At 43.4% G+C, this 105773-nt stretch overlaps 1 long non-coding RNA gene across 2 annotated transcripts; it reads left to right on the top strand.

The window, feature by feature from the left end:
• The first annotated feature begins 443 nt into the window (after positions 1-443).
• On the top strand, positions 444-83355 carry LOC135321844 (uncharacterized). Of its 2 annotated transcripts, XR_010381999.1 has the most exons (5): positions 444-813; positions 911-1086; positions 2394-2663; positions 82726-82895; positions 83278-83355. It is a non-coding gene; the product is annotated as an uncharacterized LOC135321844 (long non-coding RNA). The 2 variants fall into 2 exon arrangements; XR_010381998.1 differs by having other exon boundaries at positions 444-1086.
• The last annotated feature ends 22418 nt before the right edge of the window (positions 83356-105773 follow it).

Consider the following 105773-nt stretch of genomic DNA (forward strand, 5'->3'; position numbering starts at 1 on the left):
TTCCTCTTCCAAGGGACAGCTTGTCAGTAATGGGAGATGATTATGGTGCCCTAAAACCAAACTAGACGCTTGAACTTAGAAACGACTTCCCATACCATGGGTTCTTGATCTCTCCACTGAGTATGTTCCAGTTTGTCACTAATATCTCTTAAAATTTGCTACTTGCTTTGGTCACATAATGATTTCTTTCTCTATTTCATTTTAATAAGCCATTTCAGTTGCTAAGGAAAAATGCTAAGAACAAAGCTTTGATTTAAAAAAAATTACCCATTTGTTTTCTATAACAAATGATATTTAAATGATATATGTAGAAAGATACTTCAAATGTACTCTTGGCTTTGGAAAGAGTTGAAGTCAGCATTTGAAATCTCACTGTTACATTTGTTCTGTATGCTTAATTAACATAATTCCTTTTTAGCAAGATTGTGGAAGCTATAGGGAATTTTACCCTTCATTTTTCTCAAAAATTAAAAAAAAAGTTTTATTGGATAATTAGACTCAGTTCAAAAGCAATCTTTCTTCTGTCTCTTTTTAAATGTGGAAAAGTAATATTAATCAGTATCACTACCATTTATTGAGTGGTTAGTGTAACTGGCATTGAGTTTGCATGTGTTAGTTGTTACATTTAATCCCTAGCACAGTTCAAGAGAGAGGCACGATGGTTATCTCCATCCCACAGATGAAGAAGGAGGAATAGGAGCGTTTGCCCAAAATCACACCCACCACCAAGACCCGGGCGTCTGTCTCTCGACCAGAGAACAGCACCTCGTTCCTAATCTCCAGGTGTCTTTGACTCCCACCTTCAAAAGCAAGGTTACACCTCATTTTTCTCAAAAATTTAAAAAAATGTTTTATTGGAGAATTTGACTCAGTACAAAAGCAATCTTTCTTCTGTCTCTTTAAATGTGAGTGCACAGCACTGAACACTCGAACACGGCCCCTTCTCCACACCAAGGGGGAGCTCCGCAGGACAGCTATAGTTGTCCTCATTCTGCTGAGAACATAGGGACTGGGGACACCACGGAGGCTGGCCATTTGGTGACCCAGGGTTCCAGCTGTGATCTGTCCCTGCCTCGTGGTAGCCAGGTAGGCTGTGAGAGCTTTATTCTGTGGGTCATGCTGTTTCCAAACCAGGGAAGTGGTGTTCATTTTAAGTATATTCATGTGTGTGGATGTTAATTTAACCACAGCCATTAGCTTTGATTTGTTTGATGTTAAATAAACCTGAACTAACATGTCGCTGTATAGAATTAAGTCCTGTTTGATTCCTCAGTGTATTTACTATTAAAAAGCTGCAAATACTAACTCAAGAGGACTGCAAATGTATTATTTGTATGTCTATATGTGTGTCAGGATTTGTAGGATGTGTGAAGTAAGTCACACCGCTTAAGGCATTCTATCACAGGGCTGCTGGTGAGGTAACTTATGTATATAAATATCTTTAAGAAAAAAATCTCACCGGCATCTCTCCACGATCATCTGCTCCTGAGACATGCTGGTATCTGTTTTATTTTCCTCTTTTAAAATTCTTAACAAATCATATCTTGAGTTCTTATTTGGTTTGGGTTTGATTCTTTGTGGCCTCTCATGTTTATGATCTATGGATTAGCCATTCTGTAGATTAAATCAACCCATAATTACGTTTGATTTTAGCATATGACCCTTGGGGAAAACTCAGAATTTGGATTTGGAATTTTTTTGCAAAGCTCCAATTTAGAATTTCTTTTCTTTCCATGCAAGCTCTGCTAAGCCATGTTTATCATTTCTCTATAGTCAACTCAGATGCCAGTGTCTAGAAAATATGGAGCAATCTCCTTAAGTGAACATTTGTTCTAGCAGCTTGTGGCCTCTAACAAATACGTTTAATCCAGAGATAGCTAAACACTGATAAGATTACAATTTCATAGTGAAAGAGGGGTTCTGAAGCCTGGGGCCCCGGCTCTGTTGTTGGCCAGTCCCGTAACTGCAAACAAGTTTAAAACTCTTTGAGTCTTAGTTCCCTCGTCTTCCAAATGGAAAGAACGATAGCTTTGAGGGCCTTTGTGAGGGTTGGATGAGACCACGTTCATAGACATACTTGGTGGTGTCCTACAGATGTGACAGACGGGTCAGTATTTGCACATCACCAATCCCTTGCTTTGTCCACCTCCGCAGAGCTGGGAAGGTTCCCAGATAGCTGGCCCTCCTTGGTCCAGAACAAGTACCCCATAGACTACATCATGGAGGTATTTACAGCCTCTGCAGAGGTGATGGGAACTGGAAAGCCAAACGCCTATTTAAAAAACAAAACTCCAAAGCTCTACGGTTGCCCATGAAGTAAAACAACAGGGTAAACAGGAACTAGAAAGGAGTGACTTCGAGATTATTTATCTGCTTGTTTTCTCAAATTGCAGAAAACAATTGAAAAAGACCATGAGACCTGAGATACCCTCCCTCTTCCCGTCACTCTCCCATATCTGGCGGGATTTATGGATTAAAAGTCTGGGTAATAAGCACACATGATGGAATCGTTGTCGGCAGGCGGTGGCTTCATGTCATGACAGTGGCAGAGACAGCAGTGAGCTGAGAGCTTCAGCAGGACTTGGCCCTCAACTTTGCCTGTTTCCGGGAGCACTGCCTGGCCAGTTCCAACCAGCGCGTCGTGTCCCACGTTGGGCCAGGAGGTGAGTGTGGCAGGGCGCCTGTCTGAGGAGGAAGCATGAGGAGAGAGCTGGCAGGCAAGGGTGTGGGTAGGCCAGGGCCTGAGGACTTCCGTCTGGGGTGGACCCAGCGCGAGGCCGGCTTGGGCCGCACTGAGTGCCTTGCGGGCAGTGGGCCTCGCTGGTCATACATCTCAGATAAGCTCTTTAACCTCTTCTTCGTGTGTGGTGTTTTAACAAAGGGGTTTTAAAATTATTAATATGAAAATATGGAAACTACAGAGTACTATGGTAAAAAGAAAACTCCATGGTACAAGGTAAACCTTTGACCGTCATATTCATTCCATTTACCCTTTAAAACAGGAAGATAGAGATTTGGACTCAAAACTGGACTCAAAATGCACCTACAGTTTTCTATCTCAATTATTTTACTTAATCATGTCATGACGTTCTTCGAAGCCATTAAGAATTCTTCAGAAATAGGATTTTTTAAAAGTCCCAGGGCCCTGTCCACGGCAGCAGCTGGTGTGGGCTGTGAGAGCATTGTTCTCTGTGAATGTCTAAACTAGGGAAGCGATGTTCCCTTTAAGTACATTCACAGGCGTGGTGCTAATTCAGCTAGAGCCGTTAGCTTTGATTTGTTTGATGCATAGCGGTCCACTGTGTGAATGTAACTTTCTCCGCCATTCCTCTTATCGCTGATTATTCAAATTCTTTCAGATTTTTCACTAGAAGTAAACACTGCTATGTTTTATTTAATATTATAAATAAAAATGAAAGAGATTAGGTCTTGTGCTTCCTAACAGTAACATATATTTTAAGTATATAAAAATTTTAAGAGTGTCTGTGATGTAAAAATTAACCAACAGAGCAACGAAATAAGAAAAGACAGCTGAGAAGAGGAGCCTGATATATACAATGTGTCACGTGACAAAAAATACATCACACAGCAGTGGGGAAGGAGTGATTACTTAGCCAGCAGTGCTGGAAAATCTTAACCTCATGCTGTATCAGCAAAATAAATTCTTTGTGGATTAATGAATTAAATTTTTAAAAATTAACATCATAAAGCTACTGGAGTAAAATCTTAGTGATTCTTTGTTCTCAGGGTTTAGAAAGTCTAAGAATTAAAGCAATGGAAGAAAGCTAGGAGGAAAATAATACATTTGCCTACTTAAAAAAATGGAACTTAAGACCAGCAAATAGGTATTTGTTTGGTTCTATGGGGACCCTGGGTGAGCAGTGAATAAAAAGTCAGTCTTCTCAAGTGGCCCACATTCTAATGGAGGAAAGTAGACAAAAATAAACGTGTTCAGAAGAATAAAGCAGGGTAGGGAAGAAAGAGTGGGCTTGCTTATTTTCATTTATCAGCTACAGTCATCCGGAAGGTACACATTCTGATTTTAATTATATTCATAGCTACCATTAAGTTTTTAAAATACATTTTCAAGTTATGGTTCTCTAATTACCCCAGATCAGAATGAAATACTGCCCTTCTGTTCCTCCTGGGTAAGCTGGAGAAGTTAGCACGTTTTTACAGCACCTTCCTTCCTTCCTACTTCCTGTTCTCTGTTAATGTAGGTTGTGATTATGTATCGACATTACATTATACAATTCTTGTTTTATATTTCTTTTCCATCATGGAATTTGAAAATTTCACTTCTGCAGTCATATTTGCAATTGGACTTAACTTTTTAATTAATTTTAGGACTCACTACAAGCACTTTTTTAAAACCAGGATTTCCCCATATTAAGTACTTAATTTGCATTCTTATCTTGCTTAAAATTGATCTACCTCTTCAAGTGTTTTTTTTCCCCCCCAAAAGTGAAGCTGTATTTGTTCTTAGCTCTTGCCTTTGTGATAATGTCTTTCTCTTAGTCTTGCACGTAAGCAGCAACTTGCACAGGAAATCCCTGGAAACAATCTTTCGTCCTCAGATGTCTTTAGCTGTTACTTCATTCTCTTCTGGTCTTTAGCATCATAGATGAAAAAATTCCCACCAGCACAGTTTTTAATCCTTCATAGATAATCTATAGAAATCTAGTTTGGTTTGCTTTTCCTGTTTTAGATGCTTTTTAGATGGTTGTGGAATTTTTTGGAAAGTTACACTTTTTTTAAAAAAGCAGTTTTCATAGCAAAATTGAGAAGAATTTATAGAGATTTCCCACATACCCCCTGCCCTCACACATGCACAGCCTCCCCCATTATTAACATTCTCCCACAAGGTGGTACATTTATTACATTTGATTAACTGTAAATTAACCTAATCTACATTGATACATCATTATCACCCACCAGGGAGTGCTGGCCATGTAATGTATTTACAGAAACCCTGGCCATGTAGTACTTCTCTTTAAACTGAATGCTGGTGGTAGAAAATTTGAGAACTGAAAAAATGTATCTGGCAGAGTGTCAACTGCCTCTCTAGCTCATTGGGAAATTCTCTATTAATCCTGGGCCATTTTGTCCTGATCAAGGCAGGTCTTTCCGTTGTGGATCCATCTCCAAAAAAGGACTGTTAATTGATGAATTGGTCACAGGTGATGGATGAGCAGGGGACTTGCCTACATTCCACAACGGCTTGACACCCCCCTTTTCTACTCAGCTCCCTGGTCTCCAGGACAAAAGGCTGTTCCCCTGTTTTACCTTCTCTGACTCTGCTCTCCCTCTGCCTCCTTCTCCATCCTGGTCTCTCCTCCCCTGCCTTAGCCTTGCCTGGTCCTTTGGAGGGAGACACTAGCTCTGTAAGCCAGCACTGCATCTCCTTGTCTCATACTTATTTTACTTATTTTTAAACAGTTGTATTGAGTTATAATTGATATACGATGTGCACAGTTTAATGAATTTGGACATATGCACATACCCATGAAACCATCACCATAAAGTAACAGATGTATCCACAACCTCTAAAAGTTTCCTTGTGTCCCTTTTTTTTTTTTTTTGCTTTTTTTATACTAAGAACACTTAATATGAGATGAATCCTCTTAACAAATTTTTAAGTGTACAGTACTGTATAGTGCACAGAACTAATTTATCTTTCATAACTGCACATTTATACCAGTTGAACAGTAACTCCCCATCTCACCTTTTCCCAGCGCCTGGGAACCGCCATTCTATTCTTTGTTTCTATGAGTTTGACTATTTTAGATACCACGTATAAGAGCAATCATGCAGGTTTTTCTTTTGTTCCCTTTCTCTATCTGGCTTATTTCACTTAGCATGATGTCCTCAGGCATGGTTCATCCATGTGGTCACAAATGACAGGATTTCCTTCTTTTTTGAGGCTAAATATTATTCCCTTGTATGTATATATCACATGTTCTTTATCCACTCGTTTGTTGATGGGCATTGGATTATTTCTATATCTTATTAAGAGACCCCTTTGAGGCTTTGCTCCTCTTCAGTATGGCCTGGGGTAAGGAAAAATGGCCCTGTGGTCCAGGAACATAAGAGAGATGGGGAAAACACATAAAAACAGGAAAATTTATACAGTGAGTTATAACTCTGCCCCACTAGCCATCACCAATAATTCCACTTCCCAGAGATTACTATTTTGTTAACATTTTGATACATTTCCTTCCAGTATTATGTGGTATATATTTTCTATACTGGAGAATCATTCTTCCTAAATAACTGAAAATCACTACTCTTACTGTTGAAAATTAGAAAGACATGCTATCAAGGGTTGGTAAAGATGTAGGAACTTGGCAACACAACCTATGGGCACATAACTTAATACAACCACATTGGAAAACAATTTGGAAATCATAAGTGAAGTTGAATTTGCACAAACTCTTTGACCCAGCAATTCCATTTGTAGGTTTATACCCCAGAAAAAACCCTGATGTTCCTAAAAAGGGGGTTAAGTACAATAATGTTTTTTAGAACATTGTCCAACAAATTTAATGGGCACCTACTATGTTCTAGCTATTAGACACATAGCAGTGTATAAAAAAACAGGCAAAGCCTTGTACTTACAAGGTCATGCAGGCAGGTAGAGAAAAGACAAATGAACAACAACAACAAAAAGGTATGTGATGGGAGGAGCTAATAAGTGACATTTAGAAAAATAAAGCCAGGTAAGAGAAATAGGGAGAGATTGCTATTTTATCTAAAGTAGTCAGATAAGGCCTCACTGGGAAGATGACAAGTTGACATTTAAGCAGAGACTCAAAGGAAGTGAAGGAGCCAACCATGTGGGTACCTGGGGAAAAGACTTCCCTGGCAGAGGAACCAGCCCCAGCCACATCCATTTTCTTACTGTAGCCTGAGTGGTCTTCCTAACAAGCAAACCTCCTCATATGTCTACTTTTATGCATCTAGGTGTCTTTGATTATGTGGCATTAAGGAATAAGAGAGGTCCCAAATGGCTTTTGTGTCCTACATGCAACTAATTACAAGGATGGTGGTGGTGTTGAATGGGAAGTGGAATCTGGGATTGGAATGGGAAGTGGAACTGCTTTGGAGGAGAAATGGCAAGATATATGTTATACAGTGCATTATATTGAGTCTGACGATGTTAGGAATCGGGGCTGTGTAACCAGAACTGCTAGTCTCCCAGACAAGGTGGACAAGAGGTGGGTAACAGTGGAAGAAGGAATAGAACAGTCAAAGTAACACTTAAAAAAAGAGTTGGGGAATCCAAATTCGATTTCTACCTTAGCTATCAACTTGCTTCCCCTTTCTAGGTGTTTTCTCATTTATATAATTACTGGGTTGTATTGGATGGACTCTGTGGATCATTTCAGGGCTAGAATTGTACCTTGTATGGGGATTCGGTGCCTGGCAGGCTACTGTCAGTGATGCTCAGGGTGATACTTGGGGAGTGGGCAATGGGTTGGTCAGAGAGGTGGATCCAACAGTGACCAACAGTGAGCTCAAGTGCAGTTGTGGTGGGACCATGGACAGCTCCCTCTCCTGGCTGTTGCCACGAGGCAGAACAACACAGTGCTCCAGAAGACGGGTCTTAATGGGTGTTTTACACACACACACAGGTCTATGTTCAAACAAATTTGAAAAACACTATATTATATAAAGTTATAAGACTTTATAACTTTTTTAGCCTTTAATATGCTCATTTTCTCTCTGGGATGTTAGTTTATTAGATATAGTTCCTTAAAAAAGGAAAGAAGGAAATTGTAGTCAGGCAAACTCAGCTTGCAGAATAGGGGGGCAGCTGACTTCCTGCAGGCTTGTTGAGAGCCCTCAATGGTCCCCTTCAGTGAGATGGCTCTTGGTGGGGCCATTGAGGATGAAGATCAGTAGGTAAAGCCACTCTTGTCTTCTGGACCCAAGTACCACTCAAAGGCTAAAGCACACTTCTGTGGACTTAGAAGCCCATCTCCCCCCTGCATCCTGAGAAGAGATCTGGACACATAAAGACTCCAGCTTCCAAACATGTTTGGCTCCCATGAGTCAAGTGATATTAACCACTTAGCCATATTTACCTCCAAGCACACATCTTCCTCACTCCCGACCTGCCTCCTTTGCTCATTTCTTATTCTGTGGGCACTTGTACTTTTGCAGCATAACATAATGAGGACCCTGAGGACTTTTAGCTTTAAAAGCTGGGCTCGATTCAGAAGATCTGTCACTAGGCAGTGACATTCCCAAGTGGTATGGTTGCTCTCCACTTGCATTCAGCCAAAGGCATGCTGGGGTCATGGTCTTTTATGCCTTTAGCACGTGGGGGCAGATGAGGGCTGGGTACCTACTTGCTGTTTGATTGCTGACTGTGGCCCTGGCTCCTGATTATTTTTGGCGTGGGATGAATGCCGTTAGTCAGAAACAAAACTTCCTCTCTGAGAGCTGTGTGTTAAATCCCGTGAACAAGCGTTGGCACAGCCCTTAGTGAAGGAGATCCCTGCTATTTTGTCTCTCTCATCCCTCCCCTTTATGAAACTGTCCTTCTCCCACTTTGTGAGTTCCAAAACCTACTTATCATAATTCCCATAGGACTCTGAGAGGGGGAGAAAGCCTTTGGGTAAAAGATTTTCTGAAGCTGGGAGAGCAAATAGCAATTATAGAGAGGGATGTGCTGCTGTGACATCCTGGGTGGGACACACAGGGTGGGTGGAAGCCTGAGCGGGGAGTTCATATTCATGCCCTGGAGTGATGTCTGATGTCTCAGTCCCAAAGAGTCAGACATGGAGCCAGGTGGTAACTGTGGTCTCTCTGAGGGGACGACAGTGTCTGATCCATCTCTGTGTCCCATAACATCACAACTTAGCAGGAGGCCAACAAATATTAAAAGCATCAATAGATAAACATTTAACAACTGCCACTCCTTGCACATTGTATGCCAGCCTCAGTGCTAAGCAGATCATCACCTGGATTCTCATATTAACCCCAGACAGCAGGTACTGGATTCATCTTCCCTGTTATACAGATGAGGAAAGAGGAGACAAGAGAGCTGAAGTCACCTGCTCTAGATGGCAGAGGCTGAGTGCAGCCCAGGTGCCTGGGTACCAAACCAGTGCTCCACAGGTGGTGGAGAGAGCAGGTGGGGAGAAAATGCCATAGGTTTGGGTGGAGAGGGGAAGTCTCTTCCTTAAGTCAAGTTGTAGGCCACCACTGGGAACGCAATGGACAGGAGGAGAGTTCCCATCATCAGGCTTATGCTGGAATCCTGGTCCCTAGCCTGCCTCTGGGAGCCCTTTGGAAATTGTCTCCTTACCCTAGCCTGGGTGTTCTGGGCAGGCTCTATGCCTTCCCCCATCTTAACCGGTGCAGACAACTGCATGATATTTTGTGTTTGGACACTTGGGTCTGTGGGACACTGAAAGGCAGTGTGGTGCCAAATCCTCCCTTGTTTTATCATGGGAGGCAGTGTTTCTCCAGGGGCTCACAGGCAAGATCTTTCCAGAAGGAAAGCTATCAATGACATGCCTGTTTTTCTTCAGTTTTGATGTAGTATATTTTAAGTTGATATTTGCAGCAATGAGTATCAAACAAAATCCCAGACTGAGATTTCTACCTACAGACTTAATACCTGTCAGCTGGCAAACATCTCTTGAATTACATGAACACAAATTCAGCAGTTCACTTTTTCTCAACCCAAAATACAATAATGGCAGTAAAATAATGACCATTTTCATTTTCTCTGAGTTCATATGAGGGCCTCCAACTTTGCCGAAAGTATTGTCTTTGTCCATGGGTCTCGCCTGACTTTGAGAAATATCACCCTCAACCCCAAATGTTTTTCAGTTGTTATCTTCATTAAAACATTTAGTTTAGCTTTAGTTTTATTTTAGTTTCATTAAATAAAATAGTCAAATAAAAATAGTTTTATTTTAGTTCCATTTCAAGTTTTAGTTTAGTTCATTAGAACATTTAGTTAATGAAGTTCTTTCCCCAGTGGAAGAAAAAAGTTAAAAATGATCACTAAAGCCCAAAAGATGCTGTAATGAAATGATAACCTGGAGCAATCGTCTTCAGGTAGGTCTAGGACCTAATTTGGATTTTTCTCATGTCGGAGTTGGCAGCAGCGCACCAATGCGAACTGTTGAATTTTTCTATGTGCGTCACCTCTGTGGGTGAGGGCTCTCGGGTTTGTTCTGGGCAGTAGCCTCCTATTTTACAGGGATGGAGGGAAAATGATTTTGATACAAACGTATCTCTGCATTTTAATTTCAGAGCTTGTATGCTATCCTATCCCTATTTTGAAATGTATTTGACTCAAGAAGATGCCACCAGAATGAGTTACATTAATTTTTCTATCTGGATGAAGGTGTTTTCTAACAGAGCAATTATATTTTTGCCTAGACTAAACATTCATCTCATTTCCACCCAGAGCCTCTTCCACTTTGCTTGCAAAATGGAAAATATGAAATTGGCTATCTCAGTTCTGAGAACAGAGGATGTGTTTAAATTACCTAAAAGCTCCTTCAGGCCAAAGCATCTAGAATGATGACTGCAAAAGTAAAGGAGCCAGAGGAAGGAGTTAGCATCCGATCATTTGCCATCTCAGGGTGAATTTTATTCTATTTCCTCTTTTTATTATAACTTTTCTCATGAAAAGAAATCTACTGAATCTTAATGTTTCAATCTATCCTCATTCTGATTGTGTGACTTTCTTATGACAAAAAAAAAATTAACAAAAGGAAAATGGGAGTCAAGTATATACTCTTGTTACTTAACATAGGCACTGATAATAGTACAGGGTGATTCAATTTTTAAGACCTTTTAAATTATACCCAGAAGCATGAATAGGACAAAATGAAATTGGTTTGGGGAACAATATAAAATCTCCATTTCATAGTGATCACGCACTTGGTAAATCGTTCCATGATACTAACAAAATTAGATTCCACCACTTCAACTCGGGAAAGCAGTGGTAGTCAGCATTCTCTAGCTCTTATAAATTGGGATCGAAGTAAAGTACAATGTGACATTTTGCAACTGCGGCTTAAAGATACTGAATACAAATTTAACATCGGCTGCCTTCATCAGGTAATGACACTTATTAAATAAATAAGCCTACAATGCATTTAGATGATATGACATTAAGGAATTTTATTTTTCTAACTAATATGTTTACAGTACTACTTCAGTTATCAGTGTTAGGCAATACTTACTGTAGTGACGGAATGTTAGCTTTTTTACCGTCTCTACCAGTTCACCACCTCTATCTGTCCCGATAGAGTTATCTCACAATTCCTGGTAAAAATCACATATTTAAAATGCTTACATTGTGACCATCTACATGGCTCACTACTGCAATTACTACCAAGTAATTACACTATGACTGCTCTCTCTCGTATAGAGTTCTGTCTTCCTTGGAGTTGATAATTTGCATAATTTTGTATTGTTTTGTTGCCAGTTCCCTCCTAAACTCCCCTAAAGGGCTGTCATATTTCAAAAGAAAAAACCCATACATATTGGATAATTATCTTAGTCAGTTTGAGCTGCTATAACGAAGTACCAGACCCTGGGTGGCTTATAAACTATAGAAATTTATTTCTCATAATTTTGGAGGCTGGATGTCTGAGACAGGTGCCAGCTGCCCAGTTCTGGTGAGGGTCCTCTTTCAAGTTACAGACGGCTGGCTGGCTTCTCGTGGTGTCCTCACCTGGCAGAAAGAGTGTGAGGGAGCTCTCTGGGGTCCCTTTTACAGGGACATTAATCCCATTCAGGAGGTCTCCACCCTCATGACTCAGTTGCCTCCCAAAGGCCCCCACCTCCTAATGCCATCACACTGGGGACTAGGACTTCAACATACGAAATTTTGGGGAGGAGATACAAACATTCAGTCCCTAACAAAAACATGTCAGTCTCAGTTTTTGCTGGGGACCTTCTTCCCACTACCCTCTATGGTCCTGTTCCAGTGCCCATAGAGTGTTCTCTAGGACCATGTTCAGTAGCTCTTAGACCGCCCTTCATCTTCTCCTGGACTGGAATTTCTGCTGCTTCTTGGGTTTGCTCTCTCATTTTGTGAAAGCACATTCTCCAGTAGCTTTCTAAAGAAACATGTATTTTCGGTAAATCTTTGCGTCCTTACACATCAAAAAAAAGTCTTTATTCTACATTCACCCTTGAGTCCGTGTAGAATTCTAGGTTGAAAATAATCTTCCCTTATTTTTTAAAGGAATTTCTCATCATTGTCTAGCATCCTATGCTACTACTCGAAACTCTGATAACATTCTGATTCCTGCTTCTTTGCATGCAACCTGTTACCTTTCCTCCCTGGTTTTCTTTTTATCGTAATGCTCAGAAATGTCATCATGATGACCCTTGGCGTGGATGTTGTGCTGCTCACAGGGCAGGACACTCAACAGACTTTTGCAATCTGGAAACCCAGATTTAGTTCTGGGAAATTTTCTTATGTTACTTCCTTAATAATTTTTCCCCGCCTGTTTTCTCTGACCTCACACTTTAGAACTCCTACTGCTTGGACCCTCGCAGATATAGTCTCTCATCGCATTTCCTCTCTCTTCTGTTATTCATATTTTGGTTTTATTTTCCCAGGTGACTTCTGAGTCATTCTTTAAAATTATCTTCAAACCTATCTCAGTTTTTAAAAAATTTAGGTTAGTGTATTTGTTCTTTTTAAGAGTTTCATCTGATTTTCCATTTGTTTTTTATAAAAGCATTTTGTTCTTATTTTATACGTAGAATAGCTTCTTCATCCCCCTGAGGACAGTAAAGTAATGGTTGTATTTTAAAAAGTTTTTTCTTTTGTTTCTGCTTCATCTCTGTTTCCTTTACCTTAATTTTTCTCAAATTGTTTTCGTTCATCTTTTATTCTCCCCACATTTCTATTTTCCACTTTTTCTTAAGGGATAAGCTCTGAAAACACTCACATGGATCTCTGTTTGCCTTAGACTGGGGGTGGAGGGCTGGGTACTTCGTGGGTTCCAGTGTGGGTAGTCACATCACCTATCCCTGGGGGAACTCAGAATGTTGCTATGTTAAAGTGTTTTCTCTGGACCATTTAGTGTTTTCTTAAATGAATATGCCAATCGCCAGCTTAGGGAAAGTGTATCTCTTGCTTTAGGGTCCTGAGGGCAGCAGAATTTGGGAAGCAGGCTGGGAATTCCATTGTTCAGAATGCAGACTTTGACTTAACATACTCCATCCTGTTTTTATCTTTGTGCCTTCTTCTTTTCCTCCTGATGTCCCTGAGTTTGGAGATTTCTGGATACATTTATCCAAATACTAAAGAGTCCATTTTTCTACAGAAGGAAGACAGGTAAAGCTAGTTTGTGGCTATGTGTGACGATGGAGAGGAGTTGGTGGTGGTGGTGGGTGGGGGGACCACGGCACTGTGTCAAGACATCCACCCCCTCTCTTTTGGTTTCTTGTCCTGTCCCTGCTTCCCACAGTCTCTGGTGCCAAGCTGGAGCTTCTTGAGGGTCCTGTAGGGTGAGCTGACTCTCTTACCATCAGAACCTCCCCTCTGTACATCTTCCCTGCATCACACACATAGGTTGTCACTTCCTCACCTCTGCTGTCATTATTTCATCTGCTGTCTGTCTGTCTTCCAAAAACATTGAAATCTTTCAACAGCTATTTTCCTCTTTCCCAATCTCCCAGATTATGGGTTAAAACCTGCAATATTAGTGAGTTTAGTAGGATTTAGGGAGTGAGAGCAAACACGTAAAGGTTATCATGTTAAAGAAAGGTCCCTTTAATTTTCTAAATCAAATTAACACTGACTCTGAGACATCCAAGGTATTAAAATAAGTGATCTCCATTACTGTTAAGGTCACTCCTTTCCCCAGGGCTTAACGAGGACTCAAGGACTTAGTTGGCATCTGGAAAACAGAAGACTGCCTCTAGACTTCTGTCCTTTGTGGTCACCACCAGGATTTGCTTCTTCCACAGCAATAGCACAATGTGCAATTGCTTTGTTCACTTTTTTATTATTACAGTTTTTACTTTTCACTGTTTTCCTCACTAAACTATATGTTCCGAGGGGTCAGGGATGATGTCTGCTTTGTTCTCAGTTCCTTGCACTGTGTTTGTCACATACATGAAATCAATACCTATTCGGTGAATGAATAAATGAATGTTTTTAAACAAGACTTCCAGGTGATTCTGGTGAAATTCATCCACTGACCATACTTTGTTATACACTACAGTGTATTTGCTCTTCCTCTTTTTGAAATCAGTAGTCCTCAATTAAATTCAGTTAGAGTCCATTTGATTCAGCCGTATGAGAGCAGCATCATGGGGCAGGGGCTCCAACCCTGTTAAATCCCTAAGAAGAAGGGTCCTGGTCCCTTCTGCCCCACCCCAATAGACTCACTCTTGCGGCAGTCAGTGTACAAGCACACACACTCCACTTCTGATGCACCAGCAAGACAGGTGTGCAAAGTCGTGAATATTTGTGATTTCTGGCCATGTGGCATCATTCTCCTTTCCTAACAATGCCATGGGTATGTTTTGGAGGAGGGAAGCTTCCCTCTCCTCACTTGTTTGACCTACTTTGGTGGGCCCATCAAGTGCTGTCTGTTTAAGCCAGGACCAGCGTCTTCATTTACACATGACCACTTGGACTCCATTCCCAGCCTCCACTTTTCGAGCTGAGTGATGCCCGGACAGGCAGAGCTGGCCAAGGGCCTCCATTCTAGTGCTGGTGCCCAGGGCAGATGGTCAAGGGGTTTGTTCTTCCCTAACACCCCAGGCCTCCCTGCCTCCTATCCTGTCACTGTGCCTTCTCCTGAGTTTGGTCTCTGGTTTCCCATAATCTGAACTTCTCTTTCTTTCTGGTGGGGACTTCCAGCTAGGTTCTCAGTATCCTTCTGCCTAGCAACAACTGATTTAATTGGGAGTGACAATATATGCTCCCTCAAAAAAGACATTTCCCCACTTCCCTTGCCGTGTGCCACAGTTCTCACAAGCAAGATGGGAGCAGAAGCTCTCCACAGATTTTATAGCAAAGTTTCTTGAAAGAGATGGCCTGACCCTCGAGTATTCATGTCTCTGCCTCATCAATGAAAGACTCCTGGGTGGGGTCAGACACTGTTCCTCCCCTTAGCCCTGGCCACGTGGCCATGCTCCATCATGAGAAAACAGACAGATGCAAAGACATTAACTAATGCAACAGATGATCTGATTCATCACATTACAAAGTGTTTCATTCTATTCAAAATACTATTCCCTTGGTTTCTTTGAATATCATGTATCCCTCCGTAACTCAGTTACATTTGAAATAAAATTTCAGAGGCTTTTTATTCCGGTGCCACATGGTGGCTCAAAACTTGAGTTCTGGACAGAGGCAGAGATGGACTCATATCTTAGATCTGTTATTTTCCTCAGGCAAATAATATAGCCATTGTGAGCCTCAGGCTCCTCATTGGGAAAATACCATCACAAAAATGCCATTACTTCAGAGGCTCATAATGAGGATGAATAGAGATAATATTCCTAAAATGCCTGGCTTATAGAAATGGTGAATAATGTTAGCTATCATTATAATGTTAGCTGTCAGCGTTATTGATCACAAAATGTAAGCTACACATTGATTCAGCCCAGTGCATGCACTGAGAGATTCCCCTCTAATTTGCACCAATAAGGGCAAAATTAATGGTGATTTTCCAGTTTCTATATGCATTTTTAGAATCATATTTGGGAGATAAAAACATCGTAACACTCTTGCTTCCAAACCTTCTAGTTCTGACTGCCCCTAAAATACTGTAATCATATTTGTTGACAGAACTCCTAATTAACATTTTTAGAGTTCCTAGGAGAGGTGGGTTTATTTTTATTCTTTTACACTGAGATAGATACAATAAAATGCACCAACTGTGAGTATTCGGTCCAATGAGCTTTGACAATCATATAAATCTGTGTAACCACAATCCAAACCTAGAGAAGAGGGAAGTTCTAATTCTGTATTGACTTTTAAATTTTATTTTGCCCTCTTCATCATGAGGTTCTTAATAAGTGACAGATATTAGATAGCAATCCAAGTAGCTACCCAGGTAAGAAAGACTCAAGGGTGAAGCTGAAAAATGTGTTTCTTGACCCCATTTTCACCCACTCTCCCCAGCACCTCGCTGTTCAGACCTCCCTGATCTTGTAGCTTCAACCTTTCTCTGTTGCTTCTTCTCAGCCTAGAAACATGTAACTCTCTTGTTCCAAATAAATCTCCTCTTGAACTGTCTGCTGTAATTACTGCCCAATCTCTCTTTCAGGTTCCCCAAAGAGAAGTCCTCTGGCTCTTCCACTCTCTGCAGGCTGACTTTCTCTCCCATAAGATGTCTCTCAGTAAAAGTCGGCTCTTGTGACCTCCTCACCCAGGGGAGGGCATGTCCCTGACTGGGACTTGCAAACATCAACTGCTGGTGGTCAGCCCAAGTCCAAGTTCAGTGGATGGACAGGGAAAAGCCCAAGGGGTCATGGTTCATATCCTTCCTCACCAACGGTCTAAGTAGCTTGAAATGGGAGAAAACACCATCGGGCTGGACCTGGTATTAACTGTGAGGGAGAACTCGGAGCTGGGCTTTGCTGGGACTGGCCAGATTCAGCAGTCATTTGGACAGGCTTTCCTCTCTGTTCCTCTCTGCAGAGAACATGGCCTGCTCCGGGAGGTGGGGACGGTCCCTGTGGGGTCCGCTCCTGGAGGGAGAACCAGGGCCCGGCCAGCTTGCTGAGGGCACACGCCAACCCCACTGCTGCGGCCTGATGAGTGCACTTCCCACTTGCCATCTATAAAGCCTGGATACAAATGTGAACTGTTAGGAGTAAATACATAAAATTACGCCAAAAAATTAGAAAGGAAAGAAATAAGTGACATTTTATAGAGAAATTAATTAGATAACAAAATAAAAGTTAAGACTAAGGAAATCACATGATGGGAAAGCTAGAAATAATTTTTATGCTGCGCACAATGGGATGGGAGCGTTAAGTACACAGGGCGAGCCTGACTCTACTTTCTTAGCCCAGCTCTGCAAGAATTCTCATTTCCTTTATTGACTCTAATGCAACCTAAATTTTGGATTCAGGGCCCTCAGTTGTTTCCAAGTCTCCATCCACCCTGCCTCCTGGTCATGACGAAGCTCTGGATGGTCTTCAGTGCCATGGCTGGGGGAGGTGACGGGAGGGTGGCGGCTGTAATTACAGTCGTCTTTTCACAGCAGTGACCACTGAGCACCCTCAGCCCTGAACACAGGCCCCCTGGAGTGGGGAGGCTCCTGACTGACCCTAGTCCACCCTGGGATGAGGTCTCTGCTGATGCTGGGAGCCTGTCCCTGGATCCTGTCTTTCTGGACACATCATCAAACCATTTCCTTTCAGCTCTGCTACTTCCTCCGGCTCTGCTCCCACAGGTCTCAGAGGCCTCTTAATACCCACCCCCTCCTCTCTCCATGGTTCTCCCCCAGACTCTCCTTTCGCCTGATGTGTCCCTCAGACTCACCTCACCTAGTCCCTTCAGCGGGCTCGGACTTTTAGAAACAAGTTCCAGGACAGGAGACATTTTGATGGCAACGTCTTTCCATCTGACTGTAGACTCTTCCTGGGATGAGGAAACATAGAGCTTACTCTTTGCTTTAAGGAGCGGGACCAGGGCAGGGAGGAAAGGAAGGAAAAATACAGGGAAGAGAAACAGAAATTAATCTCTCAAAATTCCATCCAGCTTTGTGCATTATGTGACATCCACTCTAACACTAGTCATTCAAGTTGATGACTTGGGGAGACGCTCAAGACTTATAAGCTGTAAAGAGCAGGGTTAAGTGAGCACGTGTCCTAGGAGAGCATTTCTGAAATATATAAATATACATATAGAGAAAAGCCAGGAAGGAAATCCACCTGTGTTTTCTATAGGGAGCAGCAGAACAATTCTTCCATTTTGACTTTTCTGGATTTTTTTAAACTTTTCCATGGTGAGCTTCCTTTAGTTGTATGATAAAACAGAATAAGAGCAGATAAATATATATTTATCTATAAAATTAGAGAAGAAGAGAAGACAGCCTTATGGTACCTGCTCTCTTTTTCTGTGCCCTCCCCCTGTCCCACATCTTTTTAAAAGAAGATTCAGGAGGCTAGGCTAAATGCCCTGCAGGGTGGCTGCTGCTGGTGGGTGAATGTCCTATGCTTTGGGGACACTGCATTTCTGCTGGTGAAGAAAGGCACCCACTGAGTCCCTGGCAGCCACATCAGGCCTGTCTCACCACCCAGGTCTAACACGCCGGCCGGTGCTTCCCACTTGCTTTAGAAGAACACGTCCCCCACCACAGACTGCAGACCACATGGCGTGTGGGTGGGAAGCGGGCTGTGCTCTCTTAGTGATGAAGACTCACACTGAATCAGCTCCTGAATCTGTGTAAAAACACACACATGGCAGCCAGCATTTGGCTCCAACTGTGTTTAGGTTCCATCTGTGGGCACCCTTTACTTTCAGGGCCACGGGATTTCTTGGGACTTCCAGCAGCTGCTCCAGGTTGCAGCTGCTCCCCACTCACCTAGTGGTCTCACAAAGCCACGCAGTGAAGTACCAGCTCCTGCCCTGCGAAAAGCCTTTTTTAGCTAAAAACTAGGTGACAGAAATAACAGGCAGATCACTCTTACACTGCACCTTGGAGGAGAAGCCACTAATGAGTCTAGTCCATCCGCCTTCCAGACGCCTTGGCTGTCTGCAACCCCGCTCAGAGAATCAGAGCCCACACAATCCCCCTTTGTGGATGTCCATTCATTTGCTGCGGCTCCATCAAACCCAGCTCCCCAGATTCCATTTCAAATGATGGAGTGTTCCAGAGTGCTGTCTGCAAACTGAACAAGGCTTTGTAAATGTGAGAGATGATTGTGTTTGGCATCATAGCTCCAAGGGCACGTTCCCAAGTTGTAAGTTTCTCTGCATTTCAGGTGGACGTTTTACTTCTCCGCTGCAGCCCAGCTTTGGACTGCAGGCAGCATGATTGATGGAAAGCTCTGACGAGAAGTAATTTCTTCAAGAAGCACCAGGACCCCTCTTCCCTTCATATTGGACTAAAGTACAAAGAAAGCAGCAGCTCACTTACCATTTGTTTGGAGTTCAGCATCTTTGTGATCTCTCAGGATCGATTCCCTCTGTCCCTAAACCCTGTTGCCTCCCTGACGAGTCAATTTTAAGTAGATATCTGTCTGTGATGTGATTGTCCCTGATACATCAGCAGTGGCTTGGGGCCTGGGGTCATTGTAGCTTGAAGACCATCTGGAGGAACTTCCTGGATTGTTGGTTATTCTGTCTTCTCACAACCACTTGGTTGAAGACGCAATAAAGGAAATGAAAATTAATTGTATGTTAGGACAGCTGGTTTCAGGGAATTCAGTTTGTTAAAAAGAAAGAAGTGGATTCACGACCAATTCCTCAGGCATCCAAGGAGTTTAAGAATTATTTCTGGAATTTAAGGCTGAAAATGTTTGCAGATTCCAAAAGTTGGTTCTGACAGTTACGTCACATGCCACCCAGAGTTCACTCTAGGTGATCATGGTGTCCATAGTTCCATCAGACGGTTGGGATGGGTCCTTCTGCCCTGCTAGTTGTTGACTGGACCCTCTGGGGCAGCCAGAATCTGCGGGAATAAATTGAGGATCTACAGACGGAATTTTCATTGCAGTCCCAGTGCCCCTGGTTACAGGTAAAAACATCCAGTGCTCACCATGTCAGGAAGATGAGCCCCATCGTGGGCAGATCTGTTCAGCTTCCAGGTTCTCACATCCTTCATATAACCCCCGACACACTTTTAACAACTTCTCTTGAGTGTCCCTGTCTCTGTACCAATCAACCCAACTTTATTTGCCAAGTTCCAAATTACAGGTGCTAAGTCTAGGCCCATCAAAATTACATGGCCAATAAAAATAAAATAAAATTTAAATTTACATGGCTGATTAAAACAAATTTTTCCAAGCATAGTTTTGAACCTAGCAGAGACTCATTTTATGATTCAGCTTGTGACCTCCACCAACTCATAGTGAAAATCAAGCCATTTCCCCCAAAGGCACACCTCGTATGATCAGAGGGAACCTGATAGCACACAGCTCTCTGGGAAGGGCTGGTCCATCTTCTCACCGATGCTCTAGGGTATGTAGCAGATGGGACCCGTGGGCAAAGGCAAGGCCATTTCATAGCACAGATGGTAGTGATACACATCCCCTCCTGGGTGAGAAGTGTTAAATAAAGCCCATCCCTTAGTCTGATTAAGGTAGTCGAAAGCAGTGGGGAAGAGAACACATGAGAATGCTACTGGACATCAGTGATGAGCTTGTAAGGTCAAGAAACCTAGGCTGTACTAAGAGAGCGCTGGAAGTGGCAGGCTGCTTGCTGGGACACTTGCTGTTTTGTACACTGATTACCAAGAGGCCTTAAGGATGCAAGATGCTTACCAAGCAACTTCTTGAATTGCAAAAACCACTTCCTGCTCGTGCTCTGCTAAGGGGATTTTTTTTTCCACCAACGAAAGGTAACTAAGTTATTTTTCCCATTTGGGGTAGGAAAAAGGAGAGAGGGTGCGAAACAATCAGGATCTGACCAGAGTTTGCAAACGTTTCAGGAACTTACTTCTATCCTGATTCATTTACGATGAAAGAAAACAGGTCTCTGCCCTTCACTTGTCTAGCAAGAAAGTCAATCCAGTGCAGAAGTTTTTAAAACCTGCTGAATTCAGTTTCCAGAGGATGGTTTTAACAAAGCGGTAGAACCATCATCTTCATTTTCCCTTCAGTACTCGAAGAAGAGCCCTGCCAAGTGAGCTGATGCACCTGGAAAGCTGTATTAAACTCTAAAACTCCACTTAGACGCAAGAGCTTATTATTATTCCACAGAGTCAGGCCCTCTTCTTCACCAAGCTTCTGTGTGTGCTGAGAAACTAACAGAAGATTTTTTTTCAGTTTTCAAGAAGATACACTGGCATTTCCACATGGACAGCTTCCATCTTACTCTTCTGACACGACTCTGATGGTTAGTTCCCAGCCATCGCCACACAGGTAGAAGGTCACAGAGCCCTGTCTTCTGTGTTTGGGCTTAATGAACAGCTTACTTGTTCCATTCCAGCAGCTGTCTTCATCCAGGAGCAAATCTGTCCCCCAGAGACAGCTGCAATGTCTGGTGGGCGGATGCTCCTGGTATCCAGAGTGTTTGGACCACGGATGTAGCTAACTATCCTATGATGTGCAGGACAACTCTGCATGACGGATGACCCTGCTCAACATGCCAACCGAGCTGTGCTGGAAAATTTCTGCTTTAAGACATGAAGCTTTCTGCCCAGACAGTCCCTGGCCTCACAGAGAAGCAGAGCAGGGGAGAATCAAGCTCACCCAAGAGCAGCCGGTTTGCTGTGCTGGGACAGAGTGAGAGCAAAGAACTATGTTGTGGGAAAGCAAACACGAAGGTCGATAAGAGGCTTGAGCTGATGGGTGTGACAAGCCAGCCAGCAGGGAATGAGAGACACAGAGATTGCTTAAGAGAGATGCCAGCTCTAGAGATGCCAAATCTGAACAAAAGGCTTGTTGTGGACAAGAAGGCAGCCCACCCTTTGTTCCAGAAGGGACAGGAACCCCTGGCCTGGGAGCATAATTGTCAGCACGTGGCACAAAAAGGAAGGTGGTGAGAGGTCAAAAAAATGAAATGGGGGCAGAGAGTCAGTGTTCCCTTTTTTTGTTTGTTCTTTTTGGTGGGGGGGAGGTCCTTGATTTTTTTTAAATTTATCTTCTAAAATATTTATTATTATTATTTTTTAATGGAGGTACTGGGGATTGAAGCCAGGACCTTGTGCATGCTAAGCATGTGCTCTGCCACTGAGCTACACCTCCCCCTCTAGTGTTCCCTTGTAATGAGAATTGGCTGAATTAGCAGGAAGGAGAAAAGACTGTCGCAAAAGACAAAAAGGAATGGTAAACATCAGCTTAGCAAATGTTGCATTTTAGGGCCAAAAACCTTCCTTCCAGGAGAAGCTGCAAAGCTCCTCTTGTGGGAGAAGCTGTAGACCTGGGGGCACTAGAGAGACTTCTCAGAGGCTATGGAACTTCAGCTGAGTCTTGGAACAAAATCAGACCTACCAGGGAAGACCCTGAATGTGATTTGCCATCACTGATCTTTTGAGCCCCAGTATCCTTCTTTATCAAGTGGGATTGTGGGACTAAATTCTGAAAACTTGTTGTGAGCATCAACCTTATGCAAGGTGGATCGTGAAGGATGCATGTCCCAGCAAGACCTTATCCCTGCACTTAAAGGGCTCAAGTCTGCATGATCTAGAAGGTTCCAGCTCTTGAAAGTCCTCAGAGAAGTAAAACTCTGTTTATGATTCCATGGTAGAAACACTCTAGGCAATCTGGCATTTGTTAGGTCAGCTTTTTAATCCTTAAGAAATCGGAGATCTGGGACTTGCAGAAGGGGGAAAGAAACAGCACCCAAGTAGCAGAGGAAATGACAAATGTCCACCAGCAGGAAGCAAAGGACAGGCCGATCTTTTTGCACGCGTGGTGCGCTAGGGCTCTGCAGACGGGTCCTGTCGCCAGCAGCTCGGACGTCCCGGGCCCTGGGCCCCACTGGCCCATCAGTGAAATGTTTTCGGAAGGTACCAGGGGGTCCGTGCAGTTATCACAGGGGATCAAGGGGTGGCCCACCGCTGCCCTCGCCTGTCAACACGGAAGGACTTGCGTGCATGCTTACTCTTGTAGCTGCGACTTGAACCTCGGAACCGTAAAGCCCACGTTCTCTTCCAGCGTCACCAAAAGCCTGAGGGCCAAAGCCAGTGGAAAGGGGAGTGACTTGTCCCAGCAATGACAAGGCTGGGAGTCCCCATTTCTGTTAAAATGAATGTGAATCCAGGAGACCATGGGCCATCCACTTTATAGGTCTCTTGATACGCATCGTAAAATTGATGAGTTTTCCTTTCTAATGAGAGAGAAATTGAAGCAGTAACTTGTGACTTTTGTATAGTTCTCAAGTAAGTGCCGTCGGCCCCCCCCCCCCGTGTCCACCTTGCTCTGAAGTACACATTTCTCATTCGTGAACCAAATAAAACACGTGACGCTTGCAAAGTCCCTAGGAGAAAGCTTTGCCCCAAAGCTAGATGTTTGCTGGGAAAGATGGAGCAGCATCTGCCTTTCATTTGTCTCAGATGAGGTAATAGTGTGTCCTGTGTGTCATACTGTCCAGTAGCACCCTGACGCTCTGTCCATCCACTAAAAAAGGAAGTCCAGTTCTGCTGGGACATGTGAGTAAATTTACCTCCCTCTCAGAGGGCTGAAGCCTGTGCAGATGTCTCTAGAAATTCATGTCTATTGTTTTTATCGAGAAGAAAAGGGCAATAGAATAATCCTTCTGGTAGTTCTCTGGGGTCTTCTGGTGTCATGGAATTCCCTCCTCTTTTCTTGTTCAAAAGAAAAAAAAAAATAAGCTCAACCCAGAGAAAGAAGTTGGACCCAATATGTCAAGTGTCTGATACAACAAAAGTTAAGAGTTCCTTTAGGCTGAAACTTCTCACCCATCTCAACATCCTTGAGTCTCCTCCCCTTTGCCCCTCATCATGTCTGCACACAGAAGCTGCAGAATGCATTGAGGTTTATTTAGTTATTTTTAAATCATAAGTAAGGATGAGGAAAGGATGGGAGGCTGTGGAGAAAGTAATTGTCTTTTACTCAAATTAGAGACTGTGGGAGACGGTGTGTTGTGATATTTGCAGTCTCCAGGAAGAACCTCGAAGAAAAGAACCGAGTGAATTCTCATGATTTCTGAGAACTGTTGGTCAGATGATCAGTTACTTCCATGGTAAATTTTGACATATCCCTATACGACTCTCCTGCCCACTGGAGTAACACTAGATGATCTTAAAGGTCATTTTTAACTCTCAGATTTTGTGGTTTTTCAAGGCCTGATAATGTGAAGTTTTACTGTAAACTTCACATGAAGTTTTACTATAAACTTAATGTGAAGTTTACAGTAAAGCTTAATTTTAAACTTCCATGTACAAATAAATTATATACATATTAAAACACATACTAAGACAAGAGACTTAACCCTAATCATATCAATAATTACATTAAACGCAAATGGACTAAACACTCCAGGTTAAAAAAAAATAGAGATTTCAAATGGATTAAAAAATAAAAGACTCCTCTGTATGTTGTTTACAATAAGCACATTTCAATTACTTTTAGAAAGTTGGGGAAACGTGTTATGCCAACACTAAGTCAAAGAAAGCTTGTGTGGTTATGTTAATATCAGATTAAGCAGAGCAAAAAAAAAATATTAGCAAATATGAAAAGAGGGACTTTTTTGTTGATAAGAGGATCAATTCATCAAGATTAAATATGGAACTTCCCTGTGAAGCGAGATGACTGAGTGTGAACTCTTCAATAAACTCCCCAAGCGAAAAAGCATCTTAAAGTACAAGACACCAGAATAAACCCATATTCAGTTGTTTAATCTTGAAAATGAATTTGCACTGTCTGCAATTCTTATATAACCTGACAAAATATTGTCTTGGCAACAAGAAGATATCTTCCAACAAAAGAACACAAATGAGCTAAAAACTACTCTTTGCCCATTCCACTCTGAATGTGACCCATATGGCAGAGAAATAAAGAATTAAAGTGAATGGACCACTGCTCTTCTCAGAGGGAAGATTTTGGAATTACTCTGTGTGTGTGTGTGTGTGTGTGTGTCCTGCGGTCTAGAGGTACTCCAAGAAGCAGAAGTACCCCTCTCCCTGGGAGGTGAAAATAAGAGAATTGCCCCCAGTCCAATTATCTTCCAGCCTCATTGACAAGACTTTCTGGAGGACTGATAAACACTGGTCCATAAAGGTAATGAATGAAGTTCTGTAGAACAACAACGACCCAGAACAGCTAACGCAGGAAGAATGCAGGCTGGGGCAGATTCTACTCGACCACACAGAAATGCTGGGAAATCCAGAGCTCAGGGACAGATAACACAGGAGCAGAAGCAAGAGATGTAACCTGAGCTAAGGATGGAGAGGAGAAACAAAGTCAAAGTGTCAGAAAGTGGAAGAGGCTCCAGGAGAGAAAAGGCTGGTAATCAAGGGGGGGAGGGGAGCGTGTGACAGCAGTGTGACCGCACTCACAGGAGACCTTGAAGCTTGCACCAGCTCAGGACTGGTGACGAGAATAAAGGATTGGACAACGCGTTAGATTTTCTGTCTTCCTGTCAATGGCTTCAGCTAAGCTGCTCTGCTCCTTTGGCACCCCTCCCTCACGGGGGTGAATGGTGTTTGCCTGCGTGGGTGTGTGAGCGCACACTGCTGGTGTGGACCTGCAGTGCACTTGGCTGTGATTTTCCTGGTGTGTGGAGAGAAAGCCTGTTCGGTGTCCCAGGCACTTCTGCTTTTCTTACTTAGGTCCCAGCAGGGTTCACTGAGAGTTCACACGTATTCCAGGCAAAATGTCAGAGGAAGAGCCCCAGGGGTAAAATGATCATGCCAGCTGGTTTTTAAAATGTAGATATTCAAATTTTATTTCATTTGTTTTTAGCCAAAGGAAGCTTATGTCAAACAAAATCACATGTGGAGACCCATCCGAATCACAGGACAGAAGACAAAGGAGCGTCTTTGTAGGGGCAAAGTTGTAGGGGGCTGGAAATCTGCCCTGGTTTTCCCTCTGACACTCTCTGTGGCTCTCGAGGTGCCATTGACAGAATGCGAATAGTGCCATCTAGGCCAGTCTCTTATTTTATTGTCAGGGAAGCTGAGGCTCAGACAGAGCATCTTGCCCATGACCACGGAGCTGTTCAGGACAGAGCTGGGGTTCCTGGCCTTCGGTCTTCCCCACGATGGCCCCTCCCACCTCCAGGCAGCCACCAGCCTTGCTCAGTTCACCTTCCTCACATGGTCCCAGGCTCTCTCTCACTCTCTCCCTTCCTCATGTGATCCCCTGACCCCATGGACTTTTAGACTTAATTACTCCAGAAGAAAAGGATGAAGGAAGAGGAGGGAAGAAGGTCAATCATTTTTTTTTGAAGGTGTTGCATGCACTCAATTTTAGCTACCTAATGACTCTCAAACATTAAAGTGCAACTTACAGAAATATGAGAGTGTTTGCTTTTTGCTGATTGACAATACACATTTTTTTTTTTTTAGGATCAGACTCCAGTTTTAAAACTGGATTTTTGTCTCAAAGAAAATAAATCCTATTTCAGACTTATCAGGGTCTCTCTGGAAAATACTGGAGCATAGATATGTAAGAATTTGAATAAAAATTTAAGCTCCAAATTACATCATTAGTAATACACCCCTGCAGGCGACTGTTACTTGGTGGCAAGACATACATCATTGCCAGGAGATTATGAAGTGAAGAGGCAAAAATTTTGCAGCCTGGTGGATTAAAGAAATCTATCAGTCTGATTTAGTGTTGTTCCCCAGAGAGACCTGAAGCCATAAATATTTAAACTTATTGTACTTGGCTTGAATGTGCTAGTTTTATAAGATGGTCACACACAAGATCCACTCCTCCTGTTTCCTAAACCCAAAGATTCAGAAGCAGTACCATTTGCCAGATTCCTCATGAGCTCCCTGGCAGCACCCCCTTCCTGTGTCGTTAGGTTGGGACCTCGTGGCTATTTTGGGCTAATGGACCCTGAGGGTATAGCAGGTGTCACTTCCAATCTGAGACATTGAAGGGGAAGGATGTCTCGATGCCCTCCCTTTCGTGGGCACTCTGGAAGTTCTGCGTGGAGGTGGAAGCCTCAGTGGATGAAGACCACGGAGGTGAAGTGCCATTTTCATTACGTCATTGTCAAAGGTACAAACCATCAACATGATTTATCACTGTTGATGTTGACCTTGTTACCTGGCTAGGGAAATTTTACCCGGTTCCTCCACTGTTAAGTTACTCCTTTCTACTTTCCAGTTTCTGCTTTGGAAAGAAGGAATAAATTCTCTCTTATGTATCCATTTATTCAATCATTTACCTCTATCAACACGGACTGTTGGATAGTTACTTAAAGCTTTGGGCTATGACCTAATACTAGTTTACTTTATTGCTCAGATTGTTCTAACTCTGGCCGTTGAGAGCTCTTTCAAAGACCCCCGTGTCCCTTTGACATACTGCATCATTATGAGTTTGGTTGGGGTGTATTTTAAGCTCTTCCTTACATTTTGGCATTGCAAGGTGTTCCAAGCTCACCTTGCGTATTCACTGCCTTGGTTCTAGAATCAGCATTTCTCAAAGAAGCCTTGCTTCCTTTTTTGGGGGGAATGGTATTAAAAACCAACGTTTGGTTGCCTTCTGCTACTGGGGTGCCATTACTTCTAGGCTCTTCCAGCTCAAAGAGCAAGAAAACATAGATGTGTCTGTAAACCATGTATATACACATATCTATAAATGCTTCTATATATAATACTTCCTCAGGTTTCATTTTTTGATTCTTAAAAATAACTTACTGAGATGGATATTTAATTGATCAGTTTTCAAGTTTTCTCCTTTTTTTTTTTAATGATATCTGTGTTTAGGGCTTTGAAATTCCCTCAGCATGGTATTAGCTGTATCCTACAAATTTTACGTGCATTTTAAAAAATTTTTATTGAAGTATAGTCAGCTTATAATGTTGTGTCAGTTTCTGGTGTACAGCACAACGCTTCAGTCACATAGGAACATACATATATTTGTTTTCATATTCTTTTTAATCATAAGTTACTATAAGAGATTGAATATAGTTCCCTGTGCTATACAGTATAAACTTGTTTATTTTTTATATATATACATATATATATATTAGTATCTGCAAAATCTGCATTTTTAATTTTTATACAATTCAAAATAGGTTGTAATTTTTATTGGGCTTTCTTCTTAACGCATGGGTTATTTAGAAGTATATTTTTAAATTTTCAAACCTGCAGAGTTTATAATTATCTAATTTATAGTTGATTTATAGAGTTACGGATTAATTGCATTATGATCAGAGGGCACGGGCAACGATTGCAGTTATTTGAAATTGGTAGAGATTTGCTTAATGGTGCAGCTTATTTTTTGTTTGTTTTCATTTTTAGTGATGTTCATGTGTACTTGAAAGGAGTATGTATTCTGCACTTCTTCCGTGCAATGTTCTAAATGTGTACCTCAATCTTGTTTTCTGATGAAGTTTTTGAAGCCTTCTAAATCTTTTCTGAGTTTTGGTTTGCTTGCTCCGTTGGTAACCAAGAGAGTTATGTTCAGTTCTCCCCTGTGATTGTGGGTCCGTCTTTTGCTCTGTGGCTCTGTCAGGTTTTGCTCTATGGTTCGTAAGTCCATCCTATTTGGGTATGTGCAAAATACGAATAGTTATATCTCCCCGATGCCTTGAAACAGAATGTGATGGAATGTCTCCCTTTATTCCCTGTGAAACTTTTTGCCTTAAAGTATGCCTTAGCTGATATGAATATAGCTTTCATTTTATAGTGTGTAACAGGGCGTAAAAAAGAACGGTGTATCTTTTGTTTTCGTCCTTTTCATAAACTAATATTTTATGTGTGTCCCTAGTCTCTGGGCTTTTCTCCTTTTCTAGTCTGCTAATCTTTTTCTTTTAAGCAGGTCATTTCGTCCACTTAGATTTAATGTACTTGCTAACATATTTGCGCTTAAATCTACCATCTTACTCGGTGCTCTTTGTCCCATTTGTCCTATGTTCTCCTTTCTCTCCCTCCTAAGCTTCTTTGAGATGGATTGAGAATTTATGTTGTTCCATCTTCCACTTTTTTAGTTTGCAAATTATATATTTTTAATAATTTGTAGTGGATACCGCTAGGGCAGCAGCCTGCAAACCACAGCCCCTCACTTGTTTTTGCACAGCCTGTGAGCTAGAGGAATAACATGACATAGGAAATTTATTGAAATTCAGATTTCGTTGTTTATAGACAAAATTTTATTGGAACAAAGCGACACTCACTCATTTCCTGGAGGGAAAAGTCCTGTGCTTCTCTTTGATTTCTGACTGTGAGATACTGGGTGAGCAGTAAAAATCTCCTGCTATTCTTCTTCATGCTTTTTAATAAGTTAAACTGAAGACAATCCAAAGATTTCAAACGAGGTATTTATGCTTTTGTTATCTTTTGCAACCACTTCATCTGCATGAACCATGGATTTTTTCAAAACTATAAGCCAAAACCAAGTACAGAAAATAATTGGATGATGACATTTGATAGGATTATACAAATCCTAGTATCAGATTATTTTGTTAGTCAAAAAGTCTTTTTATCTTGTAACTCACTTATATAATAAATAATGTTATAAGTTTAAACACGTGAAATAATATATACCACTAAGATTCCACTTTTGTTTTTGAGGTTCATGGATTAATTTTGAAGAAGGGATTTCCATGCTCAGATGTTCGAGAATCAGTAAATGAATCTAACCAACTAATTTGAGCTCAAGAAAGAAATGATTTTGGTTCTATGTGTTAGCTTATCATATAACCCATGAGCATTGAATTGGGGACCTCCTCGGGCCTTAATTCAAAGTAGGCATAGATGAGAATGCCAAGATACTTAAAATTATCTTGGAAAGTATAATTTGGGGTAGATTTAGCAATCCTTAAAGCAGAAGTTTCCAACTGGTAACTTACAAACCAGTAGTATTTCGCCTTCACAGTGTGTTTGAGTCTTCTGTGTTGGTTGCCAGCATTTTTAAATTGGGAGATTTTATATAGGACAAAATCCACAATTCTGGCTTCTCTTAGAAAATGGGAAGAAGTGCACTGGCATGTCTCCCATGACAACATTGGGCTGGGGCTTAGTGGATTTCGTCACCTGTGTTAGTTCCCGGGGGCGGCCATAACCAAATTCCACAAACTGGGTGGCTTAAACAGTGGAGATTTATTATTGCAGCTCTGAAGGCTGGAAGCCCGAGATCAGGACATTGGTAGGGTTGGTTCCTTCTGTTGGCTGTGAGGAAGAATCTGTTCTATGTCTCTCTCCCAAATTCTGGTGGTTCGCTAGAAATCTTGGGCATTCCATCACTCTCATCTCTGCCTTTTTGTTCAAATGGTGTTCTCCCTGTGTACTTGTCTGTGTCCAAATTTCCACATTTTATAAGGAACCAGTCATATGGCACTAGGAGCCCACCCTACCCTAGTACGACCTCATCTTAACTAATTACATCTGCAACAAGCCTATTTCCAAATAAGGTCACATTTTTAGGCACTCAGAGGTCAGGACTTCAACATGTAAATGGAGGTGGGGGCACAGTTCAACCCATACACCCCCTTTAGAAGGGACAAGTATTCCTTTGTTCCCCACAATTGCCATCTGATCAGCTATTCATTCCTCTTGCTCCTGGACCCATTAAGGCATTTAAGTTTGTGAAACTTGTCCTAAATCCCATAGGTTTAGGAGGCTGTACACCTGACAGGTAGACCTACGTCTTATGGGATCATAAGATCATGAAGCGTCAGAGCTGGAAGAATCTGAGAGTAACTGTTGTCACTACTTGCTATATTGCATAGGGACCAATCTAAGGGATGCTCTCAGCTGTCTATTCCAATGGTCTGCAAAATTCTTACTAATTGTCCAAGATCTTTTTAAAATTCCATTGCAGTGAATTTATTTGAGGGGGAGGGAGACAAGTTTGACAAGGTTGGTTGTTGGTTTTGTTTAACAGTTCCATTACTGAGGAAGTAAATTCTTTCCTCCAAACCAAACTTTTCCCAGGGGCTGGCACTGTGGGATTTGGTTTATCCTGCAGGACCTAAATAGTATTTTTATTTGTTTGTCTATTAGAGTATTGCAACGGATTTATTCCTCAGATAATAAAGAGGGCTTCCAATAGGGTCACTGTGTACAAATTAGAGTCAGGAAAGGATGTTTCTCAATGCTTCAGCTGTTTCATAGGCCACTTAACACACAGCCTGGATAAACAGGAGTTCCCAGCTACAAAAGGTTTTTGTAAATTTACAGCTTCTAAACAGCCATGAATGTTTCTACCAGCTGGGTCACGAGAGGCAAGCTGACAAATCTTTCATCTGCGATGGACCACGTTCGCCCACGTGCATGTTTATTTCCACAGCCCGTGTGTATTTCAGCGAGGGCACAGCTGATCTCCCACCAGAATCGTGCTGGTGCGTGAGCAGGAATGAATACCATACAGTGCCCACCTGCTCTTGGTAAATTCTGACTCCTTGCCTCTTCAAAGGAGAATCCAAGGAGATCCTGATTCTGCGTCTCGTCCCTTAATGACAAGTTATTATCAAAGTTGATGCACAGCACAGCTTTACCTATAAGCAGCCAATGATTTGCATCAAAAACAGTCAACAGTGATCAGGCCTTAATCAAAAGCCATTAGGAAACAAATGTTCGAAATTCAACGTATTCTTCTAGAACAACAATGGTTTTGAATCACTTTACACTGCTGTCTCATAAGAGTCTAAATCAACCCCTCTAGGCATTTGCTGCCAGTTTAGATCTGTTACCCAGTAAATATTAAACCACACCATGTTCTGCTCAACACATTCGCCTCTGACTGTAATTCGCCTGGCATAACTTGACTGCAATGCCAAGTATACAGTCCGACCAGTATAATGAGAGTTAGGTGATGCCTACGGACAGCAGGACTCGTATAATCATCAACGTGCTGCTCCCTCCAGGTGTTCTGACATTTCACATAGGTGACTCCTTTTCTGTGAAGGGTGAATGAAAGATGGCTTGTGATTCAAACAGTATTTTATAGTTTACCGAGTATTTTCATGACCTCTGTTTCATTTTTTTCAAAATAAGTAGTAACTCTAAGAAATAGTCCAGTGATTTCTGTTTTCCGAGAGAAACAGACTCAAGGAAGCTAATGAGTCATGCTGGGGGCACAGTCTCTAAGTCTGGGGCTGGGCTCAGGTCAGGTTTTCACTCCCCAAGTACAGTGTTCTTTCTTCTCTGCTGTATTGCTTCTCCAAACGTTGTGCTTGAGTATTTCTTTGCCTGTTAGTTTTAACAAGCCCCACTCCAGGGCACTCGAAAAACGCTGGCAAGCACTGTCGTTTGCAGTCACCGTTCTAATATCTCAGAGCAACCAGTCGTATGCTGGGATTTACTTTACGGAAACTCTGCATCACGTAGATGGATGCTGGGGATGTCATCTCCGGGTGTCACTGGCCTCCACAGAGTTGTGTGCTCCATCCTTGGTCAGGGTGAGAGGAGGATTTGGTGCTGAATCCAAAGGGAGAGAGAAGCAGCCCTTTATCAGGAGCTCAGAGCACTTCCAAGTTGCCTGGCTCCTCCTTTGTACCTTTCCTTTTTGTAGCTTCTTCAAAAAGATAAATTAAATCCCTACAAGAACATCTCTAAATAAACTATACTTGTGTTGGCTTCCTTGCATTTGCATAGAAATTAAAGGAAGACAGTATTTTTGTTACAAAAATAACTTCTTAATAACGGCTTGATATGAACCAATTGCTTGCATGGCTTTGCAGCAGTGGCAGGAACTATCACACTGACTGTGCCCTTAAGCTTCAGGCTTGGGCATACTTGGATGAGGGCTCAGCTTCCACAAAGCCCCCACAGTTTTCATCTTTCCAGATAAACGAACTCTCTGCCCCCTTTGCATTGACTGTGAGAATGGTACAGGCCCTCTCCCGATAAACTGGTAAGACTTGCCCAAGTGCTTACCATGCAGCAGGACACAGACTCCGAATCCAACCTTCCTGAGGCTTAACCCTTCCTCCTCCACTGACTGGCTGTGTAACTAACTGAGCCTTAGTTTCTACCTCTGTAAAATGGGAACCACAGTAGTACCTACTTTACTTCCAGGTGTTTTGAGAGTGAAATGAGTTATTCCACAGCAAGGGCTAAAACGGTGATGGGGACACAGTCCGAATGGAGCAAACGGTAGCTGTTGCTGTTATGTAATGATGATGGGACAACAATGAACCCTCCAGCCACCTGAGAGCTAAGAAATGTATTTACTTTGTCTTTATTTTTTTATCCCAACTTCAGCAAACTGGAGGCTTAGACAATATTTTGATGACTTGCTCAAGGTCTAACAGCCAGTAAGTGGCTGAGCCAAGGGGAGAACTGATTTACTTGCCCGGGGCAGGCACATTGACTGATCAAATCAGCCGATCCACTGGCCAAACTAATCAAACAGCCAGTGGTCAGTGACCTGAATGGACATTGGATTTGGGATCAGAAGATCTTGTCTTGGTTCCACCTTCCACTCACTCAAGTCAGTTAGCATCTCTGAGTTTCAATTCCTTCGTCTGTAAAATGACCCCGACCTAACCCATTCAATAGAGTTGTTGTGAGATGGAAAGAAATACTCTGTCTGAGAGCATTTTGTGATTTAAAATGTCACGTAAGGTTATTGTTTATTAATTTTTGAGCTCTCACAACAGAATGGTTTTTACTTTTTTTGCTCAGTTGTTGACTAAATGGACTAAATCATCCGGTTATTTCTTGTCATATTGATGAAATCCAATAGTTTCTTTAAACTCTGGCACACAAATCAACCATGAAACAAAGGATGAGAAATACCCCAGCCCACAAAAAGGGGGACTCTCATCATCTCCCCCAGGAAATGTACAGTTTGTTTTTTTAACCTGTGACTTGAATAATTCATCCATTTGCAAATACTAATAGCTGAATACTAACTTACAGTGCTACCCTGTAATACTATGGCTGAGCTTTGTGACCCTCCAGGGGCAGAAAGCAAAACTTGGTTGATGAACTGACCTCACTGTGAGCTCCAGCCCTGAAATGGCTAAAGGAAATTGATGACTTGGCTGAGAATGTCCTTCAATCATCTGTTTACTGCAGGAGGCTCCTCTCTTGCCAGTGTCTCAGGGCAGATGTTTACAAACCTGGCTTATTTAATGTGTGAAGTGTCTACAGTGGATATGTTTGCCTTTAGAGACGGAATGGGGCACCTTTCTGTCCTCAAGTGATTGTAAAGAGACATTCACATTTGTGTAGTGCAGCTCTGTGCTGAGGCTGAAGATAAGAGTGAGTTCAGATGAAACCCCTGCGGGCACTAAAACAACACGGAGGGAATAAGATAAAATCAGACCAGAATTCGTGGGTGTGAGTCAAATATGCATCTCCACCTTCCAAAAAATAGTCTCTTTAAAGGATTTTTGTCTTGGAATACCATATGAGTGTTATTCCATAAATATCATTTAATATGCAGTAAAAATAGCTGTGCTTGCCCCAGCTTGAGAGTTTACTGGCCTCCATAAAGACAAAGGCTTTTGTTCTTAGAATGAAGGGAGGGATCAGAGAAGAGACTCTAGGAATGTCAAGGTCACACTCATCTGCTTCATCATTGGGTCAAGCAGAGCCATTTCTAATTCCTATTTGCTTGCTTATAACTAGTTAGAAATTTGGCTGAACTTTGGGCATCTGCAGGCTGAGAGCTGTTTGTTTATGCGACTAAGAAATGTATCTCCCAGGTGCTGATGGGTGGAGTAGAGGGAACCTCCTTCTAGCTCAGGTCTTTAATACTGGTCTTGTGGATCCTTGACACCCGACTGTATATGTGAATTTATATTCTGAATATTTATTCCCATGATTAGTGTTTACATGTCAGTGAATGGTGGGTGACAAATTCTGTAATCACTCTAAAAAAATGCAGGCGTAATACACGCTTTTGAGTTACGGAAAGCTTGTTCTGATGTTTGCCTTATAAATTTAGATGCGCCATCTAGTGGAAGGATGGGAGATTTCTTCCAATTATCAAAGTGTTCCTCCTAGGAACTGGGATTGTGTCTCCATAGCTACCCTAGATGCTTCCTCTCCCAGAGAATCAACTCACCATTTCAGGTGGTGTGGGTTGAAAGCTGTTTTGAAATCCATCAGTCCATGTGAAGCTTGTTGCCTCCTTTTCCCTTCCTGGAAATCAGTTTAGTCCTAACAGTCACTTCTCATCTGCTGAAGCCAATGTAAACTGGGTATTGAGGGAGGAATTAGAAGTTACCAAATACAGAATGGAGTAGAACAAGGCAAAAGGACAGGTGGGCGAGGGCTGGGGGTGTGAAGTAGCCCACGTGCCCCGGACACGAAGTGCTCCCCTGGGGCTGCAGAGGGAGGTGCATGGAGTGCACCAGGGCCAGGTTGTGAACGGCATTGCTGTCACTGCTAACGGTCTGAAGTTAGACATCCAGGAGCCAGTGGCGTGTCAGCAGTGAAGTGGTGGGACCACAGCTGAGTTGCAGAAAGATAACCCGGTCGTACAAGGAGAGGAGGACTCCAGAGTGCTGGGTGTGATGTGGTCCAGGCTAGAGTGGACAAGTGCCTGAACTACAGACCTGGGATGGAGAGGGGCGGGGGGCAAAGTGGGGATTTTTAAGGTGGGATCCGCAGAATGAGATGACGGTTGGGATGTGGCATGTGGCTCCCAGAAGCAAAGCAAAGGACAGTCTAGTCACCACTGTGTCCTGGTACCTTGCATGTGACAACAGCCTGGATTCGTTGGCAAGTGCAGAGCCACAGATAGAGGGGGGTCCCTTCCTGATTACCTCCATTTTCTAATGAGGAAGTGGGATGGTATGCAGTCGGGAGCTTGGGGGAGGGTAGGAAGGGGGATCTGAGAAGTGAAAGCCAGGACAGGATGTTCTGAAGGTCCTGCCTGGTCTGGAGAGCGCTGCAGTGCCTTCTCCCTGGTTATGCCACCGCCACCGCCGGGCTGCCAAAGCAGAGCGAACGGGTGAGGTCTGCAGGAGGCGGGAGAGAGAGGAGACAGCTCCCTCATCCCCATCAGCCTGGCCCTTTGATAATGAACCACTAGCAGCAGTCCAGCTCTTTGAGGTATGATTGTTAGGTAGTTTAGATAGAAATGAGCACGGGGCAGGGGGAGAGGACGGGGAAAGGAGCAACCCAGAAAACGGCAGTGTGTCTGCATTCAGGGGAAGGGACTCCAGAAATGTTTGCTTTCTCTAAATGAGGGCCAGTCAGGGAGGCCAGTTAAAATCACAGCCCTGCAGCTGTGCATGGGAGGGGGCCCTGGTATAACTTGACCCAATGAACCTGCCCAAAAGGGGGTGGGCGTGCCAGAGCGCCGGGAACCTGAGCTGTCAATCAATCAATCAATCAATCAATCACGAAAATGCCCCTAAGACAGGACAGAATAGCAGGAAAAGCAAAGGAATGGCGCCATTTTTCCTCTCTTGGTGTGGCCCGCTCCCAGTTCTTGGGGGTGTATTATCTTTCACTATTTTTTTTTTACTTCATTAATAAAAATCTTGCTTATATCACGCTTTTAGTCTCTCATCAAAAATTCTTTTTTTTCGGGTGACTAAGAACCGAGGTAATTCTTATTTCCTTTTTCCCTTTCCTTTTTCCCGGTAACGTGATGACTTTGTAAGCAAGAACTGACCCCTCAGCTACCTGCAAGTCAGTCCTTAACCTCTCTAAACTTCAGTTTCCTCATCTTTAAAGTGGAGGTAAGAACAGAATTTATACATACAATGAGGCTACAGTGCAATGTGGCCATGCATACAAAGTGCTTAACAGAGAGCCTAGCACTGGCGGTGCACACTGCGGTGCTAAGTCGATAGTAGCTTTTTTCTTTTTTTTAAGGACTGAGCATCCTCAGAGCACTGCATAGATGGCTTGTTAAAAAATATAGGACGTACTGCATCATTCCAGAATTTAACATTTAATCTGCTGCTTCAATCTCTGGGACTAGGACAGAGCAGATGGGTGATGGTTCTACCATTTTTCTCTCTTCCTTTTCCTTTTTTTTGTTTTTGTTTTTGGTTGGAATAATGACAAAGAGAACTCTGTCATTCTGAATGTTTAAACATGCTGCATTTACTCTTATTTACCCCCTTAATTTACAGACAGATATTCTTGCACGGGGGCCACCTCCCAAACCAAAAATTTAAATCCAGTCTTGGCTAATTTGGTAGCGAATTAACCAACCTCTTTAGGCTCTTCTTAGAGGAAGAAAAAGCAAACTTTTTACTTCTTTCTGCATGTGTCCATATAGATGGGAAGAAAGAACTGCTGTGATTAATGCTGAATTTTAAAATATCAGCAAGGAAAGAGAGCTAGCATCTTCCCAGCCAGGGGTGAGTGAGAGCCTGGTTGATGATAAGGTGTTTGGATAAATGTGATTTATTAAGTACAAAGAAAAAGCATTAGAAAAGCCACAAACAGGGACGTGAAGCCACACATCAGTGTGAAAACCGAAAGCCACACTCCTGATTGCTCTGTTGGATAAAGCAGGTTTGCAACTCTGTGTTAAATCTACGCACTCCCACCAAAGAAAAGGCTGGCATTTTGCCTGGTGTGATTATGACCCTTCTTGACTTTCTGGTACCGCTTTCCTTCTGTTTTTCTGACTCAAGGTAATTTCCTGGGGGCCATGCTTTGGAGAGAGCTTGCACTTCTAAAATCACTAGACCTTCACCTGCTCTTCCTGGAGAAATAAGAGTTGAAGAATCTCCTTAATTTAACAGAGCTCTGGGGATTCCTCCCCAAAGAGAGGAATAAATCCTTGTGGGTTTTCTTAAAGGCCATTTTAAGGACAATCGAAAGAAGTTTCAGGAGGGGAAAATCCATTGAAAGGGTACAAGCTAAAGAACTTAATAGGAGACAAAGTGAAGGATGTGGGTGAAGGACTGAAAATAAATCCTAGAAAAGCTACAATCCATCAGGTTTGAAGTAAGTGCTTTTTCTGCTGGTTCGTGGGTCACTGGTTTGTGAAACAAGAAACAAAGGGAGATGTGAGAGCTGGTGCCGACACAGCCCGCTCATCATCCTGTTGTGCTTCCTGGGACCTGCCGGCATCGGGAGGGAGCAGGACACAGGGCCCTGTGTCAGAGACATGGAAATGAAGCTGCACATCAGCCAACAGGCTCTGATCCAGTGGTGCTGGGCCCTTACCCCATTACTGTCCCGCACACTTTAAGGAGTCTTTTAAGACAGCATTTTCCTAACTGCCCCTCTCCATGAAATTTTAATCCCATGGATGCACTAAATAGCCTGTTTATGTCCTGTGACCCCTTGGAGGACCACAACTCATTGTAATCATCAATATCCAATTTTCAGCCCTTGGGAGGAATGTTGCCCGAGGTACTCACCATATACCTGGCCCTGACATGCATTATTTCTGCAATCCATTCCTTTTTGGCATGTGGGGGTTAGAAGGGTTAAGTAACTTGTTCTAGGACAAAAAGGAAGGATTTGAAACCAGAGCCGCTCAATCTCACGGCCTCTTCTCTTAACCACTGTCTCCTGTTCGCATCAGGACGCCGACATGCCTGCCTGTAACCATCACGCTCTCCTGCCCCTCTTTCTGAGATGTCAGGCCATCACAACTGGGATGCAGAAATAAGGTCCCTGTAGTCAGGGTTCATGGGACCATCACTGGTGCCAAGAGGCTCCCTTTTGAGCATCTTTCTTTGGGGCTAAAAGCAGTGGTTGTGAAGAAAGATCTAAACTTTGGTACCTGGTTTCTGAACACGTACTCTCAGTGAGATGCTGTGTTCTGCATGGCAGGAAATGATAGTGAATGGAGTCAGAGACACACTCCCTCAGGGGTGGACACACAGGAAGATGTTATCCTGCCACTAAGGAGAATGCAACCAGTGCAGTAAGTGGGGGAAGACAGGGAGATGTGGCAGCTGAGAAGGAGCGCATGGACCAGCAGGGCATCATATTGCCTAGTGGGGCGGGGAACATGGGACGTGAGCTTGTCACAGAGACCGGATCCTCACCCTGCTCGTACCCTCCATACACCTGGAGAGAAGGATGATGCTGAACACAATGGAAACGGCATCTCACCTACATGATACAGAGTTAATTAGTCTGGGGTGGGACCCAGGCATTGGTATTATTATTATTATTTTTTTAATTTCCAAGGATATTCTGAGTGCAGCTAAGGCTAGGAGTCTTCAAAGTACAGCAAGGTTTTCTCCATTCCTGAGACGTATAGCACATTCTTATCCGTAGCTGTGGCGCAAGTCAGTGATCCTCATGGTGAAAGTGGCCAAGTGCACAGGAGACACGTGGAGGAAAGTGTAAATGCTTTTGACTACAAAGAACAAAAATCCTACCCAGAGTGATGTAGACCAAAAGGGGCTTACTTACTTATTTCTTTTACATGTTGAAAAGTCTCCCCAAGTATCAGATGGGTGGTTGCTGGCACTAGATCCAGTCACTTCACAACATCAGCACCAAGGAATCTGGAGTTCTCTTGACTTTGATTTCATGGTTGCAGGATGGCTGCTAAAGCTCCAGCCATCATGTTTATATTTCAGTGGGAAAAAAAAAGAAAAGCACCTATAGAAAGGCTGCCGTTTATATCTAATTGGCTAAAGCTGGGGTATAGAGAAAGGGATTGAGAATTAAGCTGGCTGACCTTGGTGTCTGGCGTGGAAGGGGAGCATCTTCAGTTTTTAAAGGCCCTTTTGGTGATTCCAGTGTGCTCCTCCTCAACTGCCTCCTGTTAATTAGGAGTTCCTGATCTTCTAGACCAGTGGTCTCAGCCAAGGGCCATTTGCTCCCAATCCCTTGTGAGGTGGCACTTGGAAATGCCTGGGGACATTTTTGGCTGTTATGACTACAGGGGTGATACTGGCATCTAATGGGTGGAGGCCAGGGATGCTGTTAAACATCCTGTAATGCACATCAGCCCTGCACGACAAAGAATTCTCCGGCCTGAGATGGTAATAAAACGGAGGCTAAAAAACTTTGTTTTAGACTGTTACAAAAATCTCTAGACCATTATAGAAACCTTCTGCTCAGTCTCTCTCTCTCTCTCTCTCATTCTGTATTACAAAACATCCAGCATTTACACCTTTCTTCCTGAAGCTCTATCCAAATGTCCTCTAAATATTTACCAAGGTGAGGAACCCAACATGGACCTTTTAACCCTAACGCAAAGAAACCTTTACAATATTCCTAGTATTTTTCCATATTCTGCCTGAACACTTTCAGCCCTGAGAAGCTCGTTCTGTTTCTTTCCTCCACCTCCTCCTCCCTCCTTTTTTTCTTCTAATTGAGATACAACTTCCATCATGTAAGTTATAGGATTCTTAAGCTCACAACTCAATGTCTTTAAACATAGGCAGGAAACCACGCAACTATGACCCAGATAGAACATTCCTATCACTGCCAGAAAGGTGCCTGTGGTCCTTCCAGTCCTTCAGCTCTTAGACGTCACCACTATCCTGACTTCTTTAACTGATAAAGATGGAGCTGGGATTTGAACTCATGTCTGACCTCAAAGCCCATGCCTGCAGAAGAAAAGCTTATACTTGTACATAGGATGATGTTTATACATTATTAAAGAGTAAGCTTAAAAAAAAAATCCCCTTCCTGCCTGTGCCTTGTCCTATAAACTTCTCTTTCCAACGGCGTAAACTTAAAGTTCGTGTGCGATCACTGGTTTTAAGATTGTCATAAACTTCCAAGTCAATACAGAGGATGACAGCTCCTTGTGGCCAGTGTGCAAATACTTATTTAAAGACTTGCTGCATGGTGGCTGGATGAGGGCTGCCCAGCAGCAAAGTAAAACTTACTACAGCTGGGAGGCAGCCACTCTCCCCAGGTGTCCGCTCTGAGTGAATTTGCATCTGTCTCTCCCTTTAGGGCTCGCACATAAAGACATTTCTCTCCAACAAACACAAGCACATCATGCTATCCCAGCTGTCATTAGGAGCTAGAATCTTCCTGCCAATTTGTTATCACCGTGATAAAGCAAGTTTTGTGCCTCCAAATTCTTTCCCTGGGGAAATGAAATCCAAACGAAGGTCAGGGACATCCCAAATTCCCACTCCGGTTAAACCGTCCTTCCCTCTCTTCTGCAACGTAGGAAGGAATTGGTTCAGACTAGTAAGGCACAGGGAAGAAAAGTGAAGCTCCCCCACAGCTATTCTAATGACTGGTGGAGAAACTTCAAAATATTTCCTACTTTTCCCTTAAGATTTAAACTGAGTTTTCACTATAGGGAAAACCCAGGCCGACTCTAGGTCATGCTCATTAAAAGTTACCCAGAAGTGACTAGTGCATAGACTGCGTTAACCTAATGGGATATGGAAATAATCAGAATCCAGATGACATTCAGACTTTCTCATGTGAATGAATAGATGACCGAGGATAAAGCTTGGCTCCCATCTTCACGCTTAGCTGTAATAGCTGTTTGTTGATGCAGAGTGCTCCTTCTGATTTCTTCTGGGTTAAGTGGTAAAAATAATCCGGACTTGGATTCAGAGGCCTGAGGCACAAGTCCTTGTGTGATCATCACCCCCATCTTACTTCTCCGACTTCATCTCTTGTAACTTTCTTCCTTGCTCACTCTGCTCCAGCCCGCTGGTCTCCCCACTCCATTGGACATGGCAGCCATGGTACCACCTTAGGTGACTGGCACCTGTTGTCCCTTCTGCCTAGAACGCTCTTCCTTTCGATATTCAAGATTTTGCTCCAAAATCACCTTCTCGATGAGACCCACTCTCATCCTAATTGAAATTACAGTCTGCCTCCATCACCTCATACTGCCAACTCCCTCGTACTTGCCCTAAGCTACCTATTACCTTCTAAATATCTCTGCAATTTCTTTGTGTTTGTTGTCTGTCTCTCTAGAATGGGTTATAGAAAATCTTTTATCAAATGCATTACATAAATTTAATTCTTAACCTATAAATGTCAATATTTTAATACAATAAATTCTCTTTTCACTGATATTATACATTATCTATTTTGTTTACTGATGTATCTCAAGTGCCTAAAATAATGTCTGGTCCATAGATGGCGTTCAGCAAATATTTTTTGTTTTGGTTGTTGCTGCTTTAGTTTTACTCTGACCCCTTATCTGTTCAGAGACTTTAAGCAAAGCCATTATACCCTCGGAGGCGGAGTTTCTCAAATTGTAAATGGAACTAACAGTAAGACCAACAAGGCTGGGTTGTCAAGGAGATTAAAGGAGATCATGTGTATTCAAAAGTTATGAGTAATTTTGATGAGAAGAGAATTTGTTTTATTACAACGGTGGAATTTGTAGGTTAAGAATTAAGCATATATAATATATTTGGTAAGAGATCTTCTAGAAGTAAACACACTGAAGATATTTTGGACTTTATGTTTTGTTGGTAAAAACAAAATGTGTAAAGGAGTGTGGAACAGTTAGCCTGAGACTGGGAGACACAGACAAGATAAGGAGACTAGGGAACCATCAAAGGGTGGAAGAAGCCAGCAGGCAGAGCAGGGGATCCCACTCCTGGTTCCCCCGGGGACAGGGGTGTCCTTCTAGTGAGACCTATATTATTACAAGAAAAACAAAACACAAGAAAATGAGGTCCATAGTAGTCAGAGTCCAATGCATCATGTGGTTGTGAGGGTTCCATGTTGGGGAAAAGCTGGATGAAAATTGGGAGGGATTTGTATAGAGGACGGGGACTGGGCTCACATGGGAAAGGGGCTATCTGGGGGCTGAAGGGGGACAGTGTCCTAGAGGGTCCCATCTCCTGCTGTTGTGTGATGCCCAGTGTGGAGAACCCAAGTGCTCAGGAAGCCATCTTGCCCCAGCTTCCTGAGAGTTGTCATCACAGTGTGGAAGGAACTCAGAACAGAACCAGCTGTTGGAGAGATTTAAAAACACAAACCACGCCCTTGGAAAGTCAGAACCAAAATACAGACAGGAAAGCGGGTGTATCTTCTGATGCGGGTGCTGAGAAACACAAGCAGAGGGTCCGGTGGAGGTGCACAGAGACGGGGTATATCAAACGTAAGGAAAGGAACACGGAAGGGGTGGAGCTATCTGGGTGGTCCACAGACACTTTGAACTCACTGTGGCCAAACTTTAAATCGTCATGTTCTGCCCCCAAACTCCTTCCTCTTCCCGAAGTTTTAGGTAAACAAACTAAGATATTTTGCCTCTATCCCCGATACCTAATGTGACCCTTGTGTATATCAGGTGCCCCATGCAAGCTGAATACGCAGGTAAAGAAGCTCCTATCACCTTGAGTCGAGGAGAAATTCGCCCAAATGAAGAAACACAGTTTGTGAAAAATCCTGTCCTTTAAGATTCAATCCTACCCAGTTACCGCCCCCACAACAAATATGGTAGGTCTCAAGAAATTTGACCAAGTCTCTTTGTAAAGAAACACTAATTCAAGGCCTAGTTAATATCCATCTGAACCTCATCATTACACTCAGGTACCCCGAAGCACAGAGGAGATTCCAAGCTTCCCCCATCCTTCCCCAGTCTGTTATGGTGAGCGCTCTCCTTTGTGACTCCTGAAGTTGTGGCTTGGAGGCTGGTGATATCCCCGAGTCCCGCTGGGGTACAAAATACCTTTCCAAGTGGGAGCCCAGACTATAGGGTGCATCGCAATGGAGGTTTAACCAACTCTAATGAGAAGCTGATAACAATGAAGGAAATATCGCTGAGAGGGCAATAAATCCTCTCTCCGTAATACATCTCTGACAGCAAAGGACCCCATGCTGTTTCAGTGCTGTGAGCCTATAAATTAAATCAGAGGAGATGTCTTGTTGATTGATACTGCAGGTAATCGGATAATTGACCAGGCATGAGCTGATAATGAGACACTTTTGGCTAATTAGAGGAGGACCAATGGGCTGAACTCAGATAAAAAGCTGTGATAAAAGCCATTGTGGGAGAAAAGGGCGGCAACAGGAGAGGTGGAAGGGGGTGGTCATGAAAGTGGAAGTTACATCATTCTGGTTCTGAATCATCTGCTTGTTCAATGAACCCGGCTCAGAAACAACAGAAGCATGGAAACTTCTCCAGGATGGTCTGTAATTCAAAATCTAACGGTCCAGGAGAGGGTTGGGAAAGAAAATTAATGGGAAGAATGTCCCAAGAATGTCTTTATAATTTACATTCAATTACGCCTGAAGTATGACCTGAGTGTGGATGGTCAGATTTTTCAGGGGGAGCCACTGGAGATGAGATTGTTACTAAATTGAACACGGATTTCAGAAATTAGGTCCCAGAGGAGGCTCATTTGATCCAAAGGGACACCGTCTGAATGATGTACAAGTTTTATATGTACTTGAGAATATATTTTCGATTTCAAAGAGAAATAAAGGCACAGCCCCTTCCCACTTCAGTCTCCATCCCATCTCTTCTCCCTCTACCAAACGCATCATTTTTATCATGTAATTTATGGATTAGATTTTCTCTGTTATTTGCTGTATCCTTATTGGTGTTTCATCCCTTAGAAGACCACGCACACCCTTTCATCCATCTCATAGTGCCCTACCCTGTTCCGTTGATCTTGCCTGGAGTATTTATTGGTTGTCTTGGCTGTGCTTTGTTTTGTGAGGGAGAGGTAACAGGGGGTCTTTGCATATCTAAACAGAAATAAAATGTGTTCATGCCTTTACTCCCCCACCCTTCCGACACCTCATTCCTCTCTCCTGAATGAGTCTCTCTTCTTTGGAAGAGTCCACTCAGCATTTCAACTCCTCTGTTGAGTTTTTCACTTCTACCCTTAAGTTTTTCATGTGCAGGATCTCCCATCTCTTCTTACTCACAACTGCTTGTTCTTACTTCGTGTTTTAAAAATCCCTCCTTCCCATTCTAATGATATTACTTAAATATCATTAGATATTTAAAATTACTTAAAATTCTCCAGTGGAGGATTCTCAGTGTACTGCCTTTCAGGGTGTCTGCGCTCTGCAGAGGTCTCATTGTTTCCCCCGGGCTGTGCACGTTCCCTTGGGAATTTCAGTTGCTACAGGGTTACGTGTACCTGAAGGAGAGACAGAGACATAGGCTGTGAGCTAGGGGGTCTGAGCAGCACGACCCTGGTACCGCAGTGAGGAATCAACCATTACCAGTTTGCTTCTGCTCCTACCCTCTCTGCCCACCTTCACACCCCCCAGGGACTCAACCCTCAGAGAACCGTGGAAAGTACTCTTTTCCAATGACTATCCCTCTTGGCTTTGAGTTGGGAGATGTGAAAAGGATAGATTCAGGGGATGACCAGTCTCTCGACAATTGTTATCACCACAGAGGGGCTCCAGCGCATCCCCAGTGTCACCTAAATACCACTGATGAGTGTTGGGCTGGGGAGGTGATTTGACACTGAAGCCAAAAAGTCAAGAGTCCACTAAGGTCGAGGTGAGAGAAAGAAAAGGTACAATCACCAGCCCTCCCAAGCATCTCTCCCACCTACAGCCCTGGGCTTCTCCTGACATGGGCTGCCATTTTCCTTCCACACAGGGACTCAACTACCTTCTGTCTTCCCATGGGTTTTCGTGGTTTTGATGCTAAATGCTAGGATCGATCCACATATCTTTTGCTTTTTTCCCTAAAACTCTCCAAGGTAGGGTCTGGCTATGTTAATTCATCACGTTGTCCAGAATTGAAATTTCTTCTAAAGATTATGCCTACCCATGATTGTAGGAACCGTGAGGCTTATGTTCTCATTAAATACACAATGACTAGCATGTAGCAGGTTTTCACCAAAACATTTCCTCAGTAGATGGGTAAATTCATTCGATGATATTTTAGATGACATGTAAAGTCATGTTTTTAATTCTAACTCTCATCTTATGCTTTGCTTGATAAAAATGATATTACTTCAGTAGCCTGAAAAAGGGAGAGTGATGGCATTTTAATAACCTGATCCCAAGGGAGGCCCTCAAACAGAGTAAATAGTGCATGAAGATATGAGACTTGGAGAGATTTCCAATTAAGTTTACATTTTTCTTTGTGATACCTAAGCTTCTCTGGCTCTGGGATCTATTTTCAGGTTGCATATTATAAGGTTAATACTGCAAGACTTTAAACATTTATTAGTGCTATTATTTCCCTTTATATGACTCCTTCTTCCAAAAAGCTCAGAATGTTCACAAGAACTACAGATTGGACATCAATCTTTTAAATTTCACAGAAGGCAGACAACAGTGAAGAACAAACAATCCAGAACTTTACCCCCTCAAGGAGAAGGAAAGAAGGAATGAAAGGATGGAGATGGAGGGAAGGGAAAGGAGGGAAGAAGAAAAAGAAAAGACAAAAAAGGGAAGTTAAAGACAGACCGTCCTCACCTCCACTCCGTTCTCCTCTCTTCCTTGAACTTCTGCTGTGCTCTAACCTGCATTTCCAGCCTGGATTTCCCTTCTTCCTTCAAATGGACTCTTGTGGCCACTCTCTAATCAACTTGTTCACCTCTTGTGGAGTCTTCATGTGTATTTCACATTGGCCATCCTGAACCCTTTTCTTTCTCTCCTAATTGTCCCCTCCTTGCTACTGTTTCAAAGCAAACCTTTGTTGAGGGAGTTGGAAATGTCCCTCAGGAGCCTCCACTCCTACCCACTCTCTGCCGGAGAATGTCTCTCTTTCTGCACAGTCATCCATCCTTTTTCCGTTTGGTTGCAGAGGGTCCTTTCCAGCTCCTCCAATGCCATCTCCTTCTCCTCTTTCCTCTTCTTTTGCTACTTTGACTGTCTCTTTTGCTTCCACCTCCACCTCCTCCTCCTCTTTGTTAGTCATCATCTTATTTATTGATCATTTAATGAACCATGTATTAGGTGGAGCTAAGCATTTGTGAATTACCTCATTACCAATGGAAAATAAGAGTATCTATATGCAGTATCATTACCCTTACTTTACAGAAACTTTTTAGGTTCAGAAGAGTCAGGTACCTTGTCCAAGGTTGCACAGCTTACAGCTGGTGGATCTCATTCGCTCCTTCTCTTTGACCTTGAGACACAGGCACATTTTGACTATAAGAAGTAACTAAGAAAATAGATGCCTCACCTCCTTTGAGGCACTGTTCTATTCCTTTCCTTCCTTTCGCTGCTAATGTATCTAGCAAGCAAATGGGTACCTCTGCTTCCATTTCCCCATCATCCGAACCTGCCCAAAGTCCTTGCATTCTGGCTTCTGCACTTTGTCATTCTGCCAGCATTAGAGTGATGTCTCCAGAGTCACCAGTGGCCACCTCCTCTCTCAGCAAATGGCCTTCCTGGTCCTTCTCCTTAACCCTTTTGTAGCTGTTGATGCTGCAATGATCTTGTCTTTGGAATTCCAGCTTTGAAGCAGATTTGCGTGATCATTCATGTGCGCTATGAGATGGGCCAGTCCTGGATGGATGGGTTCATCACTGACTGACGACCCCCAAGCCCATGGCCAGAAACTGTAATTTCCTTTGAGGGTCCAGAGGTATGAATTACCTTCAGAGTGGAAAGGATGTTTTACAAGTTTGAAGCTACTTTTTTGCAGGAATACAAATGATTTATCTTTTCTGAATGATAAATTACTTGTGCTGACCCCATATGTCTAAATACCAAATCTTAAGGGCCTAGATAACTAAGTAATATTTATATTTGTAACAAAACATAAGTAACCTGGATAACACTGCAAGGATTTTGTGTCTTTGAGGAATGGGGGAGGGGTGGGAGTGTGAGGAGTGATTATCGTCTTTACGGGATGGTTCAGCGGAAAAGTGAATCTTCTGGGGATGTTTCATGTGTAACTTTGCCTCTGGGGTTCTCCTAATTACTTGCGTAGGGGTACAGCTGTATTGCAGAATATTTATTTTCTCTGAAGATGTCACAGTTTCTAAAATGAAAGAGTAGTTCAAACAAAATACTCACAGATTTTGCACCTCTGCCACAGGACCCAGAGAAAGTAAAGTCTCTGGCTGATTGGAAGCCCAGATGCAAGTGGTTTAAACCACCCAAGAGATACAGGTTGGCAGATTTTAAAATGGAGAATATATTTAACATTTACATAGAGCTGTATGATGTCTGAAGTATGTTCACGCTTGTTATTCCATCTGCCTTCTCCCAGCTCCTTGGGTAAGACAGGGGATTCTGATCCCAGTTTACAGATGAGAAAATAAAAGTCCTGACAGCTGATACTACGTTTCCAAGTCTCCATCAGCAATAAAGGCAGACCCAGAGCCAACACTGGGGCCCCTGACCCCCAGCCAACGGCTAAGTCCCCTCCACCTCCTCCAGCCTATTGCACGCAGGTGACTAGTTAATTGCAGGGAGTGGACGGCAGCAAAGATGACCCAGCACAGAAGGCAGGCAATCGTAGGCATTTGGCTCACAAATATTCATGAAACTGCACAGAAGAAGAAAATTTACTTCCCAAGGAGGTAAGAACCTATTAAGTTGGTGTCAGAGGGCAGCATTATTCTTTTAAAAGGACATATTTGTAACATGATTCATTCTTGGCAGTCCCATTACAAAAGGAAGTAGGTGTTTCCGAGTGGAATCTGTCACCCACCCTGGCCAGCTGGATTTTCCATTGAGACAGGCTCCCAGGTGCTGGAGGAAGCGCTGTTGGTGTGCTTTGCTAAAAGGGGGCTTAGGTATCGCCTACACAACTTCTGGTCAAGTTACCAGAATCCAGAGAGTGGAGGTGATCTAGGAACAATATTATTATAAGACGAATGGAGTTTTCTATCCCTCTAGAGCATAAACTGTGTGGAGAAGACATCTGGGGATGTCAGGACAGTAACAGATCTCTGAGAACCACTCCCTCCTCCACAGCACCCCAGTCACACATACCTAAGCACGCCTACACAAAAACACATACACATACATGGGCGTGGGCCCCAGCAGCCGTGGTCCTATCATGAAACCCTGCTTTTCCAGCCATAGGTGATGGGAGCAGCTGTGGACACCTGATCCAAGCTGGACCACTCAGCCCCTCTCTCCCGAGGATTGAAATCGAGAAACAGTGCGAATGGGAAAAGAGAGCTGAGTGATGAGGGTGACGAGACTGCACAGGGAGAGCCCACAAACTGGGGTTTTAGAGGCTCCTTCCTCACTCTTGCCCCTCCCGACTTCTGGGTCACTTGTCCTTCTCTTTGACTTCAGGAGCTATTACCTCAGTGTCTTCCGACAAATTCCACTTGGCACTTAAGCTAATTTGCAGTGAGTTTCCGCTATTTGCCACCGAAACAAACTCAACAAAACTGTGAGGGAGCCCCAGGAAAATGACAAACGTGAAAGGGTAGGAAACTCACACACAAAACGGCTTCCCTGATGCTAAGGCTGTTTGCTGATTCGTTCTGACTCGATTCTTGCCACTTGTTTTCTCTTTTCTCTGACGAGCCCGCATCTCTGCTTCACTCGCTCAACTGCTTCTGTGCTAAGAGCCCCCAGCCTTCCCATCACACTCTCCACTCCCGGTACATTCTTGACCCAGAGCAGATTACCCTTTAACTCAGCCATGTTCCAGGAAGGTGGTCACGGGCTGATAGCCTCAGAAGAATGAACAGACCCTCTGGAGTTTCCCCGTGACGCCAGCTGGATTCCACAAGATGAAGAAAAATACAGCACCCGGAAAACGCCCTGATTGTTGTTGCCTTTCTGCTCTGTCCAGTTTTTCTGTAAAACCTCAGGACCCCGCCCACAAGACAGGGTCACAGTCTCTCAGGCACTGGCCTCCTGTGACTCCTCTTTGCCTGGCAAAGCAATAAAGCAGTTCTTTTCTTTTTTTTATTTGTCTTCTTTTTTATTGAAGTATAGTCAGTTTACAGCGATGTGTCAATTTCTGGTGTGCAAAAGCTGTTCTTTCCTGATTCTCCCCCAAATCTGCTTCTGAGTTTCAATTTGGCTATTGCGGTAGAGAGGCTAGTTTTTTGGCAACAAACGCTCTCTCCTTAATGCCTCTTCTATGATGGATTAAGTTAATTAAGTGCTGGTTGATCCCAGGAAATCAATTAAAAAACAATCAACTTATGCAAATAACCATCATAAGTTGAAATACTTATAAAAAGGTGATCTCTTTTCTTAGTAGGTTTGATAGCTCTTAAGTAGCAGCTATTAGAAAATATACCTTTTACACTTTCAAGTCATAAATATGTGAGTGTGTATGTGTATGATTTGGGACACACACACACATATTCTACTAATATCTGGAAAATTAGTTGAACTGTCAATTGTGGAATCATTGAAGAAATTTAAAATTAAAAGTTCGCATTTATTTTCTATTGATTATAAAATACTGTTTGGCTGTTGTAGAAAATTTGAAATTGTGTAACACTCATGTGCCAGACACTATGCTACAGAATTTTATCTATATTTTTTCCCATCCTAACCACAATTTGTAAGATTGTTATCCCTGTTTCAGTATGAGAAACTCTGCTTGCGTGTGTGCGTGTGTGTGTGAGTGTGTGTGTGTGTATCCAAACCATTAAACCAAACAGAAGTTTGTCGTGTGGACTAAGCATAAAAAACATGGAAAACCATCATGGTTACTATAAAGCAATTCATAACACTTACAGTCATGCGGAAAAAGAAAAATGTACTTTAGAGAAATCTATTTAGATTCATGCTCTGCAGCCAGTATAAATATGAAAATGATTCTGAATACTTCTGTCGTATTTGGCAAAAATGAGTAAAGAGAGAGAGGCCTTTAATACACTTGTGTTACACTTGCTACTCGGGCAGGCAGGAAGTAATATGGCATCACGGAAAATAAAAACTCGCAGGCAGCTTTGATGTGGTCGTGATTTGCCTTGTTTAAGGAGGTATTGTTTAAGGCTCTTGTCAACAACACCTCACCTGTGGTGTCAACAGGCAGGTCTTTTGTAAAAATATTAAGGGTGTATTTATCTCTTCTAAAACGTGATCAGACACTGTGTTTTACATGCCCACGTGGAAGTCAGCACGGAAATTCTAGGGGCTCCCTCAATCATTAAATTGACATCTGGGAGCCACTTTTTTGAAGGTAAAGTTTTTAAGTTCACAAGTCATCTATGCTCATTGGAAAAGTTTAAATTTATAACAAAAAATAAAAAAAAAACCTCTTCTATTGATAGCTGGATGAATGTTCTTCCATACTTTTCTGTATGTCTGTATACACACATTTAAATATTTTACAAAAATGAGGTTATGCTGCTCTATCATTTGCTTTATTTCACTAAACCATGTATCATCAGTGTTTTATCATTGTTGGGAAATAATTCTCCATGAGCCTCTCGTGTTTCTGCTCATCTTGGGCACAGAGGCACTTTGTATTCTTGTCCTAGATAATCTGGTCAAGGATAGTCATAAATCAAACAACCTTGGAGGACAGAGCAAAGGTCAAGTCTGCTTACCTCCTTGGAGGATAGTGATAGTGTCTCCCTCTGGAGCAAAAAGCAGGAGTGCTCGTTGTTGACTGTAAAAGATGTGGGTTCCCTAAGCTCAGAATTCCCCTCCTAAAATGCAACCCGCTGTTGATGGCAACTCAGGCATCACCCACACCTCTTTATGTCACCCTTTGGGAATTGGGTCTCAGGAAATTGGCAAGGAAAAAAATCCTGATATTTTGGCTACTGCTATTGTGAACAATGAAGTCCTCTGTCTCTGACCCAGGAGTATGTATCTTCTGCCAACAACACTCAATTATGACCAACTTGTTAACCTATAAAGGGACAAAATCTCAGACTCTTCGTGGTTCTTGACCATCATGTTGCTAAACCATTGCTGAAGATCGTATTTGATAGATGCAGTTTGATGGAGGTGCACAGTGTCTTTATCCTTTTCCTTATTGTTGGATTCTTAAATTGTGCACTGTCTTGCCCTTGAATATACTTGCATACAACATGTTTATACATCCATCCTTAAAAATAACTGTATCTTGACAAAAATTGAGTCAAACTTTACTTTTGATGAAATACAGAGACAACCACAGATTTTCTGAGCATGTAACAGTTAACTTCTATTTACTGTTTATCTCTCACAAGGGGAGGACAGGAACCAACAGACGGAGGGTGAGGTGGGCCCAGGGGTCACAGTCCAGTCATTCTGGGCTTGCTGTGAAAATCAGAGCAGGTTAAGGGTCACAAATCCAGAAGAATGATGTGGCCCAAAAACCTAAACTATAACCCCCAGCCTAGAATTTGATTCCAGTGCTGGAGTCCTCACCCCTACCATTGGATTCTCACTTATTGTCAAGCTCATACACACAAGGCCAAGGCCGGGCTGATTCGGCTGGTTGATACACAAGGAGCCACTCTTCGATTGGGACGGTTCATTGTTTTCATAGCTAGTCAAAAGAGGAAAAAGCCAAAGGTGCCAGCTCCCCATTCGTCCCAAAGACCTCAATGGACGGCACTGAAGGAAAAGTGCCCAGGTGACTGCAATGTGAGCTGTGGGGCCCTCTGTTACAGATTGCAGCTAGTTTTGTATTCTGCAGCTCTAACTTAGTCTGAAGAGTGAGGGTTTAAGTGTAGAAGGAGAATCAGCAGGTCTGGGGCTTCATCCTGGTGCCCACAGCCTGCTTCCTTTCTCTAGAGGACCACACCTCCCCGCCACCCACAGGCATCACTTTAGTTTAACACTTTTAATCCTACTTGTCAATCAGCCTTTCAGCCTGGCTAGGACCTCCCACTGGTTTCATTCTTCTCCAGCCAGACCCTAGGTCTGCCTACTGCTTTCTGAGTGCACTGAGACCAGGAGGCAGACGTGGGCTGACAGAGCAAGGGCTATTATCTGTTCAAAATATCAAGGGTATCTCCGGAAACAAAAGCAGTCTTTAAAAGAACGAACTAGCACCTGGGATAGAATTTGACTTCAGATAGCTGACGTTTTGCTTGAATTCCCCTCCTACAGATGGCAAGAGAATATTTCTCCGACAGTCAAAGGCGACTGTCAGCCCCCAGCTTCTCCCCAGAACTAGACGTGGCTGGTAGAAGTGGGGGGCAGAGGACAATACACCGGAAATAAACTTCCCAGGTTTGCTGCTACAATGATCTCTCCTTCCCCCACCCCCGCCTCGCCACTGGCCATGCTGCGGTTGACCCCATCTTGGTGTCTTCCACGTGCAAAACTGAGCTCTGTGGAGGTTTAACACAGGGGCTTTGGAGCTGGGCAGACGTGGTTATGAGCCTTGGCTCTGCTCCCCTGCAGCAGCTTTTGTAACCGTAGGCAAGGGACTTCGCCTCTCAGAGCCCCCCATGTCCTCAGGAACAAATGGGGGTAATAAGGAGGATCTGCCTCATAGGGCAATGGGACGGGGTTAATGGAACCACGTATGTGAAGAGCTTACTAGCATGTGGCATGGAGCAGGAAATCATTGCGGTTGCTCTTATTACTATTATTAAAGCTGTGGTCCACGCATATACATGGCTAATACCAGGCAGGAGGTGATGAGTGCTGCGATGGAGGTGTGACTGCAACTAGTGTTATCGGGCAGGCTTCTCGCTTGGGGGCCCCCGCTTGTACCCACATCTCCTCCAGCATTAAGAAGGAAGTTGCTGTGACAAAAAGCAGCAATACTGAGAGCCTCATAGTTTCATGTCCCAACATCATCTCTAAAAATATGCAAGAGCCCTTCATCTCTGTCAATAAATCTGAAAGATAAATGAGCTAAAGCTGTGGACCAAGGAATGAGAACTGTCTCCAAGTGTAGCCTGCCCAAGGATGATGTGCAGACCCCCAGGTCTAATCTCTGAGCTGGAACAGAGATGACTAGCTACTAGGTAATGGCCCTGGACAGGCCCACCCCTCCTCCCCCACCAATGGTAACTATTCCATGAAGCCCCAGCGCCGGTACCTTCACTAGTCAGTTTCCTCTGATCTTAAGAAGGCTGTGCTGCTGCAGATTCAGAGATTGTACTCTGGGCATCATATTGATTTTGCTCCTCTCCTCCCCCACTCAAATACTCTAAAACTCTAAGATTAATTGAACTGCTGAGATGAATGGAGTTATATACACCAGCTAATTTTCCAATGGTCAGCATGACCTTTTGTAAAAGTGTGTGTTCAGCATTTGACAGTGTGTGTTTTCCAACAACTCACAATGAAACATACATCAGGAAGCAAAGCTTTACAATAATTTTCTTTTGTGCTGACAAACTGAGAAGTATGAGATGTTCATTTGCCCCAGAGTCAGAAAAAGCCCAACCAATTACCAAGTCTGAGAATATAAAAATTGACTTATAACAGCCAATAGTCATGCCTGTATAATTCCATTTAGCTGGTTACTCAGCTCTTTTTGAAAGGCATTATTAAGCTTGTTAGAGAATCTCACACGGAATCTGTTTCATTAAGCAACTAAACAATTAGACATTGGAGTGTTTAAAAAGATTACAGGCAGATGAATTGTGCTGCAAAGTGGCCCTGAAATGCATCTAGAACTCAATAGACATGACTAAAGACTTATAAAAGTCCTTTCTCAGGTTGTATTCTTTTTTCTAATTATCATTAATTGGTTATTATTCCAATGTCAGGCATTGATTTTTATAAATATGTTATATACATATAGAATTCTGTCTCTTTATCTATCTATCTATCTATCTATCTATCTATCTATCTATCTATCTATCTATCTATCTTTCTATCCCATTTCAGGACTAACCACTGTTAATTTTGCTTTACCTGTTTCAGGAGGTTTACATAGTGTAGATTGGTGACCAAAAGCTTGGGTAACTGGATTCTAGCCTAGTTCCGTCATCTGTTGACTCTGTGATCTGGAGAATTCACTTAAACTTTGATTCAACTTTCTCATCTGTAAGAACTGGGATAAAAATAGAATCTTCCTTACAGTGTGTTAGGAGGACCAAATGAGATAACATGTGCAAAATCTTAAGTATTCAATAAATATTAGCTATTTATATCCTATATGGCAGTATACAATTAAAATGGGATTTTATTGTTTATATAGTTTTACAGCCATCTTTTTGTTTAATAGCATACTGTACAGATTTTTTTCTGTATAAATATGTGCACATCGCTTCATCATTTTTAATGGCTGTGTAATATTCCACTGCATAAAGTCTGAACACAGGGGCACTGCCTGCCAACCTCCAGCTGGGTTTGGGTGCTGTCTTTCTACATCATTGTGTACTTATGCAATTTATTGCATTTTAAAATTGTTATACAAAAATTAGTGGAAATGAAAAACTGAAGGTCTGATATTAATGGTAAGATTTCTTGGACTTATAAGTGTATTACATTTAAGACAAAATAACAATACCTGTTTGATTTTGAAGAGCATGTACAACGTGGAGGAAAAACATTGCCTATGTTTTTCCATGCTTAAAATGCAGGTCTAGGTAGAAATTTCAAACTTTATCTCTCAGAGAACAAAAGCCCTCTTCCAAAACATATTATTTATTTTTAGCTTTCACACATTTGACTAACGACCAAAAGGAAGGTCCTGACTGCAAGCATCTCTTGACAGCTTTAGGAAGAAACATGAGGAAGTGCAGATGGCCAAGCTTGTGAGAGACAGATGGAAACTGACGGCAGTGTTGAATTCTGCAGGCTGTCCCAGTGCTCAGTTTCTATAGCACTGAATACTTCAGTGTCTCCAAATCTCTCTATCACCAAACACCAAAGGGCTGTCCCCTAAAGACTGACAGACCAGGCACACAGCGGGGCACTTGATGTGAGGGCAGGGGAGAGGCACAGACTAAGAGTTTGAGAAGAGACCCCTGAAGCCAGTGACATGGTCCTGGATGGAAACAGCTTTTTGCTTTCATTCTGGGGTGAGGATACATGGGTAAAGGATGTAAAGAACCTCACAGCAATGAGACTGAAACTCGGCTTTTGTGGGTCTAGTACATAGTAAATGTCCATTGACTATTGAGCTAATGAATGAATGGACTCCCTTTTGTCAAGCAAAGAAAGCAGAAGAGTATCACTTATTGTTTTAATACATCTGTTGTGGTTGTACAGTTATAAAGTTGTCCTGGCTGTTGTCTATAATCTTTTCACCTCATCTTTTCTCTAGTCCCATTTAGGAGAAAGTAGATGAAGGGAACTGACACTGGGTGGGGGGGTGAGCTGCTGCAAATGGTGCTGCAGAGGCTGTATGAGTGGTACCCCGGCATTGCACAGTGCACCACCTGTAGAGCTGTCCACAACGGTCCTGTCTGTTGGGTGCCCCCTAGACCCCTAGATCTGCAGTACTTGCTATGATATCACCACATAATATTATTATATTGAATCTCCTTAAGATCTCTGTGAGGTAGGGACAATCTTCACTTTGCAACTAAGGAAGTACTGATTCAGAAACGTTTGAAGAATGTCCAAGATGGCACCGCCAGATGGAAGGGGTTTGAGTGGGAACTGGAGTCTGAGTCTGACTCAACTGAGCTCCCTGCTGAGCTCTTTCAATCATCCCAAAGAGTTTGGAGATGAATACATGTCAACACAAACTGACCATCCCCCCATCACAAAATACATGAATACACAAAAGTCCCGCCGTGTCCTCACTGAATAATGCTTTTGTGCCTAAGTTGGTCGTCAGAGCCTGGCTCTCCTGAAGTCTGGGGGAGAATCAAGGCTTCAGCAGGAGCCTGCCTTCTTCCGTCTAGAATGTGTGCACTGAATCACGCGCTCTTGTTTGAGTTTCGTTTCCTGGGTTAGCTCCAGACTCTTCCTTCCCTCTTCTTCCTGGCTGGGGCTTTTCATCTCTGGATGAGAGGCCTGGGAGTCCCTGTATTACTTAGTGTGCTCTGTCCTTCACAGCTGGGGCTGAAATTCTAAAACTGAGTTAGCACAACTTCAAAAGAGGAAATGAAAGCCTGCCCCTGATCAAAGAGCAAGACCCTGCTGAGGGTGTCTCAGGTCACAGGTGCAGAACTGGAAGGAACTGGCAGAGAGGAGCCAGCTGCCAGGCCCTCCTTTCCCTCTGGTAGAAAGACGTGCTTTCAGGACAGAGAAGGATGCTCACAGGTACCATTTGTGAGGCCCAGGCTGGGGATGGGGCAGAGGAGCACAATTCTGTGGCCATCGGGCGTTAGAAATCTGGGGCAGGGGATTCATACCTAGAGAGAACTTTCCCAGACAGAGGCTTGATGTGGCTCGTTGTCACTTCTGAATCGCCTTTCCCATCTCCTTCAAGGACTCCTCTTGTTCCTATGGAGAGGCGCCACCGGGAGGTGTGGTCCTCTGTCTCCCACCGACCTGTGTGATGGTTTTATCCCCAGCATCCTCTCTAGCAGGGCACTCACATGCAGTCTTTAGCCTCTGGGGCTCCAGAACTTCTCTGATGGTGTTTCTGGTGTCTCACCTTGGAGGTTTTATTCTTTTCTGCCTTCCTCACTTTCTGCTCTGAAGCTGCTTGTCTCTTTGCTGAGGAATATTCTTTGCCTCAATACAGGGAGAAGACTTCTAGCTTGGGGCTGGAGGCCTGGCCTGGAATGGGAGACAGAGCAGTAATGGTAGGAAGCACTGGGCGTGGGTTGGGAGACCCCTGGGAGCCCAAGATGCTTCAACTGTAGAGGAGGATGGAGAGGAGGAGGAAGAAGAGGGGGAGAAGGAGGAAGAGGTGTTTCCCCTTTGGGAACAGCAAGAAAATCATAATGATAATATGGACACTTGTATTATTAATAGACATAAAGTCGTTCCATCTGGTGCCCAGGAAGTCGTCTGTGGCGTCCAGGGAGTAACTCCATAGAGGAACAGACATCAGAGACAGAGTAGAAGAAACTGAGAAGCGAGTGGGTGGTGAAAAAGCAGGTGCAGCAGATGTAAACTTCTATTTTCAAAAGTTTGGCCAAACTTCTGCAAATTCTGAGATTCCTATTCCAACCCCATTAGTGTCATTAGCTGCACGGATACTTTCAATTAGTCCCACACTCAAGACGTCCGCAGACTCTTTCTTCCCACTGTTCAAGGCTGTTAACAGGAAGAAAAAAGGAAATGGCTCCACTGGGACCTTCTTGTTAAATATTCATCACTGAGAGAAAATCAGCAAAACTGCTGAGTTGATTCCAAGTGCTGCGACGTAGCATCCAACGGCAAAAATGAGCTCCACCTGAATCTCTGGTGGGTGAGGGAGAGATGAGGCTTTCGTCCTTCAGTGTGAAGTTCTCCACAGATTTGCATGGGATGGAGAACTCAGGACCTCCCTGACGACTGTGCTCTTCCGCTCTTCGCTGGAAACTGCAGGAAAGATCCTTTCTCCTTCACGTTGTTACTTTTCTCGAGGGCCTCTCCTGGATGATGATCACAGTACTTTTGATTCACTCTCGTAGAGCAGAAGATAGTAGCCCAGAGACAGGCTCTCGGATCTGCTTCTATGGGAGCAAAATCGACTGACAGCCCCAGCTGCTGGCCCTGAACCTGGCCCCGAGTTTGTGGAAGCCACACTTCTCCCAAGCTGCTCCCGGCCGATGAGCATGTCAGGGACACCAAGGCAGACCTGGTCCTGCAAGATGCAAGACTCGTGTCACACAACTTGATCTTGACAACTCCTCGTTGTCTTGCGGAAACTTTCTCGGGGCTGCAGTGTCATCTACGACTCTGCCACCCCACCCTTCTTCCTTCCCACTTTATTCACGGGCGTCAGACCTAAGTAGTGACCTTGTGACTCTCTCAGCTATGTCCCCTTCACAGGTGTGTCATGTATCACTAATCCCAACTTGACCTTGGCTTTTGGAGGAACTGAACTGAAGTACCTATAGTTTAGTAGAAATACTGGATTAGCCATTAGATGTTGGGGTAACATTTTGAGAGGCATTAGGAGAATAATAGATTTAGGGTCACAAACTTGGGGCGACATTAGCTTTATAGCCTTGAACCTGTAAAATGGAGATAAAACAATCATTCTCACAGGTACTGATAATACAGCCTCACAGTGTTCCAAGTATCAAATGAGATTGTTTGTTTAGATATACTTTGTAAACCATAAAAAACAAACCTTTGCAAGGGCTCTTCATCAGTAACGATTCATAATATTGAGGTAAGAACACTTTGTTGTTGGAAATTCTGAACTGTTTTTACTCACAAACATTTTGACAATGAATAGGTGGGGTTTATTCCCACAAAAACCCATTTGCAAACTTTCCAGACACCGGCGGGGAGTCCTTCAGCTGAATTTAATCCTGACACTGACTGCTCAGAGTTAGCAGAAACCCCACAGGTTAAGGGTTCAGTCACACAAGACTGCCTTCCTTTCAGACAACAATCTCCATACTTCTGACCAAGTGGCTATAATTCAGGGGCTCCAACAACCCCTCCTCGGGTTCAGTAAAATAATAAGATCCCCGAGTGGGTTGGTGAGCTAAAGGCCTGGGGAGGTGGACAGTTTGTCGAGACTCCCACTAACGTGTGACTTCAAGGAGGTAAGACTGGACAAACCGCTAACGCTCGGCAGCTCCTTTGGATCCCAGTGGACGTTCTGCATCAGCCTCTAGCGTCTTTGGCTGAACAAGCCCTGTGCACCCCCCTTCCAGCCACTGCTCACTGCCCTGCTTTTCCTCTCTTTGTTTCAGTCTCCACCCAGGCTTGGTTCACAGCCCAATGCCCTCGGTTAGCCTTACTTGTAGAACGATCACTAGCCAGGTGTGTTCTGCTACTGTTGTTACAACACAGTATTCTTATTCATTGCTGTTAATATTTATGTACCCCACAAATAGATACCAACCATCTACTGTGTTCCTAGTATTGGGACAGCCGTGGGGACAGAGGAGTGAAGGACATCAGTCCATTAGCCCAGCTTTCACAGAGCTATTGACGGATTCTAGGGAAAAAAATCACACACCAGAACAGAAAGGCTGCTGCACGTGACTTCAGACGAGGTTCACACACGGAGCTATGAGGTTGCAGAGCAGAGGGAACCGTCCTAATATAGGCCTGAGGAAGGAGACCAGAAAAGTTAAGCTATTTCCTTAAGGTCATGTGTCAGGGTCCTGGGGCTGCCGTAACAAAGCACCACCCACTGTGTGGCTGAAAACAACAAGAATTTACTCCCTGACAGCTGAGGAGGTCAGAAGTCTGAAATCAAGGTGTCAGCAGGGCCATGCTTCCTCCGAAGCCTCTAGGGAAGAATTCTTCTTGGGGTCTTCACGGCCCATGGCGGTGGCCAGCATGGCTGCCTGGCTTGCCTCCCTCCAATCTCGGCCTCCATCATCACATGGCCTTCATCCCCGTGTGTGTGTGTGTCCCTGAATCCACATCTCCCTCTCCCTATGAGGACACTAGCCGTTGGATTCAGGGCCCACCTTACTCTAGTATGACCTCATCTTAATTGCATCTGTAAAGACACTGTTTTCAAATAAAATCTTATTCAAAGGTACCAGGGGTTAAGGCATAAACCTATCTCTTGAGGGGACACAATTAAACCCACAAGAGGGCATAAAGTCAATAATGCAGAGCCAGACCTGTCATCAAAGATTTGTGGCTGAATCACAAACACAAAAGTAGGCCACCACCACCAATGTGACTTTTAAAATATTAATCCAATTTCTCCTGCTCTTTTCAAGGAAAATTATCGCTCTTATATTTTAACATTTTGGTAGAGTAAAACTTTATGCATAAAGGTCTTGTAACACAGTAACACTTAGTTATAATGCCACTTAGGGCACTAGGATTCTGCATCACCTGAACTGCCACCTCACGTTTGGCTGACCACCCACTCAGAGTCCAAAGAATGGTGCAGACACTCCAACCTGGCTCACACCCGGGTGTCCCTCTTCTTTCCAGGCTCCTTCTCTGTCTCACCACCTTGATCACCTGTGGTCCTTTCTCACCCTTGGGCTCCCGGCTGCATCCCAGATTTGTTAGCTGAGTCCTCAGGCTCTGAGCATCTCTCTAGACGTCATTCTGCAGAGGAAGTGGCAGGTCCTTAGCTGAAGGAAGCCTTGGCGCCTTTAGATTTTTCAGCCTGGAGCTTTTAGAGGAAAATAAATTTACCTGCTTAATTCTAATATGGTTTTATGCCACTTACCCTACCTTCACCAAAAAAAGTTTTCCATCTTTTTTTTAAATTTTGCCAAAGACCCCTAGGAGTTCTGTCGGGAGTGATGGAGGTTGGCAGAAAAGGGGCAGAGAAGGAAGCAAACCCATCTCACCACATGTATGAAGTTCTAAGTGTTGGTGGATAAGGAACTAAAGTTATGGAATTTATTTAAACGTTCCTCCATCTGAGAGAGAGAGAGAGAGCGAGCGAGCTTAAATCTCCCAAGAGACTTCTCTGAACTATGCAGAGGGGGTTGGGAAAAAAGATGTTCTGATTTAATTTCTACATTATAATGAAAGCAATTGTCCTGTGTGCATCATTATTTTTCCATTACTTTAATGCCTCGATTAATGAAGACTTTCAGAGCCCACTCACGCCGCGATGGGAGCGGAGCAGTTAGATTCCATCCCGGTCCCTGTGGATACAGACGCAGCCTCTCTGTGGACGTGTTCGTCTTCCTCACATCAAAGTCTCGACAGTGCTAGCCATCGACTGGGCTGCAGATGCCAGCCTCTGGGTGCAAAGCAACTTCCACTTCACCCATGTGGGCTCCTCACCCCCATTCCCTTCCATTTGTAATGTCATGGCAGAGGCAGCCCATTTGGAAGGTACCCACTGCACTGGTGATGGCAGATGGATGGCTCTTGGCCACACAGGCTCTCAGATGCTAGAAGGTTTGTGCACAACCCAGACCACAGGGGCAATACACCCCTATTCCCCATGTGAGAGGACACAATTTTTAATGCATGGGGATTTTCAGACCTTATCTTTCCCCTACATATTAGTAATTTCAGAATTGCCAACGTGGCTTTTTCTGTCCTCACGCCCTCTCCCTGATTTCAGAGAGCAGATGGGGTAGAATCTATGCAAAACCTCCTGAGGAAAGAGATCAGACAGAACGCACCACTAGGTAGCTTCGTGGGGAAGGAAAAGATGTAATTGGTCAAAAGGGTCACGACTAGGGGACCATGCGTAGAGCTGCAGGGACAGGGCTGCGTGGACGAGGAGAGGGCACTTGCGGCTTAGGAGAGGGAGAAAGCCCTGGGTATCGGGGCTGGCAGAGGAGAGAAGGCAACAAGACAAGTTATAAAAAGTTGTGGACTTTGCCTCGGAGCCACATGAGAAGTTGAGAGAGACCTAAATAAACTCGAATCCTCTACAAGGGCTGCAGGTCTTCCAGGGTGATCCTCCTCTGAACCTGGCCGTGTGGGTCCAGGTTTTACAAGCAGAATTATCTTGTTGGTTGAGCATTCTGCTCCAATCTATCATCCTGGCCCTGGGACTAATTAAACTGGGTAAGAACGTACAATTAATTACAGACTTTCAGAAGATGAAGTCACATTAGAGCTAATCTAGTCTAACCTCCCATTTAATTCAGGAAACCTCGTACTGTCCCCGAGACTCACCTTGGCTGGGAGAGTTCCAAGAGCCAGAGCCTCGGGTCCAATTCAGAGCCAGTGTAACGCTTGTAAAGGTTGTGCCTCGGAGTCCGAAGGCATGGCCTCCAGACATTCATCAGTGTTCATCTCTCACTCCCTGAGTCTCAGGTCCCTCTTCTGGAAAAAGGTCACAACAATACCTCGCTCAGGGTGTCTAAAAGGACCGAATGACATGATGGATGTGGACGTGCTCCAGAAAGAACAATGCAGATTCGAATTATGAGTACAGCCTGGTGACCCTGTGCCCTTGGATTGAGTCAACATGTTGACCAAGGACCCAGTCAACTCAGTGTGGGGTAAAGACGCCCAGTGTGGAAACACCAATAAAATAAGGGATCCGACAGAGTTTGGGTTTTAAAGTAAGTCCTACTGGCATGCTAATATCCATCTGTGTTTAATTGATTTGGGGAAAGCATTTTCAAAACTCTATCTACCCCAGGTGGAGAGAGAACCTTAGGAATTCAATACTATTCCAATCAAAATCATCCCATCTATAATACTTCTTAGCAGCTACTTTAGACATCTTTTCATTTAATGATCCTGGTATCTAAGTAAGATTGTATCATAGGAATTAGGAGTCTTGGAAAATCTGACAATAAAAATAGAAAATTAAAAAAAAAAAGATTGCAAGAAAAACATTCCAAAATAATTCCTTAAGAGTGGAGCAGTTAGAGGTGGGTTTTTCTTCTTTCTGCATATTAAAGTTTTCTACAATGAACTTACAGGATCTTGGTAATAGCAATTGTGTTACGAGAATTCTCATGACAAGTTAAGTACTAGTTTTGTGCGCGCTTTTGTTAATTTTTCACCTTCACTGCCTCAGTATCTTCATCGTCAAAGCAAAGGAATTCAAATAGGTGCTATCTAAGGGCCTGTCTTAGAACAACCCTATTGTTCCAGAAGTTGAAAATTTCACTTACAAGCAATAGATTGACACCCATTCAAAACAGCTCTTGCCTTCCCAGCCAGTTGCTTTGCTGTAGCAAAATCACACATTTTGTTAACAGCTATATGCATCTTGCCTCAGAAATAATAAACAAAAGGGTGCCAGATAGATGTTTTGAGTCTTGGAAATGTGTGATGAATAGAAGAGCTCTCAAATTGTGACTCTGGCCACGAATAGGAGGGGCGTTATGATCCAGGACATTTATGCCTGGTTTACCGAGTGAAAATGGGCACCTTTCAGGTGGGTTAGCATCCTTTAAATCTGTCCCCTTTCTGCTGGGTAAGGCTCACGGCCATTTATCAGACACATATTCTGAGCGCTTTTTTTTTTTTTGGTCTCAGGGTAGCTGTGGTTGCTTGAGCCTGACTGAACAGTCCATTAAGCCATTATAGAGACTGAGGTGTGGGGTCCATGCACTAAAGAGCTTTGTCATTAGCATCCTTCAGAAATATCAGACCACCTCTCATGTGCAAAAATAAAATAAAAAATAAAAAGAAATTCATGAGCAGCAGGTGTTACTGGGTCTAATTTTAAAATGTAATTTGCAGAAGACAGAACATTCACTACACACTTGAAGAATTTAGAGAAAATCTCTCTTAATCCTTAGGGTGTTGGGTTTTAGTTGGGAGATGTGATTAAATAAAAAATACAATACTGGGAACCAGACAAACCAGCATGCTGGCTCTTAGGCTAAATACTTACTGCCACTGAGTTTCGGTTAGTTCATCTGTAAAATGGGCATGAAGTAGATTCCTTTCTCCCTCCTTAGATAACCTTAGTTATCTTTAATTTGGTGGTATCGTTTTTTAAAATCTTAGAAATATTTCCTATATTTTACATATTTCTATATTTCCTTTCAACCATTTTCTGACCCGCATGGTAGCAACAAATCTCTATCTTAAGCCAGGCTCTTTGCCTGAGGGTGAAAAGAACCAGGATGAGATGCTAGAGTTTCTTACCACTGTGGTGACTAATTGGCTAAAGCATTTAAAGGAACAGCAGATTCCAGGTCCAAATCCTCTGATTCAGTAACGGGACAAAGGCATTTATATTCTCCTCTCATGTTATTCATGCTGTTATCTTGTTGCTGCTTTGACAAAATGATGCTAATATTGCATGTAGATCTAACCCACATCTGACACAGAATTTTCATGCACATGTCGGGCTGTGCTAGGTGATTCGATACGTATTGCCCCTAGTGAGAAGACAGGGAGAAAATACACAGGCATTTGCAGAAAGTTTCTTAGAGTATATTGAGGGAGGAGGGGCAGAGATACGGTGTCAGAACTCAAGCCTTCATAACTGACAGTGTCCAGCACCGATGCTGTTTGCTGCCTCTCCAGCCGCCATCCCCCACCGCCATTTCCCTGCTGGACGAGCCTGGGTCAATGATAAATGGAGGCTGAATAGGTCAGAAACTCACTTTCCAGCTGCTCTTGACCCACTGGCAGCCGTGGGACCTCATTTGGTCCCAAGACTTCAGAGGAAATATACTGAGAGTCTTGGAAGGATTTCCTTCCCTGAGAGATACAGGATGAAGCTGACCCTACTCTTCCCTTTGGACTTTTGGGCTCGAAAAGAGCAGAAGTGCCAACTCAGTGTCCAGACACCACAGAGCTGCTGAACCAAGCCCAACAAATCGACTTCTTTTGGATTTCTTATGAAAAGGGCCGGGGGGAGAAGCCCTTGCTGCTTGAACTGCCTTTAGTCCGCTTCAGGCGCTCTGTTCCCTGTAGTCAAGAGCATCTTCCCAGGGTGCCCTCCCACCTTCCACCCTTGCTCTGGCCTTCCTTCTTCTTACTCTTTGTCCTTGTATAATCTCCCGCCCACATACGTAGACAGCCAAGAAAAATGATGAAAAGCTGACCTTTTCTCAGTCTCCCCAAATGCACTGCTCACAGTGACCTGCCAAAGTACATGAGGGACTGAAATCAAATTCCCTTAGGATCCCCCAGGGATGGGGCAGGGAGAAGGATGGAGGAGGGTTGTCTCAACCAATTCAGTGAGACTTCAGGGCAGAGCAAGAAGGAATGGCAGGAGGAAGTAAGTTGACGACGCTATAAAGCTGCCGAGGGAGCTCTGCCCCGTTCCTTGAAGGAGCCACGAGACACCCGGACTTTCCTGGTCCTTCAGCAGGAACTGTGCCGTCAACTATGAGCTGCTGCCCCTCCAACCACAGACGTGGCCTCTACACAGCGTGGCTGAGTTGTCGGCACCCTGAGACACAGTAGCAGAGGGAAATGCCGACTGCTGTTCCTCGTGGCCGTCCTGAGATGGGGGATGTGACAGCAGGGAGCCAGTACTGCAGCAGGGAGAAGCAGGCCTGCAGCCTTTGCCTTGATAAATGATGCTCTGCAGAGTCCCACTGAAACACCGGCGCAGGCTCCATGCAGGACCTGGCTAGAAGAAACTGCTGACTCGCCAGCTGGGGGACCCCGTGGCTTTAATGTCCCTAGCTCTCCACATTCCCCTCTCATGATTTGCCCTGGCAGCTGTGCAGTAGAGAAGGAATTTGTTTCTCTGATTCATTCACCCCTCGCTGTGGAAGGAAAATAGCTTTCTCTCACTGGGAGATCACAGAGAGTGAAGCCCTAAAATCTAGAGCTGGTCCAACTGCACAGGACCAGGATTCCAGTCCAGCCTTCCGACTGTCGGGTGGCACACGCTTCCTGGGCCAGGGTGTCTCCCCTGCATTGATCAGCAGGTGGACATTGATCAGGCTGATCACCGGTGGCCTACTTCTGCCAAGAAGTGAAACTTCAAGTTACGGGCATCAGAGCAGGATGCTTAATTTGTGAGTATTGGCAATCACAAGTTTTCTGAAAGGCTTGCAGACATTAGTAAATTACAGCGTCTCCAATTCTTTGTGCTTAAGTGTATCTACCTAGGACGAAATGAAGTGAAGATTTGGCAAGAGAGTCAAGTCGATCACAAACTATTTAATTTTGCTAACTTGTCCATCGATGTTGCCTATATCAAACGATGGCTAAGTTTCCACAGAGCTGTGCCCTTGTAAACAGCACAGTATTAAGGATGATTGCAGCCAACATCACTGAGCATGCTGGACACTGACAACTGGTGTCATGTGATCCTCATTACCCCGTGCAGTAGTTATTTACAATCTGTGAGGCTTCAGATGAGTTTCTTAATCCCTCCAAGGTGGTAAGCGATCTGTTGGATTCCAGGGCTTGAGGTTTGAGACCACCAAGCGTCCTGTTACCTCTGAACTGCCCTTGGGAAACTTCACTTTTCCCCTACCCACCCCTACACAGTCTCAAACCCCTGACCTTTATGAAAGTGGCTGATTGATAGACCACATTATTTTCCCGGCGACTTGAGAGGACAACTCCAGACTCGCTGACAGTCAGCAAGCTCCCAGTAGCTGGAGGTCCTGAGAGGTCACCAGCAACAGTGCCGCATCAAAGCATCCTCTTCATGTGGCTCAGCCCCAGGGCCCAGCAACCACGCTGAGGCTCCCACCACTCTCCCTGCCTCTCCAGTGCAAATTGGATTAGAATTATATTTGCCAGACAAAATAGGGAGTTCCTGATTAAATCTCCCAACAACATTTTAGTGTGTGTATTCTATACCATAAAATGATTTACATAACATACATGAGACATAGGAAATATTACTACTTTTATGAACACAGCAATTCATTATGGCTTTCCCATCCCTGGGGATTTTTACGCTTTAAGGTCTAATCTATAATTTATAACTCAGTAAAGCCATGTCAATTAAGCCTATATCACAGTTTTTTTTTTTTTTTCTGATACCAATCATCATGACTGGCCATAAATTCGACTCTGGTTAATGGGACAATTAAAATCCAAGTCAGAGGCCTCCCCAGAAAGGGAAATTGGATAGAAGAATAAAATCATCAATGGTAAATACTTTTCATAAGTAAGTCAAGATGCCCAAAGGCCTAATGTGCACCATCTTGGTCTTTGTCGGGGCTACCTTTTCAAGCCAGTGAAGGAACATGAGAGAACCCCTAGAATGACTCTGGAATCAAACTGCACTTTCTAGGCTTTCTAAGCTCTTAACCACTTTTTAAGAGGAGCTATCTCTGTGTGTGTGTGTGGGTGTGTGGGTGTGTGGGTGTGTGTGGGTGGGTGTTGATGAAGATAAAGTGAAAACTCTAGGCTATTAGGGTAGAAAAAATATGTTAAATGAATATAATTTTCTTTCTTGTGCTGCCTTAAAGAAAAGAGCTATGTAAATTAAACATTTTGCAGATTCAAGGACTAACTTAAAAAAACAAAAAAGAAACCTCTAAAAGAGCCTGTAAGATCAAACTTGAGTAACTCAATAATCTGGGATAGCTCTTCTGCAGTTCAACACCACAAGCCAATAATTTATTATAAAGTTGGTCCCAGTTGTCAGCAATATGAAAGGTAAAATGTTTAAAAATAAAAACCTTCTTTATTTTTGCCTTTCATTTTGGTTGAATATTGTCAACATGACTTCATTTTATTTAACTGATGATAAAAGATATAAAAACTCCATTTACTAAGCAAGGGAATGATCTGCTCTAAATCATTAGCAATTATGAGAGTACACATATTTCATTATGCAAGAGTGGCTATAAGTTCATTTTTTAGCCCATCCATTAATGAGAAATATTGGCTGCAGATATTAGCAGCTGTGTTGAGCAAATGGTTCATATTTAAAAACTCATTTTCGCTTCTCAGAAGCACTTTGGAAGTGATTGCTTTGTTGATGCTGGAAACTGTTGCTGGTCTGTGGCGTCTGTGAATGCTTCAGACAGACTCACCAGGCAGAGCTGGCATATGGCACCTGGTGTTACATGCACTTGAAGGATTCCATATTTTCTTCCAATCAGGCAGTAAAACTCAGTGGAACCTTGCTCGACTCTGTATCAACAGAAGTGGTGTGGAAAACAGACCTCAGCTATAATGGGCTGATCATGTCCCCCCCAGATTCATTTGTTAAAGCCCTAACTCCCAGTACCCAGCACATCACTGTATTGGGATAGACGGTCCTTAAAGAGGAAACTAAGTTAAAAAGAGGCCTTTAAGGTGGGCCCTGGTCCAATCCTACTGGTGTTTTTATAAGAAGAGATTATGGCGTGGACACACACACAGGAAAGACCACAAGAGGACACGGAGAGAAGGCAGTGGTCTACGAGCCAAAGAGAGAGGCCTCAGGAGAAACCAAACCTGCCAACACCTTAATCTGAAACTTCCAGCCTCCAGAGCTATGAGAAAATAAATGTCTGTGGTTTAAGTCACCTAGTCTTTTATTTTATTTTATTCTGGCAGCCCTGGTAAACTAGGTCTATCTTGTTTAGCATCAGCTAGATCTAGATAGAGTTAAGCTGATCTTACTTTAGCTAGACCTAGAATCTACATCTAGACATCTAAGCTGATCTTACATGAGCTAAATCTAGACATGAGCTAGATCTAGACATGAGCTAGGTCTAGACATGAGCTAGGTCTACACATAAGCTAGATCTAGACATGAGCCAGATCTAGACATCAGCTAGGTCTAGACATGAGCAAGGTCAACACATAAGCTAGATCTAGACATGAGTTAGGTCTAGACATGAGCTATATCTAGACATCAGCTAGGTCTAGACATCAGCTAGGCTAGACAGAGTTAAACTGATGATTCTCAAAACATGATGAGGCTTGAAGGTCAGTGTCAGATGTGCTCTGTCCCACTAATGGAGAGCTATCTTCTGTGAGTAATGATTTCACCAAGAACATTCCTTAATATTTTGAGAGATGACATGGATCCAGGTAATTATAACAATTTGTTAAACATTTGATTAATAACCATAGCAATAATCATCACCAGCATTTATTGGGAGTTTATCATGTCCCCGGCTGTGTACTGCACTCCCCACGTGCATTATCTGATCACCAACACCACAATTGTATTAAGCAGATGTAATTGTTATTCTAGTTTTATAGACAAGGACTCTATCTTGCCCATGGTTACATAACCAGAACCCAGACTTAGACCTAGGTAGCTCATCTCAGGAGTTTATGTTCTTAACTTCTAAGCTATAGTCATTGGTAATGTCAGTGACCTTAAAATGCAAGACACCAAAAATTAAGGCACACCCCTATTTTCTCCTCCAAATGGGGAAGTCCATTCTCTTATCAGCAGGACCTACCTTCTCCCGTTCACTCCTCCTCCTCCAGGAAGCCTTCCTGGCCCACCCCATCCCTAACGCAGGGTTGTGCTTTTTTACTTCTACATTGCTTTTGTCTATCTGATCTTGATGATGTTCTCATGAGCATTTGTTATATTTTACCAACTTTTATTCAAGATGTGGGTGTTGGTATTATCACCAGGCACCCACTGTGATTTTCACTTCTTCGTATAAGGTGGTGTAGGGTGACAAGCTGGTTTGTCTGAAAATGACCACAGGCACTCACCTGGGGTTGCCTAGATAAAGAGCCAGCAAGACCAGAAGCCCCTCCTTTCTCCAGTGGGGGAAGGAGTTTGGGCAGCCTGCAAAGAGCTGGCATCTAAACCCAGAGTGCCTGGGCCCCACCAGAGAACTTGCCCCTCACTGGCAAGGCTGTTCTCATACTGGTCCTATTCGAAGGCAGCCACCTTGCATGTTAGCTGGGCTAATCAGTTTTCTTGTACATGCCAACTAGATTGACTGTCTAGGATGCTGCACTGAGGAATTTATATGTCAAATCTGGGATCCACAAAAAAGAGTAAGTTATCCAGGATCACCTGGAAGCACCCCTGTAGGCCTTTACTCCAGACCAATTGAATAAATAACTCTTGGGGGATGAGATGTTGGAAATGTTATGTTTCAAAATCTTCCCACGTGATTCTAACATACAGACAGGAGGCTGGTGAATTGTTTGGCTCAGGGAAGCACTGGCCACACGGTAGGTTGTCAATGATGTCAGTTCCCAATCCTCTTCTTTGTATACCTCCCCTAGCATTCTGCTAGAATCCTAAGAGGGCACAGTAAATACTGCTGGTTGATGGATGTGTCCATCCAAGTAAAAGGCAAGCACTTCACTGCAAGGGACCAACAGAATAGAACGGCCAACTTGTGGCCAGATGAAAGTCCCATGTTCACTCGACCCCAGGGAAACCAGATGGTTGGTCCCTCTGCTGGGGGAGGAGGTAAGTTTCCGCAGCATCAGCACCTCCTACCTAGAGCGCTGAGATTCAAAATCGGCAGCCCTTGAACTTCTCCCGCAGGTGGTCAGAGCTGGGAAGGGCTGTCCACTTTCCTGGTTGTCATCCCACTGTGACCTTGAGCATCCACCAGAGGGGAAGAGGAGTCTGCCTCCAGCCATGGAAGACGTCACACATGTCAGCAGCAGCCACAATAGGTATCAAGCCCAGAGGAAACCACCTCTGAGTTTTAAACATTAAGTTTAACTCGTACACATGACACTGCCTGATTTTAGGTGCATCTCATATTTGGCCGTGAGGTTTGGTCTTGTTGTGTTTTAGCGAGGAGCTTTCACTGGGGTCACCCAAGCCTCTTCTGACCCCCTGCTTGGGGGCGTGCCTCCAGCTGCCAGTGTTCAGATGTGATCAGCTATTTTCTCCCATGGGCAAGGATTTCAAAAGAGAATTTGACCAGTTGCAAAAGACATTTCTGGGACAACTGGGGAAGTTTGAATATAGATGGACTGTGAGATGACGTTCATTTTGTTAGCTATGATTACGGTGATGTGGTTAGCTAGGAAAGTGTCCTTATTTTTTAGAGATACGTGCTGAACTATTTAGGGGTAGGACATCATATTGTCCATAGTTTATTTTATAATAATTCAGCAAAAAATGATAAGGTAAATATAAAGGCAAAAATAATATAAGTCATAGCAACTGGGGCCTTGTGTATAGATGAGGTGGGTTCCCCCACCTCTATATGGGGAAATAGGATGGTGACGGTTCATAATGATAAACTTGGATCATGGAGAAATGGATCATGTTTGGCCTATTTACTATTGAGGGATAGGAAAATGTGTGATTTTTAATTTTCCGAATCTTTTGTCCAAAAAAGTGGTTTAAACATGAGAGATCTTACAATTTTTCAAAGCTCAAAGATATAGAAAGCTTGGCCTACTGCACAGGATGCATTTTAGGGAGCACAAGCTTGGGTGCTGGCAGGGAGCTGGGATCCTAGCACCATTATTCACTGGCTGTGTGACCTTGAGCAGGCCATGGAACCACATGGAGACTCAGGCTTCCCCTCTGTGAAATGGGTTAATAATGCCTTCCTCACAAGGCTGTGATGGGGAGCACATCCAATGCTAGAGATAGGAGCTTGCCCAAGACACATTAGATAATCAATAAATGGAATAGCCTCTCATGGGGAAGGATGGACATTTGATTTTTTTTTCCAATGTACAAAATATCCAAACAAAGAGCGCCCCCAGAGAGACCTGACTACCAAGTTTAGCGCTAACCTTCCCTGCCCGAGGGATAGACGCCTTGACATATTGAACTAATAGTTACGGAAACTCAGAGCTGTCCTGGGAACTAAGTGAATACGAAATAGCCCTGTGACATTTACTTTATAAGAATGATTTTAAAAGGGAAATCAATATAAGCAGGTTTCCATTTTTAGTTAGTCCGACCTGTGCGTATATACAAAGGAAATCAAACTTAATATAAGTTGGGATTCATGTTTCTCCCACATCATTTTAGCCTAATACAAATGACTCCATTTTTCAAACAGAAACTATGGGCCAAGCGTCACTAGACATAATTAATTTTCACCTTCAGCACAACCTAATGAAGTAGATATTATTGTTGAATTATCCCACATTTAACAGAAGTAATGGATAGCAGAGGTGAAGTCTCATGCTCGGAGGTCGTAGCTGGAAAGGCAACATAGCCTTTGATCAGAACCTCTGCGACCTTGCCAGGACCTAACTTGGTCCCCATCCTGGCCCCGATGCTTACAAGCCATAGAACAGGAACACGGATTCAAGTGCTCCTGGTCCCAGCGTCTTCTGGGTAACATGGGAGTGATGATGGATCACGTCCCTTGGATCCTGAGGATGAGATAATACAGTAATACGTGCAAAGTGTTTAGAACAACTCTGGCACACATCCTGGCCAGCTGATCATTCACGCTGCCTCACTAGTGGATAAATCCACTAGTATCTCTCATCGCTCACCAGATGTCATTATCAAGAGAGGGCCAGAGATGAGCTTCTGACCCCAAAGACCATTTCTCATGCCCTCTGCTTGACTTCACTGAAGCCTCTTCTCTGCACGCCAGGTGGTCAAGACCCATTGTGTTCTTTTGGTCACCCTTTAGAAGTGCTCTCTGTGGCTGGAAGGATGTCAAATCCATAAAGCTGGCTCGGGCAGGGAAAGCTGCTTTGGGAATTAATAGTGTTTTGTGATCCAGGGAGCAGACTTCATCACATACAAAGGGAGAACGTCTGTGGCTGAGAATACCTTGAAAGACAGAGTGCAGCCGAAACTCCTGAGGGTAAATCAGATTATAAACCCCTTACACTGAAGATGAATAAATAAACATCCATCCCTTCCACCCCCGCAACACACACACACACACACACACACACACACACACACACACATTCCAGCCACGCCACGATCGATGGACTTTGGGTTGGCCTAGGGTTGGGGTGTTTCTAAAAATGTTTTTGTATTTGCTGCCAGCACAAGGATTTCAAGCTGGGTTTGAACATAGGGTGTGAGGGCGGTTGTACATTGCAATGTCTCAAAACACAGAGGAAATGTTTCAAAGGAACAAGAGAGAATGTTTCCTAAAATAAAAAGGGGAGTCTCTACTAACCACAGATGTAAGGACAAACAGTTCATTCATTCATTCATTCATTCATTCATCTTTTCACTTGCTTATCTGTTCATTCAACAGATTTTCATGGGTTTTACATTGCTGCAGGCTCTGTGCGAGGCTGGAGGACAGATGGATGAGCAGGACTGGGTCTCTGCACTTGGGGAAGGGACTGATGGGATGGAGTAGTAATTGACCTTGGGTGGGTACCACCTCCATGTCCTGGAGCTGCTTTCAGCCCTGGGTGAATGGAGTGGGGGCCTAACATCATGCCACCCACAGGGCAGGTAGTTTTATCCCCCTTGGAGCTGGTGAGCTGGTTTGAGACCTTCCTGAGTGTAGGACTGTTGCCCCACTTACGCCCCCAGTCCTGATGCTCTGCAGTGCCCCTGCCCAGCTCCTTCTTGCTGGGAAATGCCCTGGGGAATTGCAAGACAGGCCATTTCTCTTTCTTTTATTTCTAATTCATTTTATATCTCATTCTTATTCTTGTATTTCTCATTCGTATTCTTTCTCTCTCTTCTTCCTTCTCCCCTTCTAAAGAATGAATTATAAATCCCAAAGGATATAACTAAAGAAAGAAAATCAAATCTAATGTATCCTCAACCCATAATGTTCTTGCTTATTTACTCTCTGTGTTCATCCCTTGCTGTTAATACTCTTATTGATTATAGCTTATGCTAGGAAGAGGGTAGAAATATTAGTTGCGATTGATAAGGAAAATAAATACCTTTTGACCCAGTTTGAAATGCAATCACATGATAAGTATTCATTGTGCACCTGCTATGTGCCCTGACTCAGTACTAGGAAGGACCCAGGTCAAAAACAGGTACATCCTCTTACCCTCCTGGCCAAATGTCTGGCCAGCAGCCCAGGACAAGGGATAAACTGGTACTCAATCTAAACAAACCCTCCAGTGCTCACCTCCTCATCCTTTCTGTCCCAAATCAGTCCTTTGAGCCATTCCACCCTCCACTTTCTGATCAGCCCCTGATCCAAAGCAGGGCCCTGTGACACAGCTGTGTGAATGTGGCTGTTTTGTTTGGGGGGATGTTTCATGGCACAGTTACATTGTGATCCTTCCAGATGTAAAGTCAGCATTATGCACAGCAAACGTTTCCAATCTTTAATTCTTCTCCATTTCCCCAGTCTCATCCCTCTTCATTAAGGGACAGTTCATTCTTTTTGTTTTCCCTCCTGTATTGTCTCAAATGTTTTTGGAGTATGTTCTTTTTTCTAGTGGTTTTTTTCTAAAAAATCCATTAGAATGGAATTAGTCTCTATGGATATATTCTCTGCTTCAGAAAGTCATTATTAAGGAGGTTAATGCCATTAACTATAATTTTTGTATGTTTCTGTGCACTGAGGGGATGACTGGAAATTTACCTGAGGCTTCCCTCTGCAGTTTGGAGAGGCAATTATGCATTCATTCTGATGAGACTGAAGGCTGAGTCGTGTGCTGAGACGGGGTCAGGGTGAAGTCCAGCTGCTCCTGTCTGGTTGGAGCGGTAGGTGGAGATGGTGTTTATTTTAGGAATTCTGAAATTGTAGGAATGGTGGAAGTGTCTGGCACTTTCTGAGGTGTGGCCTTGACCAAGTCCCTTAACTTCTGTAAAACTGGGCAAGACATTACCTAATGAAACCGGGACACCTTGAGAGACTGAACACCAAGATCTTTTAAACTTTAATGGGAAGACCCTGAACTTGGTTCAGTCTTACTTCACGTGCGTTAAGAGGTGTCCCACGTGTGAGGCTGCATAACTTAGAAACAGAGCGTGCCTGGTATAGGAATACTTTATGGATCTCTTGTGGACCAGAGGATCGATCAGCACCCCTGCAGCTGGGGTTGAAGCTCCCACTGTCAGTCATTTTAAGAAGAGTTCGGTCCAGGAAATGAAGACGCAGGAGAAGAGACTTAGACGCAGCTGAAAAGGGCAAGTAAAAACCAACTTGTCATCTCCATCAACCCAGGGAATGTCTGGGAGCCTCCAGGTGGTCAAGGGTCCAGGAAATGCCCTGGAGAGACAGGCGGAGCGGCTAATTATGCTCTGTGCTATATTTCTCTTCCATTTCCCCCCCAAACTTCAGTGCTATCTCTCTTGCCTGGTTTAACTGAGGAGTCTAGTTGTGAGGGAGAACAAGAAACAGTTTTCCACAATAATTAAACCCCTGTGCTTCCTTGCTTTATAGTGACCTCTGATTTGTCAGCCACTTCCATTAACAGTTTCATCCTAGGGGGAAGGTAACAGCTTATGGTAGAGTGCATGCATGAGGTCCTGGGTTCAAACCCCAGTAATTCCAGAAAGAAAGAAAGAAAGAAAGAAAGAAAGAAAGAAAGAAAGAAAGAAAGAAAGAAAGAAAGAAAGAAAGAAAGAAAGAAAGAAAGAAAGAAAGAAAGAAAGAAAGAAAGAAAGAAAGAAAGAAAGAAAGAAAGAAAGAAAGAAGGAAGGAAGGAAGGGAGAGAGAGAGAAAGAGAAAGAGAGAAAGGAAGGAAGGAAAAAAGGAAAGAAAGAGAGAAAGAGAGAGAGAAAGGAAGAGAGAGAGAGAGGGAGAGAAAGAGAGAAAGAGAGGAAGGAAGGAAGGAAGGAAGGAAGGAAGGAAGGAAGGAAGCAAGCTTCATCCAGGTAATAAGACTTTGTCCCATGCATTCTTGTAGGTCAGACTCATACTTCAGTAAAAGTCTTTTAAGCCACCCGGAACCACAAAGCCAGCCAGCTCTGGGAGGAAGGAGGAATCCACCCCTCAGCTCCCGCTTTTTGTCTCTATGGGTTTGCCTGTTCTGGAGATTTCATATAAATAGAATCCTAGAATATGTAGCCTTTTTGTGGCTGGCTTCTTTTACTGGGGACAGTATTTTCTAGGTTCATCTATGTTGTAGCATGTATCTGCTCCTTTCCATAGCTGAATAATAGTCCACTGTATGGATAAACTGCATTTTACTTACCCATCCAGCCATTGGTGAACATCTGGGTTGTTTGGCTGTTTTTTGAACTTAGATTGTGGGCCACTTTGGTGCCTTCATTTGGGAAGATGGACAAAACACCTCTGATCCTCAGACCACCACATTATTGGCTAAAGTCACAACTAAGTTTCCTTCACAGCAGGCAAGTCAAAGGGCAGAACAGGCGAGGGGAGAACGGGTCCCCTCCCCTCCACTGAGCCTGCGGGTGCCACCAGTGGCTGCCCTCAAGGGAGGCAGCTGAGACCAGCAGAGACAAGGCCCCAGAGGGGTCATGGGCAGCAGAAAGTGGTTTGTGTGCAGCGAAAAGAGGCTGAAACAAGTAGTGTGCTGCTAAGCCAAGCCTGGAAAAACAAATAAACAAAGGAAAAAAACCTACTTTGTAGTGTTTGCTAATTTCCGTAGTGTAAATACTCCCCACATGGCCAATTTCAAGCTACCAAAAAGAAGATAATGAACACAGAGTAGGGAAGAGATGTGCACATTGAGCTCTGGACTCAGTACCAGGAGCCCCAGGACACCAGGTTCACAGGAGGAACACGCAGGAGGTAGCAGCTCCCTGGGGACCTCGAGGAGCCAGCTGCGGGCTCCCTAAGGGGGTCAGTTTCCAGCAATAAGGCACCACACACTGTACCCAATGTGTGTTTTCCTTCTCTGACCCTGTTCCAAAATACCAGTCACCTCTTGGAATCAGGCCGCACTATCTCTGGGCAACTAACTCATGGTAACTGTCCACTTCCTATCATATGGGGTTGCCTAGAAAGCCCTTCTATTTGCTGCAAGTCTCTGACTACCCTTCTTAAACGTAGATTACATAAAATAGCTGAAATGTGACTCCACAGGCATTCCATTTGAGAATATGTAGTAAGGAGAGTGATAAGCCTATGCTTTATCTAATAATAAAGACTATTATAAAAGTTATAAGAACAGCCCAAGGAACCCCCATCTACCTTGCCCAGATTCACAATTATCTATGGGAGGCAAAGAGGGTAGAGGGAGGGAAAGAATTTTTTTCTGAATCATTCGGGAGTAAATAGGAGACATCACGTTCATTTCCCCTTAAATATTTTCGTGTGTGTTTCCTAAGAACAAAGACATTATCCTACATATACAACAATCCAGTCACCAAACTCAGAAAACTTAACAGAGATACAATATCATTATCTAACTATGGTCCGTATTCAGATCCCACCCATTGTCCCCATAATGTCCTTTTTTTAGCTCTGCTTTTCCCTTTGCTTCAGAAGGTAGCTCAAGGGCACACATTGCCTCTAGCCATGTTACCGAATCGCCTTTAATCTACAACTGTTCCTCTGCTTTATGAACTGCTTGCCCATTGCCAGTTTTTGAAGAACACATGCCAGTTATTTGTAGAATGTTCCTCAGTGTAGTTTGGCTGGCATTCCATCACGATTAGATTGAGGCTATGCATTTCAGCAGGAGTACCACAGAAGAGCTCTTTGTCTCTCTTAGCACGAACCCGCTAGCTGCTTGTAAATACCACCTACAGGACTTTGGCAAAAATATTTGAAGATTGTATAAGAAATAAGTCTTTCAAAAACATTCCTAGATTTCAAGTTGACCTCAATACTCACTGTGAAAAACAAACATTAACCTTAGGTACAAAACACCAAAAGTATAGATAATAATAAATAGAAAGTATAATGATCATAATCATGACTATTATTTTGATTTTCATATTTTTCTAACTCTGTGTAGAGAAAAACTTTAATTTACTCTAGCAATTTGAAAGGTTAGAATGTATGTGGTGGTGATGGATAGGAAAGAGTGCAGGTACGTAAGGTCATTTAACTGCTGAAGGTTGTTTAATTTCAAGGCACCTATTGTTTACGAGTGGAATAATTGCTCTGTTCCTCATCCGTTGCATTTTCATCTCAACTCTTATGATAAATGCTTCAATGAGGATCACCAAACTGTCGGCAGATCCTCTGAGATGCTGCAAGTTGATGATGTTTGTTCAGAGTCAGCAGCAAACAGTTATAATCTCATTTCATTCAAATGATGTTATTATCGCAAGATGTAGCCCCTGCAACCCAAACTGTCTCTGACAGTCTCATATTTCTACTGTTTAAGAAGCAGCTGTCAAAAGGACCTGAGTGAGCTGAGCAACTGGCAAATTATGAGGAAATTATATTTTTAATCAATCACTTGCCTAAATTTGTGAAAGCTAATATTTGCTTTATAGTTATCCAGACATAATACCATTTAGAAACTCTTCTTTCATCACAAGGCATCTAGTAATTTTTATGATTTTTCTTCTTACACTGTGGCCAAATAAATGTATTAAAAAGATGCATTTTGAGTATAAAGACCCAGATAGGCTGAAAGATAAAGGCTGGAAAAAGATATATCATGCAAAGCACAAGCATAAGAAAGCTGGTGTGGCTATATTATTATTAGTCAAAATAAATTTTGAGGCAAGGACTATGGGCAGATAAAGAGAAGCATTTTATACACAGGGGTCAATTCATAGGACACATAACAACACAACATGTATATGATCTTCAAACTCAATACAAAATACACATTAAAAATTCAAAGTCCACGAGGAAAAAATTAACAGTGTTAAAGAAAGAAATAGAAATCGTTGCAGATTTTAACACCTCTCTTTCAGTAATTGATGGAAAAAGTTTGTTCAAGATAATCAGTGAGGGTATGGAAGATCTGACTAATACTATCAACAAATTTGACTTAATTGGCATTTACTGAATGATGGTAGAATATACACTCACTTTTCAAGAACACATGGAACACTCACTAAGAGAGACCATGTGCTAGGCCATAAGGTACATCTCAACAAATTTTAAAATACTGAAGTCTTTCAAAGTATATTTTTCAATCACAACAAAATTAAATCTGAAATATCTAGACAGCTATCTAGAAATATCTAGATATCTAGGTATCTAGAAAGTCTCCAAGTGCTTGGAAATTAAATAACACATCTCTAAATGATGTATATGTCAAAGAAATCATAAGCAATAAGAAAACACTTGAATTATAAGTTGATAATAAAAACACAGCACATCAAAAATCCAAGAATTCCCCTAAAGCATTGACTTAAAAGAAATGTATAGCCTTGAATCTCAGGTCATTGATTTGAAATCTTTCTTCTTCTTGGACATAGGTTTCCACATTATGGAACTAGAAAGATGTGGGTGAATTTAATCCAAATACATAGAAAGGAGGAAAGAAATAAAGATAAGATGAGAAACCGAAAGAGGAGATTCAGCAGGAGCGGGAGGACCTGTAAGCTTGTCTGCTGTCCCCACCCATCAGGCAAACCCAGAGAGAAGCAGCAATATGTAGAAACTGAACAGTGCCTGCCCGCTCTTAAGCTGGCTGCTACTTTCTCTGCCTTTCAAATCTCATGTTAATTTCTCTTGGGCCCAACCATGACCCAGAAAAAAGAATGAAAGAACAAAAGAACGAAAGAGGACGGAAGGAAGGAAGAAAGGAAAAAAGTAAGGAAGGAAAGAAAAACAAACAGGGAAGGGAATCCTGGGAAATGTAGTTTTGCTTGGGCAGGTTGACACAGTACATATCCTCACTGGTTGAGAAAACACAAATTACCAATATCAGTTTTAAGAGAAGACATCACTACAGGTTTTATAGACACTTTAAAAAAAAACCAAAAAACAACAACCTCAGGCTTATTTGTTGCTTACCCTCAGCATTTCCTGGTTGTGTGTGCTCCCAGGAGAAAGGTTTATAAGAAAAAAGAAGAAGAAAGCATCACATTATTTATCTTACTTGTTTCCTTGCCAAGTAAAATACTTCAGTGTATTAAAGCAAAAGTGTATACAATAGATCAATTAGAGCATTGAGATTCACTTTGCAAAAGAATTCTTCAGGCAGCAGACATGGCCGTGTTTCATGGAAGATCATTATTTCATTGAAAAGCTTAAGGGCAAGAACAATGAAAGTTAAAATCATTAGCCACTGCATATTAATGATCAGTGAGAGAGGGGATAACATTTCTGAAATGAAGTTGATATGCCCGTAATACTTTCAAGCAGAATTGCATACACATTTAATACCCATTTATTGCCCTAAATGGGCATCTCTGTACCTGCTGCAGCTCCTTTGTTTCCTTATAATACAGGTTCTTTGCCTTTTTTCAGTCGGGAATATATGACTTGACATTCTTTACCATGAGGAGGTTTTTGTGAACAATGATCATGATGAGAAAGGTTCATGAATTAGGTTTCCGCTTTCTCTGCCCATCCAGAGACAACAGAGGCTGCAGAACAGACGGCTTTCCCAGAAATACAATAGAGCCCCATTATCACATTATTTGTTGTACAACTTAGCTCATGCTTAGAAGGCATTAATGAGAAAGGTAAACAAAGTCTTGATCAGGGTCCTACCGCTCAAAACTCCCGTTTGCCTCTATTTCTACTGCTGGAGAGGAAATGCATCTGATCAAGTAATTCACACTGGGATATGGAGGTGCCTTCCCAGAGCTTTTTACCTTTTTCAAAAGATACCCGGAGAAATCAACCACAGTATGAATTTGTGATGGAGAGATTTCAAGCACTGGGGAGGCTGGGTTGGGAGAGATCTGGGTGCCGTGGGGAGAATTCTCCGACTCTATTCAAATCCTTACTATCTTCCTCCGGGCTTCCTTCACTGTTTAGTGAACCTATTCAGTGCTCATGGGCAGGTGGGTTAGCTCTCTGACTGGCAGCTTGTTTTTTTTTCATCATTTCCAACAAAGCCATTGTTTCTGACGTTAGACAGACCCGAGGTGATAGTCCCCAGTGGGATTGTGTCCATAGCCACATTAGATGTATTCTGGTGGAATTTATGATGTGGCATTGTTCAGAGAGCTCCAAAAATGTCTTCAGAGGAAAGAGCTTCCCTGTAGTCACGGAGTCAAAAAGTCATCACCCAGAGACGCGTACTTGTCATGGATCAGAAGATGTCTGAGAGCACCTTGAAGGAGGGGAGAGTTAAAGGAGAAAGACCGTTGAGCAAACACTCTACGGAGAACACCGCTAGAGTAGTTTGATGAGCCTTCTTTCTCCTAGAATTAATTACAATTTTAAAGCCTGGCAGCTGGATTTTATATTGCAACTTTCTTCAATTAATTCTACATTTTTTTGGTCTTACTTCATGTCATCCCACTAATTGGTTTCAGCGTCTACTTGTGCCAACTGCTATCACTATAATGTTTAAAAAAATAGAAGAGCTCTTTGGCTGAAAGAAAATTAAAAATGTAAATGTCTCTTATCTCATATTGTCTCTTCATTTTCTCAGGAGATGGGGGCCAGAAGAGAGGGGGGAAATAATTAGTCAGCAAAATCCAGCAGTGCTCACACTGGAATTAAATTTGAGCAGTGTGATGGAGAGCATGAATAAGCGAGGATGCTTCTAGTGCCCTGCGTTCCTTCTCATTCAGCCAATGCATGTTGAGTACCTGCTATGTGCCAGACCCTGTTCTAGGCACTTTGAAATCTAGGCAGAGCCCGCAGACTGTTCATGAGAGCAGCCCCCAACTTCCCAAAGATGGCAGAACCATTCTTCACACTCAGAAATCCGCACTTCTGGTGACTTTTTCCCAGAGTTAAAATCACGGCAACATCAAGGGAACAATTATTTCCTGATGTAGTACCTCCTGTATTAGCACCTCCTCCACCACCTTCTATTTTGAAAATAATGGTAAGTCAAGGAAAAGCATCAGAAGCAAAATAAACAAAACCATTCTCTTATTAAATGTCACTAAAAGACTTCTTGAGTTAAGAAGGGGGCTATTTTGTATTCAGGTGGCTCTGAAGACCAAGTTAGCAGGGAAGTGCCTCCAATTTCTTGCCATCTACTGGTGCCAGGACTTGCAAGCCCACTGTGTGCAAAGGAGTGCAGGCAAAGGCTCTTAAACAAGGATTTGAAATGGCTAAACCCGCTGGTTGTCAACCTGGATTGCAGGAGCCCCAGAGGCTCATGGAAATGCCTCCAGGCCACTAAGGGGAGCTGTGCAGGATGGTCCAGGAGGCGGACAGACTGCAAAGCTCCAGTTCCCCACCCTGACCTCAACGAGAGGGGCTTCCTTTTCATTTGTCTTACAGCTTGGTCTCCCTTGGGAGATTCTATGTTATGAAGGAGGCTCTGTAACTTTTAAAGTGATGGAAAATCCCTAGCCTATGCCCCTCCACTCCAGCATTTGAGAGAGCCTTGCTGATGAAGCATTCCCTTATTTACTATTTCCTAAATAGTTTGAAATAGCAATCACTTTGATGAGTGATGAAGTAAGACCTGGGCAGTGGTCAACACAGTTACGCTGGTTTCTTGCACTCCGGATCTAGCGCGTCTTCACTGCCCTGCAAGGCTGTGCAGAACGAAGGCGCTAGCAATAGGAGAAGGGCGTTCATTCCTTGCCCTTCCCCTGTTGTGGTTCTTCTACCCTTTCTGTCATCCAGCATCTCATGCCAGGGAGCCGAGCCAGCATCACATAGCCCCGAGATGCTTCCAGACACGCAAGTGCACATATCCATGCAGGTCTGCATAATGCAAGCTAAGCCCAGCTTACTTAAAAATAGACACTCTATGGTTGGATAACACACTGCTTTTATCGCTGCCATAAAGCAGGATTCAGCGGATGGAGACCTTAACCATTATTCTTCTTGCTTGTTCTTTTTCCCAAGCCATGAAACAGTCAAGGATGCTTTCAGGGAGAAGCTAATAACAATATGCATCTAATGGGTGCTGCAAAATGTTTGCTTTATGGTGATGGATAAAGCTATTTTGGAGCAGATCCTGTATAACAATGATTCCCTGGTGTCTGTCAGGAGGGAGCCTAGAAGTGAAGCCGCCTAGAAGTGAAGCCGCCCAGAAGTGAAGCCGCCCAGTCCTCCAGCAGAAGCTTAGGCCTACAGAAATTAGAAACAAAGCTGCCGTTTATTGAATATTTACCCTAAATCCAGGGCTTCTGTAAATGGCATCTGTAATTCTCAAAATAACCTTTTACCTTACGTATTCTCATTCTACATTCTAGGAAACTGAGGCTCACTGAAGTTACATCCAAGCCACTGAGCTTTCAAATCCAGATCTGCCTGACCTGATCTCTTCCCACCCCCAGCACTACAACTCAGTTTGCACACCTCCAGCGACAGAGAACTCACTGCCTCCCCCGCAGCACAGCCTCGTGCTGGACGGCACTGACAAGTAAGAAGCACTTTGTGTTGAAATGAACTGTTTTGTCCTCCCTTTCCTCTTTATGCCTCTTTACCTGGAGCCTTACCTCCTTTTTTCCTCCATCATAAATGATTGCTTCCATACGGCCAGTGGCTAGCATACTGGGTGATGCAGCTCTGGACAGTGTTCCTTTCCTAATCATCTAATTTCATTATAGCATTCCCTAAATGCAGAGAATAGACCAACATAGACCTAATAGATTAAAAAAAAAAAAAGGATTGCTTCATTTCAAATTTTAAAGGAAAAATTGGTAGAATGATTGAATTTGAAGTGGAATCAGATTGATGTGAGTCAGAACACATTTATTATGCAACCAAAGATGCCAACCCTGGCTTGTCTTCTCAATTCCCAGTTCTAAGACGGGAACATCACTGGAAGAAAACATGTTCTATAGCTAAGATGGATGAAACTGCAGTTTGCATTGATTTTGGTAAGACAACTGATTAATTACATCTTTAATTACCTGGTCCCAGGGGTTATGTTTGAATTAACTAGATTTTAGTTTTTCTCTCTTCTGGGACACCTTCTCAACTGATTTCTATTGATGATACAAGAATCAGTAGATAAATGTGCTTCTAAGTAATGAATAATGCTTCTTTAGGTTAGAGGATTCAATAATTTAAGAGAATGAAGTATTTTCACTGCCTATGTCATTGACAGCAGTGGTTTTCAACCAAGGATGATTTTGCCCCAGGGGCTATCTGGCAATGCCTGGAGACATTTTTGGTGGTCACAAGTGGGGAGACGGGACGCTGTTGGCATCTAGTGGGTAGAGACCAGGGATGCTGTTGAACATCCTACGGTGCTCAGGACAGCCTCCCCTCCCCTCCACAGAGAAAGATCTGCCTCAGTGTCAGTAGTACTGAGGTTGAGAAACCCCAATCTATACCAAAAGAATACAAATAGGAAGAAGAAAAAGGGGTTATTGATTTAACAACACAGAAAATAATTTAGGATTGTCACTTAACATCAATGCCCACCATAATGTCAAGAATCAATTGAGATGAATTATAATGCATCATGATTTAGTTAAAGACCACAACCTGAACAGCTATCAATTCCCAGTGGAAACATTCCTAGCCCTCCTTTTTCTGTAGAAATTGTTGAACAACCAAGCATACCATGTTTCTGGGAGACAGATAGCTTAATTCTCAGATTTCTTGAAGACAAATGGAAAAACAGATTCAAGGATAACATGGAGTTTTGGAATTCATGTGACAGCAATGGGAGGAGACTTGACTTTTAAACCTGAGGACAAGTGAAGGAGCCACCCACTACCACTGAGTTTTGGCAGGTCATTTAAGCCGCATGCTTCTGTTTTCCCAGCCTTAAAGTGAGCATCATGGAAGACCATCTGAGATGAGACACTAAAATGATTATATCAAACAAAACACGCCAGCCCGGTTAAGTGTACAGTGCTGTCTATGGAAGGTTTTACAAGGAGATCCATTATCATAAGTGACAACAGACACTGCAAACAGCAGAAAGAAATTGCCCAATAATATTTAAATTCTTAATAACAAGCCTTAAAATAGTTATGCCCCAGTCAATTCAATCCAAGATTTAGTCATTTTTTCCCCAAATCAAACACAATTATGTGAATTAAATGCTTTTAATAATATCCTGAAATTAGATTACGGCATTGCACCTGCCGCTTTCTCTATTACTAACAGAACAGCATCTCTTTGAGAAGCAGAAATGGTTGTGTGAGTTCTGAAATGAGACTGGAAAGAATAAAAATAAATGGAAAAAGAAAAATGTGTGAAGCAACCTTTCAATTAAGTAAGACCAAGTGGAAGAAAAGAGTCATATAGGTCAAAAGAGAGTACTGGGGTACAGAGTACTCTTCCTTTATGGTTTCCTGACATTAGATAACTTTTTCATATTTCAAAAGGACAGCAACATGACTTTATTAGAAAGAAGCCTGTATTGAATAATTAAGGCTGACGTAGAAGGGCAATTAAAAAAAATAAACGGCAACCCCAATGTCCCAAAGAACATCTTTGATAAGTAAGTTGATTTATTTTCCTGAGTTACATGGTAACAAGATCATCTCAAATTGCATCCCTCTGTAAAACTATTTTTAAATTATACAGATATAGATGTAGATATAGATATAGGGGTGTGTGTATGTGCACGCGCGCGTACGTGTATGTTAGAAGGAAAGGACCTCTTTGTAAGGAGATGTGCTTGAAGAATACAATGCTGATTCAAGACTGATTTTCCATATTGAATAAAATGAAATTCAGGGGGAAATTATACCAAAGTCATCTTCTCAAAGCACACATCCGATTTACTCACTTCCTGCATCACAACACACTCAAAATCCAGCACAGTCTCCTCGCAAAGCAAAGATCCACTCCCTGCCCCATCCCAGCCTAACCCAGCTCCCCACCTGTTTTTTGCTGGTTCTACAGCTGTCTTTATATCAAACCCCTTCACTAAACCAGTGGCTGTACTTCCTGCTGTGGTTCTATGCCTTCCTCTCTCCTGATGGCTGCCCCTGCATCTCTCCTCTAGATGGCTAGGAAGGCCAGTTGCTTTAAACATCCCTGAAACATCACCGGAGGCCACTGGCTGTACTCCAGGCTGGACAGCAGCCACTGCCCCAGCCTCCAACCCACCTGAATCCCCTCTCAGAAATGGAATTGCTCACAGTGAGCCCAGGTCCTGGGCCACCCATGTGCTGCTGTGCAGTTTCTTCCACCAAAGCTAAACATAACAATTTGCCATAGATAGCTGGCCTCCAAACTCTCAGAAATAAAACACTGCACATCTAGCTAAATCCCAACCGCACCTCTCATTTCTTTCCTCCCTCTTTGTTCCTTAAAGGTCTCCACCACTCTAAGGCTGATGTGAACTATTACCATGGATGTATTTGACCATTCCTACAACAGTATATACACTTTATTTTGTGTGTTTTGAAAAATTTAGGTAAATAGTATAATACTGTTCTTTCAGTTTGCTGTTTGATTTTTTCATTCAACATCATGTCTTAGAAATGTACCCACCTTGGTACCATTGTAGATCTAGTTGAAACTTCCATTTAATTAGTAGACTTCAAATTATTTATTAGTTCCTAGACTGCTGGGTGGTTTCCACTTACATGCTGTAAAGTAACGGAGCTGCAGCGAACACCGTGAACACATCAGTTGTGTGTAAACGTTGGTTTCTTTGGAGGAGAACGTACTGAGAGGTGCCATATTGCTCTCTGGAGTGGTCACTTCACCAATCAGCACGCCCACCAACAATGGTACAGAATGCTCATTTTTATATATCTTTGCCAACACTTGGTATGAAAAGGATTATTAATTGTTCTAAACTGATGGGTGTCATGGTATCTCCTTGCTGTTTCATGTTTAAATTTGATTATTTATGTGAGATGGTGAAAACATTTTCATGTATTTGTTGACCATGAAGATTTCCTCCTCTGGGAAACCTATTTTCCTATTCTTTTTGGGTTTGTCTTTTTAAACAAGAACTCTTTATATATTCTAAATATTGCTATTTTGTTGATTACTTGGGTTATGAAATACGTTCTTATCTTTTCATGTTCTTTCCTGCCTCTTGGCTTGAGAGTTTATCATTTTGGTTAGATGACTTTACCAAACTTTTTATTTGTGTCTTGTGCTTTTCTCGTCATTAAAAAACTGTCCCGTCTCCATCATCATTATCCATAATGGTATTTGCCTGTGCTTTCTTCCAAAAGTTATACAGTTTTGTTTTTGGCATGTGTGTCTTTTACGTAGTGGAAATTGATTTTTCATATGGTAGGAGAAAGCGCCCTAATGTTATCTTCTTCCAAAATGAAGACATCTCGTGACCCTAGAACCACTACGTATGGCTCTTAGCATGACTGACGCCACCTTAGGCCCTTACAGTTTCTCCTGTCCTTCGGCTGACCCTACCTAGGACTGTACTGTGCAGTAAATCACTTCTCTGTCATCAAGGGCTTTGTACTTAATAGATACTGTTTAATAATCATTAGGACCACGTGGCCTTTATGCTCTGTTAGTCCCTAAACGATGATGAAGACCTTTGTTGATGTATTCCCAGCACCCAGGAGACAAGTTGCCATTCATAAATCTTGACTTAGGCATGCGCATCCAGTTTCCAAGCACCTACCCCCAGACCCTAAGTTAATGATCAAACAGTCCCCAGGGCCCCTCAGCAGTGCAGAGAGGAGCTGCAGATGCTTCGGGACAGTGGTCCGCCCTATCCCACCCCGTGAATAAGTTACCCTACAGTACACTGGCCCATTGGTTCTACGGAGCCACCACCCTCGTTTCAGTCTCAAGATGCCTTCTCAGCTCACTGGGCACTTTTTGTTCCCTCTGTCCTCCAATATACTAGCTGTTTGGTCTCTTCTTTCCCTACTGATTTTAAAGCCACCTGTGTCATGTGCCTGCTTGAACACATATGTGGTTCTGTTACTAGGCTGCCTGACAGGGTTCCTTGGCCATTGTCTACATCCGCGATCCAGTGTCACACCCTTTTATTTACAGTGCCTGTGTTGTAAGCTTGTCCAATGAGACAAGTTAGAGCCCCAATCCCAGCTTTCTCCTTCGCCACACACATGGCCACGTTCTTCAAATTTGTCTTAGCACTTTGTCAAATTCTGTGAAAAAACTGTGTTAGGACTTGTCTTAGATAAACAACGAAATAATAAAGGTGATGTGTCTTCTTTACCAAATCAAATCTTCCCACCTACACACTGATATTTAGATCTCCTTCTATATCTTTCAATAAAGTTTTTTATTCCGTTTTTTTAACCTGCAAAGGCCTGTTGCCAAGATGAAGTTTAGGTTTCTTTTAAAATCACATCTTCTAATGAATAGTTTCTGGGATAAAAGGATAATATTGATTTTTAATATTACTCTTCTGTCCAGCATCCATATAGAACTCTTACTTGTTCTTGTCTTTTCTTTGCAGAGCCACTTAAAATTTTTGTGCCAACAGGAATTTTGTCTGCAAAGAATGGCAGTTCTGTTTCTACCTTCGTAATTCTTATCCATTTTATTTCTTTTTCTTATGATACTGACTAGAAATCAGTGCAATACTGAATAGAAGCAGCGGTTGAAGCAGGGCAGGTGTCACTGACTTCAGAGGGAATGTGTATAATACTCTACTCTGTAGGTATGGTATCTCTGTATGCTTTAGGCAAACTCTTTATCAAGTAGAGATTCTCCCTCCTATCCTCAAATTTCCGTTTTTTTCTTTACAAATGGATGTTAGAATTAAATATATATATATATATATATATATATATACATATTTACGTTTGAGAAGCAGGGCAGTTGCTTACTTAAAGAACAGACGCTGGAGTCAATGCCAGGAATGTAACACACATTGGGTGACACGTTCTTTTCAAGGGCACATGGTTCTCAATGTTGCTGGTATCAGCACCTCTTTACACTCTTAAAAAGACTGACGACTGCAAAGAGCTTTTGTTTTTGTGGGTTATGTGTCTATTAATCCTTATCAGGTTAGAAATTAAAACTGAGAAGGGTTTACAATATTTATTGATTCATTTTTAAAATAGTAATAAGCCAGAACTATGTTAAGTAACATACTTTAAAAAATTAAAAATAGCATATTCTCCAAAACAAAACCACGGGGAACAGGTGTATACATCACACTTATTAAACCTATCCCAGGCTATTTTCAAGTATCATTATACGCTGCATGTGTCCTGTGGAGCCTTACACGGAGCACCTCCCAGCCTTCGTGCTACTGCAGTCATACATTTTGCTCCTACCTATGTTATAAAGCGCATAATACATTATTATTTTTGCTGTAAACAGTTTATTTTCTTTAAAGAAAAATTTTAAATAATAAATACTGAAAAAACTTCTAAATTGATTCACATACACACAACCCTGGGATCTGACGGCAAGCTCTGATTTCTGAAACAGCTTTGTCGCTCATTGTGGTTCGTGGTGATTGCCACGTCACGCCAGAAGCTGCAGGAAAACAATGTGCTCAACTGTGGAAGGTTTGGGAGGGCTTCTCTTGCTGGACCGTACACAGTTTTCACGTTTTAGATGTTCTTATTCAGACGAAGCAGAGAAGAAAGTCTTACTAGGTTGTTTTCTTAATTTTCTTCCAACTGCTTCCTTGATTCACGCTTCCAATTGTAGTGAAACAGGAGGAGGAGTTGCCCTGCTCAGACGGTGTGTCACAGCCACAGCTTCCACGATGGCCACGGGGCCCCCAGCTCCACGTGACTCACTGCTGTTATCCAAAATTCCCTCCCTGCTCTGTGTCCTGCACCCCAAGCCTGGCCTAACCTACAAGGGGTTTGATAAGAGGAGAGATGAAGCAGTCAAAAGAGATCACAGAGGTGCCCGGCTGCCTCCCAACACCTCCCATCCCTGGACTGGGGGCTCCTCCACCTGGGCTGCCTTTCCCAGAGTCCTCTCCTCAGTCATCAGAAAACTCCGTGGATCAGCAAGCCTGGGAAGGAAACGTTATGCTCTGTCTTCATCTTTCCATCTTTCCCTCTTTCCCTTCCTCCCTTTCTTCCTCCATTCTTCCCTTTATCTCCCTCATGAACATACATCCAGCACCATGGGAGGCGAAATAATGCCCCCCACCACCACCAAGATGTCCATGTCCTAATACCTGGAACTGTGACTCAGTTAGCTTCCATGGCAAAAGGGGCCTTTGCAGATAGGATTCAAGGAGGACACAGGAAGAATCAGAGTCAGAGAAGAAGGTGATGTGACAATGAAACAGAGCGAGATTTGAGGATGCTGCCCTGCAGACTTTGAAGGCAGAGAAAGGGGCCGGGAGCCAAGGAATATGAGGAATGCAGCTCCAGAAACTGGAGGAGGCAAGGAAACCCATTCTCTCCTGGAGCCCCTGGAGGGAGTATAGCCCTGTCAGTACCTTTCATCCCAATGACACCACGTTGAATTTCTGGCTTCCAGAACTTAAAGAGAATAAGGTTGAGTGGTTTTAGACCACTAAGTTTGTGGCCATTTGTTACAGTGGCAATGGGAAATTAATTCAAACACCCAGCAGTGTATCTGATAAAATCAAAGCTCAGAAAGAGGGCCTGAGCTCAGATGGACTGGCGAGGTAGCCACTGCCACAAGGGATGGTTGAAGCTACAGGAGTAGAGGGAGTGGATGATGCAGAAGGAGGCAGCCCCGTGAGCCACCCACTGATGCCCTTAGCGGGGGCATGTATGCTGGACAGCACCCTGGTGTGTAGACAGTGGATACAAAAGAAAGACACGAATTGCAGGTAGAGAAGAGAGAGTGGGGTGTCACTACTTTTCAGAAGTTGAGAAGAAATATCATGAAAGTGATTTTCAATATTTTATCCTGGGCTTTAATTTTCCCCTTTCTTGGCTGTTAATGGGCAGGTGCAAAGGACCCTGTCAGTAGAGTTTTAACAACGAAATGCCCAAATCCATGAAGACAGAGGTAGATTAATGGTTGCCCCGGATTGAGGGAGGGGATAGTACAGAGTGACTGCTAATGGGCACAGAGTTTCTTTTTTGGATGAGGAAAATGTTCTGGAATTAGTGGTGGTAGTTGCACAGAACCCAAGAGTCACCTGATGCCCCCAACTTGTATGTGTTCCTTCTCACATGGCAGCTCTTGGTCATCCCTGCTCCTGGCCTTTCTCAGAGTCCCCTCTGTGACTCCCTCCTGCATGGGGGAGAGACGAGTGAAAATGATAGGCATGTGGGGTGTGTCACCTGGAGGACTCAGCACGCTGGGGGTGTTTCTGCCAGGCAAGGTGACAGATTGCCACGGAACACTAGCCAGATCCTTTGGGTTGACTTCCAACAGCTGGTGGCAGTTGCTAGTCTGAAAGGAAAGTGTGCTTTAGCAACTTCAGAACTAAAGAACAGATGGCATGGGGTGAACACTCTTAATCCCACTCATGGGGTACACATTCAGGACCCACAGAAAACATCTGATTAGATACCTCATCCAACATCAATGAGATGTGGAGTTCCTAGAACTTTGAGGCTCAGTTCAAAAGTGACTTTACTTCTGTTTAGTTCTCTAAACACACTTCTGAAAGGTACTAAGTACCTCAGTGTTTCCATCTGCAAAGTAGGTTTCTGGGTTGCCACAGACCAATTCGGAAGATGTTTTAATTAAAACCAGGGAGACTGTCTTCTAGGATTGGGCCATTAATCATGAGGATAGTGGCATAAATTTCTGGTAATGGAGGGAAAACCTATTCTGTGCAAAATGTTTGGAGTCCCTAAAAATCTTGCTCTATACCTAATAGTTGCTTGGTAATAGTGTTACCAATCAACTATAAACAAGAAAATGTGTTTCTTTAATCAACCATGCCTCACCTGAGCTGTGATTTGTCTCTGGTCTTATGAAAAGAGAATGTTTATTTAACAAGAGTGATTGCTGTATTTTGTCAAAATCATACATTTTTTTTTCTGAAATTATTTCTCTGCCCCTGACACCTTTACATATCCATGGCTTTTACAAAAGAGAATTTATTTTGATTTCTCTATTAGGTGGATCGGCAATCAGAAAACTTGCTTGGAGGGTATTATTTCGAGATCTTGTCAAATAACACAGGGACCCTTTGGGAGGTATTTGCATAAGCTTCCTAAACCCTAACTTGTAAACAGCTGCAACAGCGGATCACAGCGGGAGCGGGGTGACCCTCTCTTACCAGGCAGCTTCTGCGCTTCTAAATGAGTTTCCTCCTCAGAGTTTAATTCTCCTTGTCTTCACTGTTATCAGTCCTGGAAGGAGACTTGAAAAACAGGATGTGTGTGTCTTAAGCATGATTAGAACCAGATTCTAAGAGGTTACCTTCATCAACTTCGATCTGTGGGAGAATTAAAGAATTGTTCCTATTCTTCTGAAGTGGCAGCAACTAGAAAACGTGGTGAGGATTAGAACCACTGGATGCTGGGCTTCCTTGACATGATGGCTCACCCTCAGCAGGTGAGAAGGGGGTCCTCAGGTATAAATGCCCCACAGGCCCTCCTTTCTGCACCCCAGCGTCTTGGACAGACACTTCACCTACTCAGACTCTTCCTTTCCAAGAATAACCTCTCTACCATACTCCAGCTTCCAATCCCTCCACCTTCCCCCCACATCTGTCCCTTAGCCCAACCCCCTCCTCACTTCTCCTTCACATTTCATCAACACTTAGTGACTATCTGCTATGTGCCAATAGTTAAAGAAGTGACAGTCATCTTAGGAGTCTAGGAATACTCACATAGCCAGACTTCCCTTTGAAGTTCTCAAGAAGTAAATACAGCAGACAAAGACCGAGTATTGGACAGTTTTTTGTTACTACTTTAGCACTGTCTCCAACCAAGGTGATCAACTGTCCTGGTTTGCCTGGGACTGAGGAAATCTCCAGGACATGAAACTTTAAAACCAGGACAACCTCAGGAAGACAGAGGCAAATTGCTCACTGTTATAGATTCAACTGTGTCCCCCCTCAATTCACATATTGAAGCCCTAACTCCTGGTACCTCAGAATGTAACCTTTTTGGGAAATGAGGTCATTGCAGTTGTAATTAGTTAACTAGTGATTAGGTGAGTTCGTCCTTGAGTAGGTTGGGCCCCTAATCCCATATGGGAAAATCTGGAGACAGAAATGCGTACAGGGATAGCACTGTTGAAGATGAAGGCTGATCTGGGTGACCCAGCAGATATGAAGAAAGCCAGAGGTAGTTAGCTAACCCCCAGAAGCTAGGAGAGAGGCCTGGAGCAGATTGTCCATCCCAGCCCTCAGAAGAAACCAACCTTGCCGACACTTTGGTCTTTGACAAAAGTCTGGGGTCATGTTGCAGTCACGCTGGGTGGCTGCAGACAAAGGGAAAGGATGGGATGGAATTTGAGGAGTCAGGATGGTGAAGACACAAGAGGGATCAAGATCACTAAGAGCTTCCTTCGGCTCTGAGAAGAGCCGGGGGCTTTTGAGGATTGAATGGGTGATGGGAACCCCCGTCCTGTTCCCATACAGCACATCGGGATTGGGGCTGTGGGTGGGGCTTTGGCAGGACTTCCCATGAGAATGAGTCAAGAGTGAGCCTCCTGGTCCCAGCAAGGATCTCCACGCTGAGCCTGACAAGGAAGCTGGGAATGTGACCCAAAGGCTGGAGGAGACTTTGATGAATGTTCTGGGCTCTGCCATCCCTTTGAAGCCTGGGTACAACCAGAGGAGGGGGAGGAGAACCCCTGTGCCATGAGCAAGACTAATTTCCTGCCAGTCTGGTTGGTGGGAGTTCAGAGCCAATTAAAATTGATTTAGGAAAAGGAACAAGGACCAAAGGGTGACATTTCTGTGCACGAATGTAGGGTAATATTCAAATTCACCGCACATCCATTGATTTAAACAAAAAGTTCTCTCTTGCAGGCTGAGATCCAATGGGCTGATCTCCCCAGGCCTGTTTTCCCAGCTACCTTGCCTCAGCTGATCCCAATGTCCTATGGACAGAGACACTTCTTCCCATTAACCCCCAAACAGAAGTCAATTTAGGGATTCCTGCTGTGCTATGGCTGTGCTCTGAGTCAAAGGGAGGAGGTCGCCTGGAAGAGGGGCGGGGGAGAGGGGTAGAGATGCAAGGGAGACAGAGAAGCCCCAGAGAATGGGAGACAAGAAGAAGGAAGCTGATTTGCAAGCCAGCCCTCAGCGTTCTCGGGGCCTCTCTGGCACTCCAGGAGGCCACCTCAACTCTATGGTTTGCGTTTCTGCCCAACAGTTTCTGGCCTCCACTCCCAGACCAGGGTGCCTGCCTATCAGACTGGATTAGAGCCCACAGCTCACTGCACAGTCACATTTGCCATCTGCAAACAGGAGGGAGTGTATTTCAGCCGGGGACCAGGAGAACTCAGGATCTGCGGCAAGGAAAAATGGAATGCAGCAGAGAAGAAAACTCCATTACAAACTCTCTGAGGAGCCGGGGTCATCCATCTTCCTCTCCTGGTTGTCAGTGAGCAGCTTGCGGCCTACGGCTTCCATCTCTCTAAAGGAAAAAGAAACACCGCACGCTTATCCCCCTCTTTTAATTGCAGAAGTTAAAGGATGTGTGATACCAGAAACTAACACATCATTGTAAATCAACTATATACTTCAATTAAAAAAAAAAAAGGTTAAAAAAAAAAAAAGGTGTGTGATAAAGCCCTACGTGAACCTCACAGCCTAACTTTTCTTTACCTTATTCGTATCACATCCTCCAGACTGGAGGGAGGGGCAGCCCGCTTCTTTTCACAAGACCTTACCCCTAACTGTAGCCTCTGTACTTTCTGTGAGTGTGTTCTATCCACCAGCTCAAATTTCCATGATTTGTCTCAACACGGCCAGACACTGTGCCCCTCTACTGCTCAAGTTACCTGCTGTTGTCTTCCTAAAACTCACGAGCTTTCACCAGCGGATTTTCTTATGAGTTCAAAAGAGAAATCCAGAAAAAACAATTCTAAGCTAAGAACAACGGCCATCGCACTGGTGAGTCCTGGCAGCCTGTGAGATGGGTCACCGGCAGTTATTGTGGCAGAGGAATGTTTGTGAATAAATCTTTTTCCTAATGAAACAGAATGCATCCAAGGCTATCCTTACAATGAAGTTACTTTCACTTACATTCTGATATGCTCTCGTGAGTGGAAGAAAAAAGGGTCAAGTGCAGACAGCCCATCCCAAACACTTTGCCCACTTTGGCTCTTCCTTGGCTCAGGACACACCTTCATTGATGCGTTGACAATTATGGCAGTTCAATATAGTTGTAGTAAAAACGTTTTTCAAGTTTTTCTCGAAGTCCAGTCATACCCCTGCAGGTGTGTTTAGACTGTGACACCATCTGTCTCCTGTCCTATGACACAGTCATTGGACTTGGACTGGCTTTGCTCCTCAGAGGCAAACAGCCTCTCTGTATCTCAATTTACACTTCTTAAAAGTGACCACAGGAGGAAAAAAAAATGACCACAGCACATGACTTCCCTCACAGGGTGCCTGCCAAGGAGAGATGAATTATAGAAGATCCTCCTCTTGCCAAAGTTGAAATGATGGGCTTTCAAAACTAGCAAGAAAACTGGCTACAGAGCAAAAGCTTTCCAGCTGTGCCTGCAAACCAAAGGATGGTGCTCGATGCCACTTGTATGGATGCCAGAGGGACCCGGAACAGCCTCTGGGAATCTAAAGTGTTTGGGAACTCTTGGAGGAAAAACACACCTTTAAGTCGGGAGGGTTTGAAGTCATTTCCAAGACACATGATGTAGCATTTCCTCTTTCCTGCTGCACTGGCCTCTGCCATGAGCATGTTTTAACAGTGAACTCAATAGTAGGGAGGCAGCTTGTCCACATATATATATGCCTGTTGTCGTGGCATAATTGTAAATAGCATCTCCTTTCATAGTCAGTGTCCTGATTTGCAGGATAACATATCTGGTCACACTACCCAGTGGGACCCTTGAGGACCCATTCATTTCAGAGTCAGCATCTGATGGTTGGTGCCAAGGCTATACTTTGCATCCTTGGCAAATGACACATTGCCATCAACAAGGGCAAAATAGGATGATTTTTCTAATTTGGTTTAGAATCCAAGTGCTAGTCTATGTAGGACAGGAGTTCTCACCTTCAGCACTATTGACATTTGGGGCTGGATAACTCTTTGCTGTGGGGGCTGAACTGTGCATTGTAAGATGTTTAGCTCCATCGCTGGCCTCTTCCTGCTAGATGCCGGTAGCACCCTCCTCTCCTGCCCCGTTTGTGACAGCCAAAAATATCTCCAGACATTGTCAAATGTCATTTGTCAGATAAAAGCATCCCTGTTTGAAAACCATTGACATGGAACTTCTTACAATAGGATTTGATGCACAAATCTGAGTAGATTCAGCTCTGGACAGTCATGGTTCCTAAAACAGCACCTGACTTCTGGGAACGAGAAACACTTACCTGTAGGGTTTGGAAGAATATACTGGTGGTCATGAGCTCGAGATTTAGAGTCAGATCTGGATCTGATGTGGCTCTACCATTACTGTGTAGTTGTGCAAGTTACCCAACCTTCTGAGCCTCAGTTTTCTCTTCCGTGAAATACATTTTTAAAAAATCCCTATCTCTGAAGGTAGTTATGAGGATTAAAAGAGACATGACATTTAATACATTTCAGGTATGCAATTAGCACCCAATGATATTGTAACAATGATGATGGTGGCTCTTAGCTATTATTGTTATAAGATGTTGAGCAGAGTCACATGATGGCTGAATGGGCTTCTGTGTTCTGAAAGCTACTGTGGGCAAGTCAAGTTTCTTAGGAACAAGTCCTTTATAGGAAAAACAAGTATATATTGCTTATAAATTTTTGGCTCTGTCATGCAGTTCCATAGGAAGGCTGCTTCCCAGGTACTGATTTGGTAAACAAGTGGTTACGTGTATTATCATTGTATTAAAGGATTCTTGACACCTATGGTGTATGGGTCTCAACGTGGCCCAACCCTGTGTCTCCCAAAATCTAACCTAAGCCTCACCCAGGGAAATAGTCAGTGCACGGTCCATGAGCCCAGGACTAAAATTGTCAACCCTTTCTTACACACAGTGGCCCACGCTCCAGGTGACAGTCCTTTTGCGTCAAAGTCTACTCCAGACTATGATACGCCAAGAGGGTGTGAGAGAGTCATGGTGCTGAGAGAGCCCCTGAAACTCAGCTCATAATGACCAATCTTGTGTTTTGCCTCTATCTCCGGCTGTGCTTGTAAATCTTTTCTTAACCCGCCCTGAATATCAACATCTTCACTGTAAAATAAAGACAAATACCTACTTAATATATTAAGTAAGCTACGTAGAGTGCTGGACACAGTGCCTGCACACAGTAAAGGCCCTACGCATACATGTCCTCTGACCACCTCTCAGATGCTCATGAATGTCAGATGCAGCAGTGCTTGCCATAGTGCCCACTGTGTCCCAGTAGCTCACGTGTCCCCTTCCACCCCTTCCCTCACCCCTTGGTCCTTGTTCCTTCAATACCCTCAGTGAGGAGTTTGCTGGGGGGCTCAGGGGGCCTGGCCTGAGCTTCCTTGTTCTCTCGACAGTGAGTGCAGCGGAGCAAAGAGAAAAGAGGAGGCAGAGTGAGCCCCGCCATGGTGTGTGCAGGCACTGAGCACCCAAGGAGGCCAGTCTGCAAGGGAGCCTCAGGGATGGGAGACTGTCTCTCCACTAATTGGAAAGCCCACCTCACTCAGATATAAAGCAGAACAGAGAAGATACTATCTTAACAGCAGGGCCAGCCTAGCCAATAGGAATGGTAGGCTGGTGCCCAGGGGGCCATGAAACATTTAAGGACCCATGAACAAATTTTAATTTCTCTTAAAAGCATAATTAAAAAAAAAAGAACACAGTCCAGCTGGAATTATTTTTTTCTTATATCAATGCAATCATAAATACAATTTTTATATATACATATTTATATATATATATATATGTATATTAATGAAGGAAGTGGCCCATGAAGGGAAATGTGCCTCGGGCTCACTAAAGTCATAATTGTGTCCCTGCTTCACAGCTAAGTGTCCTATTGGTCTTAGGAAGGGAACTGTCAGGGACAGCCAGTAATATGTGCTCAGAGTGGAATGTGGGAGCCTGAGGTCAGGTGCCTTAGTGACAAAATGATCATTAAGCTTTTCTTCAAGAGGAGCTGGAGCTAGTCTATCTGGGGCTCTGGGGAGGGGCAGGGGGTACTGAGAAGTGGAGACAAGAGAGGCACAGGGAAAGGTGTGCAGGGGGAAGTTGGAGAGAAGCCGGGGGTGGTGAGGGCTGGGGACTCCAGGAGTGATAGAGGAGAGCGGGGAGAGTCTGTGGTGGGCGACTGTTTCAAGACCGGAGAAGCCTGATGTTAATCTAGGAGTTATCTGTGGGGTTCCAAAATCACCTTCCTCATCTCCCCCTCAACTTATCATAAAGTTGATTCTGATACAGGAAAAATGGGGCGCAAGGGGATGGCTGTGTCCCAGGTCTCGACTGAATCCCTGGGTCGCTCCCTGCCAAGTGAGGTCCTTGGCTTCACATGGGAAAGAAGTCAAGAGCGAGCTACAGTAGAGTGAAGGATTTATTCAGAGGTAACTACTCCATAGACAGAGTGCCGGCGGGCTCTGAAGGCCAGAGAGGTCAGGAGGTGCTGTCAGTTTTTATGGGCTCGGTGACTTCATATGCTAACAAGTGGGAGGATTTGTCCGACTACTTTGGGGATGGGGCTGGGATGCCCAGGAACTGGGCCATCACCCACTTTTTGACCTTTTATGGTCAGCCTTGAAACTGTCCTGGCGCCTGTGGGGGTGCCATTTAGCATGCTAATGTGTACAATATAATGAAGTTCAAGGTCTGGTGGGAGTTTATCTTCCACCATCTTGGTGCTAATTGCTGTGTCATTCTTTTAATGGTTGTGCCCTCTCTCCTTGCCCCCTGTCTCAATTCTGTTAGTAAATTTTGTGCAGGTGGAGTTTAAGTGAAAAATCAAGCACGAGTCAAGTTCCAAACTGACACAAGGGGTGCAGAGGGAACAGCATAAGCTAAAGCAGGAGCCAGCACTAGGGTGGGAGCCGGGGAGCCCTGCGCCACCAGTGATTCGCAGGGATGGTGGGAAAGGCTTGAATCTGGGGATTGGATGACAATCTAAAACACAAGAGGTGGCACGGTTCTTCCCACCATCAGAGTCACAGGTCACAACCACCCCATCAACCTACAGATCTATTATCACTTTCACAGTTGATTCTCTAATTCTTAGTTTGTTTGTCTGTAACAGAGAAGGCATCCCTGGTGTGAATCATTCTCAGTGGATGTCCTCAGTGATCCTTGTGGAGACCAGCTCTCTCCCAGGGTGGGGATGGGAGCCAGGGAGAGGGAGACCCAAAGCCTGAGTGAGCAATGGTTCTACTTGGAATCCATGGACTGGACTGGAGCCCTGATCCATCCTTACCAAGGGCCACTGGAAAGAGGGGATGGGGAGTGACTGCTAATGAATTTCTTTTGGGAGTGAGTAAACTTCTGGAAATAGATAATGGTGATGGGCGTGCAACCTTGCAATATAAAAAAACAAAAACAAAAACAAGGATACTGAATTTAAAACAGAAAGAAAGAAAAATTGAGACAAGTCCAGTGCAGACTTTGGGAAGGGCGGGATGCAGGGCCTCCAGGATACCCTCAGGCCCATCTCCCTCCAGCTGCAGGCAGCTCAGCTCTGCTTTGGGTGACTCCACTCTCAGGCTGCCTTCTCCACCCCGGGGCTCCTGCTGCTCCAGGCTTACATCCTCCTAGCTTTGAGTTGAGCCCAGAGACGGGTTCTCTTTTCTTAACATAGCAGTTTTCAGCTTGACTGAATCCCTGAACCAGACATTGTGGAGGAGGGAGGGTGGGACGGGGAGATAGAATTTGCCGATTGGCTTTAAGCCTGAGTCACAGACCCACCCACCCACCCTAGCTGCTGGGGTGGGGGTGGGGGTGGGGCAGAGGGAGTTGACAATTTCAAGCAAACCACAGGCAGTGAGAATCCTGGACGGGTGGGTGGTTGCCCAAGGGCAAATGGAGTGTTGTTACCAAAAGCAGGAATCTAGATTAACTAAGCAAGAACAACAGAGGTCAAGTAACTAACTGGGTGACCTTGAGTCAGTTTCAATGCCTTAGTTTCCCATCTGTAAAATGAGAGTAATCATGACACCTGCTTCCCCAGGTAGTTATAAGGACTAAATGAGTTAAATGATATAAACTACTCAGACAGATTATAGCAAGCACAATGCAGCGTTGACTAGCTGTGTTAATATCTGCAATATCATCTGTTCTTACGTTTCTAAAATTAGTGCTAGTTCTTTACTTCCTCATCAGAGGGACTCTTTAGTTGTCAGCATTTGTTGAACGTTCTTTAGAAAGAGTCAGTCAGCTCTTAAAAAACTTAAAAAAAGTCAGTCAGCTCTTGATTTTTTGCATAAGATAAAAGCAGTTTGCCAATTTCTCCATGAAACTAATAACTAAGTCATAGTAACAGCCCCAGTGATTGCTAGGAGATGACCAGAATGGAGCTAGAATCCTGGCAAGCCTGTTCCAGACATTCTTGGTTTTAAAGAATATTCCTACAAATGGAATCCAGAGCCACACAGGAAGGAATGTTCTAGCTCAGGAATCTAAGTGCCTTGACAACAAGAACACAGAGTCTGGCTACTCTGGCAGTTCCCTGGAGAGTCACACTGTCCCCACGAGAAAAGTGGCCATTTGTGATTCTCGTTGACACCAGAGCGTTTCTTTCCCCCGCTAGCTGCTCAGGCCAGGGAAAACAGGCAGGACTCCGGGTCTATATGTGTCACATTGCATTAGTGTTTATTTCTGGAGACAAATGACTCCATTAAACACAGGGAAAGCCTTCTTATACCTGGACAACCAGCTGAAAACATTTAAATTGAATTTCACTTTCAAAGCAGAAATCCATCTTTATAAATCAGTCCCCAAAACTACTTTAAGTGATTTTATGTGAATCGTTTCTGAGATATGTTTATAAGAAATGATTGCTCTGGGGAAGAGGGCAATGGGATGATTATTTCATTAGCCTGGTCAGCCTTGGCACAAGGTGATGTTATGAAAGGAATTAGCAATCCTGTGGACTATGAAGTGTAGGAATAAATATTTTAATACAATACAGAAGACTCTGCAATAAGGTCCAGCCTGCATAGTCCACGACTTTCATTATGACATGCTTACGGTTGCAAGTCAAATATCTGAACATCAAAAAAATAGTCCTTATTTTAAGAGAGAAGAGATATATGACAACATTCCAAACGATGATTTATACAGGTGCTGCTGCCCTCAAGGTGCAGGCAATGTGGGGGGCTGGGTTAGAGCCTTCTCAGGCAGAGTCTGGGGCCCAGGACAGAAGGTGGCTTCTAGTTACCTGGGCAATGAAGGAGGAAACAAGTATTTATCCTCTGTCCAGACCTGCTATCTTACCTAGTGGGCCAGGGAGGATGGGGGCAAGTAATTCCTAGTCTGTAAATATCCCCCCAAAATTCATTAGGAATCCATTGTAGGGGTGTCAAAAAGAAGTATATTTTCACCATGTCAGGACACAGCACATTCTCAGCCAGCTGCCACCATCCCTACCCCTCCTACACAGGGGTGCCCGTGGAGAGGGCCTCTAACCTCCTGCCTGCCAGCAAGCTCCATCCCTTACTTGCTAGGACATCTTAGGGAAGTTATCTTGTTATATGGAGCCTCAGTTTCCTCATCTGTAAGATGGGGGTGCTTACTTGTGATGTGCTGTGAGGATTAAATGAGATGATAAGTGTGAAGCACTGAGTACAGCATCTGTCTCATGAGGGTTGGCCCCCACCCCTTTCCTCTTTCCTAACATTACTGTGAGAAATTGAAGGAGACACAAAAAAATGGAAAGGCATCTGTATTCATGGATTGGAAGAATTCATATCTGAATGTCCATACTACCCAAAGAGATCTACAGATATGGTGCAATTCCTATCAAAATCCCCATGGTGCTTTTTATAGAAACAGAAAAAAATACTAAAATACACACAGAACCGCAAAGGACCCTGAATATCCAAATCAGTCTTGAAAAAGAGAACAAAGCTGGAGGCATCACACTTTCTTATTTCAAAATATATTACAAGCTGCAGTAATTAAAACATTATAGGACTGGCATAAAGACAGACATATATATCAGGGGAACAGAATAGAGAGCCCAGAAATAAACTGATATATCATCAACTGATCTTCAACAGGCATGCCAAGAATACACAATGGAGAAAGGATAGTCTCTTCAGTAAATAGTATTGGGAAAATTGGATATCTCCTTGCAACAGAATAAAATTGGACCTTTATTTACACCATACATAACATAAAACAGTATTCAGAATGAATTAAAGACTTAAACATAAGACCTGAAATTATAAAACTCCTAGAAGAAAACACAGGAGAGAAGCTTCTTGACATTGGTCTGGGCAATGATTTCTTGGATATGACACCAAAAACACAGATAACATGAGCAAAAATAAAGTGGGACTACATTAAACTAGAAGGATTCTACGTAGCAAAGGAAACAATCAATAGGGTGGAAAAGGCCACCCTTGGAATGGGATAAAATAGTTGTCAACCATATATCTGATAAAGGCTTAATTTCTAAAATACATAAGGAACTCCTATAACTCAATGACAAAAAAAACCTAATAACTTGATTTTTTTTAATGGACAAAAGTCTTGAATAGACATTTCTCCAAATAAGACATACAAATGGTCTGAGATTAGTGTGATTCAAAACCACAATGAGATATCATCCCACATCTGTTAGGATGGCTGTTGCTACAAAAAAAAAAAAAAAAGATAGCAAAGGTTGACAAGGACATGGAGAAATTGGAACCCTTATATACCTTGGTGGGATGGCACGGTTTTTAATATTTTATTAAACCTATTAGTATGCTATCCTTGAAATTCAGCTTCTGTTGCAACATGCTGTTACCCCAGGGAAAACTGGGAGCTCCTCAGTGTTGTATAATCCTCCATCTCTAGGGCCCAAAAATATCTTGTCCATAAGGGCCTGACAAAGAAGGATATGTCACCACCCACCTAGCAGGGAGAAGACAGAACAATCTGAAGTCCCTCAGAATTGGCTATTTTCAGTCATTGCCCGTAAGCATGGAGTTTATTACAGAGCAGATTTGACTTTCTGAGTTGGATGTGTGAAGTGGTCCTCGACCAGGTTTGGACACATTTAGGCAGAGAAAAGAGCCAGTGATGACTCTAGGCTCAGAAGCTCTGCCTGAGTTGGGCAGAGTTACCCTGATGGCTCAGCTCTTAGATGAAGTTGAGCGTTTTGTGAAGCATCAAAGACCCAATGTTTCTCAAAAAATTCTAAGAGGCATCTTGTTTCCCAGGCAACAGCTTTTCTATTGCTGTCTCTCAGCTGTCTCCCCACAAATTAATCATGAATATAAATGCAGGGTCTTCTCAAGGTAAGTGACTGCTACCCTCCTCGGCCTGTTGGGATAGCAATGGAGAAATGCAGAGCTGAACGAGGTCTTAAGAAAATCAATGGCACAACTCAAGGCTAAGTGTTCAGACTACAGCTGAGTGGCTGAAATGCTGGTCAAAATGGGTTCTGCCAAACTCAAATGCTACAGGAGCAGGCATTGCCTTCACAGGGGCCTGAGGCTTCCTGATAGGGAGCACTGTGCACCGTCTGCATTTCATGACATCCCTGATGGGAAGGGTGGACTGCTCATTGGCTCTTGTCAAAGATGCCTTCAGACACTGCACCAACATTTTATGCTATGATTTAACGTTTAGAGTGTGTATTATTTCCAGTGTCAAAACACGCCAATTTAGGTGCTTTAGGCTGCTGTAACAGAAAACGAACTCAAACTGGATTAAACTGCTTACACGGGAGGAAGTCCAAAGATAGGGAAGGCTTTGGGGTGGTTGATGTCAGGCTCATGATATAATTGCTACCCGGGTTCTTTCTGTGACTCTGCTGTGATGGCCAAGGTCAACTGCATCCTAAAACGGGTTTTCCTCTTGGTCATAGGGTGGCTTTGGCAGCAACCAGGGCTGTATTCACACGTGTTCACATCCAGCAGGAGGAAGGGGGGGTTGCTTCCTAAAGCCTTTTAGAGGAGCAAGGAAGAACGCTCCCAGAAATTTCCAGCAAAACACTTCTCATATTTCATTAGCCAGAAGCATATTTCATGTCAATTCCTGAACCAACCCCTGCTAAAGAGGAAGGGACCTCGCGTGGACCAGTCAGGCCCAAGCCTAGAGCCAATGGTGGCCAAGTCAGCTTCTCCTGAAGTACACGGATCATTTGGCAAGGGGTGCATAGCTGAATCAAGTCTGAGCTCTGTTAGTCACGACACAGGGGACATACATGACAGGCAGGCATGTGTTTAGTTAATGTTAAGTAACTAAAAGTTTGAATAGCCCACTTTCCTTTTCAGGTCACAGTGTCAACACAAAGCATCTTTCTAGTTTAACTCTTCAACTCCCACCTCTATGTCTGTTATGGATGGAATGTTTGTATCCCTTCAAAATTCATGTGTGGGAATCTTAACTCCCAATGTGTTGGGCCCTTTGGGAGGTAAGTAGGTCATGAGGGTGGAGCCCTCATGAGTGGGATTAGTGCCCTTAAAAGAAGAGACACAAGAGGGTTTGCTGTCTCTCCCTTTGCTTTCGTCCTTGGGATCATGTAGTGAGAAGGTGGCTGTTCTATGATCTAGGAGGCGGGACTTCACCAAACAATGGATCTACCATGCTTTGAGCTTGTACTTCCCAGCCTCAGAACTGGAAGAAATAAATGTTTGCTGTTGAAGCCACCCAATTTATGATATTTTTGGCACAGCAGTGCAGACTGACTAAGATAATATCGTTCAGTCTACAATAAACAGTAGGAGCCCACATCAGAAGAGGCAGGATGGGCAAGTTGCTCACGTTGTCCTGAGAACTCTTGCCGGGCTTGCCTCGTGGACCCCTGGTGCGGCGCGGCAAAGTCCCATCTGGACAAAGGCACTGGCAAAATCTCGGCGCCTGGTATACTGACTAGAGCAAAGCTGGTCACACTCCAGTGGGCAAAAGAATCTGGAGGTGGGGGCACGGTATTGTTCAACTTGTTCAGCGATCTCTGAGCCTTGAAGTGTGGGGCATCGCAGTAGGAGGGAGTTGCAAGGAGGCTTCTTCTAGGATTTGGGCTCGTGCTGGATGGTTCTGAAGAGAGCACACGGAAGCAGGGGCTAGTTCTGGATTGGATGTTGCCAAGACGCTGGGTCAGTTCCCCAATCCAGTATCTCAACACACTTTGTTCAGGAGGCGGGAGGAATGAAGATAGGGGGTACAGCACTGATAAGAAAGCAGCCATCACTTGGAAGGGGCCCTTAGTCATTTCTGCTGCCCGAGTTCAGCCTCATATAGAAGCATTGTCTGCGTGGCCTTGTCCCTGTGCCATCAGAAACAGTGCTTCTCTTCTGTTAGGAACTTGACAATCTGATGACCAGAGGGGCTAATTTTCACTTTCTTAAGGCTCAATACGTGCCAAGCAGTATCAGAAGAACATCCAATTCCTACAACACTGTTAGTAAGTATTTTTCTCACCATTGCAGATGAGTACATTTAGGTTCAAAAAGAGGATGTAATTTACTCAAGGCCATGAAACTAGTGGTAGATCAGAACATCAAACACAGGTCTGCCTGCCTCCAAAACCTACATTCTCAATCACTCCACCCTAATCCTGCTCATAGCAAAGTGTAGAGCAGCTTGTGGTGTCAATTTCTTTTTTGTTTTAGGAAAACCATCCATTCCATTTAGCCTTTTCAATTTGTAATACATAAGTATATATGGTACTTTAAAATTTCTTAAATGCTTCCATTCTTATAAACTCCTTCCTGATTCTAATATTGTTTGTGCTTTTTCATGCTTTTTTTTCTTTTAAGATTTGCAAGAGGGCAATTGATCCATTTGTTGTTGTTGTTTTCAAAAGAAGGGTGCTTTGATTTATTAATTCCTCTCTCTTTTGCTACCCTCTGTCTTGCTATCCCACTATTTGACAGCAGGAATTTATACTTCTTTTCTAATACCCCAAATAAAATGCTTAATTTGGCCATTTTTCTTTCTTCTTCTTGTATCAATAAAAGCATTTAAGTGAATTAATCTGGCTCCATTCAGCAAATGTGTTTTGAGGGTCTACCACGTGGCAGGCATAGAGTGAGGCAGAGGAAGGCACACGATGTCTGAGACACAAATATACATCCCCAAGAGGTCTGGAGAAGGGACGGCATCTTAGTAGACACTATAAAAATAATATAAATGCAATGGTTATCTTCAGATGGGATGAATACTGATTTTTTCCTCTTTTGTACATTTTTGTATTTACCAATA

This window comes from Camelus dromedarius, chromosome 8, assembly GCF_036321535.1.
Source record: "Camelus dromedarius isolate mCamDro1 chromosome 8, mCamDro1.pat, whole genome shotgun sequence".
In the NCBI taxonomy this organism is placed as follows: Eukaryota; Metazoa; Chordata; class Mammalia; order Artiodactyla; family Camelidae; genus Camelus; species Camelus dromedarius.